The 144,179-nt window shown below is 36.5% G+C and overlaps 1 protein-coding gene across 7 annotated transcripts; it reads right to left on the bottom strand.

The window, feature by feature from the left end:
- Nucleotides 1-32,970: 32,970 nt before the first annotated feature.
- On the bottom strand, nucleotides 32,971-128,223 carry PHF3 (PHD finger protein 3). 7 transcript variants are annotated; one of them, XM_058306927.2, is made up of 16 exons: nucleotides 127,835-128,209; nucleotides 117,621-117,890; nucleotides 92,878-93,039; nucleotides 83,268-85,038; nucleotides 77,340-77,649; nucleotides 69,329-69,512; nucleotides 66,327-66,477; nucleotides 66,091-66,247; nucleotides 64,319-64,435; nucleotides 62,158-62,289; nucleotides 61,494-61,629; nucleotides 50,006-50,201; nucleotides 49,365-49,512; nucleotides 39,031-39,120; nucleotides 36,896-37,091; nucleotides 32,971-36,685 (listed from the first exon to the last, which is right to left on the bottom strand). In XM_058306927.2, the coding sequence occupies exons 2-16, from the start codon at nucleotides 117,862-117,864 to the stop codon at nucleotides 34,569-34,571; spliced, it is 6,111 nt and encodes a 2,036-aa protein (XP_058162910.1). In that variant the 5' UTR covers nucleotides 117,865-117,890; nucleotides 127,835-128,209; the 3' UTR covers nucleotides 32,971-34,568. The 7 variants fall into 7 exon arrangements, with proteins under 7 accessions (XP_058162910.1, XP_058162911.1, XP_058162912.1 ...); XM_058306928.2 differs by having other exon boundaries at nucleotides 127,450-128,002; XM_058306929.2 differs by lacking the exon at nucleotides 92,878-93,039 and having other exon boundaries at nucleotides 127,835-128,204.
- Nucleotides 128,224-144,179: the final 15,956 nt, after the last annotated feature.

Below are 144,179 nucleotides of genomic sequence, written 5' to 3'. Positions count from 1 at the left end.
AACCAGCAAGGGGAAAGGGGCAAGAAAGCCCTAAAATAAAGAGAGAAACTGCACCCAGAATAAATACATCTAATAATCCAGGTGCCAAGACACCAACAAAAAATTACAATCCACACCAAGAAACAGGAAGACATGGCCCAGTTAAAGGAACAAGATGAGCCTCCAGATGACAAAAAGGAGTTGAGACAACTAATCATAGATCTTCAAACAAATCTCCTTAATAAATTCAATGAGGTAGCTAAGGAGATTAAGGATATTAAGAAGACATTGGGTGAGCAAAAAGAAGAATTTGAAGGCATACATAGAAATATAGCAGATCTTATGAGAATGAAAGGTGCACTAAATGAAATAAAAAATACACTGGAATCATATAATAGTAGTTTTGAGGAGGCAGAATAAAGGATTGGGGTACTTGAAGAAATGGTCTCCAAAAGTAAACATACAAAAGAACAGATGAATAAAAGAATGGAAAAAATTGAGCAAGGTCTCAGGGAAATAAATGACAGCAAGAGAAGTGTAAACACACACATGGCAGAGGTGTCCCAGAAGAAGAGAAGGAAAAAGAGGCAGAAGGAATATTTGAAGAAATAATGGTAGAAATTTTCCCAACCCTATTGATGAACATAAATATCCATGTACAAAAAGCACAACATGCTCCCATCATGTAAACCTAAATAGACCAACTCTGAGACACATACTAATCAGAATGCCAAAGGTCAAAGACAAAGAGAGAATTCTGAGAGCAGCAAGAGAAGAGAAATGCATAACATATGAGGGATACCCAATAAGATTAAGTGCTGATTTCTCATCAGAAACCATGGAGGCAAGAAGACAATGGTATGATATATTTAAGATACTGCAAGAGAAAAACTTCAAGCCAAGAAACTTAATTCAACAAGACTGTCTTTCAAAAATGAGGATAAGTTTAGAATATTCACAGACAAATAGAAACAGAGAGTTTGTAACAAAGAGATCAGCTTTGCAGGAAATACTAAAGGGTGTGCTACAATCTGAAAAGAAAAGACAGGACAGAGAGGCTTGGAAGAGAGTCTAGAAATAAAGATTTTACCAGTAAAAGTAACTAAAGTCTCAAAAGAGTGGTGAAAATAAAATATGACAGATAAAACCCAAAGGTCAAAATCATGAAATAAGAACTGACTTTACAGTAAAAACATTGAATGTTAATGGATTAAACTCCCTAAAAAAAAGACACAGACTGGCAGAATGGATAAGAAAATATAGGCCACTTATATGCTGTCTGAAAGATACTCACCTTAGACCCAGATATACCAATAGATTGAAACTGAAAGGCTGGAAAAAGATATTCCACACATGCAGTAACAAAAAAACAAAAAAAAAAGGACAGTTACAACACCAAAAAAAGCCAGAGTAGCTATACTTATATCAGATGAAATAGGATTTAAAAGACACTAGTAATGCACAATCTGAGGAGGAAGTCTGGAAATAATTCTATTTACAGTAGTGACTGAAATCATCAAATGTTTAGAAATAAACTTAACCAACAGTGTAAAACTCTTATATTCAGAAAACTACAATTCATTGTTAAAAGAATAAAAAAGAAAACTAAATAATTGGAAAAACATTCTATGTTCATGGATTGGAAAATTAAGTGTCATTAAGATGTCAATTCTACCCAAATTGATATTGCAGATTCAATGCAATCCCAAAAATAATTTCACCAGCATTTTAAAAAATAAATGGAAAACACAAACATCAAATTTATTCTGAATAGCCAGAAATATCTTAAAAAGGAAAAGCAAAGGTGGAGGACTCTCATTTCTGGACTTTAAATCATATTACCTAGGTACAGTTATTTAAAAAAAACAAAACATGGTACTGGCATAACGACAGACACACAGACCAATGGAACCAAACTGATGGTTAAGAAATAGACCCTCAAATCAATGGTCAAGTAACTTTTGACACACCTGTCAAACCCATCCAGCTCAGGCAGAACAGTCCATTCAACAAATGGTGCTGGGAGAACTGGATATCCATGCCAAAAGAAGAAAAGAGGATCTCTATCTCACACCTTATTGAAAAATTAACTCAAAATGGATCAAAAACCTAAATATAAAAGCAAGAACCATAAAGTTTCTAGAAGAAATGTAGGAAAACATCTTCAAGACCTGGTTGTATGTGGTGGATTCTTAAAGGAGATAAGAAGGACTGAGATGGACTACTGATGTTTAATGTAGGTAGAATTTTTAATTAACTTTATTGCAAAAGTGTGGAAATGTATAGATTTGAAGGTAACACATTATAGTGTGTAACAGCTGGTTTATAAATGGGATCATGGCTGAAAAGGGTAGTGTAGGGATGTAAATTCCAATTGAAAGAAAGCTAGAGAATAATCTAGGCACTGAAGAACAGAGTAAACCCAGAATTGAGTGAGAATTGTGGTTGATGGTATATGTGCTAGAGTCTCCTTTGTGAGCTAGAGCAGATGTATGTCACTATTGCAGGGTGGTGAGAATGTGGAGAAGCATGGGAAAAATACAGCTGGAGTGACTTACGGACTGTGGTTAATACTTATGTAATATTCACACATCTATTCCAAAGATGTACTGTGTTGATAATGGGGGAGTATGGAAAAAGTGTGCCAAATATACACTATGAATGTGGTAATAATCTGATATTATCTCATAAACTGTAGCATTATGTAGACACAATGCGGTGTCTTGATAGAAGGGTGTTGTATGGGAATTCTGAACATGTGCATGATTGTTTTTTAAGTTTACAACTTCTATCATAAAAATATTTTTTAAAGATTTATTTTTATTTATTTCGCTGCCCTTTCCTCCCCCCCCCCACACCTCAGTTGTCTGTTCTCTGTGTCCATTCACTGTGTGTTCTGTGTCCGCTTCCATTCTTGTCAGTGGCACCAGGAATCTGTGTCTCTTTTTTGTTGTGTCATCTTGCTGCATCAGCCCTCCATGTGTGCGGTGCCACTTCTGGGCAGGCTGAACTTTCTTTCATGCTGGGCAGCTCTCCTTATGGGATGCACTCCTTGCACATGGGGCTCCCATATGTGGGGGACATCCCTACATGGCACAGCACCCCTTGCATGCATCAGTACTGCATGGGCCAGGTCCACATGGGTCAGGAGGCCCTGGGTTTGAACCGTGGACCTCCCATGTGGTAGGCATACACTTTATCCATTGAACCAAGTCTGCTTCCCCATAAAAATATATTTAACAAATAATAATAAGGTGGGTTGGGGGGGAAGTACACCAAATATAAGATAAGAACTATAGTTAATAGTAAGATTTTGATGATACTTTTTCATAATTTGTAAAAAATGACTCATGACAATGCAAGGTGTTGGTGGTGGAGTGATGTAGGGGACCACTGTATGATGTTATGCATGTTTGCTTATAAGTTCACAACTTTTGCTATACAATTATTGTTTATGTATGTTCATGTATAAATGATATAATAATTATAATAACAATAATAATAGGGTGGGTTGGGGGAAATACACTAAATGTAAGTTACTTTAGTTAATAGTAATGTTTCGAGGACACTCTTTAATCATTAGTTCAAAATGTTTCACAACAATGCAAGGTATTGGTGGTAGGGTGAGGTATGAGAGCCCTGTGTGATGTTACCTATGTTTGTTTTGTAAATTCACAACTATTCCTACACACTTATTATTTATATATATTTATGTATTAGTGATATACTTCAATAAATTTTTTAAATAAAAAAAAAGAAAAATGCTTTTCCAGACCCTTATAACCTCCCTCCACAAGGTCCTTGGAGTGGATCTGCAACCCATTACTGGGTCAAGGAAGCAGAGTTAAGCAAATAACAGGGACAATCCTAAAGTCTCAGAATAGGTTAAGATAAGAATCAAAGAACAGCAGTAACACACAGTCTCCTACCACTAAAACCCTACAAAAGAGATAGAAATTGAGAATCTGAGTAAACTCACCACCCTAATCAGATGCCTAGGCATCTGCAAAAAAAAAAATTACAAGCCATACTAAGAAATTGAAGAAATGGCCCAAGAAGAGAAATATATCAAAGTCTCAGAAGAGATACAGGATTTGCAACAACTAATTGAAATGCATTAATTTTCCAAAATCAAATTATAGAGTTGAAAGACAATATGGCTAAAGAGATCAATGACATTAAGGAGACACTAAGTGGACACAAAGAAGAATTTTAAAACCTTAATAGAAAAGTAACAGAACTCATGAGAATGTAAGACATAATAGGTAAGATCAAAACACATTAGAGACATACATTAGCAGACTTGAAATGATAGGGGGGAAAAGTGATACTGAAGACAGAACAGCTGAAATTGAAGATAGAGAAAAAAAGAAAAAAAATGAGAAAGGGCTTAGGGAGTTGAATGACAATATGAAACACAACAAAAAATATGTCACAGGAATTCCAGAAGAGAAGGGAAAAGGGACAGAAAGAATATTTGAGGAAATTATGGCTGAAAATTTCCCAACTCTCATGAAAGAAATGAAATTACATGTCCAAGAAGTGCAGCATACCCCAATCAGATTAAATGTGAATAGACTTAGTTCAAGACACATAATTCTCAGAATGTCAAAGAAAAATAAAATTCTGATAACAGCAAGGGAGAAACAAACCATCACATACAAGCACTGCCCAGTAACACTTCATGTGGATTTCTCACAAGAAACCATATAGGCAAGAAGACAGTGGTATGATATAATTAGGATACTAAAAAAGAAAAGTTGCTATCTGGGAATTCTTTATTTGGCAAAATTGTTCTTCAAATATGAAGATGAGATTAAAATATTCACAATTAAACAGAAACTAAGAGAGTTCATAAAAAAGAGTCGACTTTTGCAGGACAAGAGAGAGAGGCTTGGAGAGGAGTGTAGAGGAAAGTGTAGTAGAGAGGATAAACAAAAGAATAAAAAGATGAAAACAAGGTATGGCATATGAAATCTAAATAATAAAATGTTGTAAGTAAATAATGCATTTATAGCAATATCATTGCATATGAATGAATTAAACTCTCCAGTCAAAATATAGACTGACAGAATGGATTAAAAAATGAGCCATTCATATGCTGTCTACAACAGACTCACCTTAGACCCAGAGATACAAACAGACTGAAGTGAAATGTTGGAAATAGATTCTCCACTCAAACAGTGACTAAAAAAGAGCAGGGATAGCCATGGTAAGTCAGACAAAACAGACTTTAAATGCAAAAAAGTTATAAGGGTTACAGAAGGCCATTTTATTTTAATAAAAGAGACAATCCACCAGGAAGAAATAACAGTCATAAATATCTTGCACCTGACCAGGGTGACCCAAAATATATGAAGAAACTGGCAAAAACCAAAGGTAAAATAGACATTTCTACAATAATGTTGGAGAATTCAACACAACAATCACATCATTAGATAGAACCTAGAGAGAAGATCAACAAGGAAATAAAAAACCTGAACAAAATGATAAACAAGCTAGACCTAACAGACATATACAGACTGTTGCATTACAAATCAGTAGGTTATACATTCTTCTCATATATTCATGGATCTTTCTCCAGGATAGACCACATGTTAAGTCACAAGGCAGATCTCAATAAATATAAAAAGTCTGAAATTATTCAAAGCACCTTCTCAGATCATAATGGAATGAAACTGGAATTGATGGGATTTCCATAGATGGGAAATGGGAAGATTAAAAAATGTGTGGAGTCTATACAACATAACCCCAAACAATCAGTGGGTCAAAGAGAAATTGTAAGTAAAATTAGTAGTAAATATATTGAGATAAATGAAAATAAGAAGACAAATAAACTTACAGAATACAACAAAAGCAGAGCTGAAATGGAAATTTTTAGCCCCAAATGTCTATATTGAAAAAGAAGAAAGGGAAGCAGGGGTAGCTTAATGGTTGAGCACCTACTTCCCATGTATGAGGTCCTAGGTTCAATTCCCAGTACCTACTTTAAAAAAAGAAGAGCTAAAATCAAAGATCTAACTGAACAACTTGAGAAACTAGAAAAAGAATAGTAAACCATTCCCAAAACAAGCAGAAGGAAAGAAATACCAAATAAATGAAATTGAGAACAAAAATAGAGAAAATAATTTTTTTAAAAAAGCTGGTACTTTGATAAAATTGGTAAACCCATAGCTAGATTAACAAAGGAAAAAATAGAGAAGATGCAAATAAATATAATCAGAAATGAAAGGGGGGAGTACAACTGACCCCACAGAAATATAAAGGATCATAAGAGGATATTTTGAGAACTGTATGATAACAAGCTAGACAAACTAGATGAAATAGACAAATTCCTAGGAATTCACAAAAATTTAAATTGACTCTACAAGAAATGCAAGAACTTAAACCAATCACATTTAAAGAGATTGAATCAGTTCTCAAAAATTCCCAACAAAGAAATGTCCTTGACCAAATGGCTTCACAGGTAAATTCTACCAAGCAGTTTGGGAATTAACACCAATCCTTTTTAAACTCTTCAAAAAAATTGAACAGGAGAGAAAATTACCCAGCACATTTTATGAAGCCAACATCATCCTAATAATAAAGCCAGATAAAGACACTACAAGAAAAGAAAACTACAGACCAAGCTCTCTAATGAACATAAATGACAAAATTCTCAAGAAAATACATGCAAATAGAATGCAACAGCATATAAAAAGAATTATACACCATGATCAAGTTGGATTTATTCCTGGTACGCAAGACTGGCTCAACATCAAAAGAAAATTAATGTGTTATACCACTTTAGCAAATCAAAGGGAAAAAAAAAAAAAAACATGATCTTGATCAATGAAGAAAAGGCATTCAACGAAATCCAGCATCCTTTCTTGATTAAAAAAAAACTTCAAAAATAAGAATAGAAGGAAAATTCCTCAATGTGGTAAGGGTCATATATGAAAAACCTATTAGTAAACATCAAACTAAATGGGGAAAGGTTGATGACTTTCCCTAAAAGGTTGGAATCAAGACAAAGATGTCCGCTATCACCACTGTTACTCAATATTATGCTAGAAATTCTAGGTGTGTGATAATCAAGAAAAAATAAAATAAAAACCACCCAAATAGGAAAAGAGGAAGCAAAACTCTCACAATTCACATGACATGATCTTATATTTAGAAAATTCTGAAATGTCTATGACAAAACTACTTGAGCTAATAAATGAGTTAAGCAACATAGCATGATACAAGATCAACACAAAAAAGCAATAATGTTTCTCTACATATTATTGAACAATCCAAGAAGGAAACAGGAAAAATTCCATTTACAATAGCAAAAAAGAAATACTCAAAATACCTAGGAATCAGTTTATCCAAAGAAATACAGTACCAATTGTCAGGATACTACAAAACAGTGCTAAAAGATATCAAAGAATATGTAAGCAAATGGAAAGAAACTTTGTGTTCATGGATTGGAAGACTAATATTGTGAAGATGTCAATCCTACCCAAATGGTTTTATAGATTCAGTGTAATACCAATCAAAATTCCAACAACCTACTTTACAGAAATCAAAAAGTCAATTATCATGTTTATTTGGGAGGGAAGGTGTACTCAAATAGCCAAATACATTCTAAAAAACAACAATGTCAGAGGATTCTCACTGCCTGACCTTGAAGCATATTACTAAGCTATAGTGGTCAAAACAGCATGGTATCAGCATAAAGATAGACATATTGATCAGTGGAATAAAACTTAGATTCCAGAAATAAACTCTCCCCTCTATAATCAACTGTTTTTTTAATAAACCTATCAAGTCCATGTTAATGGGACATAACAGTCTCTTCAATAAATGGTGCTGGGAGAACTGGCAATCCATATGCAAAGAATGAAGGAGGACCCCTATCTCACACTATACGCAAAAAATAACTCAAATGGGTCAAAGACTAAATATAAGAACCAGGGCTCTAAAACTCCTAGAAGAAAATATAGGGAGGCATCTTAAAGATCTTGTGTTGCACAATGGTTTCTTATACCCAAAGCATATGTGATGAAAGAAAAAATATGGGATCTCCTCAAAAGTAAAACTTTTGTGCATCAAAGGAATTTGTCAAGAAATGAAAACATACCCTACTCAATGGAAAAAAAATATTTGGAAACCACATATCTGATAAGTGTTTACTATCCAGAATATATACAGAAATCCTACAACTTAACAAAAACAAAAACAATTAAAAACTGGGCAAGAAAGGTGGTTGACTAGAAAGACATGGGACTCTCTTCTTTTCCAGAAAAATAGCTAGAAGACAGGCAGAAACAGCTTGAAAAAAATTCTTCTAGGGTTTAGAAAACCAGGGGAAGACAGGACACAACCCAGAACAGAAAGGATCAAAGGAAAAGAATCACAATGACAAACCTGTGAGTTAAAAATGGCAGCAGGAACTGCCAGTGCCCATCCCCACCCGATAGATACTTTTGCCTTCTCAGGCCTCAGGGCTGGAGGATACAGATAAAGGCGGTCCCAGTGATACACCTTCCAAGGAAAGGGGGGAGAGAGGGTCAGAGCCTAAGGTTGACTAAGCTTTTGACCCAGAATTTGGTCTGCTCTGTCCCAAGAGCCCTTCCAGGTCAGGTGGGACCACGCCATTGTTGCCTTGAGAGATGGCTCAGAACTAAAGAGATCTGGGACTAATGAGATCCAACCCTCTCACATTCCCTCTCTACTGACCAGTGTTGATTGTTGACGATGCAGAGGGCAGTGGATATGATTTCCTATCTGAGAAAAGGGGCTGGCTTGCCAGCAAAACTTGGAGAACTCTGAGAAAGTCTGAATTACAAGATTCTTAGCTCCAGGCCAGATCTTCTATCACATTGATACAGTCTCTGTTGTAGCAAACACACTCTGACCAGACATTGAACTGGGAGGGCTTCTGAAGATCTCCATCTGCTGGCAGACCAAAAATAAATGTGAAGAACGTAAAAGTAAATAAGAAGTTTTTTACAGTCTCCCTCTCCAAGGCCTTGGAAGCAGGTCTGCAACCCACTACTGGGTCTAGGACCCAGATTTGAGCAACTAATAGGGACAATCCTAAATATCCAGAACAGGTTGAAAGAAGAATCAAAGAACATTAGTTACTCACAGCCTCCTGCCACTAAATCCCTAAGAAAGAGAAATTAATTGAGCATCTGAGTAAACTCAGCATCCTATTCAGATGCTTAGACATCTGCAAAATATTTACAAGCCATACTAATAAAATGGAAGACATGGCCCAAGGAAAGGAATATACCAAAACCTCAGAAAGGATGCAGGATTTGAGACAGCTAATAAGTGACATGCACACAAATTTCCAAAAGTAAATTAATGAATTGAAAGACAATATGGCTAAAGAGATAAATGACATCAAGAAGACATTGAGTAGGGAAACGGACTTTGGCCCCGTTAGGGTGTCCGTCTACCACATGGGAGGTCCGTGGTTCAAGCCCCGGGCCTCCTTGACCCGTGTGGAGCTGACCCAAGTGCAGTGCTGATGCGTGCAAGGAGTGCTGTGCTACACAGAGGTGTCCCCCACGTAGGGGAGCCCCACGCGCAAGGAGTGCACCCATAAGGAGAGCCGCCCAGCGCAAAGGAGGGAGCAGCCTGCCGAAGAATGGCGCCGCCCACACTTCCCGTGCTGCTGACGACAACAGAAGCAGACAAAGAAACAAGATGCAGCAAAAAGACACAGAAAACAGACAACCAGGGGAAGGGAGGAGAATTAAATAAATAAAAATAAATCTTTAAAAAAAAAAAAAATAAGACATTGAGTAAGCACAAAGAAGAATTTGAAAACCTGAGTGAAAAAATAACACAGCTCATCAGAAATAAGACATGACTGGTGAGATAAAAAACACATTAGAGGAATAAACAGCAGATGCTAAGTGACAGAAGAAAGAATAAGTGCTACTGAAGACAGAACAGCTGAAATTGAAGAGAGAAAAGAATAGAGAGAGAAAAAATGGGAAAAATTGAGCAGGGTCTCAGGGAGTTGAATGATAACATGAAATATAACAGCATACATGTCGTAAGAGTTTCAGAAGAAGAGATGGGAAAAGAACCTGAAAGAGTATTTGAAGGAATAATATGTGAAAATTTCCCAAATCTCATGAAAGAAATGAACTTACATGTCCAAGAAGTGCAGCATTCCCCAATCAGAATAAATGCAAATGGACATACTCCAAAACACATACTATTCAAAATGTCAAACATCAAAGATGAGGAGAAAATTCTGGAAGCAGCAAGGGAGAAACAAACCATCACATATATGGATGCCCAGTAAAAATGAGTGAAGATTTCTCACCAGAAATGATGGATACAAGAAGACAGTGGTATGATACAATTAGGATCCTGAAAGAGAAAACCTGCCATCCAAGAATTCTTTATCCAGAAACATTGTCTTCAAATATGAAAGCGAGTTTGAAATATTCATACACACACACACACACACACAAACAGAAATTAAGAGAGTGATAGGAAAGGAATCCACTTTCAGGTCTTGGGGCCTGAACGAAAAACAAGAAAGAGAGATTTGGAGGAGAGTACAGAAAAAAGAATAGTAGAAAGGATAACCAAAAGAGTAAAACACAGACAAAAATAAGATATGACCTATGAAAACCAAGGAATAAATGGTACAAGTAAATAATGCATTTATAGTAATATCACTAAATGAGAATGGAATAAACTCCCAATAAAAAGATATAGGCTGACAGAATGTATTTAAAAAGCATGAGCCATATATAGGCTGCTTACAACAGACTCACCTTAGACCCAAAGATACAAACTAGCTGAAAGTGAAAGGTTGGAAAAAGATACTCCACTCAAATGGTAACCAAAAAAGAGTGTCAGATACGCTAATGTTACTATTAGACAAAAGAGACTTTAGGTCTTTCTTCTTGTTACATGAGGTGTTTCCTGTTCCTGAGTAGTTTGGTCAGTGTGGGTGTGGGGCTGTGAAGCCAATCTTATGACATCTGGACTCATGAGGGCAAAATGGTGGAAGAAGTGGATGTGTAGGCTGAAACGAAAGAGAAGAAAGATGAGGCAGAGATCCAAGTAACATGTTTTGTGATTCCCTGCCTGGAATGACACAAGTAAATTACCAGTTGCTGCCCTAGGAACTGCTTCAGATTTCTTCACCTGTTGAAAGAAGCTTTTTTCTTTTTTGTAAATCTCACTTCTGATATATTAAATTGAAAATAAACAAATAAAAAGACACTTTGCTATTGTTAAAAAAGAGACATACTTTAAATGCAAAAAAAGTTATGAGATATAGAGGGCCATTATATTTTAATAAATGGGGCAATCTACCAGTAAGAAATAGCAGTCATAAATATCTATGTCTCTAACCAAGGTGCCCCAAAATACACATGATGAAAACTCTGACAAAACTGAAGGGAGAAGTAGACATCTCTACAGTAATAGTTTGAGAGTTCAAACATCACTTACATCATTAGATAGAATAACTGGACAGAAAATCAATGAGGAAACAAAGAACTTGAACAATATAATAAATGAGTTAAACCAGACATATATAGAACATTGAAGCCAAACTCAGCAGGTTATACATCCTTCTCAAGTACTCATAGATCTTTTTTCAGGATAACCCCTGATAGATCACAATGCAGGTCTCAATAAATATAAAAAGACAAACTATTTAAAGTATCTTTTCAGATCATAATAGTATGAAACTGGAAATCAATAATATACAGAAAAGAGGTAAATTTGCCAATGTGCTGAACAACACAATTCTAAATAATTGGTGGGTCAAGGAAGGAACTGTAAGTGAAATTGGTAAATATATTGAGATAAATGAAAATAAGTACACAACTTACCAAAACTTATGGGGTACAGGTAAGGCAGTCCTGAGATGGAAATTTATAGCCTTAAATGCCTATTTTAAAAAAGAAGAAAGAGCTAAAACAAAGATATAACTGAACTGAAGAAACTTTAAAAAAAACAGCAAACCATTCCCAAAGTAAGCAGAAGGAAATATTAGAGCAGAAATAAATGAAACTGAGAAAATAAATTAATAGAGAAAATCAACAAGATCAAAACCTAGTTCATTGAGAAGATTAATAAAATTGATGAACCCTAGTTAGACTATCAAAGAAAAGCAGAGAGATGACACAAATAAATAAAATCAGAAAAGAAAGGGGTGAAATTACAACTGACACCACATAAATAAAATAGATTATAGGAGGATACTAGAGAAACTGTATGCCAGCAAACTAGACAACCTAGATGAAATGGACAAATTCCTAGAAATTCAAATAACCTATACTGGCACTATAAGAAATACAAGAACTTAACAAATCAATCACATTTAAAGAGATTGAATCCATCATCAAAAAATCTCCCAAAAAGAAAAGTCCAGGACCAGATGGCTTCACAGGTGAATTCTATGAAGCATTTTGAGAAGAATTAAACCAATCCTGTTTAAACTCTTCCCAAATATTGAAGAGGGAAAATTACCCAACACATTTATGAAGCCAATATTACCCTAATACTATAGCTAGATAAAGACACTACAAGAAAAGAAAATAACAAGCCAATCTCTCTAATAAACATAGATGCAAAAATTCTAAAGAAAGTACTTGCAAATAGAATCCAACAGTATATGAAAAGACTTATATATCATGACCAAGTGGGATTTATTCCTGATCTGAAAGACTGGTTCAAAATAAGAAAATCAATTAACATAATACACCACATTAACAAATTAAAGGGAAAAAAACACATGATCATCTTGATAGATGCAGAAAAGGTATTTGACAAAATTCAACATCACTTCTTTTTTTAAGTTTTATTTATCCCCCACCATCCCACTGCCACTGCACTATCTGTCTGCTCTTTGTGTCCATTTGCTGCATGTTCTTCTGTGTCTGCTCATCTTCTCTTTACGAGGCACTGGGAATTGATCCTGGGACTTTCCGACGTAGGAGAGAGGCACTCAATCACTTGAACAATTCAGCTCCCTGGTTTTTTGTGACTCTCATTGTCTTTCGTCTGTGTTTCTTTTTCGTAGTTGTTGAGTCATCTTGTTGCATCAGCTCACCACGCAGGCCAGCTTACCACCAGGAGGCTCAGGGAACCAAACCCAGGACCTCCCATATGGTAGATGGGAGCCCAATCACTTGAGCCAAATCCTCTTCCCCAGCATCATTTCTCGATTAAAAAAAAAAAAAAACTTCAAAAATTGGGTATAAAAAGAAAATTCTTCAATATGATTAAGGCCATATATGAAAAACCACAACCAATATTGTACAGAATGGGCAAATTTGACAGTTTTCCCTCTAAGATCAAGATCAAGAGAAGAATGCCCCCTGTCACCACTATTATTGAACATTGTGCTGGCAGTTCTAGGTAGAACAATTCAACAAGAAAAAAAAAGGTATCCAAATAGGAAAAGAGGAAGTAAAACTCTCACTATTCACACATGACATGACCCTATATTTAGAAAATTCTGAAATGTCTGTGACAAAGCTAATTAAGTTAATAAATGAGTTCAGCAAAGTGGCAGGATACAAGATCAACATGCAACAATCAATAATGTTTCTGTACCCTAATATTGAACAATCTGAGGAAGAAATCAGGGGAAATTTTCCATTTTTAATAGCAACAACAAGACTCAAATATCTAGTAATCAATTTCACCAAGTATGTACAGGACCTATATTCAGAAAACTACAAAACAATGCTAAAATAAATCAAAGAAGACCTAAACAAATGGAAAGACATTCCATGTTCATGGATTGGAGGACTAAATATCATGAAGATGTCAATTCTACTCAAACTAATTTGTAGATTCAATACAATACCAATCAAAATTCCAACAGCTTACTTTATGGTAATTGAAAAGTCAATTAAAAATTTATCTGGAAGGTAAGGGGAGCCCAAATAGCCAAAAGCATCCTAAAAAAGAAAAGTGATGTGGGAGGACTTTCACTGCCTGACCTTGAAACAAATTACAAAGCTACAGTGGTCAAAACAGCATGATATGTCTATATTTACCTTCTTTAGGAAAAGCCAAACAGTCCTCCACAGTGGCTGTACCATTCTACATTCCCATCCAACAGTGAATAAGCATTCTAATACCTCCACATCCTCTCCAAAATTCACAGTTTTCTGACTTTTTAATAGCAGCCAGTCTAATAGGTGTGAAATGACATCACATTGTAGTTTTTATTTGCATTTCCCTAATTGCTATATATCTGGAAGAACCGAGAGCAGTGACAGGAATAGACATCTGCACACTGATGTTCATAGCAGTGTTATTCACAATAGCCAAAGTTGGAAAAAACCCAGGTGTTCAACAACTGATGAATGGATAAGCAAATTGCTGAGTATACACACAATGGAATATTATGCAGTGGTAAGAACAAATGAAGCCATGAAGCATATGACAACATGGATGAACCTGGAGAACATTATGTTGAGTGAAGCAAGCCAGACATGAAATGACAAATACCATATGGTACAATTACCCTATTATTAACTAAATATGTAATGTGAACTGCAAATATATTGTGTGAAATATGAATATGGGTAGAATTGCATAAATAACAACATTTTTCTTTGAAGCTGAACAAATATAAGTTAATACTACAAAATGTTAATATGAGACAAAAAATACATTAAGTGAAGGAGACCAGACACAAACTATAATCCTACATGATGTATGATTCCATTTATATAAAATGTAAATAGAAATCAAGTTATAAAGATGAAGTTAGATTAGTGGCTATGTAGGGCCTGGGTAAAGACTGCTAAGGGTGTGGAGTTTTTCTTTTAGGAGTAATGAAATTGTTCTAAAATTTTTTGTGGTGATGAATGCACAACATTGTGATTATATTAAAAAGCCATTGATTATAAACTTTGCATAGATCATATGGCATATAAATATATCTCAATAAAACTGCTTAATAAATAAATGAATAAATGTACAAGAACAGCCAGAAATAGCAGCTATGTATAGGAGGGGAACCATAGAGAGTTGGAGGGGTGAAGAATTCTCTTGTTTGTTTGTTTTTTTGTTTATTATTATTATTGAAATAATGAAAATGCTCTAATGAGATTGAAGTGATGAATGCACAACTATGTGATTATACCAAATACCATTGATTGTACACTTTGGATGAATTTTTGCTCATTTAATATATATCAGTAAAATTGATAAAAGATAATACAAAATGAATAGCAGTAACATCTCATCCTGATAAAGAACATCATCAAGAAACCTACAGCTACCATCAAACAATGATATGAAACTAGATGCCTTCTCCCTAAGATCAAGAACAAGATAAGGATGTACCCTCTCACTATTCCTATTCAATATTATACAAAAAAAACTTAGTTAATGAGATAAATTGACAAAGTAGGGTAAGATAAGATAAAAGAAAAGATGAGATGAGATAAGAAATAAAAGTTATGCAGATTGGGAAGGAATAACTAAAAATCAGTGTTCACAAATGATATGATTGTCATATAGGAATTAACAAAATATTTCCTGGAACTAATAAGAAATTATTGCAAGATTTCAGGATACAACGTTAATATACAAAAGCCAACTTCTTTGCTATATACCAACAATGAACAATTAGACACTGAAACTAAAATCTTAACACAATTTACATTAACATCAAAAAAGATGAAATGCTTAGTGTAATCTAATAAAATATGTACCAGAGCTATATGAGAAAACTATGAAACTGATGGAAGAAATCAATGAAATAATTGACTATTCAATTATTTGAAGAGATACTCATTTAGGATAGAAGGATTTACTATTAAGATGTCAATTCTTCCCTACTTAGTCTATAGGTTTAATGTGGCCTCAATCAAAATCCCAGCAAGTTACTTCATAGATATTGACAAATTGATTCTGAAGTTTATATGGAAAGACAAACGTTGGAGGACTGATACTGTTTGGTTTCAAGATTTGCTATAAAGATACATTCACAAGACAGTGTGTTATTGGCAAAAGAATTGACAAGTGGATCAATGGAACAGAATAGAGAGCACAGAAGTAGAACCAAAGTAATATATTCAACTGATCTTCAACAAAGGATCAAAGAAACTCAATGGAAAAAAGGATAATGTTTTCAACAAATGGTGCTGGAACAACTGGATATCCATGTGCCAAAAAAAAAAAAAAAAAAAAATCTGAACACAAAACTTTTACATCTTTCATAGAAGTTAACCCAAATGCTTTGAAAAACTAAGCATAAGGTGCAAAACTACACTACTTAAAGAAATAATATACGAACTAGGAAATCTGGAATATCGTTCTTAGGTGAACTTGTGTTTCACTATGAGTTGTTAGAAGCAACACCAAAAGCATCCTTGAAAGAAAAATTTGATAAGTTAGACTTTCTTAAAATGAAAACTTTTCTTATGTAAAAGACAGTGTTAAGAAAATGAAAACACAAGCTACAGATTGGAAGAAAATATTTGCAAAGCATCTAACTGACAAAGGACATGTATCCAAAATATACAAGAACTCTTAGCACTCAACAATTTTTAAAAAATTTTAAACTGGGCAATAGATATAAACAGACTCTTCACCAGAGAGGATATACAGATGGCAAATAAGTATATAAAAACCTACTCAACATCACATTTCATTAGCGAATGGCAAATTCAAACAATGAACTACCACACACTTATTACAATAGTTAAAATCCAAAACACTGACATACCAAATGTTGGTGAGGATTTGAAGCAACAGTAACTCTCATTCATTGCTGGTAGGAATACAAAATGGTCAAGCCTCATATTAACATCTGGAATATAGCATTGTAATCTAATTATGATTGTGCTTATTATGCTTTATTATAAACAGTTATCTTTTAGGAATTTTGTGGTTCTAAAAGTGCTGGAAATTTTCATTTCATCTCAAGGGCTACAGTAAAAAAGTTAAGAAGTATACTGCCGGCGGGTGGAGAGGAGCCGCTGGAGGCCTCTGCGACTTCTCTCGGTGGCTCCGAGGTGTGGAGGGCGCGCGAGATTCCGGAAAGAAACTGGCGGAGACAGGCAGGTGGCACAAGTCTGGTTTATTCCGGAAGGGTACACACTTTTATAGGGCTTAGGGTGGCGTAGAGGGTTCTGATTGGCTTAAGCTAAAGGCGACTTGTGGTTGGTTGCCATAAGCAGTTACTAGGGACGGGGGCAGATATCAGGTTGGCTCTGCTATCTATAGGGACGGGGATTGGTTGGGGACTGCATGGAGAGATTTGATAGGTGCAGGCGGGTACTGCTTTCTGATAGGTGGTTGCAAGCAGTTGCTAGGCAGAGGGCAGGCGGAGAGGTTAGGAATGGGGGAGGGGAAAGGGGAAGTGAGAGCCGACCAGATGTTAGGCTAGGCGGGAGATAGCGGGAGGCGGCCGTTATTGATGTATCTTGCCCGGGTAGGCTGAGGGCGCTTCGCCCGTACCAGGCTGAGGGCGTGATCGCCCGTTCCAGCCACCCTGAACTGCGGCTTCAGGCTGTGCACACGCCTGTTGCCCGGGTCGGCTTAGCAACGGTGGCTCGCACTCCCACAGTATATTTTCTAATTTTTAAGGTAAAAATAGTACTAACCAAGGCTGATGTTAAACTCTCTTGAAGTGGATAATGTGGTAGGTCATGAAAATCCCCCACCCCACTTTCATGATCCAGGTGAAGCCAGGGAAGTGTTGGATTCCTCTAGGTTCTTGGCTATGTTGCATAAAAGAATTTATGAACATGCCAGTTTAGTTATGCCACTAAAAATAATTTGGTGGGAAATGGGGGAAAAGAACAGAGCTTGCTGAAAAATGGAAGAGAAGGACGGAAATGCACATCAAGATTTGGTGCCTCTAGGCAGAGAGAACAAGCTCTGCCTTGTGTGGTTACCTTTTAAACTCTTAATTTTTCCTCTCCCTTGTTAATGCTAAGGGGAGGGGCCTAGCTGTTATTGGTTACCCCACCAATAGTGGAGGTCAATGATGAGGACTGTTTGGAATATCCAGAGTCAAGGGGAGGTCCCGGAAAGAGAAACTGGGACTTCAAGGTTAAACTCAAGGTCTCAGAGAGGTCTTGCAGAAGTGTTGCCTGTCTACCATGTTGTGGCTGTCTTATGATTTCTCTGGCTAACCTGCCTCAGAGGTACTCATTTTCTCAGCTGCTAGGAGAACTGCTTGCAGTGGCTCAAGTTGATTGCTTCCTCAGAACTGAAGGGAGTCACTTGCCTAAGGTTATGCTCTCTCCCCAGGGGCAGCACAATGGTGATGGTGATTTCAAAATCCTGGTCACCCTGTCTCAATTTATTTTCCTCCCCACTCTGTCTTCCCCTGCCCCTCTGCACTCCATACTCCTCTCCCACCCTCCCCCCTTCCCCACTGTTTCTGCTCTCTGTGCCCATTCACTGTGTGATCTTCTGTATCTATTTCTCTTTTTTGTCTTCTCTTCTTGTCTTTCTCCTCTAGGATTCACCAGAATTCCATCTTGGGGATCTGTGATGTGGAGAGAGATTCCCTGTCAATTGTGCCACCTCAGTTCCTGGTCTCTGCTGTGCTTCACCTTGACTCTCCCCTTCGTCTCTCTTTTGTGGCTTTATCATCTTGTTGCATGACTCACTTGCAAGCAGGCACTGGCTAACCATGCAGGCACTCAAGTGGGCACTCAATCCTACCTCAACATAAAGAGTCATCCTAGCTGCACAGCTCCCAATGAGATTAGCTACCAACTTCTCCCTTCTGCTGCCTTAACTCTTTCACATGTGTTGTTTCTGAGAGTAAGCCCCAGTAAACCCCCTATACATGAATCTCCACCTCAGTCCATTTCCTGGATAATCCACCCAAGATATCAGTTTGAAGGGGTAAGAAAATAATTATAATAGTAACAAAGTATAACCCACTAAATTAAAATAATGAGCCTATACTTAATAAAGGAAGGAAGGGTTTTCTTTACATCTATGAATATAATGCCAACTAATAAGTGTAAAAGGAATGTTGGAAATGGAGAATTGACATTTGGTGACTGTTACTGAGAGACTTGATTCAGGCTGTAGTCATCAATGGAGGTTAATGCTGATGGTGGTTGGAAATTGTCTGAGGAACAGGTTAGTGATATAATCTTGGAATACCTGCCCACAAAATACAAATTAATTACAAAGTGAAAATGGAGAATTTAAAGAAATCCAGCAGACACAAATATGAGCAAATTAGCAAGTTAATATTACCAGCAGTGAGCTGGATCTACATTGTGTACCTTTTGATACACACAGAATTATTTTCATGATATTTCTGTGAAGATTACATGATTTGGATACGGTCGTGAGGAAACATCAGATGGATTTAAGTTTAGGGTTATCCTACAGAATTTAAGAAGTCTTTAAAAACTGTCAAGGACACAGAAAACAGGGAAACTCTGAAGAACTGTTCTAGTCTGAAGGAATCTAAAGAGAAAAAACAAGTAAATGCAACACACATTCCTGCACCAGAAGAGAAAAACAATACAGTTGTGAGGGTGGAATTTGAACTGGGTCTGTGGATTGGATGGTAGTATGGTGCCAAATGTTGATTTCCTGATGGAGAGACAGAGACAGAGAAAAAAAGACAAGAGAGGCAGAGAAATGAGCAAATGAATAAAATTTTAAAAATTGGAGAATTTGAATGAAGGAGATATGGAAATTCCTTGTATTACAATTTTTGTAAGTTTTTAAAAAATATTTCAGAATTGTTAAAAATCATTTCTCTATTTTTGTTTTCATCATACACCTCTTCTTATAAGCACTTTCAATGCTCTGCCTTTGTTTCTATTGAACCAAATTATTTTTTTAAACTTCAAAAATAAGCTTAGAACAGCAGCAAACATGTAGATTAAAACAATAATAATAAAACAAGAACCTCAAAAGCACAGATTACACAGACCATTATAAAGCCTAGTGCTACTTGTTTCTGATGGGCAGGCAGGGTTAATTTGTTTTTCCTCTGAATCAAAGCTTTGTGCATAACTGTAAATAAGTATACAATATTAACCTCTTGGTATTTGTGGAGGCTTCTTTTATGACCCAGTGTGTGGTAAATATCTGTAAATATTTCATGTGTTTTTATAAGAATTTATACTGGGGAGTTTAAATTCTTTGCTCTATAAGTCCATTATATCAAACTTGTTGTGCTGTTTAAATCTTCTATATTTCTAACTGATTTCTATCACTTGAACTGTCAGTGACTGAATCCCAACTCATGCATCAGATTACTCATCTACAACCTTGAAAGTCTAAAAGGAATCTCAAATGTGCACAACCTGAGGACCACATCTTCTCCAAAATATCTGCTCCTCCCAGTCTTCACCATTTTAATTAATGGCAATATTGTCCTTCCAGTTTCTTGGGGCAAAAACCTTTCAGTTAGGGACAACCAGCAAGATGGTGGTGGAGTAAGGCGCTACTAGGGTCAGCTCCTGCTACAGGGCAGTTAGCAAACGCCCAGAGCTCTCTGGAGCTAGCTGAAGCTCCTGTTTGGGGGCTCCAGGAGACCAGAAGAGCATCCAGCAATGTCTTTGAAAGAGTGGAAGGAGAAGACTGCCCGTCTGCAGAGAAGACTCATAAGTAGAGCACTCCACACCCCACAGGTCAGTGCCCATCCTCCACTGGAGGCACAAGCCACCTCGGGAGCTGTTTCGCAGCTGGAATTGAAAGCTTCACTTCCCCCAAATGGGGTAGGAAGAGACGGTTGTGCACCAATTTCAGCTATTGATGAGAAAATTCAGCAGGCTACAGTATAATCCTGAGAACAGGTAAAGCTTGAGCCTATCCAAGTCAAAAAAAGGCTGGGAGCTGCCATCTTAACTCTGAGCCTGGCATGAGGGGAAGTGGGGTGGACTGAAAATCCAGTGCTGGTGGAGACTGGCTTCTTCCCATCCCGATCATATTGCAGATTTAGCCTAGGCCCCAGTGCCACCTCCAGCAGGGAGGAAGTTGCAGGGACCAGCACCGTCTCTCTGGGAAATTACCGGCCAAGCTGCAGAGGTCGCTGCCCAAGGAGCTGTTCTGTGACTGATATCGGAAGCTCTGTTTCCCAGAAACAGGGGAGGAGGAGATAGTTTGCTGCCGATTTTGGCTACTGATTGGGAGACTTGGCTGGCTAAGAGATAACCCTGGAAACAGCTGGGGTGTGAACCAGCCCCAGTCAGAAAGAGGCCAGTAGCCACCATTTTGACTCTGCCACCAGCCTGAGGGGAAGTCAGGCTGATTGAAACTCTCAGTGTTGGCAGGAACCAGTTTGTTTCACACAGATCAGCTGGCAGCCCACCTAGGCTTCAACCCTGCCTCTGGCAGGGAGGAGGCTGAGGAGCCCTGCACCAGCCTATATAGGTAACTGCAGGGAACTTTGGCTGGCATAGAATGAAAATCAGAAGTCTACCAGGGTAACTGCAGTCATCTTGGACCTGCACTGCATAGATTGCTGCCCACACCTGCAGCTCCATCCCTGCCCCAGGCAGGGGAGAAAGGGATGTGAAGCTTCATCAGTTTCTCTGGGCAACTATAGTCTAGGCCTGCACATGGATTATTCCACATAGCTGTGACGCTGTCCCTACCCCTGGCAAAGGAGAAAGTTGGAAGAAGTTTCATTGGTCCCTGGTGCAATGAGGGCAGCTTGAGCCTCCACAGCTTATAGCACCAACTACATGCTTGGCTCCTACTGCACAACCAGCAAGGTAGAAATGATAGGAAGCCCTAAACTAAAGAGAAAAACTGCACCCAGAATAAATACTCTAGTAAGCCAGAGGTGAAGACACCAACAAAAAATTACAATCCACACTAAGTAACAGGAAGCTATGGCCCAGTTAAAGGAACAAGATAAGCCTCCAGATGACATAAAGGAGTTGAAACAACTAATTATAGATGTTCAAACAAATCTTAATAAATTCAATGAGATGGCTAAAGAGATTAAGGATATTAAGAAGACACTGGATGAGCACAAAGAATTTGAAAGCATACAGAGAAAAATAGCTGATCTTATGGGAATGAAAGGTGCAATCAATGAAATTTAAAAAAAAAAACATTGGAATCATATAATAGCAAATTTGAGGAGGCAGAAGAAAGGATTGGTGAGCTTGAAGAACTGGCCTCTGAAAGTGAACATACAAAAGAACAGATGAAGAAAAGAATGGAAAAAATTGAACAAGATCTCAGGGAACTAAATAACAGCAAAAGGCATGCAAACATATGTGTCATGGGTGTCCTAGAAGGAGAAGAGAAGGGAAAAGGGGCAGAAGGAATATTTAAAGAAATAATGGTAGAAAATTTCCCAATCCTATTGAAGGACATAAATATCCCTGTCCAAGAAGCACTATGTAATCCCATCTGAAAAAATCCAAATAGACCAACTCCAAGACACATACTCATCAGAATGTCAAAGGCCAAAGACAAAGAGAGAATTTGGAAAACAGCAAGAGAAAAGCAATGCATAACATACAAGGGATATCCAATAAGATTAAGTGCTGATTTCTCACCAGAAACCATGGAGGCAAGAAGATAGTGGTCTGATATATTTAAGATACAAGAGAAAAACTTCCAACCAAGAATTTTATATCCATCAAGACTGTCTTTCAAAAATGAGGGTAAAATTAGAATATTCACAGATAAACAGAAACTGAGAGAATTTCTAAGCAAGAGAGTGTGCTAGAGCCTAAAAAGAAAAAACAGGAGAGAGAAACCTGGAAGAAAGTCTAGAAATGAAGATTATATCCATAAAAGTAATTAAATGTGTCAAAAGAGTGGTGAAAATAAAATATGACAGATAAAACTCAAATAGTCAGGAATAAACTTAACCAATGATGTAAAGCACTTGTATTCAGAAAACTGCAACTCAATGTTAAACAAATCAAAAAAGCCCTAAATAACTGGAAAAACATTCCATGCTCATGGAACAGAAGACTAAATATCCTTAAGATGTCAATTCTACTCAAATTGATATACAGACCTAATGCAGTCCTGATAAAAATTCCACCAGCATTAAAGAAAAAACCGAAAACACGATCATTAAATTTATTTGGAAGGGTAAGGAGTCCTGAATAGCCAGAAACATCATAAAAAGGAGAAGTGAACCCTCATCTCCAGACTTTAAATCATAATACCTACCTATAGTGGTAAAAACAACATAGTACTGGCCTAAAGACAGACACAATAGAACAATGGAACCAAATATATGGTTCAGAAACAGACCCTCATAGGTATGGTCACACAGCTCAGACAGAACATCCATTCAACAAATGGTGCTAAAAAAAATTGGACATCCATAGCTGAAAGATGGAAAGAAGACTCCTACCTCACACCTTATCCAAAAGTTAACTCAAAATGAATAAAAAAACTAAAAATAAAAGCAAGAACAATAAAACTTCTAGAAGAAATTGGAAAATATCGTCAAGACCTGGTGGTAGGTGGTGGATTCTTAAAGAAGAGAAGGATTGACTGGACTACTAATGTTTAATGTATATAGAAGTTTTAATTAGCTTCATTAATTGTTGAAATGTATGGAGTTAATGGTAACACACAATGAGTAACAACAAGTTTATAAATGGGGATGTGACTGAAAATGGTAGTCTAGTTATGTTAATGCCAATTACAGAATGCTTGAGAATAATCTAGGAACTGGATAGCACAGTAAACCAAGAGGTGATGAGAATTGTGGTTGATGGTACAGATGCAAGAGTGTCCTTCGTTAGCTAAAACAAATGTACATCACTACTGCAGGGTGTTGGAAATATGGAGAAGCATGGGAAAAATACAGCTGGAATGATCTATGGATCTTGGTTAGTAGTAATAATACAATATTCTTGCATCTATGCCAAAGATGTACTGTGTTGATACTGAGGCAGTATGGAAAATGTGAGCCAAATGTACACTATGGACATGGTAACAATCAGATGATATTATTTTATCTGTAGCAAATGACTCACCACATTGTGGTGTGTTGATGGGGGGGATGTTGTTTGGAAATTCTGCATATGTGCATTACTGTTTTTTAAGTTACAACTTCTGTCATAAAAATACATTTAAAAATAATAATAGGGTGGGTTGGGGGGAAAGTACACCAAATGTAAGATAAGAACTATGATTAGTAGTAAGATATTGACAGTATTCTTTCATAGTTTGTAACAAACGTCTCATGACAATGCAAGGTGTTAGTGGAGGGTTGATGTATGGGACCCCTGTATGATGTTATGCATGTTTGCTTCATAAGTTCACAACTTTTACTACACATTTGTTTATATATGTTCATATATAAATGATATAAAGATAATAACAATCGGATTAAGGGAAAAATACTTCGTTTAGCAAAAATATTTTGACAGTGCTCTTTAATCATTAGTTAAAAAGGTTTAAAAACAATGCAAGTTATTGGTGGTAGAGTGAGATGTTATGCATGTTTGTTTGATGTTATATATGTTTGTTTTGTAAGTTCACAGCTATTATATGCTTGTTTATGTATATTTGAGTGATATATTTCAATAAATTTTAAAAAAACAAACCTTTCAGTTACCTTTGACTTTTCTCTTTGTTACCCCTGTGATCTTTCAGTAATCCTGTCAACTCTACATTTAAAATATATTTGGAATTTGATCATTTTCCAGTACCCGCCCTGCTACTTCTCTGGTCCAAGCCACCATCATCTCTCACCTACATTACTAACCTCTTGATGGATCTCCCTGTTTCCACCTTGCTTTTGTCACTCTATTCTCAGTGCAGCAATCAGAGAAATTAATCATAGATAGCCTGAACTCAGCTTGATATAACTATAATCATTACAAACAAATATATATCAAGAAAAAACTAGCCATTACCAGTGTGAAGTTAAAGCATATTCAAACAGTTAAACAATAAAAGATTAAATAGATTAAAATTATCTTTACTTTCCTTTACTGGAGGAAAAAAAGTATATCAAATCTCCCTAATAAGTTGTTTCCATAGTCTTTTCACAAATATTAGGTCCTACAATATCTCTCTGATCCATAATTAAGCATGGTGGGCATGGCAGGTGGTGAGGTGGCGGCAAACATGTTATCTTTTCTCTTTGAAATAATCACCCTTTCTCTCTTAAATTATTTGTTAAGGTATTTCATTGCAAGGCTGTTTACCATAGAGATACTCTATAACACATTATATAGCAAGAGAAACTTCTTCCATAATCCTGCGAAAGAGAACAGCTTTGTGTTCACTTGTAAGACACAAAGTATGTTCAGAGTGCTAAGAAATTTTAACTTAATATCAATTATGTTTCATTGTTCCAGTGTCTGGTTCCATAAAAAGATTTGATATATAATCTGCATTTTTAATATAACCTGCGTAATTGTAATGCTGTTTCTCTCTTCTCTTTACTTAAAATGGTATTTGCATTAGAGATTATTACATAATATGAATTTCTTCCTTTTCTTGGGAAATTAAAAAATACTATTTTCATTTTACTATAGAAAAAAAAAAAGATGTTTAACTTTTTGCTTGCAACCTAAAACTAGTATTTGAGAAACATTCTTGAGCCATCTCACCCCACAACTCCACAAAAGTATTTCAGCAATTATTTATTGAGCATCTATTTATGAGACTGGCATGTGCTAAGTGCTAGGGACAAAATGTTGGGGTCAAATCTGACAGACCCTACTCTCATGGAACCTAGAAGCTAGTGGAGGAGGCAGATAATAATTCACTGATGTATTGACATAGAGGATTTATATTCATTAGAGGTTTCTCTATGAAAAATAATGATCAAAATGAGAAAACCAAACTTTGCATAAGACTCACTTTTCTCAGGTGGAAATGTGAGGTGTAGCACTGAAGTGTTCCAGGTGTTCCAACCATCCTAAAATGGTCTGATGGGGACACAGGGAAGTAGAAGGAAAGGACACCACTTGCTTAGCACGGTAAGGCAGCATGACACTGCAGTGAGAGGAAGAGGAAGGAGGCACATAGCACTAAGAAATCATCCAGGATGAGAAAAAGGAAGAAATTTTTCTTAGTTGTCATATATGTGAAATATTAGGAAGAGGAAATGGAATTTGGGGAAAGATTACTGCATGGTACACTGTGTAAATCACTTTGCTACCCTCTTGAAGCAATTTTGCATTGAAGAACTATATTCTTTTCCCAGGCATCTAGTTACATTTGCTTTTCCTTTCAATATCTCATTGCAACTTCAAACAGATATTAGGCCATATAGGGCCCCAATACTTGTTAATTTTTGGTCACACAAAACTGTGTATTATAAACTGAGATAAATATTGTGGAGGGCAATCTGGTGCTTTTAAAGACCTGACAGGGAAAAAGCGCACCAACTCCAGAGAATCAATGAAGAGTTCTCTGAGGAAGTTAATCTGAGATTCGCACAAATGTTCTGAAGCATGAAACTCTAACCAGGTCAGTGTTGCTGGGGTAGCGAGTGGAGTGATAAGGGAAGAGGTACACTACAGGTAAGGCTGGAAAGATGGGAAAGGGGTCAGAACATACAGAGCCTTTATAGAAATGTTAAGGAGTTGGGTATTTATCCCAATAACAGTGGGATGCCATTAAAAGCGTAACATAATGGTCAGGTCTTCATTTTGAAAAGATTACTTTAGCTTCAATGTAAATTAGAAAATCAACTGGAGAGGACAAAATTTAACCAGGGTGGCAAGAGAGAAGTAGGCAAAATTGGAAGTGTATGATGAACCTAAATGCTAATAAATCCGTTTAAGACCTACATTGTAATAGATTGTGTGTGGGTGAAAAAATGATGGTTGCAAGGATCACATCTAAGCTTTTGGCTTGAAGAGTTGGGGGAGTGACTCACTGAGTGAGATTGGGAATACCAGAAGAGGCCAGGTTTGTGGGAGGATGTTCACAGATATGAACTCTGAAGCTTGAAGTGCCTTTAAAATATCAAAGCAGAGCTGTCACATGGGGAGTTGCGTACCTGAAGGAAGTACCTGAAGCCAGGGCCATGGTTGAAACTTTGTTTGGAAAGCATACAAGAAAAGTTTTTGCATAGTACCACTAGTAGTTTCTTATTTCTTCTCTCTTGTTTATCTGCCCAAACTGTCAAAAAACAGAATCAGTGTCTTGGAGTAAAATATTGAATTATTTTTACACATTCACTCTGAATTAAAATCACTAAGATTGTGAAATATCCACAACTAGGGAAAATTTATGTGACCAGATCCTGAAAAATTACCAAAATGACAGAATATGGAACAGTGACATATGTATGAACATACGCACGTATGTTTTGATCTGTGAATGCAATAAACTTTGTAATTGGACTTACTTTTTTTCCAAACCAAAACTTGGATTCAAGTGGTCAGAAATGGGAAATTTCTTTAATGCCGTAACATTTTACTAATTGTATGATTAATGTTTTCCTTCTTTCTTGACATATAACTTTATTAAATGGTTCTGTTCAACTTCACTACAATCTTAGTGACACTTCTACTATCATTCTAGAAACTCTCCAAAAAGTAACTACTAAAGGAAATACTTGGCATGTGATTAAAGCAGGAAGAGTTGGCCCCGAATGTTACCTGGATCTGGATGGGATGACTGTCACTGAATTCCACAACTAAAATAAGTTACCTGAGCACAAACACAGACTTTTATATTGGAGGAGTGACATCTTTAAATCTAGTAAATCCCATAGTAATAGCAAATGAACCTATAGGTGTTCAAGGCTGTATCCAGTAGGTTGTTATAAATGATCAAGAATTACAATTAACTGAATTAGCAGCAAAAGGTGGTTCAAATGTGACTGTGATGGGATAGCCTGTGAGTACAGTATGTGCAGAAATAGAGGTGAATGCATAGTAAATGGCACTTTTTCTTGCAGATGTTTGTCATATTGGGGTGGAAATACATGCAACCAGTCTCTGTATTGTTTGAATAATCAAGTGCCTCCATCAATCTGTGTGTACCTGACCAATCACTTTTCAACAAGTGTTTGTGTACTTTGGGTTGGGTGGGAAGGCATTGTGAAAACATAATTTTCAACTGTAAAATTTATGGATAATTCATACTATTAAGCATATTGATCCAAATTACAGAATGAGAAACCTTAAATTCACTACTGTATTCTTACATCTTTTTTAAAGGTGTGGAGGATTGAATCCAGGACCTCTTACATGGGTTCAACCACTGAGCTACATCTGCTCCCTAAATAAGAGTTGGGTTTTTGTTGTTTGTTTTTTTAATTTGTTTTGTTTTTAGGAGGTACTGGAGATCAAACCCGGAACCTCATACTTGGGAAGCAGGCACTCAACCACTTGAGCTACATCTGCTCCCCAATGTATTCTTAAATTTTAGTAATACTTAAACAGAAGGTTTATTTGGATGGGAAAAGCTCAAAATGAATAAAATGATTTTCTGGCAATTGGTTTCCATAGTCATACCCAGAAAATAGCAGTTAACCTAGGAGAATCTCTGTGCCTATGACCTATAGCAATGGCATATTGTTTTAATAAAAGGCACCATGTAATTATAATTGAAAATCAGACTCTTATATATTTATCTGTAAATATTAATACATTGATTCCTAAGTTTTTGTTCCATTAGTTCATTTGGTGTTTTTTCATCTGTGAATTTTTAAAAAATAAAATTCAGGTGGGAATGAATTAGTGATAGGTACAAAGATAAATAAGAAAATAAAATAGGAAAAGTTGGTAACCAAGAGGAAAATAAAAATCATACAAAGAAATGTAATATACATGACTAAGTTATATTTACATGATCATAACATTGTAAAACTTGAATATGGACTTAAACTAAAATTTGGATGAATCTCAGAAGAGGAAAGGTGAGCGGAGATGATAATGGCCTTGTGAGAGGTAACTCAACTTCCATAAGACATTAATAGATTTAAAGATTTAAAGTAGCATATGCGTATCACTTAGAAATATGAAAGCAACGTCCAACAGAATTGAGAGTAGTGCAGGAACTGCTTTTTGTTTATAAACTATTTAGAACTTGACTTTTTAAACCATGTACTTACGTAACATACTTTTTAAAAAAAAAATCACTTATGTTTAATGCCATTGAAAATTATTGCCTATACCTTTACTGATATAAGTGAGTAGCATTTATACTCCCCTACTCCCACTTTGCCAGTACAGATTGGAAAGAGGATTTTTACTGGTATTGTTTTAACTATTTTCAGAATTTGATATTTTGCCACCAAGGAAGCAACTGTTAATACATTACTGACGTGAAGCACTAAGAGCTAGAATAGGAACATGTGAGGGAAAAAACCACAATCTTGGTAATAAGTACCATTTAAAGTTTAAAAGGAAAAATACGCAATTATTCAGGTAAATGGAAAAAAAAAAGAGTTTACAATTATGAGGGCTGAGGATGTAGATTTAACTTCTCAATTACTATTAGTAAGTAGTCTGCATGGGCTGATTCTTTTTTTAAAAACCTAGATACGTAAGTTATCTTTAATACTTGAAAAACTTTAATTTGGAAGGCCCTAGGACTGAAGTTCAGAACTTTGGCTTTACTTTTTTTTTAAAGAAAATCCACTTATGACAATCCCACCATTTTCTCAAAAACTTTGACGTTGTTTTGATGTATACCATTTCATTTGCTATTGAGCTGTTGAAATTGTGGATAACCATTTATAATAAACTTTACTAATCAATTCTAATTATATAATTTTATGCATAAAGCCAAGAAAGCTATTCTAAGGAAACTTACAAAAACTTTAGGGAGTTTGCCTGAACCACCCCCATCATACTAAGAAGCCAGGATCCCATATATGCTCTCCTAATAGTGTGCCTTCCCTATGTCAGCACTTTCACTTCCTTAGCACACCTAAGGAACCCGTAGACCTTTTGAGGAAACCCACAAGGTCCTCCTCTTCTAAATGACAAACTCGTGTGAATCCAGATTTTCTCCAGATATTTCAAACAAAATGATATAATGCAACAGATTGCAGAGGCAGGCAAGAGAAGTCAGCTGTCTTGACAAAAGTGCAAAAATGAAAACAGTGGCATTCCTCTGACTTAGTTTGAAAGTTTTTTTTCATGAAAATGTTACATTAACATGTAAATAGGATTAATGTTAAATATTTTAGTTTATCATTTTAATTTCTAACATGGTGAATAATAGCTATAACCAATATAATACCTCCTGCATTAAAGATTCCTCTCACAGCTGCAACTTTATGCTCAAGTATAATGAGGTCTCCTAAACTACATTCCAAGCTCAGAGATTGGAACTTTTTTACTATCAGATTCCAACAATTTAGCAAATGTCTACAGAATAGGCACAAAACAGGCATTTGTTAAAGAACTAAAGACAATTATCTAGAGATTCTCCTAATAAGTCAAAATAACTGGTTAAACATTTGTTTTTCACCCTAAGACTCGAGAAATTTATTATTATCAACAGTATTCCTGGTTTTGCTATTCTGGTAATGTTGGTGTTTAAGAGTTATTATACAATACGCTTTTCCAGAAAAAGTAGGTTAATACAGAAAGACCTTTTAAGACAATTTTAATATAAATGTTATGCTTCTGAAAGTATTGAATATAAAGAGTATTTTTAAGGTAAAGTTAAAATACCTAAACCAAAGGATAGCAATAATATTAAACTTTCATAAGATGGCTTTTTAAAGAAAAACTTCCTGAAAAAAAATTACTTTGGAGAAAAGCATCTTAAAAAATTTTTTTAAAAGACAGTTTGGAGATACAGACACATACGGAGCAATTTCACAGAAAAAGTAAAAATATTTAGTATTTGGATTTACATTGGATTCACTGCCCTTTCTTTAGTATATATGCAAGGGTGACACAATGACTGCTCTGTATCTGTAAAAGGAAACAGTGGACTTACGTTTTCAAGATACTTCTAGATTGACTTTCACCCACTATCCTCTTACACCATACATGAATTACTGAACTTCTTTGTAAAGCAGGAATCTAAGACTCAAGATATTTGGCACCTATTTTAAAGCAGTAACTAGTTTTATTCACGCTTGGCTGTGAAACAGGAATCAAGTGTAGATTATGTATTTTGTTCTTTGAAGTCAGTTGATGGTAAGCTATTTAGAGGGATTTGAGATGGGAACAGAGTAAATGAAATATCCGAATTTAAAAGTTGAGTATATTATTCATTTTAGTAAGATCTGATTCATTAGCAAGCACTCACAATGCATTTAAGCTTGACTATTTTTAAAACACAGCTACTATTACAAACTAAGGAACAAGTGATTGTAAACTTACCAGTTAACACACTTACATAAACATACAGATTAAAGTCCAAGTAGTGTGCTGTTCCACGTTCTTCTCTCGTGTTGGTTTGTTTCTTAATTTCCAACACATTATTATGACCGAAGATGTTCTCTAACTCCAAAAATTTAATAACTCACCCACAAGGAAACTGCAACTAGTGAATCAGAAGCTAAGATACGTAGAATTCCCTCCACCCCCAGGGGCCTATATCTAATCCCTGGAATTTGTATGCTAGGTTACATGGCAAAGAACTATGATGGTACATGGAATTAGGGTTGCTAATCATCTGACATTAAGATAATTCTGGATTATTCAAATGGGTCTAATACAATCACAAAGGTCCTTTAAAAAGAGGAAGAGGGCATCAGAAGAGATGGCAACATGAAAGGACTCAACCTTCCATTTGTTGGCTATACAGATGGAGGAAGGAGCCATAAGCACTGGGGGGAGGAGGGGGCTCTAGATGGCAGAAAACGCAAGAAAATGGATTCTCCCCCAGATTCTATGAAAGGAATATACTCTGCTAAAACCCAGATCTTAGACCAGCGAGTCTGTGTCAGATGTGGTTTTAAGCCACTAAATTTTAGGTAATTTGTCAAAGCAGCAAGAAGAAACTAATGTAGGAAGATGTTACTAATGCAAATTTTGCAAATCTATACAGAGCCCACAAGTTTTTTATTGTGTCTTCTTTCTTTGGTGGGGAGAGGTTGCTAGTGAAGGGCTATGGACAGGTTGGCAGGATGGGGAGAAAGAGGGCCTTGAAAGGTGTGTGCAATACACCACAGCCAGGCTTCTGCTTTTTCCCTTAAGTCTGAAAGCACAACAGCCAAACACATGGGCTTTGGAGAAAAGTGAAACGGGTAGGATTTCAGTTCCGACAATGGCAGTAACTGTGGGGAATATTTTCTAAGTACCAGTTTCCTCACCCTTAAGATTAATCTTCACCTTTCAAGACTGACCAAGGTTTATGTCCAGCTCTTAACACAAATATTGACATATAGGGATTCATAGTGATTTTATGTGGACGTCAAAGGTACTCAGATACCCTGGTATATTTTACTTAATAGGGATATGTATATATAAGCTCAATCTAAAAATGGTTCTAAACCTTGAAAGATGTCAAACTTTTTTTAAAAGCAAGTTTTTCTTAAAACAGGAGAAACTAAAAGATGAAGTTCATTTAATTCACTAGCTCAAGTAAAGCTGGTTGTACCGGGACTTAAAGACTGAACAGAGCTCTGGCTCTACTTCTCATTAAAAACTTTTCTTTCCTCACAAGGAAATTTAGTCAATATACCCGTACTTTCCTTACTGTGTACAATATTTCAGTCAGCCAGGGATTAAAATCCCTGGTTCTAACACATTAGCCCTATAATCTCAGGTGATGGTCTTCACTCATAGGAGAATGTATCTGCCTTGTTTATTTTAAAATATATCAAAATCCAATGAAATATGAATAATTTTGAACATTGTAAGAAATTATTAGCTAAGTAGTAGTCAGAAACAGACATCAAGACTTTCTTCCATTACCTAATCTATTCTTTAGTTGTAACTTACAAAAGAAATCTGGTGCCGGATCAATACCCCAAATAGATATAAACCAGTGAAAGCAGACCTACTGACAACACACATAGCTGAAGTAACAAAAACTAATGTTAAATTCTTAGCAACAATTTCTTCATAATGTTGCAAAAGATGACTGACCTTGGATTCTGTTTGGGAATTGACTTTTTTCCAAACAAGGTAATTTCCAAAAGAAAAGTAGACCAAAGGTAAACAAACTTTATTTAAATACAGTCCTCTGTTTCAGAACTTCTATAATGATTAACTTTTGAGGACAAAGAAGGAAAAAAAATTGTTGCAAGTTGTTGCAAATTAGACAAAATGTTTAATTTTGAATTCCCTCTCCTTTTCCCTCCAATGGGTAGAGTAAGGCTGGTTCAATTTCAAACCTATTTTTAACTCCAATCTGTAGACTGCAGAAAAACAAACATAATCTTAACTTTGTGGAATCACATAATTTCTTCATTAGTACAGGTAAGTAAAAATACTGGTTTCTCTCTCTTTTTGTCTCAAGTGTCAGCATCATTTGGTAGTTATTGCTTTAAATTATAGCAATTAGTACAGCAAGTATTCTAGAGTATAAATATTTTTAGGTTTGTATCACCAACAGCCTCCATGTGCTTTCTATTTCAAGCAGACTTGACATATGAAACTACAGTTACCCTAAAAACAAATTAGGGCTAATTACATATTTTACAAAAAGATTCACAACACATTCCTCTTAAATAAAAGTTTTGTGATCTTACAATGCTTAGTGGGTCAGTGTACCAAAATTTGATGTACAAACTTTCAGAAGTAAACATATAAAATGGATTCGAATATAGCTGCACAGGTTTTCAATGGTAGTTCTAAATGCTAGCCTTTTCAGAACTACACTACTGAAATAGTATATAATCTACAATTAAAAAAAAAAAAGTTTGTTTTTCCCTTTACCTAATGCCTGACAGACAGCTATGCCTAGATGTTCTAGGCTGAATTAGTTAAAAACAATGTCTGAAGGTAAAGCCCTAAAGAGAAAATTCTTTTACTACGTGAATTTCAAATCACACACACAAAATAGGTGAAATTCTTTTATCATATTTAGAATCAAAATATTCCTTAAAATATTTACAGTTTACAGTAAAAAGGATAGCAAAACACAAGATCATGTACAAGCTTAAGTATTCAAGTTTCTGAAGAGCCAAAATGAAAAGGAAAATAATTGCCTACTACAAAGCTGTAGTATATGGTAATAAAATGCCTTCAATGAGTTCAGAATAAAGCAATAAATGTACTTCTTGGGTTTCTGATTCTTGGTCAAAAACTGCTAAACTAAATGGTTAGTGTAATTTGATTACCTGTTGCTTCGTTTTCGTAGGTCTTTACAGTTTCTTTAAAAACAGTGCAATTTAAAACAAACTTACAGAGCACACATTACTCTCAAATTAGCCATTATATAAAGGACATTCACTAGAGGCAGTAAATATAATCCATAGTTAAACCATATTTACCAATTAAGGAAAAAAACTAAAATTTCTACGCCTTTATTGCATATTAATAAAACAAATCTTTGAATATACAGCAATGTAAAACTTTTAAAAATATTAAATTCCTACAACGAGGGATAGTTGGTATGAAGGATGATGAGCACTGGTACAGAGCACTCTGCACCAACACACAGAATTGGAATTTATTGTTCTGCAAACTACCATATTAAAAATGTAAAAGATGGCACAATCTTAGCAGGCAATCTTATAAAGTTTTAAGATACAACATTTAGCAGTTATTTAAATGTAATCTTGAAACAGCCTGCAAATTTTACCTTTTGCTTTTAGCTCTGTCCGTGTGGTCCCTATCTTTGTGGTACCTATCCCTTTCCTTTTCACCTTCTCTATGTTTACTTTTCTCTCGTTCTTTGTCCTTTTCATGGTCTTCACTTTTAGGCTTATCTGGTTTCTTGTCTACATTCCTATTATCTCTGCTTGCTTTTCCATCTGCTCCTCGATCACTGTGTGATAACCGGGCTCTCTCTTTATCTTTGTGCCCTTCCTCCCTGTTTTTTCTGTCTCTGTCCTTATCTTGTATTCTGTCTCTCCGTCTATGCCTTTCAGATTCTTGCTCCCATTCCTTTTCATGTCGTTCTCTTTTTAAGTGGTGTGAATCACTATAAAATCTCTGGCGGTCCCCTTTACCTCTATTAAACTGCCTATCCAGCTGCTGCTGGTCTTGCCTACCCCAAGGGTCACTATGACGTCTTTCTGGTCTCCGAATGTCTTTAACCTGGTAAAAATTTTGTGGGCCTATATACCTTGATGCTTGTGAAAGAGGACCCATCATACGTTGCGGTTGACCTGTCAGATGAACAACAGGTGGCCAGGGAACCATGGGATTTTGAGCAAAGCCAAAGCCTGGAGGGGGAAGTAATGGGGGTGGCAAATGTGGTGGAAATCCAAACATGTTTTGTGGTGGGAAATTAGGAGGCCCTGGGAATGGAAATCCAGGGGGACTAGACTTGAGATGCTGAAGGTTGGGCTGCTGTGGCCTCACAGGTGAAAAGTTTGCACTCGTTCTGGGGCTGGTGCTTCTAGAAGTAAAGTTGATGCTTTTAGAAGGAAATTCTGATTGACATGTGTTTCCAACTTCAAAATGAGCTGTTGTTACTGCAGATCCTCTTCGAAATGGGTGCACAGTTTCAATATTTTGCATTAAAGTATCCTCCTGTAAAGGTTTTGCTTGTTCTGTTTGAGAAGTGTGTATGTTTTCTACAGAGGGTGAGTTTTGCGGAACCCTTGCATTATCAGTCTGCTGAACACATGAGTTTTTCTCTACAGAAGAATTTTCTTCTACATTGATTTGTTCAGTTAAGTGCTCCTTGTTGTGTGTTAGGCCAGGCAGGGGGTGTTTTTCTCCATTCCGGCAACTATCACCATCATTAGTGTCTGAAGTAATTATCTGCTGACTTCGTCCTGCTGCTTGCCTAGGATCCCTTTTCAGGTTGATAAACTGTGGGGACCTTGTATTAGCAACAAGATTTTCACTGCAACTCACATTACCATCTATGTTTCCTTTTCCTACATTAGATATGCATGGAGAACTAGTATTTGGAGTCCTGTTATCTTGCAAATTACTCTCTTGATCTTGCAGCAGCTGTCTTTTTAATGTTCTCTCTTTACTATCCACAGTTTCCTCTTGTTTTGACTGAATGGATAAATTTGTTAAGAATGCCTCTGTAGAAACATCTGGTGGTTTACCCCTGAGACTAAGACTTGCCAAGGGCCCTGGAGATATAGAAGAGGATCCCACTACTGATGTTTCTTCTACTACTACAACTGAATTATCTGCAGAATCTGAAAGATTATCTGATTTAACCTTTACCTCCTTGGCTTCAGTATCAGTTACTTCCACTTTATCTATTTTTTCTGCTTTCAGGTTCGTATGCTCATTTATAAATGGAATTTCTTTAAGACTGCTTTGTTCTATAACTGACTGGTCCTGTTCATATACTTGACTAGTAGTGCCCAAAAGGCTCTGAAGTATATCATCCACAGGGAGAGGTTTATTAGCTAATTCCAGAGTAGAAGGTTGATTTTCCCAGCCAATCAATACCCCAGGAAGAAATCTTAAAGGTTTTGGCGGTTCCTGTTTGGTTACTTCTACTAAAGGTTCAACTGCTGTTGGAAGGTCTTCCTGAAGAGTCTGCTGAGGCTTATTTCTCTGTTTATGTAACACAGTTGTAAAAGAATTAAAAAAGTCATTTTCTTCTTCAGGTGCTTCCTCTGTAGAAACTTCTATTTTGCTTTTTTTATCAGGGGGTAACGCCATTGGTACACTTTCAGGAGCCTCAGATGAAAGACTAGCACTAGCACTATGCTGCCGCTTCAGTTTTTGACGAATAATTAAGCCCAACAATAGATTAGGTCTGTGCAGTTCAAGCCCTGTATAAAATCAAAAACATCAATTAAGTCATTTCCAATCATTACAATAAATGATACAATTTTGCATCTAGCTTACTACAGGTTACCAAATGGGTACCTGTCCCTCTCAAGCCAGAAGTCTGGACTCTAAGAAAGCAGAGTCCCTTTTTCACTTTGGTCCCAATTACAACTTTATTTCAGTAATATCCTATTATTAAAATGTATACCTACCAGGTCCATCAAAAGGCACAAGTGGGTGTGGAATTTTATCTGTGGAACCCAAAGGAATAAGGTACATATCCTTGACCTGCTTCATGTTGTTAGCAGCTACTCCATAGCGCTTTCTGCTACTGAAGTACGCAAACAGCAAAGTGTAAGAAATTTGATCTTCTTCAGTTACTGGTGTGAAGCGAACCACACAAATTTCCTATTCAAGAAAAATAGCAAATGGCTGTTGAAAAAGCTACTGAAAAGCTTGATTTTAAATACCATGTCTCAATTACTAATAATCAACTGATTTTTATAATGATGAATACTAAAGAACTTGATTTACCAACTTAAATACAGATGAAACTACTGAAAGGAAACAAGCCTTAAGGAAAGAGCTTTGCTGATTTTCTACCAGTGCTTTCTTTCCCAATCTAAAGTATTCCCATAAGAAATTGGTTACATAATTTGTTAGTAGCAGAGATGACATTCAAATCCATCTTCAAATATTTATACTATTTTCTGATTTCTGATGCTATGACCTCCAAAGAGGGATGCCTGTGCCACTGTCATGCTAGGATTCAAGAGCACCAACCATGCATATCTATACACAAATACACAAATCTATAGATAATCCACTTTACCGGAACTGTATTTAGGTATAACATGGAAAGGCTGCACATGGGCCATGAATTCTGTAAAATATACTTGGCTTATTCAGGACCTGTTTGCTTGCCTCTGGATTCTTGGGTTTGTTTCAGATAGACAAGACATTACTAATTTGGTATTAAAACTTGGTAGAGTAAGAAATGGATGCTTTTTCATGAAGGTATACAATCAAAATGGGGAGAGCCAGATTTGTTGTAAATACTAAAATGATGCAGGATACTAGAATAAACATTTGTATGAACTGAACTATGACTCTAAGACCTATAAAAGCTCTGTCTCTACACTGTGCTCTTTTAGATTAACACCATACATATTATACAACTATTTTAGGGTTCCAGTTAGTTCAAGATGCAAATATATTATAAAGCATTGGGCAATAATATATGAGTATATAAGAAAGTGACAGCACATAAATGTGACAACTTTATTAATAGTGATTCAAAGTTGACTGCATTCTAACACTGTGCTAATTTAAATTCTAAAATCTACATTGGAAAAAAAAATTCATTTCAATTTAAAATCACTCATTTTGGAGACTTCTAGAAAGAAGAAAATTACTGTCACTTACTGAAGAATTATTTATTGAATATCTGTAATATGCTAGGTACTATTACCCTTGTAAGGAAAAACAATTTCTAATTATTTTTTTAATGTATATATTATTCAATGAAATAAAGAAATGACAAAAATATGGAGAAAAAATAAAGAGAGAAGTATTACTGTAATACAGGCTACCAACTATCACCATCAATTCTCCTTCCTCCTGTGAATAATATGAGCAACATTTACCTGGACACATGGCCATCTAAGAGATTACATTTTCCAGCCTCCCTGGTAGCTAACTAGGCCTGTAAGACTAAGTTCTTGCCAATGGAAGTTTCAGGATATGAAGTGATGATCACAATTTCTTGTTCTTGCCTTAAAACTGGATGTGCATTCCTCATTTTTTCTCAGGTGGTGCTGATAGTCAGCTCTGACCATGTTTGACTGAAGAAGTCGACATTCTTGGAAATAACAGAGTAACATGAAACAAAGAGCCTGGGCCCTGTATGAACCAAGCCACCTAACAACCCTGAAAAAGTGGCCTACCTCATAGAAGAGCAAAATAAACTTCCACATTCTTTGAGCCACTATATTTTAAGGTATCTCTGTTGCAGCAGTATAACCTGTGCCCTAACACAAACAACTGTCTATAAGCTAGGTAAGGCAAAATTCCAGGATGACTCTCAATACTTACTCTAAAACATTTCTTTCAAAACACTGACAGAAACCACAGAGAAAGAATACCAGGAAGAAAAAAGGAAAACAAAGAAGGAATTCTGGGCTGTTTCAAACCATAGGAAATGGCTTTAGTTCAGTTTTGTGGGGCCTATCATGTAGCTTTAGAATTTGTATTGTCTCCCATAACCAGGACCCGTGGCATAAGAATTCTGATTGGTTAACTTCCAAACATTCTTCCATACTGGTATAGTGAGAAAAGCTTTCTTTACCTTGGTTCCTGATGCTTTTATTTTTTCCACATAATCCCAAACTGTCTGAGGTGATATCCTGCCACCTACTTGAATACTATCTGGTAGGTCCTGTGGTAAAAAAAATGATAGGTGATCAATGAAACAAAGAAAAGATCTTTACTATAATATTCATAATTCACACAAATTTAACTCTAAGGTTAATTTGAAATGGTAATAAAAAACAAAAACAAGTAAAAAGCTTATGGAATGCATATAAGAATATAAGAAAAGCAAGTAAGTTTTACCTGAAATGACAACTCCAAGTGACATAGAAAGATGTCCAAATTACAGGAATTAAGAGAGCTGACTTACAGAGCTAGACTCTGGAAGAAAGGTTTACAGAAGACAGAAAGGGAGTAGAGGGTGGTGAGCCGATGCCCATAAGGGCAAAACTGTCGACAAGGCGGAATGGAATATTTGTGCAGTGGATGAATGTGACAGTGGTGCAGTGATGGAGTATCCATGGAACCGGGGGGAGGACCAGGGGAAGGAGCAGGTAAACTCCCAAGATTTGTTGGTATATGGCTAAAACTACAAGGCTAGGAATGCTCTTTTGGCAAATATGGCAAGGAAGGGTTACTGATATAGGGTGTTGGATGTGGGTGGGTATGTGGGACAGGGCATGTAAGTGCTCATCTTGTCAGTGTGTTTTATCAGTGGGTGGAGACCCATATAATAAGAAAATACTGAACTCCCATCCTGGGTAGTGGTACTACATTCTCAATTAGAGGGACAAGAATCCCTCAAGAACATAGGCAGTGCCCATAAAAGAAATCAGACCAATACATCAAGGCCTCAATATTACTGCAAGTAACTATGAATCTTATTCTTCAAAAACTGAAACTTAGTGGTTATACTAAGTTTCAAGGGGAGGGAGAGGAAAGAATAGAATAGATGGAACTTAAGGAATTTTTAGGATATTGGAATTGTTCAGCATGATCTTGTAATAACGGACATGGGTCACTTCAAGTTTCATCAAAACCTATGAAAGTGTACAATCCAAAACATAAACCATAATGTAAACCATTCACCATGGTTAGTAGCAATACTTCAGTATTTGCAGGTCAACTGTAACAAAGGCATCATTCACATTAGTAGGGGAGAGGAAAAAAGGGGGAAAGATGTTGGGTATATACAAATCCCCTATATTCTCTTTGTGACTTTTCTGCATCCTGAAGCTTCACTGACGAGAAAATGAAAAAAAGTAGACACTGGGGGAACATAATGTAAGAAAATGTCATTGTACACACAAGACAAAAGATTTTACAGTAATGAAAGACATAATGTCTAAAACAATTTTTTAAATTTTATTTCAAATTTAATTTTTTTTGTATTTTATTGGTTGCTTTAAAAATTATTACTTCATTTTCTTACTAATTTTATTTGGTTATTTTGTTGGCTTCATTCTTGGAGAAGTTTTGGATCACAGAAGGGTCACAACAGTGACAGGGGAAAGATGACTGGTACAGGATGTCAGTGATGGGGGTATGCATGGGAAGGAATTCACCTGGGGCATGCCTCTAAGGCATATGAATATGTTCAAGTGTTCATGGTGCACTGTCTTAGAAAGTGGAGAGTCAAGCAATAACCAAAAGAATACTGAATTCATATCCTGGGGAGTTCTGCTACATTCTCTGTTAGGACAGCAAGAATAGCTCAAGTGCAAGGGCAGTGGCTGACGAAGGAAGACAGACCATTACACCAGGCCCTTGATACTGATGACTGTACTAATGAACCTATTCTTGTAAAATTGAAACTTAGCATAGTATTATATACTGCCTAAGAGTTACCTCCTGAAAGCCTCCTTGTTGCTCAAATTTGATCCCTCTCTAGGCCAAACTCAGCATATAAATGCATTACCCTGCCCACCGCCTCACCTCGCCCAAGTGGACATGACTCCCAGGGATAAGCCTCCCTGGCATGAAGGGATGATTACCATGTGCCAACTAGGAATGCATCTGGAAAAAGACCTTGACCAAAAAGGGGAATGGTAAATACAAATGAGTTTTTATGGCTAAGGGACTTCAAAGTGAGTTGGGAGGTCATTCCAGAGGTTTCATTTATACAAGTCTAAGTGGGATCTCATTGATTCCCATAGCAACAATGCCTCAAATAGCAGGGCTCCTGAGGGCTCTAGAGACATACAAAACTATAAGCAGGACAGACAGCTGAGGAATTCGGCACCTTGTCAGTGGACCTTACTTTGGAATTTATGCTCCCCAGCATTAAGAGACTCATTTATAGATTCTCTACACCTGGCTCTTCTTCCCCTTTTACTTGAACCTACAATTAGCACTCTTAATTAGATAAATATAAGTCTAAGAGAATTAAATCTTTGATCCATCCATGTTCTGGTTGAACCCTGAATTTCAGCACAGTGGCAACTCGTACTCTCCAGTTCACTGGACTCACCCAAAAAACTAACAAGGAGATGATGATGGAAAACACCCATCCCAAGTAACAGAGTGTCTGCAACTGCAAGCAAAACAGTTCCATCCATCAGTTCAGTGGCATCTAAGCCCCCTCTCAATTAGAAACAGAATGGATATCACCATCTCAAAATCCTCAAGACTGGAGAATGAACAATGGACTACAGTAGACTTATTATTATTCTACTCTAGACTTATTACAATTCTAACAATGGAAGAACTCTTATCACTGATTTAAAGGCAGTGGCCACCAGAGGTTCTGAGGAATGGGAAAGTGAAGAATAGGCGTAATATGGGGGCATTTTCAGAACATTGGAGTTGCCCTGCATGACATGGCAGTGACAGATACAGGCCACTGTGTATTTGGTCATAACCAAAAAATTGTGCAGAACAGAGTGTAAACTTTAATATAAACTGTACTCCAAAGTCAGTAGCAATGCTTCAATATGTGTTCATCAATTATAACAAATGTACCACACTAATGAGGGAAGCTGTTGATATGGAAATCCCTTATATTTTTTATGCAACATTTATGTAATCTAAAGCTTCTTTAAAAGGAAAAAAAAAAAGTTTGAGGTCATGCCAGATTTCAAAGGAAAGACAAGCACAGGAACGGGAAACAGTAGCAAGTATACCATATTAGAAAGTACAACACATTTCAGAATATTAGGCGAGATTTTTTTCCTTTGTATTTATTTATTTATTTATTTTGGTGGTTGTGGGCAGGGATATTCCTTAATCATTAACAGCTGGATTTCAGAAGTTACAGGATTTACTCATGGAGTATTCTCTTTTGCACAGGAAAGAGTGACATTGCTATAAAGCAAGATTTACTTTTTTAAGAGAATACAATCTCTCTGAAAACAAATGATAAAGTATACATAAACCCAAGAACTGTGCAACTGAGATCGCTCAAAACTTTAATTAGTATGTTACTATTTTTTCCATGAAGATTGAGAAAAATAACAGGTATAATTAAACAGCTGTTACTAAACTCTATTATGTTTACTTAGATTAATAACTATACTTTCAATATTTTACTTGGACTTTTAGTCCTAATTAAGCTAAAAATGAAAGGAAAGTAAAGGTGGAGTTCTGGAAACCAAGCACACAGAAACTCTGGCTCAGGGAGTAAAATAATAATTTTGTTTAAAATCAAAAGGATTTCATAGTTCAGAACTTAATTTCCTATCTAGAAGAGTCATCTTTCACCAATGATTTATCAAAGACTAAATTTCTAATCAGATGTTTTCAAAAAGAAGAAAATCATGGGTCCATTTATTTTATAAAATCCACACATTTTAAAATTATTTATCAAACAAATTGTATGTAAATATTAGGTTTATCAATAAAAAAAACCACAATTTTTAAACTAATCAACATTAGACAAGCAACATTTATTGAATTAAACTAATTTTAGCCTAATCTAAAGAAATGTAAAGTTATGTTAGCCTTAAAAAGAACAGGCATTTGATTTAACAAGTTTAAAACACAGAAAAGAAAAAAAAAAAAACTTCTGCTTTTATGGTCACCAGACTGAAAATGAAGAAGTGAATGTTATATATGCATGTAATTAAAAAAAAATAATCTGACTTTAGTACATATGTTCTGACATATGTACATATGTTATTTTCCTTCCTTTTTTTTTTTTTTTAAAGATTTATTTATTTATTTAATTCCCCCTCTTCCCCGGTTGTCTGTTCTCTGTGTCTATTTCCTGCATCTTGTTTCTTTGTCCGCTTCTGTTGTCATCAGCGGCATGGGAAGTGTGGGCGGTGCCATTCCTGGGCAGGCTGCACTTTCTTTCATGCTGGGTGGCTCTCCTTACAGGGTGTACTCCTTGCACGTGGGGCTCCCCTACGCAGGGGACACCCCTATGTGGCAGGACACTCCTTGCGCACATCAGCACTGCACATGGGCCAGCTCCACACGGGTCAAGGAGGCCCGGGGTTCGAACTGCGGACCTCCCATGTGGTAGATGGACGCCCTAACCACTGGGCCAAGTCCGTTTCCCTATTTTCCTTCTTTACACACAGAAATATACATTTTCTTCAAAATAATTCAAAAAATGCCATACTTTTTCAATTATCCTAACATTATTATACTACAGCTGCTATTTTCCACAAACACTAGTTAAGAGTTCCTTCCTATTCCCTCAGGTATTAAACCAACCAAGGGTATCACTACAGCAATCGTTAACACTCTTCTCACAGAGCTGCCAATTATTTGTAAAGCTTCAACTCCAGTCCAAACCAGAGTTTACAGAAATTGGTAGATGAGACTACAGTCATGAGAAGGTAGGAAAATATAAGCCGTGGTGGAATTAGAAGATCTGTTTAAAGATAAAAATACTCCTTTGGACTCAGATGTGACCTTTCTACACATGTCTCTTCTGTCACTTTTACTGGACCCGTGGTTGGCTCTGAGGTTGGTGTATACTCAGGAGACCTGAATCTCTGGACTGCCCATGTGATAGCCAGGCCCTGAGCCTCAGCAGACTTGCAGCTCCGACCCTCTGGTTTATTGGACTTACCCTGGCCAGCTAACAGGGAGGTGAAGAAGGTCAACCACCACACCAGGGAGCCAAGAGTGCCTACAACTACAAGCAGGAGAACTGCATCCATCATCCATGTGGAATCTAAGCCCCCTCTGATACAGAGGTGGAGTGGACATACCCATCCCACGGTCCACAGGATGGAGGAAGAGAGCATGATTTAGAGTGGACTTACTGATATTGTACTATGGAACTGTTGTGATTAGTAATGGAAGAAATTGTAGCAGTGATGTGGAGAAAGTGGACACAGTAGCTGCTGAGCGTAGGGAGAAGGAAGAAGAGATATGATGTGGGGGCATTTTCAGGACTTGGAGTTGTCCTGGGTGGTACTGCAGAGACAGATGCTGGACACTGTATGTCCTGCCATGGCCACTGGGTAGATTGGGCAAGTGTAGGCTACAATGTAAACCATTATCCATGTGGTGCAGCAGTGCTCCAAAACATATCCACCAAATGAAATGAATGTCCCATGATAAAAAAAAAAATTTAAAAAAAGGAATTTAGAACATATTGGTCATTAAAAATTGGATGATAAATAAAAATACTCCTGATGAGCAAGTCTTTCATACAAGTCTGTATTGAAAGATAAACTTTAAATATATAGCCCCTCCTTTTAAACATATATACATAGAGAGAGAGAGAGTGTGTGTGTGCACACAAGAGTTGCAATGTCTATCCTGGAGAAAAATCCTTGGGCACTTGAGAAGAATGTATAGCCCGCTGAATTTGGGTACAAAGTTCTGTATATGTCTGTCAGGTATAGCTTGTTTATTATATTGTTCAAGTTCTGTTTCCTTTTTGATCTTGTCTATTTGTTCTATCTAATGTGAATGGTATGTTGAAGTCTCCAACTATTATTGTAGAGATGTCTATTTCTCCCTTCAGTTTTGCCAGAGTTTGCCTCATGTATTTTGGGACACCCTGGTTCAGTGCACAGATATTTTTCACTGGTGGATTGTCCCTTTTATTAATATATAATAGCTTGCAGCTGTAGACTCTCTCAGTTTCTTGGTATGGTAGTTGACCATCCTCACCTCCCTGTTAAGTCTACAGCTACAAGCAGGAGAATTCCATCCATCAGTCATGTGGGATCTAAGCCTCCTCTCGATTTAGAAGCGGAGTGGACATCACCATCCCAGGGTCCTCAGGAAGGTGGAATAAAATATGGATTAGAATGGACTTGCTGGTATTCTTCTATAGACATATTGTGACTCTAGCAATGGAAGAAATTACATCATTGATATGAAGACAATGGCTACGGGGGTTGCTGAAGGCAAGGAGAGGGAAAAAGTGATATTGGGGTATTTTCAGGACTTGGAGTTATCCTCAATGATATTGTAGGGACAGAGGCGGGACATTTTATACCCTACCATAACCCACGGAATGAACTGGGAGAGAGTGTAAACTACAACATAAACTATAACCCATGCTTTGCAGCAATACTCCAAAATGTATTCATCAAGTACGAAGAATGTACTACCCTAATTAAAGAAGTTGTTGATATGGGAGGAGTGGGATATATGGGAACCTCTTATATTTTTTAATGTAACATTTTGTGTGATCTATGTTATCTTCAAAAAAAAATTTTTTTAATGAAAAAAAAATATATATAATGGCCTTTTGTATCTCTTATAACTTTCTTGTTTTTAAAGTTTGTTTTATCTGATACTTATATAGCTACCCCTGCTCTTGTTTGGTTACTGTTTGCGTGTATCTTTTCCCAACCTTTCACTTTCAGCTGGTTTGCATCCCTGGGTGTAAGGTGAGACTCTTGTAGGCAGCATACGGATAGTTCAAGGTTTTTTTTATCCATTGTGTCAGCCTATCCTTTATTTTTTTTCTAATTTTATTAATAATGCATAAATGATTAATGGACGTGTATCACCAGGACCATCTAATTTTGTTTCCCAGTTTTCTTTGTTATCATTACTGGTTCTCTTTACAACCTTCTCTTCTTTTCCTTCTTTTCTATATTGTGCCTTCTTATTTCCTTGGCTGAAAACACCTTGACATTCAGTGTTCACTAACTTGATTGGTGTTGGCTACTTTGCCATATGGGTGAATTCACTAGCCATGTTAGATTTCTTTGTCCAGGATTTTCCTGCTTTTATAATCTTGGGGGAACTGAGGTGGCTACAACCCTTGCCACACCGCCTCCTAGGATGGCTGAATGAAGAATCCACAGGTGTCACCTGGCCTGAAGGCTGGCCCCACTCCCATACCCAGCAGAAGAGGAGGGAGGGCAAAGCCTCTTTTAATTGGGGAATTTAATCCATTCACATTCACTGATATTACTGTAAATGTATTATTTAGTCCACCATTTTATTCTTTGGTTTTTATGTGTCGTGTCTTATTTTTGTCTGTCTTTTTACTCTTTTGGTTATCCTTTCTGCTATCTTCTATACTCTTCTCCAAGCCTCTCTCTCCTTTTTCCTTCAGGCCCTAAGGCTTCCTTTAATACTTAAAGATGGATTATATTTTAGGAATTCTTTTAGTTTCTGTTCGAGTGTGAATATTTTAAACCCACCTTCATATTGGAAGGACAATTTTGCTGAATAAAGAATTCTTGGCTGGAAATTTGTTTCTTTCAAGTATCACAACTGTATTGTACCACTGTCTTCTTGCCTCCATAGTTTCTAATAAGAAATCCTAAGTCTTGCTGGGCATCCCTTGTTTATGACAGTTTGTTTATCCCTGGTTGCTCTTAGAATTTTCTCTTTATCTTTGATATTTGACATTCTGAGTAGTATGTGTCTTGGAGTGGGTCTATTTGCATTTAATCTTATTGGGTACACTGCACTTCTTGGATACTTGTAAGTTGACTGCTTTTCTGAGAGTTGGGAAATTTTCACCTACTGGTTGCACAAATACTCCTTCTGCCCCTTTTTCCTTCTCTTCTCCTCCTGGAACTTCCATGACATGTCGTTGCATTTCAATTCCATGGACCCCTACTCAATTTTTCCCATTCTTTTTTTTTTTTTTTTTAATTTTTTTATTTTTTATTGACTTTGTAATAATATTACATTAAAAATATATATGTGAGGTCCCATTCAACCCCACCCCCCCACCCCCCCTCTCCCCCCCCCAACAACACTCGTTCCCATCATCATGACACATCCATTGGATTTGGTAAGTACATCTCTGGGCACCTCTGTACCTCATATACATTGGTTCACATCATGGCCCATACTCTCCTCCATTCCATCATGTAGGCCCTGTGAGGATTTACAATGTCCGGTGAAGCACCATCCAGGGCAGCTCCATGTCCCGAAGACGCCTCCACCTCTCATCTCTTCCTGCCTTTCCCCATACCCCTCGTCCACCATGTCCACTTTTCCCAATCCAATGCCACCTCCTCTATGTGGACACTGGATTTCTATGTGGACACTGGATTAATTTTTCCCATTCTTGACTCTCAATTTCAGCTGTTCTGTCTTCAGTATCACTTATTCTTTCTTCTCGCATTTCAAGTCTGCTCTTGTATGCTTCTAATTTGTTTTTTATCTTACATATTGTATCTTTCATTCCCATGAGCTCTGTTACTTCCACTCAGGATTTCAAATTCTTCTTTGTGCTTACTCAGTGTCTTGATGTCATTTATCCCTTTAGCCACATTGTCTTTCAAATTATCTTGGAAATATGCATGCATCTCTATTAGTTGCCTCAAATCCTGCATCTCTTCTGGGATATTGATATACTTTTCTTAGGTCAAGTCTTCCATTTTCTTAGTATGGCATATAATTTTTTTTTGCTGATATCTAGGCATCTAATTAGGGTAGTGACTTCACTCAGATAATTTCTCTCTTTCATAGGGTTTTAGCAACAGGAGACTGTGTCACTGCTGTTTTTTGGTTCTTGGTTCACCCTGTTCTGGGTTTTAGGATAGTCCCTCTTAATTGCTCAAATCTGGGCCCTGAACCCAGTATGGGTTGCAGACCCACTTCCTATAGCCTTGGAGAGTAACACTGGAAAAGCCGGAAAAAGCCTCTCTTATGTTATTTCTTTTAAGATTTATTTATTTATCCCTACTCTCCATCATTGTTTGCACTTGCTGTCTGCTGTGTCTGTCTGTCATGTGCTGTGTGTGTCTGCTCGTCTTTTTTTAGGAGGCATCAGGAACCGAACCTACCACGTGGGAGGGAAGCACCCTATCACTTAAGCCACATCCTCTCCTCCCTACTTACTGTGTCTCTCATTGTGTTTCCACATTGTGTCTCCTAAATAAATCATCTTGTTGTATCAGCTCGCCACACCAACCAGTTGCATCAGCTGTCTTGCTGGTCTTCTTTAGGAGGCATTGGGAACCAAACCCCAGACCATGCATGTGGTAGGCAGACATCCAATTGCTTGAGCTATATCCACTTCCCTTATTTACTTACTTTTGATTTCCTCACATCTATTTCCTTGGTCTGCCAGCAGGCAGTGCTCTTTAGCAGTTCTCTCAGTTCAATGCTTGATCAGAGTGTGTTTTCTCCAACACAGATCAGATCAATGTGACAAAAGTTCCTGCCTGGAGAGGAAGAGCCTCAAAATTCAAACTTTGTCAGATGCAGTTCTCCAACCTTTGCTGCCAGCTCTCTCCCTTTTTCTGGGTAGGAAATAATTCCACTCCCCTCTACATTGTCAACAACCAGTCCCAGTAAGCAGAGAAGGAGACTGAAAGGATCAGATCTCTTTAGTGTCTTGCTGGTTACCAAGGCAAGCAATGGTGTGGTCCACCTGGCCTGGGCTTGTGGGATACAGCAGACCAACTCTGTGGGTCAAAAGCTGAATCAAACTTAGGTTGCCATTCTCTCTCCCCTTTTCTGTGAGGGTGTATCCCTGGAGTCTCCTTTGTAGCTGCCATTCCAGACGCCTGAGAATTCAAAGGTGTCTACTGGGTGTGGGAGGATGCTGGCATGTGCAGCTGTAGCGTTCAACTCACAATTATGTCATCACGGTTTTTTTCCTTTGCCTCTCTCTCCTCTGGGCTGTATTCAGCCTTCTCCTGGTGTCCTAAACCATAAAATATTTTTTCCTAGGCTATTTCTTCCTGTCCTCTAAGGGAGAAGAGAGTCCCTTGTCTTTCTAGTCCACCATTTTCTCTCATTAATATTTAATTTTCTGACATAAGGAAGCACAGCTTAGAAAGAAATGTGTATAGATGAAGTTTAAAACTTTGAAGCACAGTTTTCCACAATACTAAAAATCTATTTTAGAATTTATAATTCTGTTAAGGATCATTGTTAATAAATATTTTTATTGTGAACTATATGTTGTTTCCCTCTCTGCCTACTGCTTTCAGAAATGCACATGCCATCCCAGGCATAGGAGGGCAGGAGCTCACATACCTCTGTCAAGTACTCAGGGGAGCCAGAAACTGGGTAGGCTTTGGTAACAAATTTTGCCACAGAAGGCATGTTGATAAAACCTTTCCAGATGAAGTTCAATCGTGCAAGAAAGGTAGACTCAACTTCAACAGTTCCAGGCATCTCAGGACTAAAACACAATCGCATTAAAAAATTAGCAGCCTGAAGATATGCTTGTGAAGACATCCATTTTCTACTTAATCATCAGATACTTCTATTTTAGCATGTCAACAAGGCTAAAATATGTAAAGGCCACTAATTAAAGAGTTTATATTTTCACTTTAAAAAATTTTACTTACATTTACATAGCCATGTTTGACATACTCTTCTTGGCTTAGGAGAACTAAGGTTCAGAGAAGTACAAACAAATTTCTTTAATAAACTATTACCTGCCTTTTTGTATCAACATAATTACAGTTTTTAAAGAGATGTCTCCAAACACTCAACCCTCTAAATTAACTTACAAAGTCTTATTTTTTTGCCCCAATTACTTTAAAGTATAGGATATATGGTTACTTTTCAAAAGAAAAGTTCACAGGAAATGTTACTCTTCTGCTTATAAAGACCACCAAGTGAAAATTGACGAAACCCATAAAGAGTGTAGAAATTATCACTAAAATTACCGTGGAGCAGGAGAAAATGTTGACTTTGGAGACTCCTGTTTCTCTTCTTCAAAGAATTCAGAACCCAAAAAATTTGAAGTTGAAGATAATGCATCTGCTATACTTTCAGCTTCATTGTCTGAATGTTTACGAGCTACTCCAACTACTACTTTGACTTTTTTTGGAGAAAGATCATCTACAGGTGGCGCCATCCGACCTAAAGACAGAATACACAAAAATAAAATAATTTGTCAACTAAAATTACTATAATTTGATCTATTTTCACTTTCTAAAGATATTCAGTTACCTCGATTTAATTTTGCTTGGGGTAATTTTAACTATCATCTTCTTTCAAAATGAAATATATTACATCTGTATTTAAGAATTAGGACAGAGGGGTAAGATGGTGGCAGAGTAAGGAGCTCCAAGAGTCACCTTGTCCTACAGGGCAGTTAGTAATCACCCAGAGCTATCTAAAGCACCTGTGTGGGGGGCCCAGGAGACCAGAAGAGTATCTGGCAAAATCCTTGAAAGTACAGAAGGAGGACAATGCCCACCTATAGTGAGGATTCTTATGTAGAGCACATCATGCTATGGAGGTCAGTGACCATCCTCCACTGGCGATGCAAGCTGCCTGGGAAGCTACTCCCTGGCTGGAACAAGACGTTCCAATTCCCAAAAACAGGGGAGGAAGAGACAGTTGGCCACCGACTTTAGCTACTGATTAGGACATTTAGCAAGCCAAAGTATAATTCTAAGAACAGTTAAACTTTGAATGTGTCCAAGTCAGAAAGAAACCAGTAGCCTCCATTTTAACTCCACCCCAACATGAGGTGAAGCAAGGCTGACTGAAAATCACAGTGACAGTAGGGAACAGCTTCTTTCCACCCATTTTGGATTGCAGCTCCACCCTTAAGGTCCAGCCCCACCTCTGACAGTTAAGAAGCCGGGGAGATCTGCAAAAGCTTCTCCAGGCAACTGCAGGTGCTTCTGGCTGGCACAGGCTGAATAATAGGACACCTGGTGCTCCATCCCCAACCCAAGTAGGATAGGAGGGAAGCCGTGGTACCTTAGCCTCTCTGGGCAACTGCAGGTGCTTTTGGCCTGCACAGATTTTTTGAGCACCTTCAATTACATCACCATCCCACCCCCTGATAGGATATGAAGCAGCTGGTATTTCTTCAGCCTCTCTGGACACTGCAGGTGCTTTCAGCCTACACAGATTGGATACTCAAAGGCCTATAGCTCCACCCCAACCCCCGATAGGAAAGGAGGGAAGCCATGTCCCCTCAGCCTCTCTGGGCAATGGCATGCACTTTTGGTCTACATGAACTGAACTGCTGGATGCCTTTGGTTCTAGCCCCAGCCCCGATAGGACAAGAGGAGGAGGCAGTGGCTCCCCAGCCTCTTTGGATAACTGCAGGTGCTTCTGACCAACATAGACTGAATAGTCAGACACCTGTAACTCCATCTCTGCTTCCCAATAGGATAGGAGCAGAGCTGCTCTGTTTCCTCCATCTCTCCAGGCAACAGCAAGCACTCTCAGCCTGCACAGACAGGACTGTTGGGTGCTTGTGGCTCCACCTCATCCTCAATAGGAAAGGAAAGGACTGTGTTTTCCCAGCCTCTTTGGTAATTGCAGGTGCTTTCAGCCTGCATGGACTTATATGCTAGGCACTCAGGAGGGACCACTCCCACTCCTAGCAGAGGAGAAGGTGGGTTGGTGCTATGTTAGAATACCCGGGCAACTGTAGTCAGTTTGGACCCACACAGCTTACTTGCAGTTCTTTCCCTGGCCCAGGCAGGTGAGAAAAGGGTATGAAACTGCATCAGTCACTCCGGGCAACTACAAATGATCTTGGCCTGCACAGCCTGGATTACTACATACAGGTGTGGCTCCCTCCCTACCCCAGGCAGAGGAGAAAGGTGGGAAAAGCGTCATTGGTTCCTGGGGCAATATATGGGCAGCATCAGCCTCCAGAGCTTACAGAGCCAACTACAATCTCAGCCCCTACTATACAACCAGCAAGGAAGAAAGGGCAAGAAAGCCCTAAACTAAAGGAGAAACTTCACCCAGAATAAATACATCTAGTAAGCCAGATGCCAAGAAACCAACAAATAACTACAATCCACACCAAGAAACAGGAAGATATGGCTCAGACAAAGGAACAGATAAACCTTTAGATGACATACTGGAGTTGAATGAACTCATTTATAACAGATGTTGAAACAAACCTTCTTAATAAGTTCAATGAGATGGCTACAGATATTAAGGATATTAATAAGACACTGGGGAAGCATAAAGAAGAATTTAAAAGCATACACAGAAAAACAGCAGATCTTAAGGGAATGAAAGGCACAATAAATGAAGTTAAAAATACACTGGAGGGGGAAGCGGCTGTGGCTCAACTAGCTGGGCTCCTATCTACCATAAGGGAGGCTCTGAGTTCGCATCCTGGGGCCTCTTTGTGAAGGCAGGCTCACCCACAGACCGCGGACTGCCACCTGCAAGTGCCACAGAGCACTGGCCAGCCTGCAGACACCACAGAGCGCTGGCCAGCCCACAAGTGCCACAGAGAGTAGAGTCAGCAAGATGATGCAACAAAAAAGGGAGACAAGCAAAAACACAGAAGCACACACAGCAAATGAACACAGAGAGCAGACAGCAAACAAGCTGCAAGGGGGGAGGGGAAATTAAATAAATAAATACAGACATAGAAGAACACACAGTGAATGGACACAGAGAGCAGACAGCATGCAAAAAGACACAAAGGAGGGGATTAAAAAAAAGCAAAAACACTGGAGGGAGCAAATATGGCTCAAGAAGTTGGGTGTCTGTTGACTACACAGGAAGTCCTGGGTTTGGTTCCCAGTGCCTCCTAAAGGAAACGAGCAGACAAGAAGCAAACCCCCCCCCGCCCCCCCACACAATGAGCAAAACAATGAGCACACAAGCGAAAAAGTAACAAAACAAACCAAGGACGCAAACGAGGGAGCTGACAACAAAAAGTACAATGGAGACATAACAGCAGATTTAAGGAGGCAGCAGAAAGATCAGTTAGCTGATTACATGGCCTCCAAAAGCAAACATAGAAAAGAAAAAAGAATGGAAAAACTCAACAGGGTGTCCTCAGGGAAATAAGTGATAGCAAGAGGCATGCAAATATACATATAATACGTGTTCCAGAAGAAGAGGAGGAAAAAGTGGCAGAAGGAATATATGCAGAAATAATGGTTGAAAATTTCCCAACCCTAATGAAGGACATAGATAACCATGTCCGAGAATCACAACATACTCCCAGACAAATAAAACTGAATAGACCTACTCCACTACACTTACTGGTCAGAATGTCAAAGGCTGAAGACAGAATTTTGAGAGCGGCAAGAGAAAAGAGATGCATCACACAAAATAAAATTAAGTGCTGATTTCTCATCAGTAACCATGGAGGTAAGAAGGCAGTGGTATGATGTTATTTAAGATACTGCAAGAGAAAAACTGCGAGCTAAGAATTTTATATCTGCAAGATTGTCTTTCAAAAATGAGGGCGAGTTTAGAATAGTAACCAAGAAAATAGCTTTTCAGGAAATAATGAAGGGAATGTTACAGCCTAAAAAGAAAAAAACAGGACAGAGAGGCTTGGAAGTGAGTCTAGAAATGTAGATTATATCAGTAAATACCTAAAAGTGTAAAAAGAGTGGTGAAAATATGACAAATAAAATGCAAAGGTCAAAATGGGTGAAGAATTCCCTTTATAGTAATAACATTGAATGTTAATGGATTAAACTCCCCAATCAAAAGACACAGATTGATAGAATGGATAAGAAAATATGAACCATCTAAATGCTGTATACAAGAAACTTACCTTAGACCCAAAGATACTAATAGATTGAAAGTAGAAGTCTAGAAAAAGATATTCCATGCAAGCAGGAACCAAAAAAAAGCTGCAGTATCAGAGGATATAGATTTAAAAGCAAAACTGTTTTTAAAGACAAAGACATTATATATTAATAAAAGGGACAATCCACCAGGAAGAACACTGTACCCCAATATCAGCAAGATATACATTCTTGTCAAGTGCTCATGGGTCTTTCTCCAAGATAGACCATATTCTGGGTCACAAAGATCTCATAAATTCAACAAGATCAAAATTATACAAAGTACTTTCTCTGATCATAATGGAATAAAGCTGGAAATCAACAGATGGAAAAAGGGAAAATTCACAAATATATGGAGATTAAACAGCATACAATTAAATAATCACTGGGTCAAAGAAGAAACTATGATAGAAATCCATAAATATTTCAAGACAAGTGAAAACAAGAACAAAACATATTAGAGGGAAGCGGACTTGGCCCAGTGGTTAGGGAGTCTGTCTACCACATGGGAGGTCCGCAATTCAAACCCTGGGACTCCTTGACCTGTGTGGACCTGGCCCACATGCAATGCTGATGTGCGCAAGGAGTGCCGTGCCATGCAAGGGTGTCCCCAGCATAGGTGAGCCCCATGTGCAAGGAGTTTGCCCCGTAAGGAGAGCCGCCCAGAGCGAAAGAAAGTTCAGCCTGCCCAGGAATGGCACCACACATGGAGAGCTGACACAAGATGACGCAGCAACAACAACAAAAAAGAAATACAGATCCTGTGCCGCTGACAACAGAAGTGGACAAAGAAGAACACACAGCAAATAGACACAGAGAACAGAGAACTGGGAGGCGGAAAGGGGAGAGAAAAAAACAAAAAATAAATAAATGTTTTAAAAAAAACATATTAGAACCTATGGTATGCAGTGTGGGCAGTGCTGACAAGGACATTTATAGCCCTCAATGCTTAACATTAAAAAAAAAAAAAAGAGCTAAATCAATGACCTAACTACACAGTTGGAGGAACTAGAAAAAGAACAGAAAACTATTTCCAAAGCAAGCACAAGGAATGAAATAACAAAGATCAGAGCAGAAATAAATGAACTGAGAACAAAAAAAATTGAGAACAAAACCAAAAGTTGGTTCTTCAAGAAGATTAAAAAAAATCGACAAACCCTTAGCTAAACTTGACGAGAAGATGCAAATAAATAAAATCAAAGATGAAAATGGGGACATTACCACTAACACCACAGAAATAAAAGTGATCATAAGACGATACAATGAACAACCTGTATGCCAACAAACTAAGCAATGTAGATGAAACAGAAAAATTCCTAGGAATGTATGAACAACCTACACTGATGCTAGAAGAAATAGAACTCAAAAAACTAATCACAAATAAAGAAATTGAAAAAGTCATCAAGCAACTCCCCAAAATGAAAAGCCCAGGACATGATGGCTCCACAGGTGAGTTCTACCAAGCATTCAGAGATTTAATACCAATCTTACTCTTCCAAACATTGAACAAGAATGAATGCTACCAAACTCATTTGATGAAACCATATCAACCTAAAAAGCCAGATAAAGATATTACAAAAAAGAACATTACAGATCCATTTTCCTAATGAATACAGATACAAAAATCCTCAACAAAATACTTGCTAATTGAATCCAAAAACATATTAAAAAGTATTATTCATCATGATCAAGTCGTTTATATACCAAGCATGCAAAGGTGCTTCAAGACAAGAAAATCAATCATTATAATACACCACATTAATAAATCAAAGAAGAAAAATCACATGATCTTACTGATTGACATATAAAAGGCAGACAAAATTGACAAAATATAGCATCCTTTCTTAATGAAACTACAAAAAAAAAAAAAAAAAAAAGAATTGAAGGGAACTTTCTCAGCATGATAAAGGCCATATAAGAAAAACACATAGCTAACACTATCCTCAATGGTGAAAGACTGAAAGCTTTCAGGAACAAGACAAGGATGTCCACTGTCAAAACTGTTGTTTAGTATAGTGCTAGAGGTTCTAATTAGAGCAATCAGGCAAGAAAAAGGAATAAAAGGCATCCAAATTGGAAAGGAAGAAGTAATACTTCGGCTATTTGCAGTTATGATCCTATATCTAGAAAGTTTCAAAAAAATCTACAATAAAGCTGCTAGAGCTAATAAATGACTTCAGCAGTGGCAGGATACAAGATTAATATGCAGGGAAGCGGACTTGGCCCAGTGGTTAGGGCGTAGGTCTACCACATGGGAGGCTCGTGGTTCAAACCCCAGGCCTCCTTGACCCATATGGAACTGGCCCATGCACAGTGCTGATGCGTGCAAGGAGTGCCCTGCCACATAGGGGTGCCCCCGTGTAGGGGAGCCCCACGCACAAGGAGTGCACCCCATAAAGAGAGTCAGCCAGCATGAAAGAAAGCGCAGCCTGCCCAAGAATGGCGCCGCACACACAGAGAGCTGACACAACAAGATGACACAAGATGATGCAACAAAAAGAACCACAGATTCCCATGCTGCCGACAACAACAGAAGCAGACAAAGAACACGCAACCAACAGACACAGAGAACAGACAACTGGGGTGGGGTGGGAGGGGAAGGGAGAAAAATAAATAAATCTTTAAAAAAAAAGATTAATATACAAAAATCAGTAGTGTTTCTATACAACAATAATTCACAATCTGAAGAGGAATTCAGGAAAAGAATTCCATTTACAATAGCGACTACAACGATCAAACACTAAGAAATAAACTTAACCAAGGGTGTAAAGCACTTGTATTCCAAAAACTACAAATGTATTGTTAAAAGAAATTTTAAAAGACCTAAATAAATGGAAGAATATTCCAGGTCATGGATTGGGAGACTAAACATCATTAAGATGTCAATTATCCCCAAACTGATATAGAGATTCAATGCAATCCCAATAAAAACTCCATCAGCATTTTTTAAAGGAATGAAAAACACAATTATTAAATTTATTTGGAAGGGTAAAGGGCCCTAAATAGCCAGAAACATCTTAAAAAGGAAGAGCAAAGTTGGAGGATTGTATCTTCTGGACTTTAAGCATATAACCCAGGTACAGTGCTAAAAACAGCATGGTACTGGCATAAAGATAGATACACAGACCTATAGAACAAAATGGATGATTCAGAAACAGACCCTCACATCTACGGTCAAGTTATTTTTGATCAGGCTGTCAAACCCACCCAGCTGGGCCAAAACTGTCAATTCAACAAATGGTGATGGGAGAACTGGATATCCAAGCCCAAAGAAAGAAAGAGGGCCGCCATCTCACACCTTACACAAAAATTAACTCAAAATGGATCAAAGACCTAAATATAAAAGCTACAGTCATAAAGCTCCTACAAGAGAATGTAGGGAAACATTTTCAAGACCTGGTGGTAGATGGTGCATTCTTAAACCTTACACTGAAAGCACAAATAATGAAAGAAAACATGGATAATGGGACCTCTTCAAACTTAAAACACTTTTGATTCATAGGACTTCATCAACAAAGTGAAAAGGCAGTCCACTCAATGGAAAAAAAATATTTATTTGGAAACCATTTATCTGACAAGGGTTTGATTTCCATTCTATATAGAGAGATCTTACAACTCAACAATAAAAGAGCAAGCAATCCAATTTAAAAATGGGCAAAAGAAACATATTTTACCAGAGGAAATACAAATGGCCAAAAAGCACATGAAAAATGTTCCATATCACCAGCTATTTGGGAAATGCAAATCAAAATGACAATAAGGTATCATCTCATACCACATAGAATGGTTGTTATTTAAAAAATGGAAAACAGTAAGTTCTGGGAAGGATATGAAGAAATGGGAACAATCCTTCACTGCTGGTGGGATTTTAAAATGGTACAGCCTCTGTGGAAGACAGTTAGTGGTTTCTCAGGAAGCTAAATGTAGAACTGCCAGATGATCCAATAATACTTCTACTAGGAATATATCTAAAAGAATTTAAAACTGTGATGTGAACAGACATTTGCACATCAATGGCAGCACTATTCACAATTGCCAAAAGATGGAAACAACCCAAGTTTTTATCAAATGGCAAGTGGGTAAACAAAATGTGATATTATACATATGATGGAATGCTGTGCTGCTGTAGGAAGAAATGAAATTGGGACTCATATGGTAACATGGATGAACCTTGAGGACATTATACTAAATGAAATAAGCCAGACACAAAAGAACAAATATTGCAGTCTAATATAAATTTAATATGAAGAATGAATGAATGGAATTAAAACCCAGAGGGTTATTAGGAGATAAGAGGAGGTCTGAGAAGGGGTACTGATGTTTAAAGTATGTAGAACTTTTAATTAACTTGACTGTAAAAGTGTAGAAATGGAAAGAGATGATGTTAACACACAGTGAGTAATACTAATGCAGCTGGTTTATAAACAGGACCGTGGCTGTAAAGTGTAGTCTAGAGATATAAATGTCATTTTAAAGAAAGCTAGAGAATAATCTAGGGACTGAATAACATAGTGAACTCACAGAGGCTGAGAATTGTGGTTAACAGTACAAATATAAGAATGTCCTATGTTCTAGAACAAATGTATATCAGTACTGCAAGGTGGCAAGAATATGGAGAAGCATGGGAAAAATACAATTATGTAACCAACCTATGGATGACAGTTAACAGCAATACAGCACTATTCTTGCATCAATGCCAAAGATGCACTGTGTTAATAATCAGGGGGTATGGAAAAAATATACTAAATGTATTATGTTATAGACTATAGTTAATGGTAACAGTCTGATAATATTATCTCATAATCTGTAACAAACGTTACACACAATGCAGGTTGTTGGTGGAGAGGTGTTGTATGGGAATTTAACACATGTGCACGATTGTTCTGTAAGTTCACAACAGCTCTAATAAAAAATGTATTTAAAAAAAAAGAATCAACAGAAATTTACCATAGTCCCTTTTACTCCAAGCCCTCTTTTATGTACAGGAAGAAAAACTTATCTGAAGTGGAATTCATGGCATACTGTACAGGGTTCAACCTATAACATATAATTTCCCATTTCAAATCATTTTATAAGTGTTTTCTCCTAAAAGCAAAATATACTTATGAATAACTATGGAAGAGATGGTATAATTCCTCTCTTATTGAGGTGAAAAACTAGCAAAAGAGGATGTTAATAACTCATAATGCTGAAATGGAAACATCATAATTAGAACACAAAAAAGGTTTCTTGATATCCTCATAAATGCATGATTTCTTTTAACTATGCCAAAGTCCAACAGTCTTGAGAAATAACTTGAAAAATAACCGAGTTAAACAAATATGTATACTACTTTGTGTTCTACACAGCAGTTCATAATTATACAGGTGCAACACACTGCTACTTATTTACACTGGTTAAAAAAGACATTAGAAAATTTTTAAGATGACATTGGTTTTAGGATATAAAACCAATTTTTCAGGTAAAAAGCACTCAAATGTTCTAAAAATAGGTCTATTACTAGTATTCATGTATACAAATGTGCTCGTATACTAACATTAAATTTACTGCATGATTACCACGAAAGCAATTAAAGTTAATGGAAATAAAATGTACTTAATATTTTTCCCAGGCAAAAACAACTAAATGGATGTGCTTTAAAAACTCTAGCACCATAGACATTATAACATTATGGATAATTTTTTTTTTAATTAACTTATTTATTTCTCTCCCCTTCCCCCCCACCCCAGTTGTCTGTTCTCTGTGTCTATTTGCTGTGTCTTCTTTGTCCGCTTTTGTTGTTGTCAGTGGCATGGAAATCTGTGTTTCTTTTTGTCGTGTCATCTTGTTGTGTCAGCTCTCCGTGTGTGTGGCACCATTCTTGGGCAGGCTGCACTTTCTTTTGCACTGGGCGGCTCTCCTTACAGGGCTCACTCCTTGCATGTGGGGCTCCCCTACGTGGGGGACACCCCTGCGTGGCACGGCACTCCTTGCGTGTCAGCACTGCGCATGGGCCAGTTCCACATGGGTCAAGGAGGCCTGAGTTTGAACTGTGGACCTCCCATGTAGTAGACAGACGCCCTAACCACTGGGTCAAGACCGCCGCCTATGGATAATTTTCTTTAAGAATAATTTTTAATCTTTAAAACACCATGCCCTCTAGTATCCTTAAGAAGATACCAATTATTTTGTTACAGGAAAATGACTTATTTTATAATACATTTCATGTATTCCCTACTGTAATGATGAAGGGCAGCAGATGAATTAACATGAAGGATTTTCAAATTACTGAACAAGGTATGTGCTATCTCTTAAGCAGATTAAATTTTAAAATGTTAAAGAGTCACATATCTTGACTTTCACAAAAACTTCTCATCCTCTATCCTTACTAATAAGCTGAATATAAATTGAAACTTCCTTGACATATTTCTTACATCTTTCCCATTCTTATACCCTAAATCCAGTCAATCCCCAACAAGTCTAATACTGCCTAATTTGTATTATCTCAAAGCTGCCTCCACTTATTTCCAGCTCCACTGCTACTACTCTAATTAGTTATCATCTTCTTCCACTTGGACTAGTGTAAAGGCATCCTGTCTAATCTTCGGTCTTCCTCTCCCGACTTCCTGCCAATATAAACTCTACTTAAAGTCAGAGGGGGGGTCTTCATAAAATTCCAATCTTATCATGTCACTCCCCTGCTAAAAAATTTTCAATCACTATCTAATGCTCTTAGATTCTTTAACACGGCCCATAAAAGGGGATATTTAGCATTTTTTATCATGACTTACATTAAGAAATATTTTATATCATTATCTATTACCTACACATGTATACACTTTATTTGTGTACGTGTGTCTGTATATATGTGTGTATTTTTTATATTTTTAAATTTTTCTTTTCGTTTTGTTGTTGTATACAAATAACTAGAACTAAAGATTCATAAATTGATACTTAACACTGTAAGTGCAATTCACAGTGATATTTTCTGTTTTTGTTTCGTTTGTGGAATGCTGGCCACTAGTTACTAAACTGATTTCACTACCCACTAATGAATCAAAACCTGAAGTTTGAAAAACAACGGTAAATGACACTACAAAATCTCATCTCTAAATCTCTTCAACCAAATCATGTGCTTCTCTCCTCTTTTTTTAATTCAGTCCAAGCTCATGCCTTCCCAGTATCCAGAATGGTTTCTTCCCCCTTCTCTTTGCAGGCACAACTTCTCAACCTTCAAATCCCTAACATCTCAATCTAGGCTAGTTAGTTCTAAACGCACTTCTGACAACCTATAGTCCTATAACTTAAATAATCACCTGCCTGTCATCCCCAGTAAACTACAGCTTCTATTAAAGCCTGGATAACAATGAACATTTTCATTCTACATTCCTTGCATCCAGCGAAGTGCCTGGCAAGAAGAGCTCAATAAATATTTACTGAACCAATGACCAAAGAATACCAGAGAAAAGATAATTGCTGGTTTGTCTTACATTACATATAATAATAAAATATGAATGCTACTTTATTCCGTGACCTACTAAATGTCAGTATCATCACAACTGCCAATTTTTGATGTCCCTTCTAAAGGTTAAATTCCAGTCATATGACCCTTCAAAATGAAGGTAACATTTTAGGAAGAAAAATTTCCAATTACCTATGCAAATTTTGCAGTTAAGATCAAAAAGGTGCTGTCTGTGTTGACTAGTGGTATCTTTAGACATGGAATCGATCTCCTCTTTTTGTTTTTCAGATTCTTCTATCTTCTCCAATGACTTATTGGTTGTAGGTTCCTAACAAAAGTGAGGGTAAAAATTATTTTTATCTGATAAAATCTGTCTTCAATTCATAAAATCATTCTCTATTTCACATTGGTATTTCTCCCAGATGAAACTACACAACTATAGGTTGTTTTTGCTATTTCTCAAAAAAAAGTACTAGATATTATAAAATAGAGCAAAAACGCAAATATTCCTTAGTCTTCAAGGCCTCTAACAAGATTTTGAATTATTTTCCCACTAATATTTGAAAATAAGAAAAACTGCACCAGTTCTCATGTATAGTCTGCCAATAGGCACACTACTGATTACTAAACCTACTAGGAAGTATATTTTAAAAAGTGTTTAACAGGTGTCTGTTATAGCAGTCTACACAGTTACACAGAGACACAAGATTCTAAACACTCTCAAAAAACCACTAATCCAATAAAAAAGGCTATCTTAAACATTTTTAAAAAATGATAATTTTAAGATATGTTTGGAACATTACAAAATATGATTGGTTTGAAGATTTATAAAACATGACATTTTTATTATCTTTACCTGAATCTCCATGGCTGCTTCCTGTTCTTTCATTGGTGCATCACTCTCAATTTCTATTTCACCTTTATGAGTTATTTTTGTGATTGGTCTTCTTTCAACCTCTCTCTGCTCTTTCTCAATCATCTCTATGGTCTAACAGTAAATATTTTAAAATAAAACTTCACAACTTAAAACATGTATTTCCAAATCTACAACTTTATATAATGATAAATCTTACCAAAAAACAAAAGAATTGCCAGATGATTTTTTAATCCTTAGGTAGTCTCTCATATAACAAGCACAAACTAACTGCTTTTATTTCCAGATACTGTTTTAAGTGCTGAGGAGATTTAGACCCCTTACCCCAGAGCCTTGAAAAGGCTCATACATTTACAGGAGACAATTGAAGTACAATGTAATTTGCAAAGGGATGAAACGTGATACTTTATTTAAAGCGGGCTTTCTGATTCAGTACTCTAGCAGCTGCCACAGAGAAATGAGATAAACGTTGCTCTTAAGTATTCTAACTTGATGTTCTAGCATCTCCCACAACAGCAAAGCTTACTCAAACATCAAAAATAATTAGGCAGTCCTGTGTCAGCTGTCTTCTGACTGAGCCTTCTTAGTGGAAGTAGTAAATCCCAGTTGAACAAGCTCAGCAACAAAACATAAAAGTTAAGCAGGTATGGCAAGAAGTAGTAAAAGGCAGCTAGGAGTGGAACAGGGTAAGAAGGGTAAAATAAGTCTGCTTATTTATCTTCCCTTTGTTAAGTGCCAATCATCCTTTAAAGAAATAAATCAGGCAAGTGGCTTCAAGAAAATATAAGCTGGTCTCCCATGTAGACGATTCTTGGAGCCAGTTTCAAAGCAGAAGACAGGCAAATGCTTATTTGGAGTATGGAGATAAAAAAGAGGAGGTGGTAGGGAAGTGGACTTGGCCCAGTGGTTAGGGCGTCTGTCTACCACATAGGAGGGCCACGGTTCAAACCCCGGGCCTCCTTGACCCGTGTGGAGCTGTCCCATGCGTGGTGCTGATGCACACAAAGGAGTGCCCCCCCCATGCAGGGGTGTACCCCGCGTAGGAGAGCCCCACGCGCAAGGAGTGCACCCTGTAAGGAGAGCCGCCTAGCGCAAAAGAAAGTGCAGCCTGCTCAGGGATGGCGCCGTACACATGGAGAGCTGACACACAAGATGATGCAACAAAGAGAAACACAGATTCCCGGGCCGCTGACAACAACAGAAGCAGACAAAGAAGACGCAGCAAATAGACACAGAGAACAGACAACGGGGGGTGGGGGTGGGGGAATAAATAAATAAATAAAAGAGGAGGTGATACTATTTTCAAATTAGAAGAGGAGAAATTACACTGAATGGAAGTGAAGAAATATGTACATAAGTATGAAGTATCAAATCAAGGCCTCTTGCATTACAAAGTAGACTGAGCATAGTATCCACATGGAGATTTAGTGCCTAAGATGCAAATAAGTATTATTTAAAAAGAACTGGGTAAAACCACAGAGTTAAATATGAACTACAATTTCAAGTTTCATTAATCAATATTTTCTAGAACAAAGAGCTAACATTCTAAGACCAATGTAACAAAAATACTGGATAGTATATAATACGGCTAGCTCCACTGGGGTAGCACCCCATAATTAAACACATACTATTTCTATGAATATAAATATTCACACACAACAGTTCAGGTCAGATTTTTATTAACAAATACATTATAAAATCATCTTATTTTTAGGAGCTTTTGGCATTCTAAATTGTAAATAATAAAAGAATTATAAATGTATACAAATTTTCATTCTGACTTAATCTGGTTCTATAAATTACTGATATTCATAATATCATCAAACTATGCTTCTTAAAAAAGAGCAGTTACGGAAAAAAATGTAACTATTTTCCATCCTTCTGATATACAAATTATAGTATCAAAACATGAGGTAATTCTTATAAACTTATATAAGTGGAGGAAATAAGAAAAAGCTTCAGAAATCAGGAAAAACAAAAGATAGAATTAAGAACCAGGGAAATGAAGGATAAGTGAACAGAAGTACAGAACAGAAAGTCTGTATTATTGTGTACTCTGTATTGAATTATCCCTGTATAACTTTTTCCCTGTGGCTGAAAAATACAGATTTTGATACAAACACATATTCATAGATAATCTTACATGTCTGTTTTCCCTTTGTCTCCAAGCAGCTAATTCTTTAGAAGCTAGTTCTTCTGGACTCATTCTTATAAGATGATCAGGGGTTACCTCTCCTTTCAGTACTTTCTTAAATAATATCTGGAAGAATTTAAAAATGGGAAGGAAAGGGAAGAAAAAGATTTTAAAAAGAAAGAAGCTGCTGTAGAGAAACCTGTCATAAATAAAGATGTAATTTTGAAATCTTATTTACAGATGGTAGATATTTTATATATTGCCCACTGAAGAGAATAAATGCCACCTTGTCTTCTAGAACCTTATCATTTAGACAACAAAATATACATTTCAGATTAAAAATCAACTTATAATGAAGACATATATACAGTGAAACTACCATCATATCCAAAATTGTACTAACTCTTATTATCGTAATAGCCAATCTATAGTAAAGGAAGGTACTACATAAAAGAACTTTACTAAGTATAGTGCCCTTCAAATATTTAAGATTTAAAATGCTTAAATACTCATACACTTGGAGGGGACTCCAAAAAAAAATCTAAATGCAAGGAAGAAACCCTAAATAAGTCTATTTACTTAGTAAAGAAAACTTTCATATTATATAATTCAAGAATTATCTGATCCTCCAGGACCATGACAGCAGATATTGTAAAATGTAGATTTTTCATAAATCAGTTTGTACTCCAAGAAAATACCTTGTCATGTACTTAAGCAAATATACAGATTTATATCACTTATGTAAAACCCATATATTACTTAAGCAAATAAGCAAGGGCTTTGTATCTAATTATACTGTAACTATTACACAGAGTCATCTGTAACAAAAATTGGTAGGCCAAGGTAATGGTCATACAAAAGAGATCAATCATGCTCTGAATTTTTTAAATGTTCCCTGGCATCACTTTTGCTAATCATCTAATCAGAGCAGGTATTAATCAAAGGCCTACCTTTGGTGGTCTCTCTCCCATGCTCATGCACATGCGCGCAACTCCCCTGCCACCCCCCACACACACACCCCTCTCAGATTTCCACTAAGTACAAAACAAGAAATCCTAGAAAAGATTAGGGGTTCAATCAGTGTTTACTTCACTGCTAAATGTATTCAATTTAGTAAAAATGGTTTTGTTGTGTGTTTTTCTTTCATTCCCTGCCCCAACCCAAGATGGCTCCCTTATCTGTCTGCTAGTTGTCCACTTGCTGTGTCTGCTCATTGTCTTGGCTCATTATGTCTCCTCATCTTCTTTAGGAGGCACAGGGAACCAAACCCATGTGGCAGATGGGCTCTCAACTATTTGAGCCACATCCACTTCCCAGTAAAAATGTTTTGAAACAGTTTTCTTTTTTTTTAATCTAAATTTCTTAAGAAAATTTATTTTCTTAAGCAGAACTCCATTTTCAGATTTAAATCAAAGGTAATAATATATTGTTATGAATTTTGGTTTAAGATAACTTTCTAAGAATATATATGAACAAAATTTTTAATAAACTGGATTAAACAAGAGGGCAGTAAAGAAAAGAGAATTACATAAATCAGTAAGATGTATTTAACTAGACCCATTTTCTAATGCTACTCACTACTACACAGAATTGGTAACTCAGGTCATTAACAAAGGACTTTATTAAAATTCTATTTCTAACTCAAGAGGCAATTCTACAGCCACATCCCAAGGAATAAATAATATATCCCCTTGTACTACAATTTCAGAATACACAATTTCCTGTGTATTCAGGGAAGTTTGAAGCATAAACATCCATACACATGAACAAAATGTACTTACATTGTTTTTAGGATCTTTCAGATTAAACATCAAACTTCTGTATTTGTTCTTATATTTAGCATCTGTGTCCCGAAAAAAAGAGAAAAGCTCTTTTTCAATTTTTGTGGCAACTTTTGCTGCCTTTTCCTCTGGCACCTTCAAATTTGAGTCTGTAAGTCTTAAAATTAGAACAATTAGATTATTTTTCAAACACATTAAGGACATATTGTTCAATCTCATATAATAATATGTGTTACCTTTTCATAAGAATGTCTTTGAGAGAATGTCTGACACTTTGTCTGATTTGATCTGCAGAAGGTTTGGAAGTAGAAGCAGCAGGTGGATGCACATTAGGCACTCCCCCTTTTTCAGCTTTCTTCTTTTTTATCTCTTGCTTTTCCTGAGCACCTAATTGTTTTTAAAAAGATATTTCTCCTTTTAAATTCATCATGTAAGAATATATACAAAATTGACTGATTAAAAGTCACTATGGAGAAATAGGATCAGAATCTATATTCCATATTAAAATATCTCCAACACTGAAATTCTAATTAAAATGAATAGTAATAAAAAAAAGTAGCCTTAAAGCTTTAAAGTACATATACGCTTCTCATTTTAAATAAATTTTCAGAGCTAGTTACTTTTCTGATACATGTATTAATTAATATTTGAAAAGCTATTTAGCAGTTAAGCACCTGCTTCCCACATGGGAGGTACCAGGTTTGGTCCCCAGAGCCTCCTAAAAGAAAAAACAAACAAGCAAGCAAACACAGGAAAAACAAAACAAAAAAAAACTAAGGGGAGCCAATGTGGCTCAGTGGTTGAGCACCAGCTGCCTACCTACAAGGGTCCAGGGTTCAATCCCTGGCCCCAATACCTTAAAAAAAAAAAAAAAAAAAAAGCTGTTTAGAAAATCTGATGAGAACCTATTAGCTGAGCAAATCTCCTTACTGCTATGCATAAAATTGATGAATCTCCTCTGATTTTTATTGTGCTTAATGAATGCTATGCTTTATAAATGATTCTTCATTCCATCACTAATTCTTGTGCATCTCCAAAATCTCAATATCAAACATTCCACTATTTCACCACTATCTCCTAGCATACAAGCTCATTTATTCTAGAATCTCCTCAATAATTCTTAAATTCTGTTGTTTTAACCATGATCATATCCTCACTTCTTCACATACCCAACCCAGACTGAACAGTCGAAAACTATTACCTCTTTCTGTGTACTTAACACCTCTAATTCTCTCCTCTTTAAAACATCTATACTGGCAAAAATACAACCCTAAAAGCCAACTTTCATCTTTCACCCAAAAAAAACTTAAAGCTGAAAGGGACTGAAGAAAAATAAGCATTGGTACTGACAGATCTCACTTTTAATTTATAACCACGAAATTCAAGAAGGTATGTCATCCCAATCACATTAATTTTATTAGTAAATTTATTCCAGCCATCTATTTCAGACTTTTTTCTCCTCTTTTCTCAAACCATCAATACCTCCTTTCCCAAATTCAATTTCAAATGATCCACTTCCTCACTTCTGTCACTGAGAAAAAAGAAAAATGTCAGCTAATCACACCTTCTATCACCAAGTCTAATAACCTATCTTCATCTGTCTTCCCTACCACCACAGTCTTCTCTTCTGTTACAATGGATGACCTATCCCTGTTCTATATCCCTAACACTTCCATGTGTCATGGATCCTAACCCTCCTTGTCTTTTCATGAATTTTAAACCTTAACTATCACCTCTCTCTCCTGATCAATTTCTCCCTCTACTGGATCATTCCCATCAGTCTTACAAACATATGATATTTCCTTAAAAAAAAAAATCATTTCACTCAACATCCACCTCTAGCTACCACACCATTTCTGATTCATTAAACAGCAAAACTCCTTCAAAGAGTCTACAATGAATACTTCTAGTTTCTCATCTTCCATTATTCTGTGAGCCATTACAAAAGGTTTTTGTTTCCACTGCTAAAATAAAGCCATCTATAGCCAAGGTCACCAATGATCTCCATTTTGATAAATCACAGATTTAACAATCTGTGTTCATCTTATTAGATACTTCTCATTACTTCAATTATACTTATGGTCCAAGCTACCATCATTTCTTTCACGGGAAATTTCAAGAGATTCTTAATTGGTCAACTTTTTCTCTTGCCCTCCTACAGGCCAATCTCTACAAAGCAACCAGAGCAATTTATCATTCCCTTGTGCAAGTTAAAATCTTTCATTACGATTGTGTATTTATTCTGTTCCATTGTTCTCGTCTTTGGATTCTCTATTATACACAGGTTGGATCCTCTCTTCTATCTTCCATAGTCACTTTCTCTTTTAACATTTTTTAAAACAATTTTCCATTTTATTTTGAATTTTTTTTCCAAGCCAAACTGTATCCAGCTCTATTAAAAATATTTTTCATAAACGATCATAGCAGACAATCATTACCAGTATACAACAACTTTCAAACTCCCTTCAATGGATTACAAAATCAGAAAGCCATTATAAAATCCAAGGAAGTCTTCATTTGATGCTCTGAACAAGGGAAGTTTAGAGTATAGGTTGACATTTTATATTTAGTATGTTGTTTAACAACTTTTCACAAGCCCACCTGACTTTCAGAAAATGAAATGAAAATGGCAGAATTATCAATGTCAAGAACACTGAAAATAAAATGTAAACTCTTTGCCATGGCAGAAAAGGTCCTATGTTATTTTCTCTGAACTCATTTACCACTCTATCCTTCATGCATTACCTTCTAATCACTCCACAACAAACTTCTTGCTCCTCAAATATTGTTTACTTCTACTTCAAGGATTCCAGAATCACTTTGTCCCCCACCCAATCCTTCTTCTCAAAAAATTTCTCATCCTTTAAAATCCCACCTCAAAAGTTACCTCCTCCATTTTAAGTAAAACAGATCCCACTCTTCCTCCTCCCTACAGTGACTCTATTTTATTTCCTCACTTCTATTCAGTGTCTAAATTCTCTGAAATGGCATATCATTTTCTTATGTCAACTTATTGTCTGTCTTTTCCCATAAATATTTAAGTGTTGTGAGGGCAGGCTCTTGAGATCCTAAGTTAGTGCTTCCCCAGAATTTAGAGCAATAATTTTTAATTCCAAGTAAGGTCAATCACATAAACTATTTTATTGCCATTAAAATGCTAAAAAAAAAAAAAAAACCCTATACTGATAGATTTTATATGACATATTAGGGATATAATAATTTCTATTAAGCTCACTACCTGGTTTTGAAGCTTTTTCACCTGTACAAATAACAGTTGTAGACTCTTTTGGCATTTTTTCACTTTTTTCTTCTGAGGATCTCCGAGGTAAAACTGGTTGTCCCATCTTTCGAAGAGGAGCTAGTTGCCATTTCTTTATTTCATTATCTCTACATTCTGATAAATTTTTGCCTTCACCTGATTCCTGGAAAATAATATTTAATTCATTAGACTGAAAATGACTAAACTAGAAAGCGGACCCAATGGATAAGGCATCCACCTACCACATGGGAGGTCCACGGTTCAAACCCCGGGCCTCCTTGACCCTTGTAGAGCTGGCCCATGCACAGTACTGATGCGCACAAGGAGTGCCGTGCCACGCAGGGGTGTCCCCCATATAGGCGAGCCCCACATGCAAGGAGTGCAACCCATAAGGACAGCCACCCAGCGCAAAAGAAAGTGCAGCCTGTCCAAGAATGGCGCCGCACACACAGAGAGCTGACACAACAAGATGACGCAACAAAAAGAAACACAGATTCCGGTGCTGCTGACAACAACAGAAGCAGACAAAGAACACACAGCCAAAAGACACAGAGAACAGACAACTGGGGTGGGGAGGGGGAGAAGGGAGATAAATAAATAAATAAATAAATCTTAAAAAAAAAAAGACTAAACTGTCTTTAAATATAAACCAAGCTTCAAGGTTATGTTGGAAAAAAAAAAAGTAAACCCAATTAACTTTAAAATCTATTATAAGAATACAATAAAAAATAAATAAAATTATTAAGATAACAAACATATTCCACTTTTTAGCCCAACAACTGTTTATTAAAGGATGTACAAAAATAATTCTCAATTATCTGCACAGAGCAGATTTGCCTTTTCATTCAAAATCTATTCATTAAGCACCTATTTTATGCAGAATACCTAATAGTCTATAAGGAGAAACAAAGGACATAGCATACTTTTTCTTGTGGAGAAATGGGTATATGTATTTATCACTACAATTCTAAAATATAAACGAAGTCACATTCCTCTATAATAAGTATATAAATCTTCAGTACACCTACTGGCAATTTTAACTTCCATAAGGTAAAATAAAACATTAGGGTACCTGCTACTCTGCTGATAATTATAAATGAGGAGCATGACTCCAGTTTTTGATGTTTGCTGACAGCTTTTAAGACTCACTCCAACCTCTTTCCAGTATCCCATACCTAGACGAGCTTGTAAGATAGCCTGAATTCTCGCTCCTTTGACATTGGAAGGAGATTCAAACCATATAAGCCATTAACCACATGAAACTGTCACTTGGGCGCTACCTCCCAACCACAATGAAAATCCAGATCAATCTCTTTTTCTTGTTCTCCAAAGCTATTTAGGACTTCCTTGAGAGGCCTGTTCTGCTCTCTCCAGAGATCTCCATTATTTAAGTAATAAATCTTTCATACTCTTTTAGTGCGTATGTGTGGCATGAGTTTTAATATTCCAACCACCAAATTTTGGGTGCGGGTCCATTTTCCTCTACAGGAGATCTTAACACTAATTATAAACTGGAACTCTGAGAGTCGTACAGGGAAAAACTAACCATATCATCCTGAAGTGTTTGAAAGATATGGAGAGGAACACTAGTTAGACGTAACAATCCTAGGTTATAAAAAGTTAGAGCACATTCAAAAAGTAAGAATGTGTTTCCCAAGACTAGGTAGGAAACTTCTAATTTTTTGTTTACTTGTTTACTTTCTATCTCCCTAACAAGACTTTCTTGAGTGCAGGAACATACAGGCATACCTTGTTTTGTTCCACTTAACTTTACTGTGCTTTGGAGATACTGTGTTTTAACAAATTAAAGATTTGTGGTGACCCAGCCTCGAGCAAGTCTATCAGCATAATTTATCCCAAAGTATGAACTTACTTTGTATGTCTGGGTCATATTTTCATAACTCTCCCAATATCTCAAGCTTTTTCATTATTATTACATCGAGACATCTGTAATAAGTGATTTTTGATGTTACCACTGTAATTGTTTTGGGGGCACCATGAACTGTGCACACATAAGACAGCCAACTTAACTGAGAAATATTCTGAGTGTTCCAATTTTTTTACCAACCAGCCATTGCCCCTTCTTTCTCCCTCTCCTTGGACCCCTATTCCCTGACACAACAATATTGAAATTAGGCCAATTAATAACCCTACAAGGGCTCTAAGTATTCAAGTGAAAGGAAGAGCTGCACATCTCTCACTTTAAATCAAAAGCTGAAAATGATTAAGCTTAGTGAGGAAAGCATATAGAAAGCCAAGATAGGCCAAAAAGGTTGTCCTCTTGCATCAAACAGCCAAGGTGAAGGCAAAGGAAAAGTTCAGAAAAAAAGATTCTTTTCAAAATATTACTAATCATTAACAATACACCTGGTGACCCAAGAGCTCTGATAAAGATGTACAAGATGAGAGAAGTTGATTCAGCTCAACTGACAGAGCGTCCACCTATCATATGGGAGGTCCAGGGTTCAAACCCAAGTCTTCCTGACCCATGTGGTGAGCTGGCCCACACATAGTGCTGATGCGCGCAAGGAGTGCCGTGCCACGCAGGGGTATCCTCCACATAGGGGAGCCCCATACATAAGGAGTGCACCCTATAAGAGAGCCACCCAGCTTGAAAAAAGCACAGCCTGCCCAGGAGTGGCACTGCACACACGGAGAGCTGATGCAGCACGATGATGAAACAAAGAGACACAGGCTGCCAGGGGCACTGACAAGAATGCAAGTGGACACAGGATAACACACAGCAAAAGGACACAGAGAGCAAACAACGGGGGGGGGGGGGGGGGGGGAAGGAGAGAAATAAAAAACAAAAAAAAAAGATGTACAAGATTAATGTTTTCACTCTCTCCAGCCCATGGATCAAGGCATAATTTCAACTTTCAAGTCTTATTATTTAAGAAATACATTTCATAAGGCTATAGCAGTCATTGATAGTGATTGCTCTGATAGATCTAGAAAAAGTAAACTGAAAATCTTCTGGAAGGGAATCACTATTCTAGATGCTATTAAGAACATCTGTGATTCCAACCCTCACGGATGGCTTTGAGAGGTTCAAGACTTAAACTGAGGAAGTAACTGCAGATGTGATGGAAATAGAAAGAGAACTAGAATTAGAAGTGGAAACTGAAGAAGTGGCTGAACTGCTGCAATCTCATGATAAAATGTGAACGGATGAGGACTTGCTTCTTATGGATGAGCAAAGAATGATTTCTTGAGAGGGAAGCGACTCCTGATGAAGATGCTGTGAACACTGTTGAAATGACAAGAAAGAACTTGGACTATTACATAAACCTAGTAAAGCAGTGGCAGGGTTTGAGGGCACTGACTTCAGTTTTGAAAGAAGTTCTACTATAAACTTCTATCAAACAGCATCATATGCTACAGAGAAATCTTTCATGAAAGGAAGAGCCAATCAATGCAGCAAACTTGATTATTGTCTCATTTTAAGAAATTGCCACTGCCACTCCAACCTTTAGCAACCACCACCCTGATTGCTCACCAACATTGAAGCAAGACCTTCCACCAGCAACAACTACTACTTGCTAAAGGCTCAAATAATGGTTAGCATTATTTAACAATAAAATAATTTTAAATTAAGGCATGTACATTTTGTTTTTAGATATGATGCTATTGCACACTTAACAAACTATAGTATACTGTAAACATATATACACTGGGAAACCAAAAAACTGGTTTGACTTGCTTTTTATCATATTTGCTTTACTGTGGTGGTCTGGAACTGAACCTGAAATATCTCCAAGGTACGCCTATATTTCAATTACGCTATATACCCAAGTCCAGTCCAATGCTTAGCATAGGATAGGAAACAATAAGTTCAAAATAAATTCCAGGGATAAGAATGACATTTGAAAAGTAGATTACACAAACTAAGATCAGGTAGGTACAAATAAGATTCAACAGTCCATCAAAAAGAAAAAAAAAGCAGTAATCACTTTGATGGAGTATGCATTTGCAAAATCAGTCTCACTTCATTTCATTTTCTGGCACAAGGTGCTAAACTGGTAGATAGAAGGCTTTCTCAAAAACATCAATAATGTTAATATTCTAACATTTATTTATCTTTTAGGAAAGATGGACAATACAATAAGCTATATTCCTAAATGGCCAAGAAACTGTATACAATTTTACAATAATTAGTGATAAATAGAAGCCTTCCCAAAAAAGGCTTGTTATAAATTTTTCTCAATAGGGCTCTCACATCTACATTATAAATTACTTTGGATTAAATCAACAGAATCTGATTTTCAAAAGTCTTGGTAGACTGGGAACAGATGTGGCTCAAGAGTTTGGGCTCCCTTCTATCATAGAGGAGGTTCAGGTTTAAATTCCCAGGGCCTCCTGGTAAAGGCAAGCTGGTCTGTGCGGCGAGCTGGCCCACGCAGGCGTGCTGCTCCGCACTACAAGCTGGGCTGAGCAGAAAACTGGCACAAGGCTGACGCAACAAAAAGAGATACAGAGGACAATACAACACAGCAGAACAGGGAGCTGAGGTGGCACAAGAGATTGAGCACCTCTCTCCCACTCCAGAAAGTCGCAGGATGGGTTCCTGGTGCCATCTAAAGAGAAGGTAAGCAGACACAGAAGAAAAGAAAGCAACAGACACAGAGAGCAGATCAGGGTGGGAGGGGATAGTGAGGAAATAAATAAACCTTTGAAAAAAAGACTTGGTAGACTGAAAATGTTAGCTGTCACAAGGATTTTGGCAAACTGGACTTAATCCAGAAGAGTTTTCATGTAAGGAGTATCCAAAAATATTGAATTTTTAAATAATGGAGATTTTAGAGAACACATGTTCATACTCGTCAATCTGAATTATCTTTGTTATCATGTTGTAGAGGAATTAGTTTTATTTCAGAGACTTGAGAAATCTAAAAAGTTAGGGATACAAAATTTCAGCTCAAACTGAAGATGTTTCTAACTGTTCAAGCTGCTTAGAAGTGAAGACATAGTCCTCTGCAATTATTTTCAAATAGAAGCTACATCATAACTTCTAAGAAATGGTACAGAGCATATTAATCAATCAGAATAGTTGGACTAAAAATTTTCCAAGTCTCCTTTCCACTATGAAATTCTTAAGTCTTTTGGATTATTATACTTGCCTATTCACATACATTTGTTGACAATGATTACAAAGACTGGTGCTTAGAAGGAAATACAATCTGGCTATATTCATAAGAAACACAAATTAGTGATTAGGTAATAAAAATACAAGAAAAAGGAAACCAGATAAAATGTTGTGTTCTTTAAACTTATCTCCTGTTAAAGACTAAATATCTTGAAATTTCTCTTTAGAAAACCCTTTTGAAAAGTAGCTAAAATATAAAACCAGTAGCTAAAATATAAAATATAAAACTGCCCATTTTTAAGAGTCCACATTTTAAGAGAAAATTTTAAAGGGTTCAAAACATATACTGGAACAAAAGCCAAAAGAATTAAGATTACTTTTCCTCGAGTTGATTTTTGTATAAGGTGTGAGTTGGTAATCCTCTTTCATTCTTTTACATATGGATATCCAGTTCTCCAGGCACCATTTGTTGAAGAGGTCATTCTTCCCCAGTTGAGAGGGTTTGGTGCCCTTGTCAAATATCACATGGCTGTATATATGAGGATCTATATCAGAACTCTCAATTCGGTTCCATTGGTCAGTATGTCTATCCTTTTGCCAATACCATGCCATTTTCACTACTGTAGCTTTGTAGTATGTTTTGGAGTCAGATAGTATGATTCCTCCAATTTCATTTTTCTTTTTCAATATGTCTTTGGCTATTCGGGGTCTCTTTCCTTTCCAAATAAATTTCATAGTTAGTTTCTCCAGTTCATTAAAGAATGCTGTGTTGATTTTTATTGGGATTGCATTGAATCTGTGTATCAGTTTTGGAAGGATAGACATCTTAATAATATTTAGTCTTCCATCCATGAACAGGGAATATTCTCCCATTTATTTAGGTCTTCTTTGATTTCCTTGAACAGTATTGTGCAGTTTTCTGTGTATAAGTCTTTTACATCTTTACTTAAATTTATTCCTAGATATTTCATTTTTTAATTTACTATTGTAAATGGTATTTGCTTCTTGATTTCCTCCTCAGATTGCTCATTATTGGTGTACAGAAATGCTACTGATTTTTGGAAATTGATCTTGTAACCTGCAACTTTACTGAACCCCAGGAATGAGCCTCCCTGGTGCCAAGGGATTACTACCAAGCACCAGCTGATGTTGTAACTAGAAAAAGACCTTGAATAAAAGGGTCAACTCAGACCAGGAGAATATCTCAGCCTACATGTAAAATCAAGAGTTAAAAACTGCTTTTTGACTTTGTATAAGAGGGGGAAATGGAAACGACAAATGGGTTTATATGGCTGTGAGTCTCCAAAAAAGAGTCGGGAGGTCATCAGAGGGATAATGCTTACGCATGCTGCAGCAGGGTACCAGAGACAGCCAAAGTAGATAGAAGCCCAGGTTCTCCTGAGAGGTACAGAGACCCACAGGTTCTACGGTCATGGCAGATGGCTCTGGAGTTCAGTGCCATGTCAGCTGGCCCTACTCTGGAGTTTGTGTTCCTGAATGTGATGGAGTTGGATTCAGATATGACCTTTCTACACATGCCTCTTCTGTTACTTTTACTGGACCTATGCTTGGTGTTGGGATTGGTGTATACTCAGGAGACCTGAATCTCTGGACTGTCCATATGACTGCCAGGCCTTGGGCCTCAGCAGACTTGCAACTTCTACCCTCTGGTTTACTGGACTTAACCCAGCCAGCTAACAGGGAGGTGAAGAAGGTCAACCACCACACCAGGGAGCCAAGAGTGCCTAAACTGCAAGCAGGAGAACTGCATCCATCATCCATGTGGAATCTAAGGTTCCTCTTGATGTAGAGGGGGACTGGACATAATAACCATCCCAGGGTCCACAGGAAGAAGGAATAGAATATGAATTAGAAAAGACTTACTGGTGTTCTGCTATGGAACTATTGTGATTAGTAATGGAAGAAATTGTAGCAGTGATGTGGAGAAAATAGCCACGGTAGCTACTGATAGTAGGGAGAGGGAAGAAGAGATATGATGTGAGGGCATTTTCAGGACTTGGAGTTGTCCTGGGTGGTGCTGCAGGGACAGATGCTGGACATTGTGTGTCCTGCCATGGCCCACTGGGTGGACTGGGGGAGACTGTAGACTACACTGTAGACCACTGTCAATGTGGTGCAGCAGTGCTCCAAAATGTATTCACCAGGTGCAGTGAATGTGCCACAATGATGGAAGAGGTTGTTGATGTAGGAGGAGTGGGGTGAGGGGGATAGAGAGTATATGGGGACCTCATATTTTTTTAATGTAACATTTAAAAGAAAATAAAGAAAAAAAACAAAGATTACTTTTCCTTACAGCAGGGGTTCTTAACCTTTTTTGTTCCATGGACCCCTATGCCAGTCAAGTGAAAACCATATACCCATTATTAAATCCACTCTATGTTGTACATTATTTAATTAATATATCACACCTGCACCAATATGTCCCTTCAAGAATGTTTTTTTGAATTTCAATGCAAGCTCACTTAAGAGCCTTAAGAACCCTGCCTTATAGAAAAAAAAAAATAACCCTTCATTTGAAAATAATAATGCCGAATGGGTTACAATTGGTAGGTATTTTAGACTGAAATCTTTTTAAAAAAACTTATAGGCAAGCACAACATATACTTAAGATCACAATATACACATATCCTACATACAGAAAACCCAAATAACTAACCTAGAAACAAAAAGTAACACAGGAGACCTGCATCTTCTGACAATATCACTACTTGCTTTCACCAGGATTGCCAAAGAATTTTACATAAAAATTAATTCACTTTCATGGAAAATAAATTCCAAAATGTACCCAGGGACACTGAAATCTAAAGAGAAATTTCAAACTTTTCAAGGTCAATACTAAGTTCTTAAATAACACAAAAAAAGAATGCTTTTACAAGAACTTACCCGTTTTAAAATTTTGACTTTGTGCTTCACTGTATCATCCATATATTTGGTTTTGTCATTTGTTGGTGTGTGCTTTGAGAATACAAGCTTTTCGCATTCCACTGTTTTATCTTCACTATGGATTTCAAATTTAGCTTGGTTTTCCAAAGTGTCTGGATCTAATGTCTCAGTCTTTTTATCTTCTTCAGCACAACATTTCACACACACATATTCTTTGTCTTCCTCTCCCATTTGCTGAGCTTGGGAGAGACTTAACCCAACACAATCACCATGAAACCAGTCGTCACATCTCCCACAGCCAACCATAAACCTGGAAAAAAAAAAAAAGGAACTTTTATTATTTAATACAGTTTAGAAGTCACTTTCAAAAGTGCACCTAAATACAACCTCCAATACTTGGTTTTGATATTTTGTATGTTTTCCAACTTTTACCCAGTTTTTAAGTTCAACATAAAGTTTTCAGAGAATATAAAAACTTTGAGGACTTCAAATATTCCCTCTGATATGAATAAGAAAATGCTGGTTAAAAAAAATGAACAAAAATGAAAATGGTAAAAAAAAATAAACAAACAAAACCCCACAAAAATGAAAATAAAGGACAACTTACTAAAGGCAGGATAACATTTCTCCATTGACAATGGTGGTAAGATTGTTCTCATATGACCAGACGATCCATCACAGTTATAGCCACATTATCATAGACTTAAAATCATACTCATAAAACAGAATTTTTAAATCCAATAAATCATTTTAAATGACTGAAAAAATTCAATAGCAATAAAAATAACTCAAAAATAAACTTTATGGAGCCTCTAAAAGTGTTTACTAATATTAATCACCTTAACCATACAACTATTCTTTAAGCTCAAAATACTCTGGTTCAGGCTGGCACACTGACTCAAATGAAAATATCTTTATGTACTTTGTAGTATGAAGAACCTCCTAGTGACCATGTGTTTTTACTTGTTTTCCTAATAAAATACAGGTCAATATAATTTATTTAACATGAAGATATATTGAGGTGGAATTTAAAAATTTTTATTGAATTAGTAAAGCCCTAATCGCCTTATAAAAATTTTCCCCTTACTGCATTTCACCTATGAAATAATTTCACTAATCGATAGCAATAATCCAGGGACATAAGATTTACAACTTTAAAAGGCTTGTTTTTCTAATTTAGAGTATCTGGAATTAATTTAGAATACAATGGCAAAGCAAACACATAAATGGCAATTTGAGTGAGAAATTAATTTTTCTATACTTTTCAACCCATTGTTAGGAAAACTGCAAAGCTCACTTAAAATGATGATTATCATTTTTCCTTCTTCAGATTCATGGTATGATTAAAGCTTACCATAGACGGGTTTAGGTATATCCTTAATGATTTAAAGGAGACTTTGTGGTTCTGATTTTGATATGGCATAGTGACACCAATGGGTACCATCAAAACTTCTTTTAAAAGTCCAAAAGGAAGGATGCGAAAAACACTGAAGACACTGCCAACTCTGCTAAAATAGCCTAAGGGTCTGTTTTACTTTCAGAAATATTAGAAGACTGTTTTATCCTTAAAGGATGTCTTGAAGACAACATAATAAATACTTAATTCCTCAATCACAGTACTTTCTACTCTTGATCCTGTGACTTTCTAATGTGCACCAATCTAGTACTGTGCATTACAGCCCTGACTTCGTATCTGTAATCCACCATTCCTTACTCCCATTGGTGATGCCTGTGCTAGCTTTATAAGACCTCATCTCCCCAATGATTCATTTGGTTTGGGGGGAGGGGGAGAGAAGGGGAAAAAAACCTCATACTTTATGTCCAAAAATATGTATGTTTTGGATTTATAAGCCTAATAAAACTTTCAAAATTATAGTATTTGTTTGCAAGATAGGAATGGTTTCTCAAGTTTGGGGAGATTTTTGATGGGTCCGATGAGGTTTCAATGATACAGATCTTCCAGCCAATGGAAAAAAAATCAAAGGTTAATCCACATGTTTAAAAGTTCTTCCATTTCAGATCACAAGAAGTATTATTTCTTGAAAGCACTGAAAAATCTGAATGTCTTGGAAATATTGAAGGAAAGCTAACAGTGATTTCCCTTTACCTACACTATCAAAACTACATTACCAATTTCTTCAAACCAAGTCCAAAACAGTTTCAATAAGGCACTACTTAATTAAAAATCTACACTTTGCTTTTACCCCAAATTCAAATCTAAATGTTAAATTATAAAACACGTCTTAAGGACTTTTCAAGTTTTTATTTTATTTGACCAAGGAAGAGTGGCTTTATGATCATGAAACTTATCAAGTAATTATTTCATCAGGCCTTATTTCAAGGTTATTCAGGAAATATCTCAAACTTGAAAGGCTCTGAAAAGAAAATCTCTACTGCAATCTAGATTTACCTCAACGTTTTATGTTGAGATAAAAGTTAAATAAAATTTTGAGAATCAAGAAAAAAAAATGAAATTATCTAAAAATTAACAGTACAAACATTTATCATTTTAAAAGGCCTAAAACTTAGAAGTACTATGGATTTTATAATCCATGTTTTTTTTAAAAAAGATGGCCCATCACAAAAAGAGAATGGATTTTCCTCGCTCTTCAAGTTATTTCTTATACTTTAAAAACATATGGACCACACAGCTAACAGAATTACAGTACCATTTTCTGCCATGACCTGGAAGTTTTGAGTACTAATAGGCAAAATCATGTAAAGACAAGACAATGGAGCATCTGAATGTTAAGTCTTAACAATTTAGGTTGCATACAGTTTTACTTTGGGCCAGCAAAAATCCGTTACCTGGAAGAGTTCTGCAATATTATCTTCTCTTAGTGTTACAGATTTATATACAAAATATAAAATAAAAATAAAAACTAAACAAGACCTAATATAAAACCATCAAAAACTAATTTGAGATTCTAGTCTTGTTAACTGCATAAACCAAAAATCATTAGAAATTTTATTTTCTTCAAAGTAAACTAGAAACCACATTGAAAACTTTTTTTTTTTTTTTTTTTTTTTTTTAAGCAAATCCAGGTCACAAACTCATGTTATGGACTAATACTGTATTATTACAAAATGGACCTTCGGTTGTTTTCGTCAAGTGACAGTAAGGCCCATGTTATGATTAATATGTAAATACTAACACTTTTCTGAAACGACTCTATTCCACATAATCTTTTTAATGTTACTAACAATCCAATCCATAGAGAAAATTACTTGTCTGTAGAACTCCTAAAATCCTGAGAAAACCCAGAATCACTTAGACAATTTTCTTCTCAGAAGAGGGATTCTTGTTTGAAGTTATGAATCATTTGGTTGGAAAGATTTTTGTTTGATTTGTTAATTTTATCGAATATGCTAATCGGGCCAAGAAATTATATGCAAACCAGAAATACAAGGGTCTTTTGGAGAGGTAGGGAAATCATAGAAACTCTAAGTTATATAATAAAAGACTAAGGTCTCTTCCTTCCAAATACGAATGGGCATATGTTTTAAAAATCTCAAAGATTACATTCATTAAAAAAAAGGACTTAATATTAAAGTCTGGTTTTAAAAATAATATGCATACCTTTCTTGTAATACTGAACCAGGAAAATAAACAAGCGAAACAACATAATGTGTAAGCTGTGAATCAATACCTACTATCTTTAGTGATATGTACGAGCTATCTATAGTTAAACACATGTGGCCATGCAATAAATAAATCTCTACTACTAAATATAATTTCTAATTGGAAGCTCACACAGGAAGCCAACTTCAGTTACAACACATGTAAAACACTGATGAGTTAAAGTATTCTGTTTACAGAAGCAAAGTCGTCACAACTGCTATGTGGCATTAACAAACAGCCTGCAATGTGGCTACTTACTTGCATGCAAAGAGGATGAAAATTGTTTCCATATATGTCCTCCCTAATAAACTCACATTCTTACACATGGATTAAAAAGGAAAATTACATGCTGTGTGAAAAGTGAATTTTTTGAAGTTTACTGGATGTACAAAAGGACAGTATATCAGAGGTACTGAAGGTCAGTTAACATGCAAAGAAAAAACAATTACTTAGGCTTCTTTATTCACAAAATTAATCTGAAATGTTACTTTCAAAATAAATAGTTTCCAATGAAATATTACCCAGGCCAATTCACACAGGGGAACTCATTATCCCTATACACCAAACATTCTAGGTTATTTTTCAGGACTGGGGCAAATAAACTCTAGATTTTAGAGTATAGCTCGAAAAGGAGGCATTAGGTAAAAAGAAAAAAACAAGGGGATATAACACCTTCATTTTAGGAAACTATATCTTGATGTTGGTGAAGTGACAGTCATCATTAAAAAGCCTAGGCTGGGGGGGGTGAGGAGTGGGAGTATATGGGAATCTCTTATATTTTTTAATGTAACATTTTGTGTGATCTATGTATCTTTAAAAAAAAGATAATAAATTTTTAAAAATTAAAAAAAATTTTTTTTTAAAGCCTGGGCAACAAAGACGTTAACATATATTAAGTTTCATTATAACATACTCACACAGCTTCCAATTTTATGCAAAAGTTTCGCCTTAGAAACATTCATTTTTAGGCTCCTTTTCCATTTCTCTGACCATGTGTCAATTTGATGATTTTTTAAAAAATTTTAAGAGAAAGGGGTTGGCTTAACAGAGCACTTATACTCATCAATCCTTAATTTTCTTAGGCCTGAAAATATCAAGTCCACTCTAGAATATTTAAATATGGTGTTTTAAATGAAAAAACATAAAAAGCACGTAAGTGAGGGCAAATGTAGTACTATATTTAAATAAGAAATCACAATTTTTAAAAAATCTGGAATATACTGTTATAAAATATTAATCTGACACTAAAAATAGGCCCATGGTCTGAAGCAGAAACTCTTTGAGAGAAAACTTGGGTTATTTTTGACAGAATTGCCCCCACCTAAAATAATGTTCTACAACACACTACTAAATTATCCCTCCCTAAAGAGTTGCACTTTTATGAAATCTGATAGTGCTCTAACATTGACTTTCATGGATAAGGATAATAATATTATAGTGTACAAGTTATAGTGTTCCTTTGTCACATCAGCGTTGATAGAAGTTCCAACAGGAATCTGAAACTTGAACAGGATAATCTTGTAGCTGTAAATTCCACTTCATCTCTTGTTTTCTTAAAAAGCAAACAAATAAACAGAAAATACATGGGGAGGGCTGGGGGGAATAGGGAAAGGTAATGTAAACCTACAAAACACTGAATCCTAAGGAAAGAATGATGAAGGGCACTACTAAAATCAATTTAAAAATTTTAAAAGATTAGAATTCACAAAAAATTCAATTACTAAACATTCAAAAAAGAATACATATTTTCACTCTATTAAGGTAACAGTCATTTTAGCTATTAAATTTCATTCCAAGGTCAGGTTTGTTAGTTATGAAGCAGTGATATTATGTCAAAGTTTGTGTATTTCATTTTACAAAAAAAAAAAATCTTCAAAAGCAAAACCAGAATTTCCATTAAGACCTTCACACTTTTATTACTAATTTTTTTCAAACCAAGTAAAATGATGTATAACTTACAGACCCAAACCATTGTAACATTTTCTGATTAACAGAAAGCTTTTTTTCCTCAGATGCAATGACTAAAATAACACTAAACGGTTACAATAACAAATGTTTCCATATATATATCAGCTGATTGTCAAACTATGCTTCTTAAAATATTCTAGGATGATGTGTTTGTAATTCAGTGGCTCCAACTTTCTATCTTTTATCCAGGACTGGTGAGGGGTTGTTTTTGCAAAAGTCTCTGTATATTAAATAATTTCTTTGTATAAGAAAGTTCTCATATTAACCCCATCCCAAAAAAACAAATTCCTCTTAAATATACACATCACACATACATACACATGTGCACACACACACACCTGTTGCCATGTGGTTTTTTGCAAAACCCACACTGCTTGCTGGGAGTCCACACATATTTGCTTTCAAATGAGGAGCTATGATCTGAGCCTTCTCTTTTTATGGTAGATATGTTGTCTGGAATGAACAATGGTGGCTCATCCAAAGAAAAACTTTTGCTACTTCTTCTTTGGCGGGGTTGTAGGTTCTTCTCAGTTTTCTTTAGTTTCAATTTATCTTCCTCCTTGAAATGCTCTACACCTGTGTGTTCAAGCTCTTCCTTCACATAACTATTGGTTCTCATAGCGGGGGCCTGTTGCTGGGGCTTATGGCACTGTTTCTGGCTGGAATGTAATAAATGTCCAGTTTGGGCTGGATGATGAGGTTCTTTAGAACAACCAGGGTGACCATGAAGCTTATCACTCAAAGAATGAGTTAATGGTTTGGAAAGCTGTACTAAATTTTGATCCTGCAATGTTTTTTTCAATACAGAATGAGCTTGATTTTTCACAGATTTAACCCCAAAATTGCAACTCTGAATCTTTAAATCCTTGTCAACTTTTTTTCTCACCTTAACTGGTCTATGAAAATTTTGCTGAGATTCTGGTTCATCAGCATTTCGTTTCACAGTTTTTACATTAACTTTAGCTTTGTTATGGATTACTTCATGCTTTGCTGCAACAATTTTCTTTGGAGTATCCATGGTCATGTTTTGCTTAGAGTGAATGGTAGGTTTTGTATGTTTGAACTTTACGTTTTTTGACTCTAAGCAAGAACTATTACTTAATTGGCTGTTTCTGTCGTCCTGAAGGTCTGATGTTTCACAGGACTCCATTTTAATACTTCCTACATCTTGTTTTGAATTTTGGTCAGGAGCATCACATATAACATTTTCTAAAATATTATTTTCTGCTTCAAAAGCAGTAGCGTCAACAATCTCTAAGTTTGATTTATTAAATTCAGTGTTCTGTAACTGCTTATCATTAGACTCTGTGTCTTTACAATAACCCAATGGTTCTTTTTTGTTTTTCTGAAGAGAGTTCTTAGCTTTATCAGCAACTTCCATGGTATTCAACTCCAAATTACATTCAGTTACCTCATCCACAGAGCAGGACAAACCTACAAGGTTCTTTTCTATCTTATTTGTACAAGCAGCATCACCAGAGAGAGCAACAGAAGATCCAGGTTCCTCAACAATTTGGTCACCTTCATGGGATAATGTTACTGTCTCCTTTGATTCTTGTTCAACTTTTCCCTTTGCTCTCATTTCTTCAACAATAGTCTCATCCATTTTATTGGAAATGGAATCATTCTGTTCATGTTCTTCTTTATCTGAAAATTTAAACAATGGGTTACTAAGCATCTTGACTTTACATTCCATCAGAGTTTCATCTTTCTTTTCTTCATTGTTAGCATGAGTCTCTGAAAGAAGTGGACAATTTAACTCATTAGATGGCACATTTGCTTCTTCCTGATTATTACATTTATGCTTAGAATCTAGTTCAGCTTCATTTTTCATTTCAATACAAGATGACAATGAAGAATGACTCGAAGACACTGGTCCTTCTGGTACCACTTCAACTTGTCCGATATGGCGGGTGCTCCTTCTGCTCTCTTTATGGTACTCAGGTTTCAGTGATGTACTAACTTCTTCTTTAATCTGACACCTTTCTGGTTGTTTCACCAATGCTTTAGGGGCAGTTAAAGTCTTCCCAGATGCTTTTTTTGTGCTACTTAAAGGTGCAGCATTTGAACGCTTGGCAATAGTGCTTTGTCGCAAACTTCTTACTTGTTCTATCACAAGGGAAAAAAAATAAATAAAAATAACTTAGCTATTTTGCGATGTGTTATTTCAATACAAATTAGAATATCATTTCTTTATTCTGAGCTATAAAAGATATTTTCTCATTTCAACAAAAATATACTAAACTGATGATGATGGACTTTATATATGACGTATGTTAAATCTTGTAGTTATCAAAGTTCTCTGAATTATGGCAGGGGAAAAACCTTCTATACCACCTAGACTGACAGTATATCTTACCACAAGACAACAATGTTTTTATCACAGCTTTTTTTTTTTAATAAGAAGTGAGGTGGAAGTAAAATAACTAAAATAAGCTTCATTTACCAATAATGTCAATCTTAAGCAAGACTGTGAAACAGTTTTAAACAAATAAATATTTCTAAATATGTAAAACCAAACACAAATTCAGGTGCCAATAAAATCTAAATTAAAAACACCTATCATAAACAGGATCTCCATTGGTTTCAAAGTATATCCCCAAAAGAATCTTAATTACTTTATCAGTATGCCTCACTTATATCACCATTTTAGTATTCAAACTATTCGCCAAGGAGAAGAAATAAAGTATACACAAGATTACGACACATGGATCATTAAAACAAGAAAATTAAATTTAAAATAATAAAGTATGGAAGTCTGGAAGTGACTTAATAGTTTCCCACCTTTAACAATACTCCTAACAAAGAATCTATTAAGTGAGGTTTTCCTCCTTTCCTGATTCGTCCTCCAAGGAAACAAGAAACAAAGAGTGAAACTGGAAAGAGAGAGCCGATTTCATTCACTAAATAGAAAGAACAGTCTACAACAAAAACATAAAATATGAACTTTTTCAAGGGTATGAATAATCAATCCACCAAAGAATTCTGCATTTGAAACTGAACACCATCAATTTTTTAAAAAAGTTTTCTACCTTTCAATGCAAAACCTTATTCTATGTTCCAATATTTAAAATATTTCCCTAGCTTGTCATTTATCAATAGACTGTGAGAATCTTAAGGAAGGTGTCAGTCAAATGGCATTTGCCTGGAACAATGTCAGGTGATACTTGTAGAGACCTGATATATTAACAGCACAATCTTTCACTCTCAAAAGTATCCCAGTCTGAATGAAGAAGGCAGAGTGAGAAGTTTCGGGGCTCTATCTCCCCTCAGAAACTTTGATCAGCAAGAACTGGCAAAATTATCTTTCTTAAATTAAACCTCCAGAAAACAGCTAAAATATTGCACTAACAAGGCAAGTATCAAATCAAGAAACAAGTCACTTAAAATAGTAAGATCTAGCGATACCGTGGCAGGCCCTTCTCCATGTCCCCATTATCTCAGCATAGAGCCAGATTGTGCTCCCAGTGCAGGTCCCTGGTCCCAGTTCTGGAGTAAAAAAGTAACTAACCTTCACGCACATACCAGGAACATGTATGTCTTGCCTTGACAATCCTTATAGGCTCACTGCCCCAGAAATTGCCTGTGTGTAGGGAGCAGTCAAATTGTGGCTGCCTGGCAAAGGGATTTCTGGCTGTAGGACATGTGGTGCAGTACCCAGGACTATGAGGAAACTATTCCTTAAGCAAGAGGAAACATTCCTTATCTTGGAATTCCTACTAGGGCCATAGGTGTATGTGCCCAAGAACAGACACATAAGTTTAAGCATCAGGGAGGTCCCTAAGCTTTGGCCTGGAGCTATTCTAAAAACCCACTGTATGGAAAGACTCTGAAAGAGATGAAAGAGAGTGCTCCAACATGTCAATCTGCAAAGAAAGGTGTTTTGCTTTTTTCCTGATTTTATTTTGTTAGATCCTAGCATTCAAGGAAAGGTGTCATAACACTAGCTGGAAGAGACACTCAGAGTCTTAATTCCAGCAATAACATATTCAAGTATCAAAATGTCCAGGTTTCAACAAAAGATTACTAAACATACAAAGAGACAGGAAGTGATGGCCCAGGCAAAGGTGGAGATTAAAGCATCACAAATCATCAATGAGGAGGACCAGACCTGGAACATTCCAGACAAAGGCTTGGGAAAAAAGTCCCAACTATGTTAAGAGAGCTAAAGGAAACCAGGGACAAAAAATAGAGGAAATCAGGAAAATAATAAATGAAAAAAAAAGAGTATCAATAGTGAGATGGAAATTATGAAAAGGAACCAGACAGAACTGAAGACCACAGTAACAGAAATTCAAAATTCCCTGGAGGGATTCAACAGCAGCTTGGAGATGGCAGAAGAAAGAACCAGAGAACTTGAAGATAAACATTTGAAATCATTCAGTCTGAAGAGCAAAAAGAAGAATGAAGAAAAGTAAACAGAGCCTGAGGAACCTGTGGGACACCAGCAAGCATACCAATAAATGCATAGTGGGAGTTTCAGAAGGTAAAGACAAACAGAAAGGGGCAGAGAACTAATGACTGAAAACTCCCCCAATTTAATGAAAGACACCCAATATGCTCAACAAATTCCAAACAGGATAACTCCAAATAGATCTACACTGCTACATATCAAACTGCCAAATGCCAAAGATAAAGAGAATTCTGAATGCTGCAAGAGAAAACAAAACATCACATGTAAGGGAGCCTCAGTAAAATAAATGTCGATTTCTTCTCATCAGAAACTATGGGGGCAAAAAAACAGTTGGATGACATACTTAAACTGCTGAAAAGAAAAAACTGCCAACCAAGAATTCTATATCTAGCAAAACCATCTTTCAAAAATGACAAAGAAGCACATTGAAAGCAGGCCAACAAAGCTGCCTGGGCTACAGGAATAAGAAATGTTCCATATGGTATCCATGTACCACTGGTCCAGAAAATGTCATGAAGATTTATCAAACAAGCACTGTACATTGGTTACCTATATACCTGTCACTATTTTCAAAAACCTACCAAAAAAAAAAAAAAAAAGAGGGAAAATTTAAGATAGACCATCCCTATAAGACCATCCCTGTAAGAGTTGCTAAATTGCGTTCTGCAGGTTGCAAGAAAAGGACAAGAGAAAAGAGGTTAAAGCCACATGAACAAATGAAAGATCTCCAGTAAGGATAACAACAGAGGAAAATATATATCTCAATAGTATTGTATTTTTTATTTGTAACTGATTACTTCCTACAGCATCTAAAAGGCAAATGTACAAAATGTAATGATGTATCAGTGGTCTACAACTCATAATATATAAACATGTAATTTGTGACAAGAACTACATAAAGCTGAGGGGACAGAGAGGTATAGGAACAGTTTGTGAATGCTATTGAAGTTAAGTTGGTATCAAAGCAAATGAGACTGTTGTAAATTAAGAAGTTAAATTTACGTCTTGTGGTAACTACAAAAAATATATTGAGGAATATATAAGCCCACAGAGACAGAAACTAGAGTACAAGTTGCCAGGGGAAGGGGCAAGGGAAATGAGGAGGCAATGTATAATGGATATGAAGTTTCTGTTTGGGGAGATGGGGATTTTTCAGTAATGGAGGTGCTAAGGGCACTGCAACTTTATGAAGGTGATTACTCAAACTGAACAGTAAGCTCAGGAGTGGTTGAGATGGGAAAGTTAATATTTATATGTTCCTTTTAAAAATAAAAAGAGACAATGACAATTATGTACAATATGTGATCCTGAATAGGATCTAATAAGGGAGGAAAAAAGGCTCAAGAGGACTGATTGGGACTTACGATAAAACTGAAATTTAGACTGAACATTTTATATCACTGTTAAATCTCTTGAACTTGATAACTGCACTGAAGGTGGTTATCGAAGTGCATATCCTTGCTTTTAGGAAATGTGCATGGTAGTATAAGTGTCTAGGAAGTATGATGTATGCCACCTATACTGAAGTGTTCAGAAAACGGACAGAAAGACAGGCAGGTAGATAAATGAATAGATAAAATGATATAGCAATTATGGCAAAATGTTAAAATTGGAGGAACTGGGTATCTGGGTAAATAGGGTACACTGGAGTTCTCCAGATGGGGCTTTTACTACTTTTGTATTATTTTATATGATTTTTTTGGGAACTGTCCTGAAATGATGAAAGTATTTAATGATAATAAACAAAGGGGAAAAAAAGCATCCTAATTTGGACAATAAATTATAGTGTCATCCTAACTTTAGGGCTCATTCTAATTCCCCCAGGACTTGGCACAGTAACTATCACTAGGAACTTTTTAAATTATGTAGTGATTATGAACTGTTTTATCATATGGTCAAATACATAACAGTTTAAAATAAAATTTGAATAAAGGTTTGTAATCAAAACGTAGACTGCTTTTAAAGCTTTGAAGCTAGTTTGTGTTAATTTATAGCTCTACTTTATTCACTTGCCATAAAATAAAATAAAGAGCATTTAACAAACTTTACCTAAGTGGCTGCAAAAAATGACAAATGAATAGCATAAACAGCAGTGAAGGTATTCAAATTTTTTTAATTGTTTTCTAAATTAATTTACTATGCAAAAGATTAATGTAACTTTTTCTCCTTTAAATATAAACTGCATTAGTTTCAAACCTGGTGACACAGGCTCAAAATTATCATTATTTTGTTGTTTTCTCTATTCTTTTCATTTCTTAAAATCACAAGTGAGGAAGCACACTTGGCCCAATGGATACAGCATCCACCTACCACATGGGAGGTCCGCAGTTCAAATCCCGGGCCTCCTTGAATCGTGTGGAGCTGGCCCATGCGCAGTGCTGATGCGTGCAAAGAGTGCCGTGCCATGCAGGGTTGTCCCCCGCGTAGGGGAGCCCCACTTGCAAAGAGTGAGCCGTGTAAGGAGAGCCACCCAGCGCGAAAGAAAGTGTAGCCTGCCCAGGAATGGTGCTGCACACATGGAGAGCTGACACAACAAAATGACGCAACAAAAAGAAACACAGATTCCCGGTGCCAATGATAAGAATAGAAGCAGTCACAGAAGAACATGCAGCAAATGGACAGAGAGAGCAGACAATTGGGGAGGGGGGTTGGGGGATAAGGGGAGAGAAATAAATAAAATAAATCACAAGTGGACACCAAAAAACTGGTACAAAAATATATTTATACATTATTCATAAAAATTTAAATGGAGAAAAATAAACATATTTACCCAAGTTTATTCACTTCTAAAAACTCCACTAAAGCTACAGTAAAAGGGTATTTTTTTTGAAAAGGCATAAATCCTAAAGGAAAGGAAGAACAGGAGAGAAGACAGTAACAAATTCTGGAAGACAAACAAGAAATGATCAAGAAGTAACTGACACAGGAGACCCAAGACAGACAAACACTAACCTGGCAATAATGGCAAGAACCAACACAATTACCACCACAGAAGCCTGTCAAAAGGCCTGGGAACTGGTTGCCCCAGATGCTTCTAATGTTGAGATGCAGGGAGAAGGTTAAAATGAGAATGGGCTGAAAGCTGTTTAAGAAGCATTTAGATCCTTCTTCCCCCACCGCACTTGTTGTCAACGGTCCCTTCTCTTATTCTAACCCAAGACTGAAGGCTTATTCTCTGGAAGGAGTCAAATAGGGTTACAAGACTACAGAACTCCAGGCACAGTTGAAAGTGACAGTAAAACATACTAAAATTTGTAAGATTATGTAAATTTGCATATACCAAAAGTTAAGATGCCCCAAAACCAGTTTCCCTCAATATCTACCAGAAGAGCAATCTAATAAGCCCGAGAGAGTATCCTAAATTCTAAAATCAGTGGTTCCCAAAATAATAGCCCAACCAGATCACCACAGAATGAAACTCATAGTTGATGAAGACTGGTCCAAACAGTTTTTATCCCCTACCCTTAAACATGAACAAGCAACCAAGGATCAGGCATTTTAGGAAAGCCTCTAACATGAAAAAGAAGAGGCCAAAAAACATTAAAAACAAAGTAACATGGAAAAAAGAGAAACTGTAAAAGGAGATAAAAACTTTTAAAACACCATGGTTACCTAAAGAAAAATAAAGAAGATACTGCATCCATTAAAGAACCACCAGATACTACAAATGGACCATTCCCAAAATAAAAAAGAACATCTATTATAGAAATTAGAAATACAAAACTTGACAGAAAGTTCAGAGGATAAAGAAGAGACATTTTCAACAAGTAGAGCAAAATGCAAAAAGAAAAAAGGTAGTCAAGATAAAGAAAATGGGAGTGCCAATCCATGCTAACATTTAAATAAGAGTTCCAGAAAGCAAGAACTGAGAGGGAATCACTAATGTAATAGTTTGAAATACTTCCCCAGAATTTAGTAGGTTTTTAGACTGAAAGGGCCTACTGAGTAGCCACCTCAAAACACCAAGATACATTATCATAAAACATCAAAACATTAAGGCTGATAGGAAAGATTCTACAAATTCCAGAAGAAAACAGGTAACATTTAAAAAAAGAGAGAGAGAGAGAGAGGAACCAGAACAAACTTCTCAACATTACAGTTAGAAGAAAATGGGAAGTGGAGTTTGCCCAATGGATAGGGCATCCGCCTACCACATGGGAGGTTCAAGGTTCAAACCCAAGGCCTCCTGACCTGTGGGATGAGCTGGCCCTGATGCAGTGCTGATGCACGCAAGAACCCCATGCGCAAGGAGCGTAAGGAGAGCTGCCCAGAGCAAAAAAAGTGCAGCCTGCCCAGGAATGGTGCCGCACACACGGAGAGCTGATGCAGCAAGATGATTCAACAAAAATGCAACACAGATTCCATGTGCCACTGACAAGAATACAAGCAAACACAGAAGAGCACACAGCAAATGGACACAGAGAGCAGACAACTGGGGTGGGGAGGGCAGGGAAGGGAAGAGAAATAAATTTAAAAAAATAAATCTTAAAAAAAAAAAAAAAGAAAATGGAACATCTTCAAATTTATGAAGGAAAATCAGTTTCAACCTTGAATTCTTTGTCCAACTAGACCATGAGAGGATAGATGAAAAACATTAACTGACATACAAGGTGTCAAAAACTGTCTCTCTATACTCCTTTTTCTTGGGAAGCTACTGCTAGAAGGGTGTCACTAAAATGAGGGTGCTGAATTAATAAAAAGGAAACAGGAAATACAGCCAAGCACAAAGCAAAAATTGACTTATCAGAAGACTGGAAAGGGAGATCCCTGTTGCAACAGACTTAATTGGTCTACCAGTCCACAGTGGATTGGATCAGAGGACTCCAAGAGATACTTCTACAAAAAACTGAAATTGACACAATACTTGATATGCATAAATATCTTTAGAAAAGATCTGGACAACTGGCAAAGTGGTGTAATTACTGGCATGCATATAGAAAAGCAAACAAATGAAAAAACAAAAGCAATTATTAAATTAGAAAAGGAAAAGTCCTAAGGAAAAAAAAAGTAGTCAGTTTATTAAATGGGTCCTCTCTAATAACATATAGTCTTAATAGTATAAATAATTAATACTGAACTAACTAAATTATATATTGGAAGGATGACAAAATACACTTTTGTGTGACAGGGACAAATGAGGGAAAGAATGCTAAACTTCATCATCCAGAGTGGGAAGTCAATAAACAACTAAATCAGAATAATCAAAAAGGAGGATAACATGCATGTTATTTAGAGATACAGGGGTAAATAAAGGGTTAATAATGTTTTACTCTAGAAGAGGGAAATTGGGTGGTGGATACTAGAAATTGATGTATGCCTTAACAAACTATTCAACTCTTTAAATTATGTGAATTTCAATAAAAATTTTAAAAATTATTTCTACCAAGAAATCTACTTAATTTCAAAATTGATTACTGTCACTTATGCTAAGATTAGCAAACATCAAGGAAATATCCCTTCTCATCAAGTTTACAACTTAACATATCTGTCACTGCACCTATGATTTTCTAGCTGAACCTCTTCTGAAGAATTACCTTGTGCCATTAAACGAGGTGATTTTCTTGGTGATCTTACTGAATTTTCTTCTACTTTCTCCCTCAAATTCCTGTTAGGTAAAATCAGTTCTTCTTCATCAATGGTATCATTGCCACTTTCTTTAACAACTCCTTCATCCATAATATCGTCAAGACCAACAACTAGGGAAAAAAAAAAAATTAATAAAAAAAAATATTGGAGGGTGTTATTTAAAAGCAGTACAGAAAATACTGAGACAGTTTTAATGTAATACCTCATTGTCCTGAAAACCTAGGTCTATTCCTAACATATGCAATATGGTCACTACAAGCTCCCAAATCAATTCAACAGCCTCCTACTTCACAAGGTAGCTATTAGAAAAAAAGAATTACCAATCTTTCTTGATTTGACCCCAGCTATCTCTCTCACTTATCGTTCGCTGTCTCTTTGTGAATGTCAGAGGTAACCACACCTGGATTACTCAGTTTTCCCAATTTTGGTTATAGGCCTACAAAAAAACTGTGTTCAATATCCTGAAAAGCTTGTGATTCTAGGACCAAAAAAGTCAAGTTCTAACTGGGATCCTATTACTTAGAGACTTCATGCTACATGTGTAAGAATAAACAATGTGGACATACTTTTGAATGGTAGCAAAAAAATGAAGGAAAAAAAAAAAACCCACAGAGAGAGTGAGAGAGTGAGAATAACATAAAACTTCCACCCTCCCACCCCCAAATGCTGGGGAAAATAGTAGGTGCTTAATACACCTATCTAAAGGAATTACCTTCTCCTAGTTTAAAAGCCAGAGTCAAATTTATTTCTTTGGGGCCAGGGTGGGAGAGCATGGAAGAGGCCCCGGGAAGATGAGACATATAAACAGTGTATTTACAATGTCACTAGGTAGATTTCTTAATAGAACAAATTCCACTTAAAAAACTAATAGTAATAACAAGCATTTCTAAATGAATAGGTGTATGAAATCTTGTCAAACAAAAAGAATATGATCATTTACATCAGAAAGCCTGGATTCACAATCCTGCTACAGCAGTTAAATAAAATGCAGCCAGGTCACTTCAAACTTTCCATTGCTTTCTCTCTAAAATGAGAACAACAATACCTGTCCTACATACCTTACACAGCTGTTGTAAGGATCAAGTAAGATGATGTATATGAACTCAGTTTGTAAATTTTAGAGCATTATATAATGTTAGTTATCCTCATCCTAAGGATTAGAAAGAACCCCAAGAGGCTATAGTCCTCCTTTTTGTATCAAGTAGGACTTTATTTAAAAGAGCTAAACAAAATTCTGTTCTACCCTAATATACAAAAGAATAAAATTCTTCACAAATACATTTTCAATGGTACAGTCATTTTGGACAGCAATTCAAAACAATTAGAATCATGAAAGTGCTCATACACTTTGACCAAGGAAGAAAAATAAAGAATAGAGGGGAGAATAAGAAAAAAAATACACCAGTGTCATCCATGATTACATCTAGCGGAAAGATGGATAATAAGCTTCATTTTAAATCTTTATATTTTTCCTCTGTGTTTTCCAAAATTTCTACTATGTGCATCTATTTTATATTGTAATCAGGAGAGAAAAGAATGATTCAAAAGAGGAGACTAGCCCAGGGAAAAAAGCAATAAAAGCCCAATTAAGTGTTTGCTGGCAGTGAGTGAAAACATATGGTATGAATTTGTGATCTATTGCAAAGGCAGAATCAACAGGATTTAGCAAGTCAAATCCAAAGAGTAATTATCAGGTCTTATCTTACTGAATTTTCTAGCAGCATCTAAAATAACTGATCTGGGAAGTGGATCTGGCCCAACGGATAGGGCACCCACCTACCACACAAGAGATCCAAGGTTCAAACCCACGGCCTCCTGACCCGTGTGATGAGCTGGCCCACGCACAGTGCTGATGCACACAAGGAGTGCCTGCCACGAAGGAGTGCACCCCATAAGGAAAGCTGCCCAGCGCAAAAAAAAGTGCAGCCTGCCCAGGAATGGCACAGCGTACACGGAAAGCTGACGCAGTAAGATGACGCAACAAAAACAGACACAGATTCCTGGTGCCACTGACAAGAATCCAAGCGGACACAGACGAACACACAGAGCAGACAATGGCGGGGGGGCGGGGGGGGGGGCGGGGATAAATTTAAAAATTAAATAAATCTTTTAAAAAATTTAAATGAAATAACTGATCCCTCTCCCCTTCTTGAACACCTTTCTTCTCAGCCTATCCTATATGACTATTCACTTCTTTTCAATCCCCTTAGGTAAGACCATCTTCTTTTCACAGACCTCTGAGGGTTGGAAGACTCAAGAGTTCAGTCTGACTATCTTCTTTATCTACACTCACTCCTCCCTAGGTCATCTCACCCAATCCCAACTATTCTCTGATGACTTCCAAATGTTTTTATCTCCAGTCCAAAGCCCTCATTTAATCTCTGGAAGAGTTTAATTTCGCAATTCCACAGAAATCTCAAAATTAATATATTCAAAATAAACCATGATTGTACCCTTTCCCCCACCAAGAAAAACACCCTGCCCCTCCCAGGATATTCCCAGTAAATGGAACATGTATTCACCAGTTGTTCAAGCCTAAACTTGAGAATCAACCTTAACTACTCTCTCCTCTCATATCCCACATCTGGGTGGATCAGCACATCTTTATCTTAAAATCATATGATCATCCACAACCTCCCACAGTAAATATTCTACTCCAAATCACAATCACTTCTCTTCTATACTATATTACAATAGTCTCCTAGGGTCCCAAGCTTCCTCAATTGCCACCCTCGACCCCCACCCCCACCCAACATAAACAAACAGGTTATTTTCCACACAGTCATCCCTAAGGCCCTTCTAAAATATTAAGTCAGTTCATGCTTCCATTTTTCTATTCAGGCCCTCTAAAATCTTCCCAACACACTCAGATTTAGGTTCAAAATCGTAACCAACGCCTGTATATCCTAACAAGATTTCCCCCTGCCAACTTCTCTGACTTCATTTCCTACCATGGTATATAAGTTACTCTGCTCCAATCAACTGGGTCTTTCATGAACACAAGAATGCATAGGCCTATGCTAGGGTCTTTGATTTTTGTTTTTAAAGATTTTTTTTATTCCTCTCCCCTTCCTCCCTGTTGTCTGCTGTGTTCATTCATTGTGTGTTCTTCTGCGTCTGCTTGCAATATCCTGCAGCACTGGGAAACTGCAACTCTTTTTTGTTGTGTCATCTTGCTGTGTCAGCTCTCCATGTGTGCCACTCCTTGGCAGGCTGCGCTTTTTTCATGTGGGGCAGCTCTCCTTGTGGGGCACACTTCTTGCGCGTGGGGGATTTCTATGTGGGGACACCCCTGCACGGCACAGCATTCCTTGCATACAGCAGCAGCACTGCGCATGGGCCAGCTCACCACACAGGTCAGGAGGCCCTGGGGATTGAACCCTGCACCCTTCATATGGTAGACAGACGCTCCATCAGTTGAGCCACATCCGCTTCCCAGGGTCTTTGTACTTGCTATTCTTTCTGCCTGCCAACACTCTTCTCCCAGATACCCATTCAATTCATTCTCTCACTTCATTCAGGTTTTACTTAAGTATCACCTTCTGTAATCAACAAAGCCAAAATTGTACATATTTCCATTACCTCCTACTGACCTTTTAAAATGTTATGTTCCACTAACTAACATTAAATCTCTAACTGCTTCTTGACTATATTCCACACTAGAAATTTAAGACCCAAAAGCCAGGGACTTTGTTTCTTATTCACTGCTGAAATCTAAGAAGCTAGACTAATACATGGAATATAGACGGCACTCCAGAAATATTTGCTGAATAAGAGAATTAGGGCAAGAGGGAGGAAGCGAAAATTTAAACTGCAGTAACTGACTGAAAAATGCTTCTATTAACAGAAAGAGGAGTTAAAAAGAACAGGTCTGGAAGTAAGATAATGACTTCACTTTTGGATATACTGGTAATATGAAGCAAAAGAACAGGCAAAAGAAGCATCAAGGTAGTACAACATTACAGAAGAAGTGGCAGGAAAATTAAGGAAGTGGGGATTAGGATGGTTAACTGCTAGGGGGAGAATAAATTAAAAAGGAGAAAATTCCACTATATAGGAGGATCAGATTAAGAAATTAATAAGAATGACAATAACTGCAGTCTCTTTTTTTTAAGAAGTAAAAGAAAGAAAAAGGGAAGTATCAGCTGAAGGAAACTAAAGGGACAAAAGATGGTTTACTATGCCTGAGAAGGGGGAGAGGTGAAGAAAATGAGGTAGAGAGTTACCTTTACAAAGAGTTAGATGAGTAAATGGGGAGAGGAAGCAGGGCAAGAGAGCAAACAGGAACAGGGAAGGGGGAGTACTAGGGTTTGAATCATGTCCCCCACAAAAAAGCATGTTCAGGTCCCAACCTCTGATCCTATGAATGTGGACCCGTTATAAATAAGATCTCCTCAAGATGTTACTTCGGTTAAGGTGTGGCCCATCTAAATCAATTGGACTTTAATCCAGATTACTGGAGCCCTTTATAAACACAGTGAAAGAGAAGCCATGCAAACATCAGGCTGGAAGTCAAAAGAAGAGAAGGAGACAGGAGAAGATTCTGCATTGTTCACTGCCATGTGAAGAAAAAGTCAAGGAACCCAAAAGATGGCCAGTCAGCAGCCAAAAGATACCAACCGAAGAGGAAGCAAGCCTTCTAGCCTCCGAGGCAATAAATTCCTGTTTCAACAACTTATCTGGCATTTGTTTTAACAGCTAGGAAACTAAAACAGGGAGGAAAGAGAGGAAGGGAAGATCAATAATGTTATGGACATGTTTGTATATAGTGGAAAATAACTTGGATGAGGTTCCACTATGCAAAAACCTCTTGGTCAACCATCTACAATGATAATGTCTAAGACTGCATTTGAAATGTTTCCTGGATGAGACCTCCCAGAATGCACACTTCTGAGTACTCCTGCTCTCCTGACAATACATTTCCTTCATCTCAAAAAGTCCACCTCTACATTTAATCAATTTCTACAATGCCTCTGAATATTCCAGAGCTTTCATGCTGACAAAGGCTTCTACCAAGTGAAGCACCTACTTAACCTCTCAGATGACACAGTATCTTCAACTATAAAATGAAGATAATATTAATGGTCAGTGGGTTGCTTACAATTAATGTGCGAAGTGCTTAGAAGAGTACCTGATACTTAGAAACCCCCAGAAAAAGGTTACTCTTAGCAGCTCTTCCCTCAAGTACCCCATCATTGAAAATTATGTATTCCTTCTCCCTGACTTTTCCTCAACTTTCACCAAAACAAATCTACTAATAAACAAAGGTATCTGAGATAACTTTCTTCTAATTCATTCATCTGATTAAAGTATTTCACAGTACAGAAAAATAATCTCTTGCTAAATCCCTCCCAATTTAGTATTTGTGTTCTTAAAAAAAAATTTAAGCCAACTGCTTCTGAGAAAATGAACAGGTGTAAAAGAAAATTTTAATTCTGTCCTAATACTAAATATTATCAATTCCTTTAAAAATATTAACAGAGCACCTACTACATACCATACACTGTGCTAGAGTACTTCAGATAACAATACAGAATTCTTGATACAAATAACCTGATTTCTTCAACAAATATCAAGAAAAGAAAAAAAGATGTGAAAAACCTATATAGACTGAAATACAGACAACTTACATATCAACCAATTGAATGCATTGACCTTTTCAATCCTGATTCAAATTGTAAAAGAAAAATATTTTGAAGTAATTGGGTAAAAGTGAAAGCTGACTGAATATTGGAACTATTTTTAAATGTTAGGCAAGACAATGTCATTTTATGTTTTTTTAATAATAGAATTCTTATTATTTTACAGACACATGCAGAGGCATTTAGATAAAATAATATGATTTCTGGGATTTGCTCCAAAATAATTCTGGGGGGTGAAGGTTAAGGAGAAATAAGTATGGATGAGATAGAACTATTAATTGTTCAAGATGGATAGCAGGTACTTGTGTTTTATTATACTACTCTCACTACTTCTATATACATTTGAAATCTTCCAAAATATAATATTTTAAAAACCAGTTCCCATTAAGCTCCATTTAATGAGGGTGAGACAAATAAAACATATAACAGGTTAGATAATAGTAAGTCATATGAATAAAAAAGGAAAGAGTAAAGGGAATGCAGAGAGAGGAACAAGGGATAATTGTAATTTTAAATGGAATGGTAAAGGAAAGCCAGGGATAGCTGTACTGGTTATTTATTACACAAAAGCTTCTGGCCAAGGGAGAAAGTGGAGGCTGAAATCAGGCCCTATTCTGCTCTCAAAGCTGTGTACTAGGACACAAGGTTTCGTCCACCTAGAAAAAGGAGTGCTTTTTAAAAATCCTAAAAAGCCATTGCATAGGCTAGAAGTAGTCTGGAAATTGCTGAAGTGACATATGAGCCTGAATAAGTTGAAGGAACAGTTCTGAGAGCAATTATAAAAAAACACACCAAATCCTAGACCATAAAGCATAAGCATGCCTAGGGTTTAGAGGAGTAGGAAGGAAGCAAATCTGCATAGCTAGAGTAGAGTAGGGGAGGGGGAGAATAGCAGGTAAGATCAGAGCTAGTGTGGTACCAGGGAAGACTGAATAGGGTCTTGTAGACAATGAGGACTACAGCTTTTTCCCTCCATGTGCGATGGAGAGTTACCAGAACACTGTGAATATAAAGGTAACAAAGTATCTGTATTAGCCAAAGGGGTGCTGATGCAAAATACCAGAAATCTGGTGGACATTATAAAGGCTATTTATTTGGGGTAGGAGTTTACAGTTGTCAGACCATAAAGCATAAGTTACCTCCCTCACCAAAGTCTATTTCCACATGTTGGAGCAATTTAGCTGCCATAGTCTGTGAGGGTTCAGGCTTTCTGGGTTCCTTTGGGCTTAGCTCCTCTGTTTTCTCCATAAGGTCAGCTGTAGACTATGAGGCTCTCTAGACTTTGCCTCTCTCCACAAGGTCAACTGTAGACCAGCAGATGAACAGCTCTGTCTCTCCCTGGGGTTTCTGCTTTGTCTAAGCAGTTGTCTCTATTCCTCTGTGTTCTTCTCCTGGCTACGGTCCTCTCCTCCAGGGCTTGCTTCTCTTTCCTCTGTGTGCTTACTTCCCAGGGCTCCCGCATCAAACTCCAACATCAAAAACCCTCAACTCTGTCCTTTGTCATGCTTTTTATCCATCGAGGGGTGGGGACTCAAGGCCCTAATGACATGGCCCAATCAAAGCCCTAATCATAACTTAATCATGCCCATGTACAGACCAGATTACAAACATAATCCAATATCTATTTTTGGAATTCATATCAAACTGTGACAGTATCTAATTTTTAAAAGGATCCCTTCAGTACTATTTTAATAGACTGTAAGGAACCACCAAGAGCTGAAGCAGGGGTAGCCAGTTACAGGCAACTGCAATGATCCAGGTGAGAAGGAATGGTGGCTAGACTACAGTGGGAGTGTAGACAGTGAGAAACAACCTGACTCTTGATAAATTCTAAAATAAAGTCAACAGGATTTACTGAGACTATGTAATGTGAAAAAAAAAGAAGAGGTAAAAGATGACTTCAAAGTTTTTTGCTAAGCAACTCAAAACAAAGGAGTTGCCATTTACAAAGATGGGACAGACTGCAGGAAAAACTGGTATTCAGAGGGTAGGGGAATAGATATCAAGAATTTTAAGTGTTAAAGCTTAAGATGCCGAATTGACATTCAATGCAAGTGAACACAAGAACTGGAGTTCAAGTGAGAAGTTGGGGCTAGAAATGCAGTGTATCTGGAAGTTGAATCAGAAATGGTTTTTTAAAGTCATAAGTTTGACTGATACCATGAGGGAAGTGAACAGAAACAGAAATGTCTAATATCTGAGCTCTGAAACACTCCAATGTTTAGGGGTTAGTCTAACAAAAAGAAGTCTGAGAGGAAGAAGTCAGGAAGGTGAGAGAATAACAGAGTTGTAAGCCAGAGATGTAGTGGAAATGATTGTTAAAAGCAGTCATCAACTGAGTTAAATGCCACTGAGAGGTCAGAGAAGAGAAATGACCTTTGGATTTGGTAGTGTAATAGTAAATGGTGATCCAGTAAAATGGTAAGGGCAAAATCTAGATTAAAGGAGAAACACTGGGGACAGAAAGCATAGAAAATTCTTCCTAGGAGTTTTATTATAAATAGAGCAAAAGAACAGGGGCAACATGAATATATTAATGAATAAATATAAAAGATGATGTGTGGTGACACTGAAATTCAATTTGTAATGGCTTTGATAGAATACACTTCTTTCTATCTTACAAAGAATTACTAAAAGTTACCTAATGGATATTCCACCATCTAACAACTAACCATACCTATGGAACATGGAGAAATAGAAACCTTACCTCAAAATATGATCATCTAATTTCATAAAAGGGATATCTAAAGTTGTACCAAAATATTTTTTTTAACCTACCAGGCAACATTTATCATGAAATCCAAGTAAGTACCGAAAACATATTCCAAGTTTTTAGTTGGATTAGCTCTACTCCACACTTTCAAAAACAGGCACAGAGAAGAGGCACTTGACCACCCACTGGCCAACTCTGGAAAACCTACAGAGATGAGTTAAATACTGTTAATACAGGTATGTGATGTTTGCAGGAGAGAGGTACTTTGTTGTTTAAGGACTGCTTGTTGATAGTTGAAACTTTATTTTTATTTCTTAGATTCTTTTATAGGGGAAGAAGGGGTAGAATAGCACATAGGGAAATCATTGTTTCATAGTTCATTTACACAGTTCATCAATTATATATTCAATTGGGTGAAAAACTGTAACTATGAATGCAAACATGTAAACACAATCCTAGGGGAGACTAGAACTGTTTATTAGCAGTGAACTGCTTTAATCTGACAAACAGATTGACTGTTCACCACTTTAACTAAAGTACACTTTTTATTTGTTATTTTTCTGCTTGGAATGTACTTTGCTTACCCTAGATCTTCAAAAGGCTGGCCACTACACATCTCTCAGGCTGCTGCTACTCTTACTGTTACCTCTACAGAGAGGCCTGATCTGACCATCTCACTTCAAATAAACCATGGCTTCCATCTGCCAACCAATCAATCAGATATTCTCTATCACCTTACATTTTACTTGTGAGCTCCATGAGAGGAGAGATTTTATTTATCCCAAACATACCAGCACTGGAATAAATTCTGGCATATGATAGGTATATAATAAATATTTCTTAAATAAACAAAAATTACCAACCACATTTATACCAAAGTAAATCATTACACTTTACATACAATTGTGGAACTTTACTGTAAGTTGTTGATCTCCAAAGCATTACTTAATAAGAATCACAGTATCATAAAACAGAACAGTTAAGGAAAAAACTCAACCCTCTTATAATAAGGATCTTGCAATTAGGTTTTATTGGGTTTCATATTCCAATAAATCAGTTTCCAAATAGACACTCTATTCTATAACATTTCATTTGCTTTTCCTCAAATATAAGAAAAAAACAGAGACAAAGGAGGCGACCAAAGAGGTCTTAGAGGATTTTATACACTTCTCAGAAAGAAATCTGCAATCAATTAACATTCCTAATCTGAAAAAGCCCAGAAAGACTTTTAATCATCTTATACATATCACTAAATAGAATGTAAGCTTTTCTGAGGACAGGAATTTCTGTCAGTTTTGCTCTCTGATATACTCCTAGTGCCTAGAAACAACAGCTGGAAGATATAAAGCTCAATCTTAAGCACTGCTTGAGTGAACAAATGCATGAATGAATAAAAAAAATCAAAATTCCCAAGTATCTACCTCAAGAAACTAGGACTATCACATTCAACTAGACTCCAATCAGGAAGTAACCCTTAGTAGTCAAAAGAAATAGAATAAAACACCTCTACTCTGTCACAGCAGTGCAGACTGACCCCTTATAAAAAACCAGTTTGAATGCTAACAGTAAAGAAAGCACAGATTAGAAGGAAGCATCCTAACTTGGACAACCAACTGAAAGAATGTATAGCATGTATGCACAAACACACCTATATACATAAGAATGCACTCTCCCTTAGTTCTATTTCACATATTTCTAATAACCTCAGTTTCCCAAATTTTCAATTAGAGAAATGGAATAAATACATTAGGTGTTTGTGAAAGATATGGTAATATATCCAAAGACATTATAAAAAGAAGAGAAATTGGCAAGCGGATATGGCTCAGGCAGTTGAGTGGCCACCTCCCACACTGGAGGTTCCAAGTTCAGTTCCCAGTGCCTCCTAAAGAAAACAAACAAAACAAAAAGAAGAAAACAAGCAAACACAAACAAGCAGACAACAAGCAAAAACAAACGAGCAGACAATGAGCAAAACAATGCTAAAACAGAAAAGGGAGCCAACCTGGGGTGGGGGGTGAGAAGAGAAACAGATTATTCAAAAAAAAAATTTTCCCCAAGTATATGTGTCTCAGATCTAGTTAATGTAAGACCCAAAAGCCTACTAAAAATGCCTCAGGAAATTTTTAAGTAAGAAGGATACACTACTCCGGCACAACCCCCACCCCTCCCAAGACAAGTTCTGTGATGGGTACACAGCCCTGTATCCATCCATGGTGTCCAGCCTCCTCTCCTTCAAGGCAGCCACAACAAAAATCAAAGTAATGAAGAAACTGAAATTGGTAAATACAACAATTCAAATGGCCATGGGTACAATTATAAAGATTGATCAGTTGCAGGAATAGTTATAGCCTGACCAACCTCAAAGAGTATATGAAGGAGGCAATTATGAAGTCCCTTGATCAAAAGAATCTGGACCTGAATGCACTATACTATGTAAATATAAGAATTGAAAACGTAACTATATATATCTGCAAAAACCTTTAGAAATTACTTCCTGTGGGAGTTCTTTATAAAAGTATATGAAACTGACAATAATATTGTCATCTATAAAGGCAAATAGCTCTTAGAGATTACCATTACAGAAAGACTTATTTTCTTTCTCTATTTGAAAAAGACTTTTATCCCCTCAGAGCATTAAGAAGTCATTATATAGTTGTTGCCCTTCCACACTGTGTCCTGTTTACTGAAACCACTGTAAGACCTGTTTTAAATTTAAATATTTTAAAAGCAAATTTGTAATATACACTCAAAATCATTTAGAAAATCTTTTATCTATATTAAAATCACTTCATTTTCAGTAAGAGAATGAAACACCTATATTTAAGATGACTCAATTACTAGTAAAAAGCTATGTTCTCTATACTGCTTAAAAAGAGCTATCAAATGTATTTTAGAAAGTCACCCAACTAAAATGATTAAAGTAAAATAGCTTTAAAACTATCCATTTATTGGAAAATAAACTATGTGTAATAATTGTTTTCCCAAAACACTCTATGATAGACATGTTTCTATACTAAAGCCTATACTAAGGCCATTTCTTTTAATAACTTTCCTCCTGCCCTTAATGTGTATAAAATTTGATTGAAAGCATTTTCATCAACTAATTAAACAAAGGAAAACTTTTTCCAGCAAGCACTATCACCAAATAGTTTAAAAATGACACATTTGATGTACTTTTGTGAAGTTGCATGTCAAAACTGACTGTCATTATACATATAATAACCCAGGAAAATGTGGCTCTGAAGGAAAAATGAAAATAAAACTTTATCTCCAAATTAAAAATAAATAAATAGTATCTTAAATAGCATTCTGCATCTACAACAATGGCAATCTACAAAATTCTCTCTACAAAAACTTTTACAATTGGATATGCAAACTAACACAAATTTAAAATCACTTTGCATTTCACCAACTACATTTGAAATGATTTAAGCATCAAAAAGAAAAATGAATGTTAAGATAATACTGCAGTTTCATATTGCTTTTGAATTCCAAAATTAGATATTGGATTATGTTTGTAAACCCATCTGTTTCTCTGGGCATGATTAAATTATGATTAGGGCTTTGACTGGGCCATGTCAGTAGGACATTGAGTCCCTGCCCACCATGCAGAGAGAAAACTACCCAGCAGAGAGGGGGAGTTTTGAGTTGGAGTCCAGAAAATAAGCACACAGAGGAGCAGAGCAGCTGAGCCCAGAGAGAATCAAGCTCAGAGAGACACAAAGCCAGCTGCCTGATAGGCTACAGTTGACCTTGTCAAGAAAACAGAGGAGCTGAGGTGGAAGAGAAATGAACCCCTGGAAGAGAGGAACCCAGGAAGCCTGAACCCTGGCAGATGTCAGCAGCCATCTCGCTCCAACACAGTGACAATAGACTTTGGTGAGGGAGGTAACTTATCCTTTATGGCCTGGTAACTGTAAGTCCGTACCCCAAATAAATAACCCTTATAAAAACCAATCAATTTCTGGTATTTTGCATCAGCACCCCTTTGGCTAATATAGATAATATGCAAAAAAAGAAGTTTACAATATAAATCCATGAACCTATTATGACAACCAAAACAAAACAAAAAGAGCCAGAAAGAATCAGTTGCCACAAATGGCATTGGATGTGATCCTTTCACCAACCCCTTTACTCTGTAATTAGTACTCAAAAATTAATTATGTCCTTTAATCTGTCTCTTCAGAAGTTGAGGGTAACCATGTAAGGAAAGAAATCTTTTCTCTATTCAAAGAATACCAGAAAATAAATGTAAAAGAAACGACAAAATTTAGAAAAATATCACTTTGCTACTCCTAATAAATTGGTTCCAGCAAGTATCATCAACAGACGCATAAAATCATTAGAGGAAAGGCTGATAAGGAACTAGATATTTTCATTTTACCAAAGTTATATACCTATAGATTACTTACTATTCTCAAGTATTTATACAGGAGTGATTTGGAAATTCTTACTTGATAGCTGAACAGCCATCTCAAACTATGAGGTAAACCTGAAAATAGTAGCCATACATGGTATTTCAAGGCAGGAGGAGCATATGTCCTAACACTGTGGAGCTTCATACCAAGTATCAATCACTTACTTCTGATAAATTTCTTTCTTTACACCACTGTTATTTGGGGGGTTTTCTTCACTCCCAGCTGAAACTATTCCTAACTAAAACCAAGGCTAAAAATTTTGAGTCAAGATGCTTTAATAAGTCACAATCCAAATGAACCCAATCCATGACAGTAACAGATACTAAGAAAAGAACAGAGTCTGGAACAGGATCAACATTTCTGGGGTCTGCCAGTAAGCTGAGGAAATAGGAAATGGACAGCCAGGGTGGCTGAGGATGCCTAAGTCTATGATTTGAGGAAATCCTGGTAAAGAGGCTTTCTAACTTCTCTAATAACATGGATCTGCCACTGTCCAAGAATTACAAAAATTTCCAATGCTAACACATACATCCACATTTTAAGATAGTGAAGTTGAGGCAGGGTAGAGCCCTAAAACATGCTAATCTCTCTCCTGTGCCACTGACAGCCAGCCAACAGTCTCATCTGCAAGATCACATAAGAATCATAGATACAGCTCTCTATCTTTTATCAGAATTCCTGTTTGGTCACCACACGCAAAGTATAGCTGAGTAAAGCATTTGGAGATTTTATTATTCTTTTTTTTTTTTTGACAGGGAAAAAATGGTAAAGACAGAACTCACGCAGTTACTAAACAAAGGAAAAAAAATCAAAATCAAGGTCGAGAAAATGTTCAAGGATTCTCAATTTTCTTTTAAAAATTATTTTTAAATAAATTATAATAAATCACTACTTTTAGGATTAAAAGGTTTTTCACAAACCATCTCAAGCTGATGAGTTAAATAAATCAAATATCAACTTTTGCACAGCTAGCATGGAAAATTATTCTATGATTATGAGAAATAAGTTATGTATTTGATCAAGTTGGTACCAACCTAAATATGAATATCCAACTGCAAATCCTAGAATATTAGCCTTCCTCCCCAGATTACTATATCTGCAGTATCATAAAACATTTTATTTCATTATGTTAAAATATATAAATGACCAATACTTGCAGAATCGCTTCTATTTAACACATCCCCCTTTTAATTATACGAAGTTGTGAAACTGTCAGTTATCAATCATATTTAAATTAGTATATACTAATGTGACAGACTTAACTGTTTAAATTCTGAGCTAAGATCACAAAGAAGGCAGAAAATAAATTTTGATTACAGATATGATACACAGCTAATCCTTGAAAAAAACTCTTTTTGTGTATAAAGAATGAAGCTGAAAGGACTTCAACTATGATTAAAGGAAGAGGCAGAAAGTGATTGTGAGAGAATGCAGATAATAAAATAGAAGATAGCAACAACAAACATATCACATATTTTAAAATGTCCCAAGACAAGGAGTTTTAAACTACTTTTCTTTCACAGTTCTGAACAAAATCAGGACCCAAAGGTCAGGCTCATTAAATTATTACTCCAAATCAGCAGGCTATGGATTTAAAAAGCATGTGAAAGCTAATCTGTAATGTGACCATTCCCAACCTCTTTTAATGGAAAAGGTAAATTCAATCTCATGCATTTTCACAACTGATTCATGTTTACCTATGTTTTCCTTCAAAAACTGTACTTTAAAACAATTTAAGATAGGTTTACTATTTGATATATATTCTTCTCAAAATATTGAACCTGTCATATTTTATAATTTTGCTTGTTTATTCTAGGCAACAATACTACGTCATGACTGCAACAATAGCTATAAATGCTAAGTTCTGGGAAGAGAAAAAAAAATTGTGAATGTGACAACACTGAATTACATATCTGAATGTGTGCTTGAAAGGGGAATTTGAGGTCACATATCTATTACTAGAATAAAAAATAAAAGGAAAAACAGGAATGTACAACACAATGAACCCTATTATAAATGATGGACTACAGTTAATAATAACAATTATAATAATTTCTTTCATCATTTGTAACAAATGTACCACACTAATGCAAGGTGTTAATAATGGGATAGGTGGTATATGGGAACTCTGTAATTTCTAATTTCTGCAATTTTCCGTAAACCGACATCTCTAATTTAAAAAAAAAACAAAACTTGCCCTTTTGACTCAAAACACAGGGTACTTTTTTTCTCTTTTCTTGCAATTAGAGTACCTCACCACTAGCTGGAGGTATTACTAATACACAGATAGAAATTTAGTTTTAACTAGTTTTTCAAATAAGAAGTCTTAAAATTGAGATTTCAGCTGTCCCATTTCTATTTTATTAAAAACCTAAAATAAAAAATAATCAAATAATTATACATCATTTTAAAACAAAAATAAGTTAATGCCCACTCCCTTAACTATTAATCCTAAGGCTGCTGTACCACTCAATTCAAAGAAGGCATCATTTACACCATATTTTCTGAAATTTACCCAGTGGTGTTGTACAACCCAGCCAGCAAATTACTCTGATCCTATTCTCAGATTCTGGCTATAGAAAATGGCTTAAGTGGGGAAAAAAAGGACTTAGGTCAATTATGCTTAGAACAATGCCATCATCTGTATGTTCCTCTACTTTAACAAACTTCTAGCTAATCATCTCATGACCTACCTCTTTCGTGATGTAAATTGATATTAGTTAACTAATTTAACATTCAAGATGTACTTATAGGGGTGATTAAAAAGTCCATGATATCCCCTTCTTGATCTAGAGGTAGAGTAGATAGACATCACCATCCCAGGGTCCACAGAATGGAGGAATAAAATAGATTAGAGTGGACTGACTGATATTCTACTACAAAACTATTGTGAATAGTAATAGAAGAAATTGTAGCACTGAGGTAGAGAAAGTGGCCACAGTAGTTGCTGAGGGCAGGGAGAGGGAAGAAGAGATGTGACGTGGGGGCATTTTTGGGACTTTGAGTTGTCCTAAATTATACTACAGGGTCAGATGCTGGACTTTATATATCCTGCCATAACCTACTGAATGTACTGGGAGAGAGTGTTGAACTACAGGGTAAACTACTATCCATGTGGTGCAGTGCAGTGCAGCAGTGCTCCAAAATATATTCACCAAGTGCGATAAGTGTGCCATAACGATGAGGGAGGTTGTTGGTGTGGGAAGAATGGGGTGGGGAGGTGGGGGGTAAAAGGGAACCTCTTGTTTTTTAACGTAACATTTTTTGAGATGTACATATCTTCAGAAAAATACAATTTACAAAAATGATGGGGGTGGGGGGTAGGGAGTGGGTTATAAGGGAAACTCAGGTTTTTTAATGTAACATTCTTCATGATCTATTAACTTTAATTTTAAAAAGTGTTTAAAAAAAAAAAACAGTCCATGATAAAGGAAAATCAAAACTGGGGTAAAGCAAAAAAAATACATGGCGAAGGACAGTCGTACTTATTTTCTGACAGCATGGACCTGAAGTACCAATAGTTCCAGATTAGAAATCTTTTGAAAAAGATACTCCAACTAAGGCATATAAATATGAAAGAAGAATACAAGAGGTGAAGAGAGTTTCAAAGAATTCAGTCAGTGACTATGGTGAAATTGGCAACAAGGGATACTGCAATCCTATCAGGACTGGGAGAAAACAGCAAAAGTAATCAACTGGAACTAAAGGGGATAGAAACTATGAGCTTTGTACAGCAAGCTTTACAAGCATGGGCTATAAAACAAAACTTATCCAAAAACCATCTTCAATAATGTCTGAAATTATAAAGCTTCTGCTGTCCATTTATACGTAAGAGAGAACCATAAAATCATTTTGAGAAAAATCTTGGTCCTGTCTTCCAGAAGGCAGGCAGAGCTGTCCCCAATAACATATTATACCTGGCCCTGCTGATTAATACAGTATATGCCTATGCATTTGGCTGGCTTTAAAAAGCAGGTGGAGGATGTAACTGCATTCCCAACAATTCTCAGTTTCATATAACTCACTTTCACATCAATACATTAAAAAATCCTGTGTAAGAAATGATGGCCAAGGTAGGATGTTTGAAAGATTACCTAAAATCTATCCTAATATTGGATCAGACCATAATATTTGTCCCTATAACACTGCTTACACTGGGGTAACATATTTTGGGATACCCAAAGAAAAGGTCCTATGGTCATTTTAGGCATGTTGTTGAGGATGTTTTTCTATTATATCATATATCACAATAAAATTGTGAAAATTTTTTTCTAGTTTAAGTGTCAGAAATAGTTTTCCTTTCCCTGTGCACTGGATTTGTTTTTACCTTAGGTACACTTTAAACTCTCCACTTTGAAATGTGTTCCTCTCATAGTAACTGCTAGAAATCTGAGAGCCTAAGTAGTTTCCCACTTGCAGTATGCATTTTATTATCTCAACTACTGATACACTATACTATACAATCTCACTTTTTCCTATCCTTGTTCCTTATTCCTGTCAAAATTTACTGATTGTGGAATATGTGCTAAAAACTAGACACTTGGGATGTATCAGAGAACAACATACAGACCAATCCTTATTTCACAGAGCCAAAGTATTATTAAATAATATTAAATTAATATTTTACCTTTAATAATTAAAATGCTCAGTAAGTCCACGTGCATCCTTTTTTGGAGTGAAACAGAGTTGTCAAGAACTATGAAGGGTGTAGGGTTTCAACCTATTTGCAAACTAACAAGCTAGTGTGTTACCATTTCATGGATGCTGGCAGAAGACAAAATCACTGATGCAGAGACAAATTATTCTGTCATTCTTGGTACAGCAATCACAGTGACCATTATCATGTTGGGCTGGTTCCTTCTGCCCTCCAAGTTTCAATGAGCCTAGATAATAAATGTCTGCACATACAGTAGGTTGAGATATTGGAGGGTAACACGGGGTGTAAGGATCTTATTGCTTTCTCAGTACGCCGGAAGCAAGACTGCTCTTTGGGGTAGGGGAGCAAATATTACCAAATCCCTCAAGGCTGACAGCTGCAAATAGAACCATGAGAAATGGTCCAGATAAATCTGTCAGTATCTATTTCTGACATAACCTTGCGTTCTTGGCACATCCAGTAAGAAAGTACCAGGACACTCAAGGTCCATGGCATACTACCTCTCAACCAGCTTAAGGTAAATAACTAGTTATAGGTACCTCAGAAAAATCAAAAGAAAAATTATTTCTATACTAAATGTTTAAACTCCATGAGAAGAGAGACCATGTTTTGTTATAGTCAAGACTGTATAGTCACTGCTTGGCACAAAAGAGACACTCGATAAATGAATAAAACCAAATCTCATTTTTAACAAAGTTTCTTCAGGTTAATGTTTATTCTTAGTATTCTTAATGTTCAGTTTCTTCTACTGTAAAATGAAGAGGGAAAAGGTTAGAACATTTTTTTCTATCTAACCAAATCCCATCCTGAATCAAGATTTACCTGATAAGGCAGTTTTAAAGTAGTCTGTAATATGTTTATATACCTATAGTAATTAAAGGCACAACCTTAAAACACCTTTCTAGTATTCATGATGATTAAATCACTCTCCAATGACTCTCCCTCTCTAAAATCCTTTGATCTGTAACAGCCATTTCAGGCAATCACAAACTTGTCCTACAGAAACACAAATTGTTTGAAAGGGAAAGAAAGTACTTTCTCCCTTTGTTCTTTTAAAAACAGAATTAAAAAAAAGAAAAATAAAGAAAACCCTCCTCATTCTAATTTTCCTGACTATGAACCAAAATAAAATTTGGGAACCAGCTCAGAGCATTAGTAATGAGCTCTCATGTGCCTGAAGGCAGAAAGACTTAGAATCTATTCTAATCCATGTACTAAAACTTATTTACTAGTGACCTTGGAATGTTACCTAACTACTCTCAAAAACTGTTTAACCAACTATAAAATGGGATTAATAATGCTATCTACAGCTCTAAGATTTCTGCAAAGATTTGAGATGAGGTTGGCAAAGTACTTTTGATACATCAATATCTAAACACATTGTGTACTTTATAAACTTCCTTTTTATATACAATCTTCTGTGAGAAAAAAGCTAGAATTTTTTACAAGCTGATTGTAACTGTTCCTCTCCTTAAAACTACTTTCTCAAAAATTCTGAGGTTAGAACTAGTTTCAAGACAGCATAAAATATATTAGCAGTGATAGGTCAAAGAACAATTTAACAAGTTCTGAGAGTTACTTGTAAACTGAGAAATTTGTCAATATCTATAAAATCAGGAATTATAAAAATTTAACTTTATTAAGTGAAGAAATCTTGAAAAGAAGGAGACAAATACAGCTGCCCATGGAAGAACTAAACAAGTAATGGTAAAATTCAACATTGACAAAGGCAAGATTAAAACAGAGAGGGTTTCCAAAATTCCTTAAGAATTACTGGGTAGTAGAAATTTTATACCTGTTATGATTTAATTAAGAGTCACGGTTCAACATGGTAAATTTCGTACATCATTTATCTCCTCTTCCCTCAAAAATCCCATTAAAATAACAATAAAGGAATAAAAAGTAAAAACTCATAACAGAAAACAAGAAGGAAGCCCACAAGGAGATAAGTGACTACAAGACATTTCTGGAAGATGAAAAGAGAAATCAATAGAAAATATTAATGATATAAAGCATAAATAGTCACAGTCCACAGCCAAAGGGGGTGGCAGCTTAAGAGGAAGCCACCCCGCTCAACAAACTTTCATACTCTAGAAATGGAATTACACGGGCATAAATAGTAGACAGGGCTATAAATAAGGAACTAACTGAAGACCTAAATACTGAGAGGTCAAATCTCATCCCCCCACTTCAGTACCCAGAAAAGCGTACAATGAGGCGCTGAACCCCAAGCAAGAAAATATTTTCTTATACCTAAACTGAGACTGAATGAACTGGAGAAAATTGGACAGTTTCCACCTAATGCAGGCTATCTAGCCAAAGCCCACATATGGTGGAATACCTGGTATATATTTCCTATTTTAAACTTCAACAAACAAAAAAATAATCAGATATTTGGGAAAAGCCTGCCACAGTACTGGAAAAAGCAGGATAAACATAAAAATTAGTCCAAATGAAAATAAAAGATAATTCAGACTATAGAAGAGACTCTTATTATATTTACACGAAAACGGAAGGCTATTTAAAAATGATACTAAAGCCGGGGTGGAGAGAAGACCTCCAAACAATACAACAAGAAGCATACAGGATCAGGCACCTTATCAGCACTAGTAGATGCTAGAAGGCTAAGAGATAATGCCTTAAAGTTTTAAGGTGATATTCAACCTTCTAGTCTACATAAAGGCTAGTTATTAATCAGGTAGGACAGGATTAGAAAGTTACTATGGATGTCATTAAGTAGAGAGTATAAAGAAAAATGATGAAATACAGAAAAACAATCACTCTAATCCAAGAGGGCAGTGAAGCTCAGGGATGACAGAAGTACACAGAGTTAACAAGCCCAGACAGGGAGAGAATGGGAGAGTACCCTAAGAAAGAAAGCAGAGCTCCAAGAAAAAGGTGAATTCGAAAGAACTGAAAAAGAAGACTGTCATAACACAGAATGAAAAGCTAAAAAAAAAAAAGCAATCAGCAACACAAAGACTAAAAACTTTGTCATCCACGTCTTGGTCCAAGTTTTCTTTATAAGTGATATAAAAATGAGATTCAGGAGTAATAGCAGAACAAATCTTAAGCAAGAGATTAAAAAGTACGAAACTGAGAGACATGATGAAGACATTAACTTTTATTTCACAATTTAAATATAGAAAATTAAGTGTTCAATCAATGCAAAATAAAATTTAAAATACACTTGGTTTTATATTACGTCAAGGTAAGGAAAGCAGAATGGAATCAGGTGAAGGAAGAACAGAGAAAGCCCACAGTACATATAAAATAAAGGAGATGAAAATTGGAAAACTCTGGCATTAGGACAAAAATTTCCAACCTCTGGGTTTTCTAAATTTAGAGAGTGATATGTTAGTATGTGTGTTAATAGATTATACCAGTTCTTAACAAATAGGTAGTTTTCATCGGTTATTGCTACACAAATTAATACCAATAACATTTTTTAATACCAAAAATAGTAAAACTGAACTCAGCGAGGAGACAAATTAAGTTATAACAAGAAAATTTTTGCCAATACTATACAGATGAATTCTGCCTCTACAGATGAAGAAGCCCCAAATTACAAAGGAATGATTTAAAGTTAAACATTTTTATGAATAAATAAGGGGGGAGGGGGAAGCAGGATAAATCACACTGTTGCCAAGGAACTTGTAAAACCAGCCTTAATGTGTATTATAATAATTTCCTCAGAAGGAAAGCAGCAAAGCCAAATTTTTTTAAATTAAACAACATTGGGTGATGTCACATAGTATCAATGGTATTCGTGATAGGAAAGCACTACCACATGCACAGGCTAGTAAATACTTTGTTTTTCTACTGAAAACAAATATGCAATATGAATTAGCTTATCTAATATGCAGGATACCTGTAAGAGTTCAAAGGCTTTTGACTTGCTTTATTTCTACTACAGGAATGTTTTGTTGTTGTTGTTTAATTTAGTAAATTATGATTTTGTAAGCCATGCTGTAGTCAGGAAAAGAACTGTGAGTTCACCAAATGATGCATTAGCTACAAAGTGCTATTTGAGTGAAAAGCTGCTCTAAATATCCAATACATATAATTATGTCTGTTTTCCTGGTCTTAAGGTATTGTTGAAATACATATTAAAAACAATAAGTCAAATTACGGTTGTTAAATATTTCTTTTCAAAGCACTATGTAAAGAAATGGATTATAAATACAAGATTTCTTTCATACTTATAAATCATAGCTTTCATGTAAAAGGGGAACATATTTGTTGATGAAATAAAAGATAAACATTTCATGACTATGATACTGCTAATAAACACCATTTCAATGATTTTGAACAAATTTCATGTTGTACATACAAGCAATATACTTGGTATCTTGAACCTATTGGAAAGAATTTTTTTTTTAATTTAAGGATAACAGGATTTCCTTTTTAGCATCCACACAATTGGCTTTATCACCAAGATCAAACATTTTATTTTCGCAATACTTAATGATTCTCCTCACTAACAGAAGGCTAAATTATCAATGTATTACTACATATATCTAAAAGCCATACTCAAACACTGCAATTACATAAAGAAATACTTTGCAGAGTCCAAAGTATTCAAAGAGAGGATAGATAAGGAATCCACTGGCGGCTATCTCTCAAAAATGAAACAACTTAGGATCCCAACATTTGTGCATCTACACAAAATGCTGAAAGTAATCCTCCAAGTTTATATTGTATTTAAATTTTTAAAAAATATTCTACAAATTTTGGAGAAGCTGAAATATAATGAAAGCTATTCAATTATGTCAACAAAAAAACTGGTCTTTAACACCTACAGCAAGCCAGCCTAGTCCAGCACAACAGAGAACAAAAAAGAGCAGTTATTTTATTTTAGCACCACAAAACCAAGGTTACAAAATAACCACAATCTATAGCTCTCATTGGCCTGAGAAACAGTTATTTCACTGCTCAGCTCCAATCAAGACAATTAGTAAAAATCTACAGAGCCAGGTACAAATATCAGGCTAAGAACCAAGTGATTTTAATTCTGTAACAAAAAACTAGTTTGTGAATAGCTATATGTCCATATAAAGTCTTCACCTAATAGTAACAATACAATTTCTTCTTTGCAACTCTTTCATAAATTTAAATTTAAAATTGTTTCAAAATAAAAAGTTAAAATTTTTTTTTTGGAAAAATGTCTTCCTTTTTACCATCATTAGAAATGTGTAGGACTTTTACTGAACCAAATATCCAAAAAGACAAAAGGAATTTTGAAGCAATCAAAATAAATTCTCTGCCTGGAAGCACAATGAAATATAAATAATCCTAGACAGAGAGCTTTATTATTAACTTTCCTGCACATATTCTCTTATTTATCTTGGAACATATATATTGCACATTATTAATACCAATAGTTTTGCTACAGAGCCAAAATAAATAATTGTAGCAAGCAAATTTTAATATAAGGAAATTCAGAAAATAATTCTTAAATTCTTAAATAAAGTTTAAAAGATAAAATCTTAAGCATTAATAAATCACACATCAAAAAATCTTAAGTACTTCAATAAAGATGTTCTGGGTCTTCAGAAATGTTCACCCAAAGTTTTCACATAAATAAAAACTTTTCATATCAGAAAAAATGAATAAATAAAAGGACAGCACACAGGAATACTGATATTACTGGTATTACTAAAGCACTGGAATTTTATAAGAAGTCCATCCTTGAGGATATTCCAGCACCAGGCACATAAATATTCAAAATATGTTTTGCTGAATTTGAACCAAACTAGGAAAGTGTGCACACAACCAAAAATTGTCAAAAGTACTTAACAGTAAAGATAAAGCTTCTATACTGACACAGGCACCAAGGTCAGAAACATGAACGATGCATACATAAAACAAAATTTTTAAAGCTTTAAAACATTTAAAATACAATAACAAAAACAGTATAAATCTATATGATAACACAACACAATATATAAATATAATTCAGAGATAAACCATTAGCAAACAATTTAAAAGACCTCAGTGTTAAAGAGCTATTAAAATGAATAGACCCATAGTAGCCAAAATGATGAGGTCTCAGGCAGAATTATATGACAAATTTAGGAGTGAGCAGCAGACAACCTATTACAAACTTCAGATAGTAATATACTAAGTTTAAAATATTAGGTAGAATATATTAAAAGGAAATGAAAAATACAGTGAAAAACTGTATGCAGAAATGCAGAGTTACTGAAAACCAGACCAACACTAGCAAATGAACTACTTACTCTAGGGAAAGCCTTAGTTCTCCACATGAAGTTGATTTTCCTTTATCTAATTTGAGCTTACAGAAAAGCTAATTGTCCCAAAGTTTGTAGTAATTTTTTTCTTTGCCTAATAAAGAAAGCCTACATGTTTTTCCACTTACTAATAAATCTCCAAAATAATTTATTAAAAATCATTTAATCCTACAGAAAGTTGCTATTCAACAATAGAGCCCAGAGCAGTGCTGTCCAATAGAAATATAATGCAAGCCACATATGTGATTTTAAATTTTCAAGTAACCACTTTAAAAAGTGTAAAAAAAGAAAACTGGTGAAATCAATTTTAATAATATATTTTATTTAACTGAAAAAAATGAAAATATCCTTTCAACATTTAATCAATATTTTAAAAATGGATGAAATACTTTACGTTCTGTTTTTTTATACTAACTCTTCAAAATCTAATGTGCATTTGATAGCACATCTCAGTTTGGACTAGCCACATTTCAAGTGCCCATTAGCTATGTCTAGTGGTTACTGTACTGGACAGTACGGGTCTAGAGTTGTTTCTCTGGTTTTGAGATACATGTAACAAAATACCAAGAATATAAAATGGAAGCAAATACAATGGGAGGGACACTGAAAAGGGTCAATTCATCCTTCCCTTTAACTCCACACAGGCTTATATCTAGGGTGGCAACCTGTCCCAATTTCCTAAGCAAGCTCTATTTGCCAGGGAAAGTCCTAATTTACACCTGTTGTCATGGCCTAATTATTAACAGCATCCCTTTAGTTCTCAAAAGTGACCCGCTTTAAATGATAAATCATATGGTCATCCTACTTATATCCTCAAAGTTAATTCCACATTCACTTATATACTAATTTTGATGCCTGAAAAAGAAATCCTAAATTCAAAGGGAAGAACCCTACATTCACTACCCTCATCATAAAAAATAAAAAAAATGCTCCTGAAAGCTGAAAATTCCTTTTATTTTAAATTGCAGACTAAAAAAAAAAGAAAAAGAAAAAAAAAAAAGAATTACCTGTTGAACAAGGCATCTGGAAATTGGGATCATTGCTATCCAAAACAGGCAAACAGAACTGGTTACTTGCAGATCCTAGCATAGGATCCTTATCGCTGAGCATGTTCTTCAGCGAGTCCTCTAAGACATTTTGACTTGTACTAAAATCCTCACAGACTTCATTCTCCAGGTTGGATCCTAGAAATAGGGCATCATCTAAGTGTTCAGTAGGAATTAAATGATTAAATGTATCAACTATATCCATGAAGACTTCTGTGTGTCTTTCAAGCCCTATAGAAAGACAAAAAAAATACCATAAGAAATAAAGCTATCAATTGAAAATCACCTAAAACCAAATTATTTTAAGAGGTTTGAGTCTAAAAACACACTTAAGGTATTTCTGAACTGTTTTTTAAAAACATTTCCTGAATGTTTTTAGAATATACATTTGGAAATGTAAAACGAATCTTTACTAAATAATGTTTCTTCATCATACATGTAGAATATCATTTTACCAGAAATCCTATTGTTTACTCGATTATTGGGGGGGACAGGGGAACTATGTAGATAGTCCATTAATTTGACACATTTGAAAGGATTACATGGCTTAAACCATGTTTTGAACCATAACCTTTTCATAAATTAAGAATCAAGTGCTGCTTTTACAATAAGTCCACATAGAAGAGCTAAAATCAAGTCATTCAAATTATTGTCCCATACCTATTAAAACGGTAAAGAAGCCTTGTTTTAGTTATAAAAGCATTTAAAGAAAGGTAATATATAGAGACAAAAAGGTTTGTTTTTGTTTTTTGTTTTTTTAGAAGGGGATAAGGAAGAAAAATGGAAACAAATTATTAACTAAACACAACAAATAGAAAACTCAAAAAAACTACACACACACATTTTTTTCTGGGGTCTACTTTAGGAGAAAATGAGACAAATGGCAGAAAATCTGTATCACAGACAAATTCTTATTTTAGTGAGCTGTCTGGTCTCTACAGATGATCAAGCTAGTCTATTTGAATAGCACCAACATACTAGGCATTGCTCAGCAAAGGACACACCATGATCTAAACAAATATTAAAAGTTGAATTATCTTCAATATTGGTTTTAGAGAAAAATTAATCAATCTCTTTCCCGGATGGGGAAACACAACGAAAAGAAAATGTAATTATATTTAGTTGACCACAAAATTCTACTGACTAACCCAGAAATTTTGGGTTCCATAATTCCAAGGTTTTTCAGACCAGCTCCAAATTTTAAAATAGCTTTATGATTACAATTTTCTAGAACTATGTTACTAGTGTTACTAAAATTTTAAAAGTCCATTTAACTACCAAAATTTCTCAAATAAACTGGCCTTGAATTCTTTCCCTTACAAAAATGGAGGAGGGGAAAGTTCAAGGATACTCTGCCATTTATTGAGTACATATCATATGCTGGCACTATGCTAAGCATTTTACTTACACTTACATCACTTAATACACAATAATAAATTACACCTAAAGCATTTAAATGCCTTTTATAAGGTCTCAAAACAAAGCCAAGATTTAAACCCAGATTTCAGATTCCAAAGTCCCTTTTTTCCCAAGAGCTAAGGAGCAGGAAGGATTTGACTTATTTGAGGCTATACTTTATAAACAAGTATCCACAGATCAGTAATTGCTTGGGTTTGGGGACAGGGGAGAGAGGGATTGCAAAGGGGAACAAGAACACTTAAGAGGATGACGGAAATGTTCTAAATCTTGATAATATGGTGGTGGTTTCACAGGTACATATATCCACCAAAATCTATCAATCACTTCTTTTTAAATGATGCAGTTCACTATATCTCAATTTTTAAAAATTTGCTCACTCTCATAATTGTTAATCTCCTTCTGAATACATCAAAAGAGATTCACTTCTCAAACTTGGCAATTTATTTACAATGAAATACTAATAAAGCCCTGAAATAAAATACTATTTTATTTGCTGATTATTTTACATGCATTCTCTAATTACAACATTAATAGCAAATTATAATTAGCAATGCTGATGAAAATCTAGGACAAATTCCTTTAAGATTTAATTCTCTACAGTTATCTGATCTCAGTGCCAAAGACAGACTCAATTATCATATATCACCAACACCTCCATTAATATGTTTTTAGATTTCAAAGAAAAGATAGTATAATAAATTGCATTATTGAAAAAAATTTACTGAAAAAAAAAAGTACTGAATGTTTACAAAATTAAGTAAACAGAACGCCCAACAAATTCATTTATCTGAATATGCTAGAATCCAAAGTTTACACAAGCTAAAACTACACTCTTCAGAGTTGGCATACTGATTAGTAATTTTTTTTCCCTATATGAATCAAAATGAAAAACAAAAAATTCAGCTCAAGAACCAATGGTTAACCTTCCTTCTAAAAATGGTATGCTGAATCTAATGAAAAGGCACTCATTCCTATAGCAATATAAGACTGGTAAATTCTTCAAACCTCACCTGAGGTTCTTACTGTTGTACCAACTATTATTCATAGTGTGCTTTCAAATGGTAGAGACATTCAAAAGTGTTCAAGATCACAAAGCTATGAGGACCAGCCCATTTTAAATACTCATCTAAGAGAGCAATACTTTTTTTTCAAGTATTAGGGAAACCATCCCAAAGCTTGTTTGCTAAAATTGCCTTCAGAGCCTGTGGCACTTTTTAAAATACCAACAATAGACAATATTTAGTCTTTAAGGAGCAATTATTTAAAAATGAAACATTACGAGCAAGATGGGTGAATCAAACTTTCCAGTACTGTTGTTTTTCAGTCAAAACTGGTATGACTTAAAAGCAGTATTAAATCCATTCCCTGTACTTCAATAATATTATAAAGAAAAGGGTTCCATGGTCAAAGGTAGAGAAAGCCTGAGTATAACAAAGTTCTTTTTTTTAATATAATAACTTTTATTTATTACACACGTTTACTAAGGTTTCAGACATGTTTATAGGCCAATGAAACTGGAATCTTCTAAAACAGGATAGAGTATAAAGCATCCCAAACTCATGGGTCAAAGAAGACACTTTTCATAGGACCCATAGACTAAGGTTTTTCGGAATACATTTTAAGGGAAACTTGTAAAATAATGAGACTGATTTTTCACGTGTTTCCAATTAGTGCTGGGGGTAATTCCAGGAAGAACGCCAAAAAAATTAAAAGTGTGCGACCTTACTACAAAACCATGAAGAAAGTAACATTTATTGAAGATACAAAGTAATTTTTCTTTTTCCTTTTAGGAGGTACCAGGGATTGAAACTCAGACCTCATACATGAAAAGGAGGCACTGAACCACTGAGCTACACCCATTCCTTTAAAGTAATTAAAAAAAAAAAAAAAAGTTTCAGACCTCTAAGGCTGTCAAAATAATAAAAGCTCTCCATTGGCAAACACCATAGAAAACCAACTGTAGAAATATCAACTCACTTAAAATGAATACTAATCTAACTAAATGCAGTATGTTTTTCTGGATTGGCTCCTGAAACAGAAAAATGACATTAGTGGAAAAACTGGGAAATTGGGGCGGGCGGGGGGGGGGGGGGGGGGGGGGGGGGGGCGGAGGAGTCTGCAACAGTTTAGTTAACAGTAATGTACCAAGGTTAATCTTAGTTTGGCTAAAGGTACCAGAGTTATGTCAAATGTTAATCAGAGAAAATAGGTGAGGGGTATACAGGTATTCTCTGTACTACCCTTGCTCAACTTTTCTGTAAATATAAAATTATTCCAAAACTAAAAGTTACAAAAAAAAACCCCACTAATCTAAAAATAGAATGACCTGTGATAGTTAGTAATGTGGATGGACAAAGATGATGAGATCTAATTAAGGGGGGGAAATTAAAGCTGATTCAGAAGCTCTCTTAATTATTAGACTGCATAAGTTGAACAAATGCCTGGTCCTTACATTAAAATTGTATTTAAATGCATCCATACATTTGACATTATAAATGTAATAGTTAAAATATAACAAGTCTACCTAGAGTGTATTTTAAATTGCTAATATAGGTATAAATCCAATTAAATCAATACTAATAATTTGAGACTATATATACGCTAAAATCAAAAAGTGTTTCCAGGTTCAGAGTCACATCTCATTTTTACACACAATCAAATGTTACTAGGTAAGTCAGAAAACTGGATAATGTGCTTAATTCAAAATCACTCTTTCTTTCATACATTTATTAAATGTCTACCGCAAAGCATTATTACACTAGGGGAATAAATCCCAGTCTCAAATTCAAGTAATTTACAATCCAGAACAGTATACAGACATATAAACAAATACAACATGCAAACATCAAAACAAAATATGTAAGTACAAAAATGAAGGGCTACATATATACCTATAGTATTACAGAGAAAAGTGAAGCTCAAGAGACCAAGAAAGGCAAAGCAGGTGATGTGTGCGCTGGATCCTGAAGTCCAGAGGATAGTCCAGGCATAGGAAACAGCATGTGCTAATTGTGACTGGCCGACTTGGTTTGATGAACTTTATGTTTTAAGACTCCGAATACAACTTAAAAAAAAAAAACTATTAGTACTAACATACTTAATAAAATCTCATCTGAGTCCAAAGACATTTCATGCTTCTGTTTCATCTGTAATTCTCAGGGAAATATACTTCAGCCAAAGTTAGTTTATACTGACAGAATACTAATTAAACCAACATATAATATTTTGTAAATATTTCAGATATAAATAAGATACAAAAAAGATGAAATTTAGAAAGCACCAATAGTAAAAAAAATTAGACTTAAAAAAAAAAACCACTTTAACCTAAGAGTAAATAAAAATTGCTTATCCCGACTTTTCAAAAACTTCAGAATCATTTTATCATATTATGTCCTTTAAGGAAAAAAAAATAGCATATATAAACCTAACAATAAATCACTAAAGCTATCATAAGGCCCTACCAGGCTATCTTATGAGGAAGTGCTTGCTGTTTATTTCTTGGCGGATGGGGATGGGGGACAGGAGGGCGCAGGAGAGGGTGGTCAAGGTGGGGCAGACAAATATACATCAGGAGATAAAATCTATGAAGAAAATTAGAGTAATAGTGATCATGATTTGGGTATATTCTATGTATGAAGGTCTTGCTAATTAATTAGGGTGACACTGGAGCCAAAACCTGAAGTCAGTGAGGGAGTGGTGTTCCATGCATAATTGAAGGAAAAGACCAGAAGAGCAAAAGCCGTGGGAGTAAAGTAGGTTTGGTGCCTTCCAGGCCCTAGACCTGGAAGCAATCAATTTAATCAGGCATGCTTAGTAAGAACAAATGTTCGATAGGCAGTAGTAGTAATAGGATAAAAGGACTACTTCTAGATATGGCAATATGTAAAAACTTACTGTGCTCTAACTTCATCCCAGGCATTGTTCTATATGGATAGCCTTTATATCAGCAGTTTTCAACCAAGGCAATCCCCTCCACCCCCCACCCTCCTTAGGTCATTTTTTAGCTACTACAACTGGAAGGGATTCAATTGATATCTAATGATTAGAGGCCAGGGATGCTGCTAAATATCCTCCAGTGCACTAAGACAACCCCAAAACAAAGAACTGTCTGGCCCAAAATGTCAATAATGCCAACAACCCTACATTATAATCTCCATTATATATTACTTGCTATAGTAAATGGTGGAGGTGAAATGTGAACCCAGAAATCTCATTCAAAAGTCAAGGTGCTTTTCACTACCCTATATTATCTATGAAGTTAAATTCATTGAAAGTTTATTATGTGTAAATTCAGTAAATGTCATTATGTTCAAGCACTGTGCTAAACAACTTTAATCCTCACAATAACATAATTAAACAGGTACTAGTATTCTCAATTTACAAGAGAAGGCCTAAAGCTTAGTGAAGCTACACCCAATATGACAGAATAAATAAGTAACAGAGTTGGGAGTCAAATCATCTCTGTATGACACCAAGGGGAGTTCTTAACCACTTACAGTACAAGAACCTTAAGATAAATTGTAGACAAACAAACAAGAATAAATAAATAAATAAGTAAATAAAAAGATAAATTGTAGATTATTCTTTCAGGTAAGGAAAAGAACTAAATGGTTCCATTTCATTTTAGAGTTTATTCCACAAAAGAAAAAAACACAATTCTGCAAATCGCAATGCAACTCAGGCAGCTAACTGGTCTACACACCCATTTCAAATTCTGGTACAGTTTCTTGGTTAAAATCTATTGGCCAGACTTCATAAAAAGGATCATAAGTTCTTTTCTGAATTTATCAGGTAAAAAGAATAAAAGGTACCAAGGTGTCTCCCATACAAAGAAAACTAAGACCAAAGAACCTGGAGAAAAGACTATCAAGTACAAGTTGAAACTGACAAAAACAGAATTACACTAGCCAACAATAGCAGAAAAGAGTTAACTTCAAGGCTTACAGCATATCCTACTAGCATGAAGAGAAGCAGCATTAGAAATTTGGGTTAGCCATAGAAGTAGAAGAACTAGCTCATCATTAAAAACCCCCTGTACTGAGTACATACTATGTGCCAGACCCTATGCTAAGTGTCTCATTACTTCCTCACAACAACCCTGTGAGGTAGGTGCAATTACTATCCCTCTTTTACAGGTGAGCAAACTGAGAGGCCCAAACGATTAAGTAATTTACCCAAGGTCACACAGCCAGTTTATAGCAGAGGCAAATTCAAAGCCAGGCAGTGTGACTCCTGAGCCTTCACTTTTTAAGCTACTATACTTTATACAATCTACTTGCATAACACACAATAATTTTTACAGTCAAAATATCATTAATGAAATCTTAAAAATATACTGGAAATAAAAGTGACTCACCCTTCTTCCAAAATAAAGCAAGAAATGTGTATTTGGTCACCCCATACTTTAAAAACAAAAATGGCTATCTTCAAAGTATAGGAACAACTACATCATTTGGATAAAAGGCACATTATCAACTACAAACTTCCCAATTTATTTTCAGTCTACAATTCCTAGAATATTCTCATATGACCAGCTCAAGTTATGAATGATGGAATAAAACTACTATGTTGTGTCTTTCTATACAATCTATTATGCCATTCAAAACTTTGTGTAATAAAAGATTATGCCAAAAGACTTTGGACAGTATTTGAAATTTTTACTTTATTTAACTACTTCTCTTCATTCCCTCGTCATTGTACAGATGGTCATAAAAATTTTAATCCCCTGACCTACAAAAAAAAAAAAAGGCCTAAATACACAATACATGGCAATAATTATCCATGTTGGCATTGGGCATTCCTCATACAATGATTTTTATAACTCCTGAAATACTTTACTCTTCTATTATGCTGATATAGCATCTCATGTCTTTGAATCTTGTTGCACCACCTAGACCACATAACTTGAGAACAGAAACAGCACTAAATCAATACTCTCAAAAACCTTTTCAAGTGTAATCAAAAGGCAACAATTAAAGGACAATGTTTTTTACTATTCTCAAAAATGCAACAGTATCATAAATATGCAACATTTCACCAAGTCCTTGCAGTTAAAAAATTAGATGTCAATGCTTCTGAATGGATGCTCCAGGATTATCAGAGGGTGCTCTAACAGATGAGAAAAACAAAGACCAAGATACATTGCTCCAGAAAACAAAGACAACCACCTGTCAGAAAGAATTTCTGAAATTATTTAGAAATCAGTATCCTAAGAACCCTGAATTCCTTAAGAGTGTGTGGTCAAGTACTTATGAGTAACCCACAAACCTAAGATGCTGACCAATAAACCTCATTATCTCATTTAAACAGAAAAGGTCACAGCTCTAGAAAAAAAGAAAAAGATTTCATGAAAAATTAAAATAGTACAATCTATATAAAGGAAAAAAAAAAAGGTGCACATTTTAGACAGCAAAATGTATCAGAAGGGAAACAACACACTGTCATTTCAAGGAAGATAGCCATTCTCTGTTTCAGTACCCAAAAATAGGAACTATGTTTTCTTACTTTACATTATGCAGTCTTTCCAAGTATGCTCCATACTCTGTAACCATCTAAACTTTTAAGATAATTTTGCAATAATCTAAATTGTCATTTGCTACCCTCCAACTTTTATCAATAATATGGTTTTATTAATGGGATATTATATAAGCCAAAAAAAAAATTATCAACATTTCCCAGTTGATTCAATGCTCAATACAATTTAAAAATCTAATATGATTTTAAATGATGAATACAAATAAGACAATTTCGTTTCCATTTTTGTCTCCTGAAAATCACATTTGGAAAAATCTATTCTTCACCTACATTTACAAAGGCCACTTCTCTTCACATATGACCTATCTGAATCTACAACAAATAATACACAAGGATCAGTAATGTAAACTATCTAAGGTCTATCCCAACAGCAGAGAATGCATAACTAATTCAGTGGGATAGATAAGGAAGGTCACTATTCTCCTAACAGGATGCAAAAGCAATATAATAAATTACATTTTTATGTCTCTCAGTAAGTGAGCCTATAAAGCACGCAAAGCACAGAGGAAAACTTTGGTCCCATCACTAACTCAATTGTTATCCTTTTGACAAGTCACCAGTACAGCTATCACATAAAGCTTAAAATCTAAGGTTGTAATTCTGCATACTTAAAAATTAGGACAACTTAAATTGAGTATGTCTCTCTGCTGCTAAGGAATTAACTTTGTGGCTTAAAGCAACAATACCTCCTAAAACTCCGCCCTTAACTTCTGTTACTATCTTGGGTAAAATGGTATTCAAAAATAACAATAATAACGGAGGGGGAAAACACCATCATTGTGGCGATATAAGAACAATAAATAGAAGAATGGAGAAAAAGAAATAATAGTAAAAGGGAAAAATGTCCAAGTGGTGGAGAATATTTAAAACAACTATTTGAAATGATCTTTACATAACAACTTTTGTGCTCTGAAACAGATATAAATTAAAAACATTTTCAAAAGCTGAAAAGATTTCCTGGTTCTTGACTCACGTGTCCCACCGCAAGCAGACATCTCCTACCAATATTTACACAATCCCAAAGACTTCACTCAAAAATAAAAAATTTTCTACCTTTGAGGCATAGTTTTGAAAGAACTCACAACCAGTTTAAAAAAGGAAGTTAAACCCCAAAACAGTACCTACATAGAACAATGTATTATTTAGATACTTCCAAAGTAGTTTACTGTATCTTTTTGTTTTATTTTAATTTAATATAAGTTTGTAAAGCTCGTATTTGGAGAAGGCTCAATTATCGGTGTTTCTTTTTAAATTATGTCTACACGCAATGAAAAGTAAAACTATTAAAGCGTTGCTGCCACTTACATTAATGACTATCCATGATCATATTCTATGAACGACTCCTGAATAGCACCAATAATCACACACTCAAATTACTTAAGAGTCCTAAGTCTCTGGAAAACGGCATTTAAAAAACAAATGTAAAAAAAAGATCATGGTGGGGGGGGGACACTGAACTGTGCGCGACACCAACATTCTCTTTCTCCCTCCTCCCCGCCCCCACCCCGTGTCAGGTGATCAGTTATTTAGCACCATTAACAAGTACGTATCGACAAGTGGTTCATTAAATTACACGTACACTCGAAAGACAAGATTCTAGGTTTTTCATTTTAAACTAAGGAAAAGAGAGTCGACAGTTTGGGTCCCGAGCACAAAAGCGCGCGGGAGCAGGAGAATGGATGGAGCGCCAACTCTCCTTTCCAAAAGATGAGACCCGGCTCGGCCTCGCGACCAAGGCCAGTCTCCCCTTTCCCGACAGAGCTCAAAGCTCGATGCCGGGGACCCCACCCCCCAAGAGAAAAAAGTCTCAAAGGACCGGGTTGGGAGGGCTACGGACCTGGTCTTCTTGGCAGCGCCCGCCGGGCCTCCGGGCCTGCGCGCCGAGCGGAGGCGGCGGGGCACCCTCGTCGCCCAAAGGCCCGGGACCAGGGGCTGGGAAAGGCCGCGGCCTGGCCCCTCCGCCTGCGACCGCGCTGCCGCGGTTCCTTCCCCAGCCCGAGGTCCAAACGGTTCCGGGTGGCGGAGACGCGGCCAGAGCAGGCCGAGGACGTTGCGCAAGAGGCCCAAGGGGCGATTTTCCCCGCTGCGCGGGAGAAAGGCGCGGAGTGTCCGCCGCGGGAGGGGCGAGGAGGCCCGGGCGGCGCTGTGTGTGTGTGGAAGGGGTGGGGTGGGGGAGGGGAGGACTGCCTGTCTCCCTGGCCGCGGCCAGAGCCGCAACTCACCCAGCTCCGCCAGACGAGCGCTACCACTGGCAGCAGGAGGAAGATGGTGGCCGCTGCCGCCGCCGCCGAGGAGGAGGAGGGGGCCCGGTGGGTGCCGTGGAGAGGGGGTACGCGCAGGACGTCGGCGTCGCTGCCACAGCCTCTTTTCCTCTCGAGGCCGAGCGGCTGCGGCCGACGACACTACTCCTGACTTCCGCGCCACCCTCCTAAACCTTTTTGCAGCGGCCGCCGCCCAAGGCCTGAGGGTCGCTCGCCTCGGGTAGACTATGCAGCGGCGCGAGACCCCGCAGCCATAGGCGTGCGGCGGCGGCGCGGGGACAGGAGCGGGGCCGCATCACGTGACCCCACTGTTTACCGTTCTGGGCACCGCGGCCTGCGCCGCCGCGCCTGCGCGCTGTCGGGCCTCCCGACCTGCGCCTCGCCCGGCTGAGATCCGCGGGGCTTTTCTCCACCGCGCTCCAGTGCGTTTCCGCGACCCTCCCTGTCCTTCGAAGACGCTATATTGTCGTCGGGCCTCCAGTTTTTACCTCGCGGGCGGGCCGAAGTGGACGAAGCAATAGATGGTCGCTTTTTCCCAGCTCTAATGAATACTAAGGCATCGTAATGTGATGTTTATGGACAAAGATAGTCTCCTCACTCGAGGTACTTTTTAGTAAGTGGGTGTGTATTTAAGAGCGGGAGACTTGGGCACAACAAATGAGGCCGCTTGCTTTAGCGTCTCTACAGGCTCTGCACAGCAGCTTGACCATTAGCCGCCTGCACCCTCACCCTGGCCCTAAATATTTGGCCTACTTCGAGACTCAAAGGTTTACTTCAACGGGCAACTTTAATGGTATCCAAAGTCTAAGTAGTAGCTCTCGAAGTGTGTTCTCAGGATCACCTGGAGGGGTCCTCAAGACCTTTCAGAGAATCTGCAATTCCTTTGCTAATTACGTATGTATGAGGCCAAATGTTCACCTTATCCTTCAGCCATACCAACTTGTAGCAGCTGACAAATGTAGAAGTACATGTGAGTATCCAGCCATCTTCCAAGCCAAACAGTAAAGAAATTTGCAAAAATTAAAACGATGCCACTCATTGATTTTTCTTGGAAAATATATTTCTCATAAAAAGTATGTATGGTGATGTGATAGATTTCATTGTAACTTTTAAATTATTTTTTTTATTTTTCTTAGTTTTAATTTCCGACAGTAAATATCAGTAGATGTAACCCATACAAACAAAAGCTCTTAGGTGTCTCTCAGTAATTTTTAAGAGTGCATAAGAGATCTGAGAGTCAAAGTTTACAAACCACTGCTCTAGGTTATTTGCTTCCACAGCAGCTTGGGCTGACCGCCATGCACTGGGATAGAATTGTTGCTTGTCAGTCACTCTGACGAAAATGAGCCCCTTAAGCAGAGGGATTCTGTCTTCTATCAATGGCTACTATTACAGCACCCACTAAAGAATGATAGCCAGCACCACTGAACATCCTACTATATGGTCTATCCTCTTCTAAAATCTTTACTTGTTGATTTAAATCTCCACCAACCACAAGCCACATAGGAAAGTCTGTACAGGACAGAATAGTAGCTCACAGGCAAGTGGTTAAGATCTGTTCTTTCTTATCTCCAGTCTTCAGATATATTAAGCAATCCAATGCCAAATGGTTTGGATTGTCTTGATTCTACTGGAATCCTAGAATTCCACCACCTGCCTGCCTCATCAATCCCTCAAGACGTTGATTTACAATCTTTTTAAAATTTTTTTAAGAAAGCAAAATAGAAATGAGTAATTTTTTTTTTTCCTTTTTCACTTGGTTTATCAGTGATGAATTACAAAAGTAAGTCTAATATTATCTTCACTGTGCTTTTGGACCTCAGTATGAAATTTGAAAAGTACTTTAGGAAAGAATAAAATTACTGTTATAAACAAAATCCAATCCAAAGCAATTCAATACAGTAGAGCTGGGTAAGGAAAATCATTAGATGGAAATCCACTTAGAATATCTGAGAAAACTTACCTTTTCAGGGAATTTTTAGTAACTTTAAAAGAAAAACAAAATGGAAGTTAAAAAAAACAAAAAATAAGAACCATAAAATGTTACATTTATAAAACAAGTAAAAAAGTCAAGTTTGCCATAAAGCATAAATAAAATTATGTTATTTTGAACTAGCCAAGCACCCAGATCCACATTGGTCCATTGTTGTGGTTTGAATTGTATCCCTCAAAAAAGATATGTTCAAGTCCTAACTCCCTGGTACCCGTGAATGTGATTTTATTTGGAAATAGGATATTGGCAAATGTAACTCAGGAAAATTAGATGATACTGGGTTAGAGTGGTCCTTAATCCAATATGACTGGTGTCCTGATAAGAGGGAAATTTGTACATAGACACTCAGGGAGAACACCATGTTAAGACAGAAGGCAGAGATTGAAGTGATGCATCTACAAGTCAAAGAACACCAAGGATTTCCTACAATCACAAGAAGCTAGGACAGCGGCATGGAATATATTCTTCACTAGAGCTTCAGAGAAAACATGGCCCTACCAATACCTTGAATTTGGACTTCAAGTCTCCAGAATTATAAGAGAATAAATTTCTGTTGTTTTAAGCCATCCAGTTTGTGGTAATTTTTTAAGGCAGTTCTAAGAAACTTCTACAGCCACTAGTGATCTTTGCATTCTGCTTCCAGATATAAACACACACTATCCACCTTTTACCCAATTCACTGAAAGGTTACTAGAAGAAATGATCAACATAATAGTACTGGGAATGGCTAAACTGCACAGGATGCTTTTAGTTAAAAATCTGACTGGAAAATCAGATTGCATTTGTAACAGTGAAACCTCCAAAATCAATTTAGGAAAATTAAATTTGCTAGGGAAAAAAAAAAGACAAAATTCACAGTAGCTAAAATTAACAATGTATTTTTTTAAAAACAAATGTTATTGATACATATTATAAAACACATAAATGATCCAAAGTGTACAACCAATAGTATTTGGTATAATCACATCGTTGGGCATTTTCATTATTTGAATGATAATTTTAAAAAAACAAAATTTTTCACCTCTCCATCTTTCTATGCTTCCCCTGCTGTACATAGCTGCTATTTCTGGCTATTCTTGAACGATTATTTATTTATTTATTTAGCAGTTTTATTGAGATATATTCACATACCGTATGATCTATCCACAGTATGTAATCAATGACTTTTAGTATAATCACAATGTTGTGCGTTCATTACCACAAAACATTTTAGAACAATTTCATTACTCTGAAAAGAAAAACTCCATACCACTTAGTAGTCCTTCCTCAGCCCTACATAGCCATTAATCTAATTTCATCTTTATAAATCGATTTATATTTACATTTTATATAAATGGAATCATAAAATATGCAGTACATTGTGTCTGGTATCTTTTTTTGTCTATTAACATCTTCTAGCATCTTGTAGTATTGTATTAGTCAGCCAAAGGGAGTGCTCATGCAAAATACCAGAAATTGGTGGATTTTTATAAAGCGTATTTTTTTTTTAATTTTTTATTTATTTCTCTCCCCTCCCCCCCCAGTTGTCTGTTCTCTGTGTCCATTCACGGTGTTCTTCTGTGACCACTTCTATCCTTAGCAGTGGCACCAGGAATCTGTGTTCCTTTTTGTTGCATCATCTTGTTGTGTCAGCTCTCCATGTGTGCGGCATCATTCTTGGGCAGGCTTCACTTTCTTTCGCGCTGGGCAGCTCTCCTTACGGGGCGCACTCTTTGAGCATGGGGCTCCCCTATGCGGGGGACACCCCTGCATGGCACGGCACTCCTTGCGTGCATCAGCCTGCGGGCATGGGCCAGCTCCACACAGGTCAAGGAGGCCCAGGGTTTGAACTGTGGACCTCCCACGTGGTAGGTGGATGCCCTATCCATTGGGCCAAGTCTGCTTCCCTATAAACGGTATTTATTTGTGGTAAGAGCTTGCAAATACCAGGCCATAAAGCATAAGTTACTCCCCTCATCAAAGTCTATTTTCTCATGCTGGAGCAAGATGGCTGCCAATGGCTGTGGGGGTTCAGGCTTCCTGGGTTCCTCCCTTCCAGAGGTTTGCTTCTCTCTGGGTTCAGGGTTCCTTTCTTCCTGAGGCTTGCTTCTCTTTCCTCTGTGTGCTTACTTCCCGGGGCTATAGCTTAACAGTTCAGCATTAAACTCCAACATCAAAATCCCTTAACTCTGTCCTTTGCCATGCCTTTGCCCCACCCACCAAGGGACAGGGAGTCAAAGCCCTACTGACACAATTGCTTAGTCAAGTAAACCTCGGAATCCAGTATAATCTCGTATGCCCAGAGGAAAAGACCAGTTTACAAACATAATCCAATATTACTTTTGGAATTCATCAATAATATTAAACTGCTGCAAGTATTCACATACATTTGTGCAGTTTCAAAGAAAAATGGTTTTATATATGCAATTTAACAGATATTCGTATTTCACATGTGGTTGTATAAGCTATACAGTCGCATGTTACATTTTTTACCTTTCCTTTTAGTAACATACATGTCCTTAGACATTCTCTTTAAACCACTTTCATACCCACATAATACTACATCTAGTTATAAACATTTTGTTGGGCTTTCACCTTTTCTACTCATTACCAAAGATTAACACACTTCCTTTTACCAATTATGCACAAGTTAAACCTGAACTTTCCATTCTCTAACTTATTTCTATTTTCTGGTGACCCATAATCAAGTTAGTAACTCTATGGATTGCACAATATATTTAATTCATAGTAGTGCAATCATAGAGTATTTGTCCTTTTCTGTCTGGCTTGATTCACTCAATATATTGTTCTCCAGTTTCATCCATGTTGTCACATGCTTTACAACTTCATTTCTTCTTACAGCTGCATAATATTCCATCATGTGACTATACCACAGTTTGTTTATCCATTCATTGATTGATGGATACCTGGTTTGTTTCCAACTTTTAGCAATTGTGAATAACACTGCTATAAACATCAGTGTGTAGATGTCTGCTCATGTCATTGTTCTCAATTCTTCTGGGTGTATACCCAGTAGAGGAATTGCTGGGTCATATGGCAAATCTATATTCAACTTATTTAGGAACTGCCAACCAGTCCTCCACAGTGGCCGCACCATTCTGCAATACCACCAACAGTGAATCAGTGTTCCTATCTCTCCACATCCTCTCCAACACTTGTAGTTTTCTTTCTAATAGTTGCCATTTTAATAGGTGTGAAATGATATCTCATTGTAGCATTTGATTTGCACTTCCCTAATTGTTACTGAAGTTAAACATTTTTTTCTTGTGTTTTTTGCCATTTATATTTCTTGTTTGGACAAATGTCTCTTGCCCATTTTTTAATCAGGTCATTTTTTTATTGTTGAGTTGTAGCATCTCTTTATATATCATGGATATTAAACCTTTATCAGATATGCAATTTCCAAATATTTTCTCCCATTGAGTCAGCTGCCTTATCACCCTTTTGACAGTCTTTGAGGAGCAAAAGTTTAATTTTGATGAGGCCTTATCTATTTTTTTTCCTTTTATTTCTCATGCTTTGGATATAAGGTCCAAGAAATCACAACTATCACAAGGTGTTAAAATGTTTTTTTTGTTTGTTTGTTTTTAGGAAGTACAGGGTAATAAACCCAGGGCCTCGTATATGGGAACCAGGTGCTCAACCACTTAAATTACATCCACTCACCATCACCATTTGTTGAAGAGACTGTTTTGTCATATTAACATGCCTTTGGTAAGTGTTGAAATCCAGTTGGCCATAGAGGTATGGGTTTATTTCTGGACTCTCAATGGTATTTCACTGATCTATATGTCTATCTTTATGTCAGTACCATGCTGTTTTGACCACTGTAGCTTAGTAATATGCTTCAAGGTCAGGCAGTGAGTGTCCTCCCACATTGCTCTTCCTTTTTAGAATGTATTTGACCTTCAGGTGCACTTACCCTTCCAGCTGAATTTGGTAATTGAATTTACTATTTCTGTAAAGTAGGCTATTGGAATGTTGATTGTTATTGCATTAAATCTGTAAATCAGTTTGGGTAGAATTGGCATCTTCATGATATTTAGTCTTCCAATCCATGAACATGGAATGTCTTTCCATTTGTTTAGTTCTTCATTGATTTCTTTTAGCATTATTTTGTAGTTTTCTGAATATAGGTCCTACACTTCTATGGTTAAATCGATTCCAAGGTATTTGAGGCTTTTTTGTTGCTATTGTAAATGGATTTTTTTTCCTCCTGATTTCCTCCTCAGATTGTTGAATCCTAATATAGAGAAACATTACTGATGTTTGCAAGTTGATCTTGTTTCCTGCCACTCTGCTGCACCTGTTTATTAGCTCAAGTAGCTTCACTGTAGACATTTCAGAATTTTCTAAATGTAGGAAAATGTCAAGTGCAAATAGTGAGAAATTTACTTCCTCCTTTCCTGTTTGGATACCTTTTTTTTTATTTCTTGTCTGATCTAGCTAGAACTTCTAACACATGATGTTGAATAACAATGGTATCAATGGTCATCCTTATCTTGTTTTTGATTTTAGAGGGACAGTTTTCAAAATTTCCCCATTGAGTACAAGGTTGTCTGTGGGTTTTTCATATAAACTTTTTATCATATTGTGGGATTTTCCTTCTATTCCTATCTTTTGAAGTGCTTTTATCAAGAAAGATGCTGGATTTTGTCAAATGCCTTTTCTGTATCAGTTGAGGCAATCAAGTGGTTTTTTCCTTCAATTTGTTAATATGGTGTATTACATTTTCTTATGTTGAGCTTGCCTTGCGTACCAGGAATAAATCCCACTTGGTCATGATGTATAAGTCTTTTGATATGTTGTTGGATTCTATTTGCAAGTATTTTCTTTAGACTTTTTGCATCTCCTTAGAGAGAGTTATGAAATTTTATTTTCTTGTAGTGTCTTTATCTAGCTTGGATATTAGAATGATGTTGGCTTCATAATACGTATGGGATAATCTTCCCTTCTCTTCAATTTTTTGGAAGAGTTTTGGAAGAGTTTAAGAGTGTTAATTCTTTTCAAAATTTTTGTAGAATTCACCTGTAAAGCCATCTGGTCCTGGACTTTCTTTCTGGGAGATTTTTGGTGACATATTCAATCTCTTTAAATGTGATTGATATGTTAAGTTCTTGTATTTCTAGTTGTGTCAGTGTAGGTTAGTTTGTGCATTTCTAGGAATTTGTCTTTTTCATCTAGGTTGTCTATTTTGTTATTATACAGTTTCTCATAATATTCTCTTATGATCCTTTCTATTTCTGTGGTGTGAGTTGTAATATCCCCCCTTTCATTTCCGATTGTATTTATTTGCATCTTCTCTCTTTTTTTCTTTGTTAGGCTAGCTAGGGGTGTCAATTTTATTGATCTTCTCAAAGAACCAGCTTTTGTTTTGTTAATGTTCTCTATTTTTTTTGTTCTCAATTTCATTTATTTCTGCTCTAATCTTTAATTTTATTTTGTATATTTAATAATTGAAAATATAAACAATAAAAAATAAAAAGACAACACATTTGAATAAATACATCCATTTCTAAAATAAATGTACTGGATACATGTAATTTTTTTTGAATCATAATTATGTTGCACAATATATTTAGTTCATAGTAACACAATCATACAATTTTTATCCTTTTGTGTTTGGCTTGCTTCACTCAACATAATGTCCTCCAGGTTCTTCCATGTTGTCATGTGCTTTATGACTTCATTTTTTCTTACAGCTGCATAATATTCCATCATGTGAATACAACAGTTTGTTTATCCATTCATCCATTGATGGACACCTAGGTCGTTTATATCTTTTGGCAATCATGAATAGTGCTTCTATGAACATCAGTGTGCAAATGTCTGTTCCTGTCACTGCTCTCAGTTCTTCTGCATATATACCAGTAATAGTATTGCAGGGTCATGTGGCAAGTCTACATTCAACTTCTTCTTTTTTTTTTTTTTTAAATATTACATTCAAAAAATATGAGGTCCCATTCAACCCCACCGCCCCCACCCCCCACTCCCACCATAGCAACACTCTCTCCCATCATCATGACACATCCACTGCACCCGGTAAGTACATCTCTGAGCATCACTGCACCCCTTAGTCAATGGTCCACATCATAGCCCACACTCTCCCATGTTCCATCCAGTGGCCCTGGGGGGATCTACAATGTCCCCTAATTGACCGTAAAGCACCACCCAGGACAACTCCACGTCCCAAAAACGCCCCCCATCGCATCTCTTCCTCCCATTCCCCGCACGCAGCAGCCACCATGGCCACCCTTCCCACGCCCATGCCACATTTTCTCTGTGGACATTGGATTGGTTGTGTCCATTGCACATCTATGTCAAGTGGGGGCTTAGATTCCACATGGATACTGGATGCACTCCTCCTGCTTTCAGTTGTAGACACTCCAGGCTCCATGGTGTGGTGGTTGACCTTCAACTCCATGTTAGCTGAGTAGGGTAAGTCCAATAAATCGAGTGTAGGAGCTGAAGTCTGTTGAGGCTCTGGGCCCGGGCATCACACTGTCAGTCCAGAGATTCAAATCCCCCAAATATATCTCAAACCCCAGCACCAACTACAATTCCAGTAAAGTAGCATGAGAGTCTTGTGAAAAGAGATCCCCTCTGAGTCCAGTTCCATCACGCAGAAACACCAGCTCCAAAGAAGGGCCATCTGACATGGTAGTGAACCCCATCTGCCATGACCACAGAACTCGTGGGTCTCCTTATCCCTCAAAAGAACCAATACCTGGGATTGTATCCACCTTATCCGTCTCTTAGACTCTGCTCAGCTGTGCATAAGGGCATTCCTTCAGACAACCTCCAGACTCTTTTTTAGAGACTCGTAGCCTTATAAACTCATTTCTCCTTTCCATTTCCCCCTTACATTAGGTGAAACAGCATTTTGAAGTCATGTTATTATATGTAGACAGGGATATTCTGCTGATCCACATTGAACCTTTAATTCAAGGTCATTTTCTAGTTGCATCTTCAGCTGGTATGTGGTAGTGATCCCTCGGTGCCAGGGAGGCTCATCCCCGGGTGTCATGTCCCACGCTGGGGGGAATGCACTGCATCTACATGCTGAGTTTGGCTTTGAGAGTGGCCACATTTGAGCAACATGAAGGCTGTCAGGAGGAAACTCCCAGGCACAATGCTACTCTAGGCCTTGTTCTTATTTGCAGGTGTATAGCCTCACGAGCATAGCCATGAGTATCAGGAGCCCACTGTTGGGCCCTCATTCCTTCCTGGTTCTTACCGTTGCACCTGGGGGACTGCCGCTGCTCCCCCAGGGACCATGACAGAGACCCCCCAACCAGGAACCCAGCACCCCCTCAGCTGTTGTTTTTAATTGTTTCCACTATGAGTATATCTAAACATTACCATGTACCCTGGACATATGCCCTGTATAACTCCCTGTCTACCATATATAGCCTGTCAATAACATCCCATATCAGTATTCCTTCGCCGCCATTGTTGAACCACTCTGTGATCCAAAACTTCCTGTAAAGTGAGTCCCAACATAATGTCAGTTTCCCTTACTAGTAAAATGGAATATAGCGATGAGTTTAAAGGTTAGATCTAGAGTACATATTGATTTGGAAAAATTTCTACATCCTATCTTTTTCTTTTCTTTTTTTTTCTAATTATTGAGCTTCTCTTCACAAGAGTCTTAGATCACAGTAATTCATATATACAATATACAGTACTCCCACAGATCCACCATAAAACCTTTTCCCTTCCACAGCGATAATCTTTTAACTTATTCATATCATATTTCCTGAAACTGATGTACATATTCCGAAACAATAGCTTTCAAACAAGGTGACATCTGTGCTTACAATGTGGTCCAAACTTTAGGATGTACAGTTTTCTAAATTTTTTAGTTATCCTATGTTTTGCATTACGGTTTACATTATTAGTCTGTCATCCCCTATATGTTTTTGGTGTAATATTACATGTTTTATATTCATCCTCATGTACTCTCACAAAACTCCTCTCTTGCCCCCACATTTACCTTGGTTCCATCCATTCCACATCCATTTTCCCCTCCCCTTGGGGCCCACAGCAACAGCCAATCTCCATTTCCCGAGAAGCCACGTCCAGCGATACTTGCAGCAGTGTTCAGGGCATGACTTTCTCAACTGCCCTAACGCCCTGGGAGCCACCCTTTCTCACGAGAGATACAGTTCGCTCTATTTGATGGCATTAGTCCTCCCCAGGATGTGGGTCCACCCCAACTCTCACTTCTTGGGTCTCTACCCAATGATACAACCCACCCTGGCAAAATGAGCCTTCAGCTATTGCCCCAGAGTCCGTCCCGCAGCAGACCATCTCCCCTGAGCATCCTAAACAGGTAACCCTCCTAATTATATTTTGATACGATTTTCTCAACATTTTACTCTCAACGAACACCTGACACTCTCCTATGTTCGTATGTTGCCCCTCCCTCGCCCCAATTATTGGACAATATTACCCCTCCGCCCATCCTCAGCCCCCCTCAAACCCGCAAAGCCCCACCCGAAGGCAACCCCTTGCCCCCATTTTGTCCCTTCTTTGTGCTCATACTTACCACCAGCTCATCATAGATTCCACCCCTGCAGATGTCGGCTTGTTGCTGCCTCCCTTCACCCCTCCTCCTAGCCTTTGTTATCTCCCTTTTCCAGCCGTTGCTATCCTTCACCGCCTACCTCATAGCTGCCTGCACAGCTCCGCCTATCCACTACCGCCCCGTAGTTAATCCGCCCCCGTTCCTACCCCTCCCTTGACCCAACCTTATATAATCAAGTGTATTTCCGCAATAAAGTGGACTAGCTCACTCTCACAGGCTGTCTCCATGGTTTTTACCGCGCGTCCCCCACACCTGGAGAACCTAGGCCTACGCGCTGGCCTAGGGGCTCACCGCCGAGCCGTGGAAGCCCGCCCGGTCCTCGTGGGTTGCTAACTTAAAATAGCAAGCCCACAGTCGGCTCACATCCTTCCTCCACCCCCCCGATTTCCTGTAAGCCTCTTTTCCAGTCTCTAGCTCTCTGAGGCAGGTTGCTTATTTCATATCGTTGAGGTCATGTAGTATTTGTCCTTCAATGCTTGGGTTGCTTCACTCAACATAAGGTTCTCAAGATTCATCCATGTTATCACGTGTGTTTGTAGTGTATTTGTTCTTACAGCTGAGTAGTATTCCATTGTGTGTGTATACCACATTTTATTGATCCACTCGTCTGTTGATGGGCACTTGGATTGATTCCAACTTTTGGCGATAGTGAACAATGCTGCTATGAACATTGGTGTACATATATCGGTTGGTGTCCTTGTTTTCAGTTCTGCTGGGTATATACCCAGCAGTGGTATTGCTGGGTCGTATGGCAAATCTATGGTTAGTTTTTTGAGAAACTGCCAAACTGACCTCCAGAATGGTTGGATCCTTCTGCATTCCCACCAGCAGTGGATGAGTGTTCCCCTTTCTTCACATCCTCTCCAGCATTTGTATTCTTCTGTTTTTTTTCATAGCTGCCAATCTTATGGGAGTAAGATGTTATCTCGTTGTAGTTTTGATTTGCATTTCCCTGAGCGCTAGAGATTTGGAGCATTTTTTCATGTGCATTTTAGCCATTTGTATTTCTTCTTTGGAGAAGTGTCTGTTTAAATCTTTTTCCCATTTTTTAAATGGGTTGTTTATCTTTTTATTTTCAAGATATATGAGTCTTTATATATGCAAGTTATAAGTCTCTTATCAGATATATGGTTGCCAAATATTTTCTCCCATTGTGTGGGTTCCCTTTTTACTTTCTTAACAAACTCCTTTGAGGTGCAGAAGGCTTTAATTTTGAGGAAGTCCCATTTATCTATTTGTTCTTTTGCTGCTCGTGCTTTTGGTGTGATAGTCATGAAGCCATTTCCTATTACCAGGTCCTGTAGATGTTTCCCTACACTGCTTTCCAAGATCTTTATGGTCTTGGCTCTTATATTTCGGTCTTTGATCCATCTTGAGTTGATCTTTGTATAAGGTGTGAGATGGTAATCCTCTTTCATTCTTCTACATATGGCTATCCAGTTCTCCAGGTACCATTTGTTGAATAGGCCATTCTCTTCCAGTTGAGAGGGTTTGGTGGCTTTATCGAATATTATATGGCTATATATATGAGGTTCTATATCAGAACTTTCAATTCGATTCCATTGGTCTGTGTGTCTCTCCTTATGCCAATACCATGCTGTTTTCACTACTGTAGCTTTGTAGTATGTTTTGAAGTCAGGAAGTGTGATTCCTCCAATTTCGTTTTTCTTTTTCAATATGTCTTTGGCTATTCGAGGCCTCTTTCCTTTCCAAATAAATTTCATAGTCAGTTTTTCTAGTTCCTTAAAGAAGGCTGTGTTGATTTTTGTTGGGATTGCATTGAATGTGTAGATCAGTTTTGGTAGGATAGACATCTTAATAATATTCAGTCTTCCTATCCATGAACAAGGAATATTCTTCCATTTATTTAGGTCTTCTTTGATTTCCTTGAAGAGTCTTGTATAGTTCTCGGTGTATAAGTTTTTTACCTCTTTAGTTAAATTTATTCCTAAGTATTTGATTTTTTTATTTACTATTGTGAATGGTATTTGTTTCTTGATTTCCTCCTGATCTTGCTCATTATTGGTGTACAGAAATGCTACTGATTTTTGCGCATTGATCTTATAACCTGCAACTTTACTGAACTCATTTATGAGTTCTAGAAGCTTTGTTGTAGACCCCTCAGGGTTTTCTATGTATAGGATCATGTCATCTGCAAATAATGAAATTTTGACTTCTTCCTTTCCAATTTGAATGCCTTTTATATCTGGTTCTTGCCTCAGTGCTCGAGCAAGTACTTCTAAGACAATGTTAAATAGGAGCGGAGACAATGGGCATCCTTGTCTTGTTCCTGAGTTTAGAGGGAAGGATTTCAGGATTTCTCCATTGTAAACAATGTTGGCTATAGGTTTTTCATATATACTCTTTATCATGTTCAAAAAGGTTCCTTGTATTCTGATCTTTTGGAGTGTTTTTATCAAGAAAGGGTGCTGTATTTTGTCAAATGCTTTTTCTGCATCTATAGATATAATCATGTGATTTTTTTCCTTCAATCTGTTTATATGGTGTATTACATTGATTGATTTTCTTATGTTGAACCATCCTTGCATACCTGGAATAAATCCCACTTGGTCGTGGTGTATAATTCATTTAATGTGTTGTTGAATACGATTAGCAAGTATTTTGTTAAGTATTTTTGCATCTAGGTTCATTAGAGAAATTGGTCTGTAATTTTCCTTTCTTGTGGTGTCTTTGTTTGGCTTTGGTACTAGGGTAATGTTGGCATCATAGAAGGAGTTAGGCAATGTTCCTTCTGTTTCGATTTTTTGGAATAGTTTCAGCAGGATTGGTGTTAGTTCTTTCTGGAATGTTTTGTAGAATTCACCTGTGAAGCCGTCTGGCCCTGGGCTCTTCTTAGTTGGGAGATTTTTAATGACTGATTCTATCTCTTTGCTTGTGATTGGTTTGTTAAGATCATCAATTTCTTCTTTCGTCAATATGGGCTGCTTATGTGTTTCTAGGAATTTGTCCGTTTCCTCTAAATTGTCATTTTTGTTGAAATATAGTTTTTCAAAGTATCCTCTTATGATAGTCTTTATTTCTGTGGGGTTAGTGGTGATATCACCTTCTCATTTCTTATTTTGTGTATTTGTATCTTCTCTCTTTTTTTCTTTGTTAGTCTTGCTAAAGGTTTGTCAATTTTGTTGATCTTCTCAAAAAACCAGCTCTTGGTCTTGCTTATCTTTTCAAGTCCTTTCTTATTTTCTATTTCATTTAGTTCTGCTCTTATCTTTGTTATTTCCTTCCTTCTTCCTGTTGGGTTACTTTGTTGTTGTTTTTCTAATTCCTTCAAAAGTGCAGTTAGTTCTTCAATTTTTGCTCTTTCTTCTTTTTTGATATATGAATATATGGCTATAAATTTCTCTCTCAGTACTGCTTTTGCTGCATCCCATAAATTTTGGTGTGTTGTGTTATCATTATCATTTGTTTCAAGGTAGTCGTTGATTTCTTTTGAGATTTCCTCTTTGACCCACTGTTTTTCTAAGAGTGTGCTGTTTAATTTCCAAATCGTGGTTTGAAGTCTGGGCCTCTGTTCCTTGCAAATTTCCAGCTTCACTCCACTGTGGTCAGAGATATTGTTTTGTATGATTTCGATCTTTCTGAATTCATTAAGCCTTTCTTTGTGGCCTAGCGTATGGTCTATCTTGGAGAATGTTCCATGTGCACTTGAGAAAAATGTATATCCTGCTGTGTTTGGGTGTAATGATCTATATATGTCTATTAGATCCAGCTCTTCTAATATACTGTTCAAATGTTTTGTTTCTTTAGTGATTCTCTTTTGAGATGTTCTGTCCAGAGTTGATAGTGGTGTATTAAAATCCCCCACTATAATTGTAGATGCATCTATTTTTTCACTTAGTTTTTCCAGTGTTTGCCTCATGTATTTAGAGGCACCCTTGTTAGAAGCATAAATATTTATGATCGTTCGATCTTCTTGACAGATTGTCCCTTTCACTAAAATGTAGTATCCTTCTTTGTCTCTCACAATGGTTTCACATTTAAAGTCTATTTTGTCTGATATTAATATAGCTACTCCTGCCTTTTTTTGGTTATTGTTTGCTTGTATGATTGTTTCCAGGCATTCACTTTCAACCTCCATGAGTCTCTGGGTCTAAGATGTGTCTCTTGTAGACAGCATATAGATGCGTCATATTTCCTTATCCAGTGTCCCAGTCTGAATCTTTTGATAGGTGAGTTTAATCCGTTGACATTCAGTGTTATTACTTTCAGGGAATTATTTGTGTTAGCCATATTTTGATTGGATTTGTGTTTGTCATATTTTGTTTGTATTATTTTTTTTCCCTTCTATTTTTGTCTTTTTTGTTGCTCTTACACTCTCCTCCAACTCTGCCTGTCCTGTTTTTTCCTTTCTTCCTGCAGAACTCCCTTTAAAATTTCTTGAAGGGGAGGTTTCTTGTTGGTATACTCTTTCAGTTTCTGTTTATCTGTGAATATTTTGAACTCTCCATCATTTTTGAATGCTAGTTTAGCTGGATAGAGTATTCTTGGTTGGAAATTTTTTTCCTTTAGTACCTTGACTATATCATACCACTGCCTTCTTGCCTCCATGGTTTCAGATGAGAAATCAGCACTTAATCTTATGGAGCTTCCCTTGTATGTGATGGTTTTCTTTTCTCTTGCTGCTTTTAGAATTTTCTCTTTGTCTTGAGCATTGGATAAGTTGACAAGTATATATCTTGGGGTGGGCCTGTTGGGGTTTATGACCAGTGGAGTGTGCTGTGCTTCTTGGATATGTACATCTGTCTCTTTCAGTAGATTTGGGAAGTTTTCAGCCATTATTTCCTGCAACACTCCTTCTGATTCCTTTCCCTTCTCTTCTCCTTCTGGAATGCCTATAATACATATGTTTGAGCGTTTTTCATTATCATTCAGGTCCCTAAGTCCTATCTGGATTTTTTCTATCTTTTTATTGACCACTTCTGCTATCTGTTTGATTTCCAGTGCACTATCTTCCACATCACTAATTCTCTGCTCTGCCTCTTCTAGTCTGCTGATATTTGCTGCAAGTGTATTTTTGATTTCTTGAATTGTGGTGTTCATTTCCATCATATCTGTTATTTTTTTGCGTATGTCTGCAATTTCCCCTCCAAGTGTTGTCTTCATGTTGTTAACCTCTTCCTTTACTTCATCAAATTTGTCGGTGATAAATGTTCTGAGATCTTTCATTGCTTGTACGAAGTTCTGCTCCCCTTCCTGATTTTTAGTTTGTTGATTGGATTCAGCCATGTTTTCCTGATTACTGGTTTGGTTTGTAGATTTTTGTTGCTGTCTGGTCATCATATTTTCTTGACAGGTTTAATCAGTTCCTTAGCTTCTTTGTCTAGTCTTGGAGATTAATTAGCTGTTGTTTTTGCCTAAGTGTTATATCTTCTCTTTGTCACTTTGTTCTTCTTATTCTAATTTCTTATTGCTGGTTAAGTTCACTTTAAAGGAAAGTATTAGTGCCGGGGAAAGGCAATTGTGTAAGGAAGGAAAAAGTGTAAAGTAGTATTGGTGATATATGTTAACAAAGCAACAATATGAGTTCTGGAAGGATGAAGGTCAGATTCATGTAAATTGTGTAGTTATAGAAGTAGGTAGAGTACCTATAATGAGGTAGACAACTGATTATGGGAGGAATATGGTACGTACTAAGAAGCTATTGTTTTCGTGAGAGAGGGAAAGAGAAAAGAAAGGTAATAGTTTCAAGAGCAGATACCAGA

Source organism: Dasypus novemcinctus, chromosome 11 (assembly GCF_030445035.2).
Source record: "Dasypus novemcinctus isolate mDasNov1 chromosome 11, mDasNov1.1.hap2, whole genome shotgun sequence".
In the NCBI taxonomy this organism is placed as follows: domain Eukaryota; kingdom Metazoa; phylum Chordata; class Mammalia; order Cingulata; family Dasypodidae; genus Dasypus; species Dasypus novemcinctus.
Note: the sequence above shows the minus strand (reverse complement) of the source record. Positions and strands in the feature narration are given on the sequence as shown.

Bases quoted from the DNA above. Each gene is read 5' to 3' on its own strand.
- PHF3 (XM_058306927.2), bottom strand. From the start codon at position 117,864: ATGGATATAGTTGATACATTTAATCATTTAATTCCTACTGAACACTTA. The intron at 85,039-92,877 runs GTAATTCTTCAG...CCCTTGTGATAG, and splicing joins ACCTCGTTTAATGGCACAAG to AACAAGTAAGAAGTTTGCGA. The intron at 66,478-69,328 runs GTAGTGAGCTTA...AAAAACAATTAG, and splicing joins TGAAAAAGCTTCAAAACCAG to GTGCTCAGGAAAAGCAAGAG.